The 106,274-nt window shown below is 39.9% G+C and overlaps 3 protein-coding genes across 3 annotated transcripts; 1 reads left to right on the top strand and 2 right to left on the bottom strand.

Annotated features, from left to right (window-relative positions):
• Window positions 1-9,393: 9,393 nt before the first annotated feature.
• Window positions 9,394-42,769, bottom strand: LOC139478564 (dynein axonemal intermediate chain 4-like). Its single transcript, XM_071261097.1, has 23 exons — window positions 42,671-42,769; window positions 37,088-37,286; window positions 36,342-36,452; window positions 31,841-31,929; window positions 30,921-31,003; window positions 30,530-30,711; window positions 30,235-30,342; window positions 28,595-28,664; window positions 26,082-26,222; window positions 22,125-22,246; window positions 20,842-20,944; window positions 19,198-19,337; window positions 17,799-17,885; window positions 16,895-16,972; window positions 16,390-16,463; window positions 14,974-15,128; window positions 13,773-13,899; window positions 13,344-13,431; window positions 12,941-13,069; window positions 12,613-12,710; window positions 11,587-11,662; window positions 11,319-11,396; window positions 9,394-10,843 (listed from the first exon to the last, which is right to left on the bottom strand). Exons 1-23 carry the CDS (start codon window positions 42,706-42,708, stop codon window positions 10,736-10,738), a joined length of 2,484 nt encoding a protein of 827 aa, XP_071117198.1. The 5' UTR covers window positions 42,709-42,769; the 3' UTR covers window positions 9,394-10,735.
• A 341-nt stretch (window positions 42,770-43,110) lies between these two features.
• Window positions 43,111-66,958, top strand: LOC139478520 (mesoderm induction early response protein 1-like). The gene is made up of 12 exons (XM_071261012.1): window positions 43,111-43,118; window positions 43,421-43,448; window positions 45,733-45,860; window positions 46,982-47,231; window positions 47,720-47,808; window positions 50,505-50,574; window positions 50,925-50,981; window positions 51,487-51,584; window positions 52,706-52,787; window positions 53,909-54,003; window positions 54,399-54,526; window positions 57,067-66,958. Exons 3-12 carry the CDS (start codon window positions 45,765-45,767, stop codon window positions 57,608-57,610), a joined length of 1,509 nt encoding a protein of 502 aa, XP_071117113.1. The 5' UTR covers window positions 43,111-43,118; window positions 43,421-43,448; window positions 45,733-45,764; the 3' UTR covers window positions 57,611-66,958.
• Window positions 66,959-67,281: 323 nt separating this feature from the next.
• LOC139480450 (solute carrier family 35 member D2-like protein) lies at window positions 67,282-99,130 on the bottom strand. The gene is made up of 13 exons (XM_071263526.1): window positions 99,067-99,130; window positions 92,363-92,406; window positions 89,586-89,727; window positions 88,115-88,148; window positions 86,994-87,080; window positions 85,716-85,783; window positions 85,053-85,124; window positions 84,439-84,507; window positions 82,351-82,453; window positions 77,010-77,102; window positions 72,288-72,434; window positions 71,711-71,793; window positions 67,282-70,845 (listed from the first exon to the last, which is right to left on the bottom strand). Exons 2-13 carry the CDS (start codon window positions 92,403-92,405, stop codon window positions 70,737-70,739), a joined length of 1,050 nt encoding a protein of 349 aa, XP_071119627.1. The 5' UTR covers window position 92,406; window positions 99,067-99,130; the 3' UTR covers window positions 67,282-70,736.
• Between the last annotated feature and the right edge of the window lie 7,144 nt (window positions 99,131-106,274).

Raw genomic sequence — 106,274 nt, 5'->3', positions numbered from 1 at the left:
AAACATGTACTTTCAAGTAGCTATTGAATCGCTGAAATGTGAAGCGAAAATGTCAAAAACAAAAACGAAAAGGTCAAAAACTAAAAGGAAAATGTCAAAAACAAAAACGAAAATGTCAAAACAAATCCGAAAATATCAAAACCAAAAACACAAAAACATCTATAGCTTGTAGGTGTTGTATTAGCTAAACCCTAAATGGGCGCCGTCCTTAAAGGTGTCTCTGCAACAGCCGGTTGTGTGTGTATCTGTGTAACTGTGAACACAAGAAGCGTTTGTCCGGGTTTGTCCTCATACATATTCTGCCAGTCCCAAGATTGAATGATAAGTGTGCATGCATACGTCAATGTTGTTTCAAAGGAGCACTGTCAATGTGGATTTAAGACACACCAGAGGGTTTGTTTTGATTGCATATTTCCATACATAGAAAATCCCAGTCGTACAGACAGTTCACGTTCCTTTAGTACAGTGTTCTAAACGTACCATCGTTGACCAAGTCTCTTGTTGAACCCCCACAAGACAGGCGCGTACCAAGTGGTCCGCCATATTCCAGTCAAAGACATCTAAGCCACGTTTTTGCTGTTGTTGTATATTTATGAACGACCACACTGACAGTATCGGTCATATGATGCCTGTGGTCGTGTTTATCCGTGTCTATAGATCCCCAGCATGTCGTGTTTGCAATTATGCTTGATGCATATTGGTACTGTGGCAGAACAGATTAATGGCGTCCCCACGGTATGTGGGTCAGCCTGCATGCAAAACAGAGGGAAACATGTAACACTGGCAACGTCTAGTTTGTACCAAAACGACATTTCTGTTTTGCAGACTTGCAGACTCAAAATCGGGTTGTTTATGTAGTGTTAGTGTGTGTTAGTGTGTTAGTGTGTTAGTGTGTTAGTGTGTGTGTGTTACTGTGTTAGTGTGTGTTAGTGTGTGTGTGTGTTACTGTGTGTGTGTTAGTGTTAGTGTGTGAGTGTGTGTGTTAGTGTGTGAGTGTGTGTTAGTGTGTGAGTGTGTGTTAGTGTGTGTGTGTGTGTGTGTGTGTGTGTGAGTGAGAGAGAGTGTGTGTGAGTGTGTGTGTGTGTGTGTGTGTGTGTGTGTGTGTGTGTGTGTGTGTGTGTGTGTGTGTGTGTGTGCCCAGCGCTAGGCAGTACACTTCAGATCAGAACGTCTGGTCTCACTCATCTTCCCGAGGCAAGGGAGTTAACTGACTATAAAAGTTCAGTTTCCACCCTTGCCGAACTAGGCTGGTATTATGGAGTTACAGTTTGGCTGGACTAACGAGTCAATCAATCAATCAAAATCGCGCACCGAAATCGAAATCCGGTTCGTAAACTTTCGTGCAGATTTCGGTCGATTGCAGGATTTGCAAAGCATGTGCACCGCCAACTCAATGTCAACAGATATTTTCCAAATCTTTTCATGTTTTTAATCAAGGTGCTCACGTGATCTGATGCATTTCGCGATGTAAGACCCGTTTTATCACAATATAGATCTTCATTATCGATCAGCTCGCCCTGGCTGGGCGCCACCATTTCGGGTGAAGCAAACGCAAGTGATACGAGAGGTGGAGTCTCATTGGTCCATAGGAGAGGCTTAGAGGGAACATAACTGGTCATAGCCACTGATGGCGCTACGATCGAGCCCAGTAATTCCAGCCTTGTTCGGCAAGGGTGGAAACTGGACTTTTAAAGTCAGTTAACTCTCTTGCTTCGGGAAGATGGGTCTCACTGGTCATCTAAATAATTCCCACAACCTGCTTAAAAGTTACGCAACTGGTTGAGCATAGTGTTTGTTTGTTTATTTAAAGCCGCACTCAGCAATATACCAGCTATACGGCCGCACACAGCAATATACCAGCTATACGGCCGCACACAGCAATATACCAGCTATACGGCCGCACTCAGCAATGTACCTGCTATACGGCCGCACTCAGCAATATACCAGCTATACGGCCGCACACAGCAATATACCAGCTATACGGCCGCACTCAGCAATGTACCTGCTATACGGCCGCACTCAGCAATATACCAGCTATACGGCCGCACACAGCAATATACCAGCTATACGGCCGCACTCAGCAATGTACCTGCTATACGGCCGCACTCAGCAATGTACCTGCTATACGACGGAACTCAGCAATATACCAGCTATACGGCCGCACTCAGCAATATACCAGCTATACGGCCGCACTCAGCAGTATACCAGCTATATGACGGCGGTCTGTAAATAATTGAGTCTGGACCAGATAATCTAGAGGTTGCCACCTCTACGTTATTGACATGCATCAACCAAGTCAGCGGTCCAGACCAGCTGATCCCGTTAGTCGCTTCTTACGGCAAGCATGGGTTGCTGAAGACCTATTCTAACCCGAATTTGTTTGCGCTCACAAACAAAAGATCAAACTCAAACGAATATGGCACAGTGCATCTTCCCGAAGCAAGAGAGTTAACTGACTTTAAAAGTCCAGTTTCCACCCTTGCCGAACTTGGCTGTCAGTTAACTCACTTGCCTCGGAAAGATGGGTACAGTGAGCAACTCATAAGACCACATTGCTATTTGTTTCAATTAGTGTGGATGGAGATGCACAAACTTCGAGATAAACATGTTTTTCGAGACATGTATGCAATTCGAGATAACGTTGTTCTTGGAGATATGCACCCACTTCGAAATAATCGTGTAATGTGCATGCACTTCCAGATAAACATGATTTCGATCTTTGCATACACCTCAGCATCCCTCGAGTAATCTTGATGGCAAGAACTGATGGATCACGCATGCAATCTCTGCGTCTCACATCCATTCATCGTTTGACAACACTATCATTTTAACATGCAGCACGCATTATGTAATTGTTAAGTCCTCTGTCAATGGTCACAAAGTTCCATGATAACTATGAAGAAAATATTTTATATTCGGACATGAAATGTTACAAAACTGGTATTTCTAGTTAGGTCAATTATTATTATTAGATAATAACCAACTTTCGTTGCTTGATTGTATGTTTAATGGATAATAATTGTCATCATGATGGTTGACGAGCGACTCGAGGTCAGGCGTGATTCTCAATTCACTGGGGCTATGATTAATCGTTGCCGTCATCTGCACGAATTTGTCACTTATATTCTTTGACTAGCAGTCAGTGTGGCGCGTGGCGTGGTTTCACCTGACAGGCCAGAGGCAATCTGGAAAAGCTCCCAGATCAATCCTCCCGGCAATGTCACACGCCACATTGTGCAACATCCCAGACTGACCTTGCTCGTATTCTATGAATATTTTTTCTCTAATTGTAGTGGTAGTAGCTTAACCAGTAATCTTATGTTGTTGTTGTTGTTGTTGTTGTTGTAGTTTGATTTGGTTTGTTTGCAGCAATATTCCAGCTATATGACGGCGGTCTGTAAATAATCGAGTCTGGTTCAGACAATCCAGTGATTGATATCATAATCATCGATCCACGCAATTGGGATACGATGACATGCATCAACCAAGTCAGCGAGCCTGACCACCCGATCCCGTTAGTCGCTTCTTACGACAAGCATGGGTTGCTGAAGGCCTATTCCACCCCGGATCTTCACGGGTGTGGTTGTTGTAGTAGTAGTAGTAGTAGTAGTAGTATCTTCACGGGTGTGGTTGTTGTAGTAGTAGTAGTAGTAGTAGTAGTAGTAGTAGTAGTAGTAGAAGTAGTAGTAGTATCTTCACGGGTGTTGTTGTTGTAGTAGTAGTAGTAGTAGTAGCATCATCACAAGTAATAGTAGAAGTAGAAGTAGCAGCAGTAGAGTAGTAGTAGTAGTAGTAGTAGTAGTAGTAGTAGTAGTAGTAGTAGAAGTAGGAGTAGCGGCAGCAGTAGTAGTAGCATAAGTGACCAACTGACCTCAGCATGCCATGATCAAAGCGTTCGTTTGTCAGGCCGAAGGTCCGGGTTCGATTCCCAAAGTGGCTATATTAAGTAAAGTCCATTTCTAGTATCTCCAGTCGTGAGTGTGCTCCAGGTGCTAAGGTGAAGGTCATAAATGTGCTTCGGGTCGATTCTTCTCCTGATGACAGTGATTACTTTACAATCTAGTCAGTCAACTCATGAATATTTCTGGCCATACGTGAACCCGTGTACGCTTGCCAATGATCCATCGGGCGCAATAATTGATTCACGTGTCCTGACGTAATTACTGATGAACTTCTGAGCGTGACACGTTTATTAGCCGATGTTAGAGAGGTCCACGCCCTGACGTCTGTTCAGGGCCAATCACTGTTCAATGGTACTTTTATATCAGGACCACTCCGCCTCTATCAACCCTTCTCCAGAGAATGTTATATGTTTATGATCAGTGAGTATTCGGCAAAGCCTATAAATCTATAAGAGCAAGAGTGAGTGAGTGTGTTGGGTTTAACGCCGCTTTTAGCAGTAATCCAGTTATATTGAGTTTGTTTGATGTGGGAGTAAAGCCCGAAGCGACGCATATGTTTACCACTTTGGTGAAACCCACGACCACCGTGCTGACAAACCGAGAATAATATTAGAGGCGAACCGGGATTTGAATCATAGGTTTCTGGCGTGGCCAAGGAACGCATCACTCAACAGCCCGTTGCGGTTCCTAAGCGACTGGGCCAACCTTGGCCCCTCTGTAAGACAGTTTGTATTACTGGGTTAAGGACCGACCATTCACGAGTAGCCTGGGATATACTTTAAAAACATTTTAAATAGTTAAACTGGAGAGAAAAAAATATTGTCCTCGGGTTTTACCCCAAACAACACATATTTCAAAGTTAAACCATCGGGTCAGGGGTGAACACATTCATTTCAAAACATATTTCTTAATGTAATCTGTGGTACTAGTCAAGGGTGATACCGGTTTTATAGTGCTAGCCCACTGAAATATCGGTCAGAGTTTCACATGGATACCCCACTCAGACATAGTACACTGACTCCGAGTATATCTGTCTTTATGTGTTTTATGCCCATGATGCCGAACGCCATGCCGGGTAACAACAAGTACCATGTGTTAACGTCTTTTAGTGGGATGCAACCGGGGTTTGAACCACCGACCCTCCGCTCTCTGGAAAGACGCTCTATCCACTACACCACGGAAGCGGTCGGAGAGCTAAGCAGTAACTATCATTTCAACTTCCTGAATTTTAATCAGTATGTATGTATGTATGTATGTATGTATGTATGTATGTATGTATGTATGTATGTTGTTTAACGCCGCACTCATCAATATTCCAGCTATATGACGGCGGTCTGTAACATTATCGAGTCTGGACCAGACAATCCAGTGGTTGACATCATGAGCATCGATCCACGCAATTGGGAACGATGACATGTATCAACCAAGTCATCGAGCCTGACCACCCGGTCCCGTTAGTCGCCTCTTACGACAAGCATAGTCGCCTTTTACGGCAAGTATGGGTTGCTAAAGACCTATTCTACCCTTTAACCAGTGGAGGTGGTCACCAAGGAAAACAGAAAGCGTACACTTTAGTACCCAATCCCCACCCCCACGGCGACCTTGCATGGGGTCGGATACTTAGATGACCACCTTAAACTCAAGTTTCTCCCTAACGGTAAAGTTTCCTCAGTTCATGTTTATAAAGCTGTGTATATTTCTCCATAGATTATAGAGAGGTTTGTTGAACATGTCAGGACAAATCTATAGAAAGTGTTCAAGATATTTGTCAAGAGAGGGAAGGTGATGCACTTTCTATCAACCTTAACTTCTCGATTGGATCATCTTCTGGCCCAATACAGCAAAACGAAGGTTGAAATTTGATATATGGACAATCTCATTAAAATCAGATCTTAGTTCTCGCTACCGCTAAACAAAGATCTGAGGACATCCCATTGCGGGTCACGTCAGACCGATCTTCCGCGAACTTTGACCGACCAATGGAATGACTGAGAAGAATTCGACAATAGCCAATCAGAAGGCAGCTTAATCGACTTCAGACCCTGTTTATTTCAATGATAAGTCACAGCGAAACATTCAGCTCACCTTTTTGTGGATATACCTCGATATGCCCGCTATGCATCAACCAAGTCAGCGTGCCTGACCACCCGATCCCGTTAGTCGCCTCTTACGACAAGCAAAGTTTTTGTACGGCAAGCATGGGTTGCTGAGAACCTTTTCTACCCCGGGAGGACCTACAAGAGATTTCACTTTAACGCAATTTGTCAATGGGGCACTCAGAACATGTGAATCAACCCTCGAATGTACTGCTCCGCTGTCCCACTTTCACTGTAGTTTCTCATACACGTGTTCGAAATAGACTTCGGCCCGTAGGCCCGAGGCCGACAGATTTATTCTCGGGCTCATAGTTTTAAATTTCAGCAGGCCCTTAAGACCTGAATTTTATTTAAGTATTTTTTATTAGGCATTATTTAAGTAATGTAATAAACATAACTTTCAATTATTTATTAACAGTAGGATTAAACCTTTCAAATAGTGTATGACATGTAGTCGAAAAGATGATAATTTCCTGGTAAATGTAGACTTCATCTATCACCCCCCGAGTCTCTGGCAACTCAGTGTGACAGAAAAGTTTGTGGTTGACTGGATGTGTTTTGTAATTTATATTGCAAAGGTATGTCGCCCTGCTTCAGCTAAATGTTTGGGCCTACAGTTTTTTCCACTGGGCCTACAGGTTTTTTTTAAATGTGCTAGCCCTTCCGGCTCTCTGTTTACTCTGCTGAGTTGCAGACACTGCTAATGCATGCATTATTCTCCACTATGTTCTGCTGCTCAATGCTCGGGCCTTTGTTTTTGATCACACGAATCCCTCAAACTACATCAAAGCTGGACATTAAAGCTCTTCAGGCGTTTAACAACCAAAAACAATAAATTGTGAAAACTGAGCATGTCACACTAAACGTTCAGCTAAAAAAAACATCGTTGTGAAATCCACAACCACGGCGAGCCGAGCAAACATCAAAAGCAGCGTGGGTTAAATGGAATTACATTTGCTGTGGTAATCGCCTTTCAACTGATTTTGCATATTCTCTTGGGTCCGCTGTGCGTTCTCTAATACACCTAGTCCAACCGCTCTTATAACCCCATACACAAAGACACATCAATATTTTAAACACAAAAGCAATTTGCTTTTCAATCTATTATTTTCTGAATTCGAGACGTGAGTTGTATATTATATAACACATTGACAACCGCATCCATGCCGAACCTTCGGCTCATCTCAGTCCAATACGACCTCGGCAAGCTCGAGCAGGAGTGAGTGAGTTGGGTTTAACGCCGCTTTTAACATTATTCCAGTTATATCACGGAGTGTCAGCTTAATGTGGGAGGAAAGCCCGAAGTGATGCAGGTCTAAGACGTTTACCACTTCGGTGAAACCCACGAGCACGGTATGGTGCTGACAAACCTAGAAACATAATCGGGGCGAACCGAGATACGAACCCACAATCATAGGTTTCTGGCGTGCCCAAGGGACGCAACTCTGCACAGCGAATCACGGCGCCTTAGACGACTGGGCCACCCGTGACCCCCAGCTCGAGCAGGAAGTTGTATCAGTGACTATCAATAGTTGTATAAGTTGAATACTTCATTATGGGTGAGGTGAGGTGAGGTGAGGTGAGGTGAGGTGAGGTGAGGTGATTTAGCTATGTGCATGCACGTGTGTTAGTGTGTGTGTGTGTTAGTGTGTGTGTGTGCGCGCGTGTTGCTGCTAATATTAGTAACCCAATTCGTCTTTCCTTGACTATCGTATGCATGATACATAAATATAAATAAAGTCTGTAATAGTATACTATTAACAACGGTTTACATGGATGCATATTTGATACAATTTGGATCAGCATAATAGTAATATTGTAGATGCTTTTGTTTTTATGATGCATATAATGGTTACATTCGTCTTCAGTATTATTTAGGCTGCATATTCGTTTTCCTCTTGAAATACCAATATATCGTCCAGTTTCAATATATAAATTCATATATAAGATATTACACAAGTTGGGTATTTAGAGAGACATTAACACGACAGGATAATTTAAACTGGAGTTTTAGAAAACTCGATATTTCATGTAGTCGCAAAAATGTGGCGGGAGCTCCGTCGTACTTCTAGGTTTTAGTGGCGAATCAGTGTATGAGTGTGAGAAGGAGTTGAGTGGCGTGAGGCAGGTCGGTCTGTCAGTGCTCACAGATCCGCTCTGGAATAAACAGTTACTGTGTAAATGCAGAAAAAGAGTTCTCCCTCTCATCTATGCTGAAGACGTATTTTATGGCACTTCCAACACAAACTCAGGCATTTCAGAAACGTGGTATTTTATGCTACCGCTCAAGACACTTCTTCAAACCATCGTGTTATGTATATATACGAACATAATCTACAACGTTGAGACTATTTACCATTTCTTCGAAACATTCATTATCAACGAGTACTATATACACAGGTGATAACTCAATAAATTCTTACCAACATACACAAGCGTGCGTGAGTGAGTGAGTGAGTTTAGTGCTGTGGCTGGGTTGTGAGAGGGAATCAGGATCAACAAAAATATCAATCTCTCGGGGATAATACACATACATGGGGAGGTCATGATAAAATGGACATTTTATTATTATGATAGTGAAGTGCTTTTCAGAAAGGGTAATGAAGAAATGCATAAGGACATGGCCCATCCGGAAATATAACAAGCATCAGGAGAGGTACAATTTTTTTTAGTACATTAGTGCACCAAAACCTCCCCCTCACCGATTTGGTTAGAAATCATACTTATGCAATGTATTGTTTAAATCACCATTAAATGAAGTCATATGCCAGAAAGCAGACTGATTTCCATCTAGTCACGTGACTTTGGACCTATATCATAATAACTGATTGGGCTTGCTGTTGAGTGAAGTAGTTGGGTTTAATGCCGCTTTGAACAGTATTCCAGTTATATCCCGGCATGTCAGCTGAATGTGGGAGGAAAGCCCGAAGTGATGCAGGTCTCAGACGTTTACCACTTTGGTGAAACTCACAAGCATGGGTATGGTGCTGACAAACCTAGAAACATAATCAGGGCAAATTCGGATTCGAACGCACAATCATAGGTCTCTGGCGTGCCCAAGGGACCTTAGACGACTGGGCAACCTGTGTCCCCAGCTGGCTGTTGAAACACGGACCCCTGGATGTCAATTAGATGGCACACTGACATCATGGCCCGTTCCACAAAGTGTGCGCTACATTTGTCAAGTCTGGTAAAGTATGTGAGTTACATTGTAATCCTAAGATGCTTTGTAGAACCGACTGATAATGAGTCTTTGCATCAACTGTACTTGTCTGTAGAACTTGTGAAAACAAAACAACTTCTTTTTTTAAATTTATTCATTTTTATGCAAAGTTTGAATTGCATAAAACAGAACATTCTTTGAACAATGTATAAGTAATATACATGATGGAAAAACAATAAGTCATTAAATAACAAGATCTTAAATAAGTCATGCTGCACAAACCTGTATCACAGATAAATATGGATGGAATGTTTCACGAGACCCCCTGAAATAGTACGTGTGATTCTTTAATTTCCCCCTCAAATTATCATGAAGCTCAATCTCATTAAAATCAGATCTTAGTGCTGGCTAAGTTCGCAAGTACTAAGATCTGATATCAATGACATCGTCATGAAGCTGGTCTGTAAGTTTGTTAAAGATCGTAATGCTGGCCAAGATGCATTTATTATTTACAAATATGAAAGATACAGTAATATTTTAGGTCATATATTATTGCATTGCCTTAGGTCATGAATATTAACAATGTCAGTTACTATGACAAATGACACAAATAAATCATGAATAAGAAATAAAAGAAAGGGGTGCATTAGTATGCTTTAGTATCACACTCCAATCTTAACTTAACTGCTTTATGTTTATAGAACTTCATAGGACAAAAGCTCAAACTCAGCATCAACAATATGTGCATTTAGATTGTTTCTGATTAAGCTGAATACACACATCTTCAGCATCTCTGGACTGACAAATACTGATTGAAATACAATACTGTTTTCATGTTTCACCTTTATTTATTCTCTTTATGTAACACATATAGGAGGGCAATATTCTCTATTGCTTCATCACTAAGTATTACCAAGATGCAGTTTCCAGTGATTCTTTCATCAATACTATTTTGTGGTCATGGTAAAACTGAGACATAATAATTTTAAAAATTCCATTAAAATGTTACTACTAACATATTGGTATTTTTGTATTTTATTCTTTTACATTGTGATGTTCAGTGTCTCAGCTTTGTCCCTTTGTCCATATACTAGCAAAAATAAGTAACTGTGCATTATGCTAATTCATCATATACCATAGACCTAGTGCTTTTACAAGTTACTCAAACCTCATTTTACCTTTAAAAATGTACCATTTAAAACTGATCACTGGACTGAAAATGAACTTTGCAATCTTTTTGAAAAAAGAATGATTTTAATTCAATTCATATGTTGCCTTTTTAACATATTGGTGTGGTAACAATTGGAATGGTAACATCATGGCTTGTTATTTACACCATTATGCACAAAAACGACTTCAGGTGACTTGGACAATCTTGAAAAGTCTTCATACCAAGATGGAGGAACGACAAATCTTCAAAGTCATATAGTTTAAAATTACTAGCAGTTACTAGCAAGTAGTGATGAATTCACATGAGATCAGTTTCTGTTTCTCGCAAATGTTCAGACCACTACTGTACTCTGAGATGGTTAGATTGTGTTTAGGAGTGATACAGTAATACTGATGAAAGGTCTTCAGATGTCCAGATCGAAGTCATCGCTGCTTTCCTTGGGTTGTGCGCTTGATACATTATCTAACTGGCTGGCTAGAGAGGCCTTGATTACCCCATTCAGAGCTGCAACCTGAGGAAAAGAACGATAGGATGTTATGGGTAAACAAGACAGAAGGCAATAGGTGTAATAATTGTTTGTCATTGTCAGCAACATTCCAGCTGTATCACAGAAGCAATAAAATCACTGAAAGGATACACAAGGAAAATAATCTGGGATTTAAGCCTTCACCTCTAAGATCAAAGATCAGATGTGAGGCAAATCTGGCTTTGAACCTGAGATTAGCATATCCTAGTAAACTCCAGCACATAGAGTTGCAGCACCTTAGACCACTGGGCCATCCATGCCCCTTGAGTTGTTTTTTTCAAGTCTCAACCAGAGAAACCAGTGTATGATTTACTGAGCAGTGTCCCCCAGCATTGGTACAAAAGTTAATGAACCTGACCACTGATTCATGTAGTCACCTCTTACAACAAGAATAGGTTGGGGATGAATATGCATTCCTGATGGGCTGCCCCTTGAGTAAAAGAAGATGCTTAAGACTGACCTGATCGACTGGAGGCTTGGGCATACACCTGAGCTGGTAGACTGTCACTTGGCCTTCGCTGTCTCCCACCAGAATACACTGCAGTAGAAACATCAGTTGTAGGCTAGCAGTACCAGTAACCAACACTCACAGTCATGTGGAAGACACATTTGGTTTATATTTTTAAAAAACACCTTTAGAAAACAACAGCTTTGCATAACATAATTGCATGTCATATCAAAATGCAAAAATTTGGTGTGGAATTCTTAGGCAACAGTGAGATTCTTACCTCTGAGTTTTTGGCAAATGTGACAGATACTTGTTTGGTGTCCGTTGTAGGATTGTTGATTATCACAGGGTCTAAACTGTAATACAGAACATGAAAGTGGCAACCAATGTAACAGAGACAAAGAAACAGAGTTTTTAGTGAGTGAGAGTTTCCGCTGTCACAGAGTTAATATAGGAGGAAGCCGCAGTGTGATGATGTCCTACATAATTCCTTCTGGGGCAAGGCAAAATGGGGTTTCATGTCATGTTTAAGACTATTGCACTTGTATAATGATGTACCTACATGTGTGTGGCTACTTGTACTAGTCTGGAAGTAATGTCTGTTTTATAGTGCTAGCCCACTGATATACTATCCCACAGTTTAACATGGCTACACCATTCAGACACAGTACACTGTCGAGTCCTTGTTTTATCCCCTTAATGCCAAATACCAAGCAGGGTAATAACAGGTACCATATTTAAACATATTTTGGTATAACATGGCCTGGAGATTGAACCAACTGCAGACACTCTACTGACTAAACCATGGATTTCTCTTTCTTGAAAAACATCGGCATGGCCATGGTGCTAACAGACTAATGATAAAAATTGTGGGCAATCTGGAATTTGAATGCACAATCATTGGATCCTGGCACAGATAAGAAATGCAACTCCGCACAAGATGATGCTTCAACTTTGACAACTCAGCCACATGTGCCCCTTATTTTGAGTGAGTGAGTTGGGTTTGAAACCACTTTGAACAGTATTCCAGTTACATCACGGCGTGTCCGCTTAATGTGGGAGTAAAGCCTAAAGTGATGCAGATCTCAGACATTTACTACCTTGGTGAAACCCATGAGCACGGGTATGGTGCTGACAAACCTAAAACATAATGCCCGTAATTTTGAGATACAGATCATCAATAGACTTAAGTTTGGGCTTAACATCCCCAATCTAATGTCAATACTACACACACAGCACCTCACATATGTTAACAATATGTTAACTTGTCACAGTGGGAGAAACAGCAACAAGGGTCACTACTCACGTGCTGACATTGAGATCCCACACTTCCACCGCTCCCTCATTGACACAAGCAAACACTGTGGATGACCTCGGAGACCACGATATGTCATTTACAGCTTTCTGAAAGTACAAATACAAGGTTCTCATTGAACCAAAAACACACTGTCAAATTCAGAGCTCGAATTTTCTTTGGACAGAACAGGATCTTTGTTGAATCATATAGTTTTCATATATAGCCCATATGAACTTCTAATCGGGCCTGGCTAGAAGGAAAATCGTAAATCTGAATTTCTAAAATTAAAAATATTTCACAGAGGACTCGAATTAGTCATAAGATGGAGTGAACATACTGTAGACGAGAGGAAGGTGAGGATTGGCTTCTGCTGATCCTGGTGCCACAGTCTGATGCTCCAGTCAGCACTGCAACTCAGGAAGATGTCTGGCACGAAAGGTGACCACTGGATCTTGTACACTGGGCTCTGGAACATACACCAACATACACTGGTTGTGGCAATACTGGATTAAACACACAATTAGTCCCAGGAAACACCCTCTACCATTAGCCAACAATACTGGACTATGTACACAATATATCAAGCCAGTGAATGAGTGAGTGAGTGAACAGTAAAACAGTTACATCGAGGTAAAATTCGGAAGGAGACCATTTCAACCAACAAGCATCATCTCAAAACTGGGCAATAACCTGCTCCAAAAGCTGCAGTGCAGGGTTGATAAACAGAATCAAACACTCACCGTATGTCCTGAGTAGCTCTCCAGGTACTGCTCGTTATAGGAACAGGAACACTTGTGTATGTGGCCCTCCTCTGTACCAGCAAGGTAGCTGAAAGTTGCACCAAGAATGATTTCACAATTATTGAGCAGTATTCATCCTATCCTGTTACCTAATAGTGAATAAGTTAGGTTTAACGCCGCTTCAAACAGTGTTCCAGTGAAATCACTTTGTGTCAATTTGATGTGGAAGGAAAGCTTGAAGTGATGCAGGTCTTAGACCTTTACCAGATTGGTTGAACCAGCAAGCATGGATGCTGACAAACTGAGAGACATCATCAGGACGAAGCTGGGATTCAAACCCATGATAGTAAGTTTCTGACACACGTGAAGGGAGGCAACTCTGCCCAGAGAACTGCAGCACCTTATTTTGACTCATCTCAGAACACTTACATATTGGTTTCTCTTGAGTGGAAGTCAAAACAGAGTCCGCCAGCTTGTCGGGAGATAAATGCTTCCCCTTTCTTCTCTCTTGTCTTGCCTCCAATTCTGGTGGTCACTCTCTTCAAACGCATCAAATCTGAAGTAACCTCATTGTGTTGAGTTCACATAGCTAAAACCTTTCTTAATAACACAATAATAATGAGGATTTGAACTTGAAATAAAACCCCATACCCATGCCGCAGCGTTAATGTATTGGTGTCATTTTCCTCTTGCACCAGTACCAGCGGGGAACACAAATGAGTGAGTGAGTATGGTTTTACGCCACTTTTAGCAATATTCCAGCAATATCCAGCCGTCGGACACCAGGAAAGGGTTTCACACATTGTACCCATGTCGGGAATCGAACCCAGGTCTTTGGTGTGACATGTGAACGCTTTAACCACTAGGCTACTCGACCGCCCCGGAACACACACACAACATGATGTACCCATGAAGAGAAGCAAAGTCTAATTACATCTCTCACTGATATTTTAAGTGGAACAAGTAATCCCATTATAATTTTTTGTCTAATTTTTTTTAGATATTTTCAACAACATTTGGTACAGTACATGTAATTTCAAAGGTATTACCTATAACAAATGATTAATTGTTTTTTTATTATTGTTGGTGTCGGTAGATGTTTCTCACAATATCATACCTGAAAATTAGATCAGGAGAGGTAAAAACGTGTGTGTGTGTGCGCGAGTGCATTTACTTGTCCGGACTGATGCCGATTTATAGTGCTAGCCCACTGAGATACCATGCCACAGTTTAACATGAATACCCCAATATATACTGACTCCGAGCCAACCAGTCCTTGTCTTAGCCCCTTAATGCCGAGCACCAGGCAGGGTAACAACAAGTACTATATTTTGGTATGACGCAGCCAGGGATCACGGTCTAGATGAAAATTAAATAAACACAGCAGTATGACTGAGTGAGTTGGGTTTCATACCACTCTGAACAGTATTTCTGTTATATCACAGATGGTGCCACCACACATAGAATGCATGCTTATAAGCTTAGGGCTCAATATTTTATTGATTGTCACTCTTTGCAAGATAAACAGATGAAAAATAAAGAAAGTGTCATGGCATCCAGCGTACTTCACTGCAGCATTCAGAATACCAATTAACAGGGCTCTAATTCTCGTGTTCTAGTTCTTACTGACCATAGTTTTCGAAACCCTTCCTGATTGACCACTGTGTGACCCGTCCATCTGTGGAGATGGACACAATGACCTCTGACCTCTCGTCCCCGGACCCTCGCTCCTTCTCAATCCACTTGATCTGCCAGACTGGCGCTGTATGTTTACCCGTTGACCCGCTGTAAGCCAAATTATACATCGATATATATATGGTTGAACAATGTATTGATATATCATCAATTTACACCTGATGATATACACACAATGCCTACCCATGTATCAGTCTGTGATTTCAAACAGTACTATCGTGTTGTGACAGTATTATCCCGTTGTTGTCAACACCTTACCCATGTTATCCCATTCATATATGGAGTTGTTGTTACTGTTAATCCTCCACTGTTAATCCTTCACCTACCATATATATTCTGTAAGTCCCTCATTCAGCCTTGCTTGACAACGGTATAAGGATCTTTACCGAAATGTCGCTTTTTACAGTATTAAAGAAGATGTTATCCATAAAATTGTGTCTACCTAGTGGTATTGACAAAGTTTGGCAATATACTGACCTGATGACTACCTATATATTTACTCACCACACAACAAAATAAATAAACCTGATGACATTGTGCAAACCACGTCTGCTAACAGTTCAAGCCTAAATTTATCAGTCCTGAGAGTTTAATATAAATTAAGAAGGCAACAACCAATTGTCGGCCAGGTCGTAAGCATGATATGTACAGAGTTGCCATCTACCTGATAGTAAAGTTATAATCAATAAGGAAGTGTCATTAGTCCTTCCTGAATTTTAATCAGCCTCAGTCTAGCAGATTTATATTATTCTGGACCATGGTAAGACAGCAGGGAGTTTTTTACGAAAATACTTGGCAATATATGAACTTATTATGCTTCAAAGTGAGATTGTCCAATCACAGTGCAGAACTCACCCCATATGAATATTGTATGCCGACAGTAAAAATCAAGGATGTTTCTTACTGACCTAACAGGAGGCCATATACCATCAGTAACAGCCATCTTGGATTTTCCAACACTCACCTCAAATATTTCTGTGAAAATTTTGTTACAGAAATTCATTAATCGACACTGGTTTGCATTTTTATATCATTACCTGTGATGTGCAAGGACATTAATTTTGAAAAGAAATTCATGTTGGTGATTTTTTTTCTATATAAAGATTAAGATTAATTTCAACAAGGTTGAGCCTCTAAGGTTTGAAGAGTAGTCTCCCTTTGACCCTTAACGTCAACAGTACAGTCAAGGTTCCAATTTGACCTGACATGTGCTATAAAGATACCTGACAGTGAAAACATAATAAATTCGTAATGGTGTCTTTCATTGTCATAAACGGTGTCATATTAGGTTAGCAGAAAAATATATGACAATGAAAGACACCATAACTAATAACATTTATGTTAAACTCACAAATTATCCACAATTGGTTCATCTTTCATGTGTCGGACATTGTAGATAGCCACTCCACCATCATACATTCCAACCTGGAGCAGAAAATAAACATGAAAAACAAAAGAAAAACTTAAAACATGACAAAACACACAATAACTTTGATCCATAACACTGGAAACAGAAAATACAAATAAATGTTAGACTAAAAACAATCTTTCATATTCTCCACACCCCTGATAAACATTAAATCCAAAACAAATAAACTTCAGACCAATTTTAAGTCTCCCCTTTTCCAAAATGGCATTGCTTAAGAAGCCAATGTATTTATGATTTCAAGGATTTTGGACCAGATTTTTTCCAGACAAGGCATAAATAACACAGCATGGCCTAAATGCAACATGTTTCTCATTACCAAACTGATAATGCTCATAAGAGTAAGAGATTATATAAGCAGACTTGTATTCCTATTTGGCCTGGTTTATTGCATATCACATAAAGTATTCTGGGTAGGCTTAATACTCACCGTTAGTAAGTTAGGGTTTGCTGTAGAGAAATCCAGCGCTGTCACACCATCCTTGCATGTGAATACCCTCTCAGGGAACTGGGACACAAACAGGATATATCAAACATAAACACCACAGGAAAGAGGCAACTGGCACGCGAGAAACCTATGATCGTGGGTTCGAACCCCGTTTTGCTCCGATTATGTTTCTAGGTTTGTCAGCACCATACCTGTGCTTGTGGGTTTCACCGAAGTGGTAAACGTCTGTGACCTGCATCACTTCGGGCTTTCCTCCCACATTAAGCTGACACACCCCAATATAACTGGAATACTGTTAAAAGCGGCGTTAGACCCAACTCACTCACTCATTTCACTAAGTGAGTGAATGTTGTTTGATAACACAGTAAGCTATATTGACACAGCATGAGCAACAATCCAAGGCGCTTCGTATGATAGCACACAATCAGCCATGTTTCCACATAGTATTAAACCACCCAAACTTCTGGACAAAAATGGAATGCCAGTCTTAGAAATACATTTTTTTTAAACTTATCTATTGTAAACCTTATTTCAATAGCAGTCCTCAGAGTCTTAAGCTAGTCCTGCTTGAATGAGACAAGAACATTTACTATGTTTACATGTGTGTCAGTTTTATTCAGATCCAATTCGTAGCAAAATTTAAGCATGGAGAACTGGTTCAGATTTATTGCCCTCAAAGCTACTCGTCAATGAGGACAACCATGGTTGCATTTTCACTTGCCCTCAGCACAACTTAGTAGTCTTGGTTAGAGGACTAGCGTGAATTTTGTGAACTTGGTAACAGTGACTTGTTCTACCATGGCGTGCCAAGAAAGAAGAAAAATCTATGAAAACAACAACTTCATCAACAAAATCCTTTTCCAAAGAGTGTTGAAGTCAAACTTACCTCTGGATTTTTCAGCGACCATCCACAAATATAACCTCCTTTCTGGTTTGTAAATTCAAACTGACCATATCCAACTGCAATTAGGTCCTGGAAATGAAAAGCATCAATGTGCTAGATCTTCTTGTCAGATGCATACAGTAGAGGTAGTGTTTGTTTGTTTGTTTGTTTGTTTGTTATACTCAGCAATATTCCAGCCATATGACGGAGGTCTGTAAATAATCCAGTCTGGACCAGACAATCCAGTGACTGACATCATAAGCATCGATGCACGCAATTCGGATACGTTGACCTGCATAAACCAAGTAAGCGAGCCTGACTACCTGATCCCGTTAGATGGCTCTTAGGACAAGCAATGTCGCCTTTTACGTCAAGCATGGGTTGCTGAAGACCAAATGTTACATTCAGTGCATAGAGGGAACATTCTACCATAACTAATCATAAATTGCAAAGCTTTCGTTCTACACTGCATGTCACCATTATGACGTCATATCGCTCATTGTGATGCAAAAGATGACGTCACAGTTGTATATAGAAAAGCACCAAATTCCAAGCGCTCTGTTGTCTACAAAACTTAAAATACATTCTCTTTGTAGATTTCTATCGTGTTTCCTGCACAAAACGTATTGCCATACATTCTTTGAATATAGTAGTAACTGCAACTTCGCATTTTGTAACCTGTAATTGTAGATGTAATTATTTTAATATGCCTACCGACAATGACTGAAAATAGTACTATTCTATGAATATTAGCTTCCGCAGTGATGCGGCCGTCAAAACATCTGTTTCAATCAGAGGGGGGTTATTTTGATTTAATAGCCTCTGACTGACCAATCAGAATCGTGTGATGTCAAAATTCATGGTAGAATATGTAATTTAACTGTGGACGACGAGGATCTGTTTGTATTCCTGTTTGAATGCCCAAGTTTTTCATATTTGAGACACCTCATGTTACCTCAATGTTCTGTAAATATCCAACTCAAGTAAAAACTATCTTCCTCATGCAATGTACTTACAAGTCACTTTTACTAGTCTGGACTATTGTGAGAGACAGGCAGGGTAACAACAAGTGCCATCTGTTAACGTCTTTTGGTATGATGCGGTTGGGGATTGAACCACAAACTTTCTGCACTCTATCCACCAGCTCACGGAGAGAGGGCATGGATGCCGCAGACTTAACAGGCCTTCCCTGGCAGTGCCCCAGCCTGTTCGTACACCATTGTGACCACCTGATCCCCTTTTAATCAGCTCTTACAACAAGCATGGGTTATTGACAACTTTCCCAGTACTAAAACTACCCACAAGAACACAGTAAGAGAATATGGTTAGGATGGAAGGAAAATGACATTTTCATGTTCCAAAGAAACAGTTTCAATATCCTCCTGTGATATGCACTACTCACAGGGTTGAGTTTGTTCCAAGTCATACAGGACACATTCCGGCCCTTGGTCAGTGGGCAGGAGTAGGACCACAGACGGTCCAGGTTTGGACCCATGTCAGCCACACTGGTTTGGGTCATACTGGAGACCTCTCGATCTATATCTGTTGATGGAAAATGTGAGTGAGTCAGGTTTAATGCCATTGTTTACAATATTTCAGCTATATGACAGTGAATGTGGGTGAAATCTGGAGACCTCTCGATCTATATCTGTTAATGGAAAATGTGAGTGAGTTAGGCTTACCGCCAGTGTTTACAATATTTCAGCTATATGACAGTGAATGTGGGAACAATCTGGAGACCTCTCGATCTATATCTGTTGATGGAAAATGTGAGCGAGTCAGGTTTATAGCCATTGTTTACAATATTTCAGCTATATGACAGTGAATGTTGGTGCAATCTGGAGCCCTCTCGATCTATATCTGTTGATGGAAAATGTGAGTGAGTCAGGTTTACCGCCAGTGTTTACAATATTTCAGTTATATGACGGTGAATGTGGGAACAATCTGGAGCCCTCTCGATCTATATCTGTTGATGGAAAATGTGAGTGAGTCAGGTTTACCGCCAGTGTTTACAATATTTCAGTTATATGACGGTGAATGTGGGAACAATCTTAGTGCTGAGATGATTACAACCCATTCTTTTTTGTCAATGTATGGTTTTGTTTGTTTATTGTTTAACGCAGCACTCAGCAACATTACAGCTATATGACTGTGGTCTGTAAGTAATCGACTCTGGACCAGACAATCCAGTGATTCATATCATGATCATCTATCTGCCCGATTCTGTTAGTCGCCTCTTATGGCAAGCACAGATTACTGAAGACCTATTCTAACCCGGATTGTTAGTGCACGTGAATTATGACCGTCTTAGAGCTGAGCCTCTTTGTGGAATAAGGTCTGCCAGGGCTTCAGACATTTGCTACTTGAGTAATAGAGGGTGCTAGGAGACCAAGTATTCCAACCCATTACCAGAAGATCATAGTATCTTATCACTAAATACATAGCAAGTACGTTTATACGCCATTGTTACTCTATTTGCTATATTCCAGAAATATTTGTTTGTTTCTTGTTTAACGCTGCACTCAGCAATATTCCAGCTATATGACAGCGGTCTGTTAATAATTGAGTCTGGACCAGACAATCCAGTGACTAACAACATGGGCATTGATCCACGCAATTGGGATACGTTGACCTGCATCAACCAAGTAAGCGAGCCTGACCACCCAGTACCGTTAGTCACCTCTTACAAGCATCGTCACCTGTTACGACAAGCATGGGTTGCTGAAGACCTATTCTACTGGATCTTCACGTGCCTATTCCAGAAATATCATTGTGAGGTTCATACATTGTATGTATGTGGGGATCGAACCTGTCCCTTCAGCGTGACGAGCAAATGCCCTAACCACTAACAACCCCACTGCCCCCACTAATTTAGCTAATACAGATAAAAAAAACCATAAATTTCTGCTGTAGATGTACTTATTTGATGTCACACTGTTGGTCCTCTCCATAGGAAATATTTTTCCCCAAGCATTGGCAAATGTGAATATATAACATGTACTTGCTAAAACTTAGTTCTTGAACCCAACTGCAATGTTCAGCTTACCTGTGATGATGCCGTATCCTCTATAGAGGGCTTGTTTGGGTTGGTATGAGTTCAAGTTAAGATTTCTTTCCATCATGAATAGGTCACGCTTTAGGTTCTCAGACTGGAAAAAATACATGATAATTATCAATGGAGAGAATGAGATTTAACAAAGTCAACATTTTCCAGCATTTCCCTCCTCAGTGAGTGTGAGGGACTTTGTAAACCTTTCTAGCAATACTCCCGTCATAATAATGCAGTGGCTATACATGCAGTGTACGGGGGCACGGGTGGCCAGGTCGTCTAAGCCGCCGCAATTCGCTGTGAAATCTCATTAAAATCAGAGCATAGTTCTTGCTACCACTAAACAAAGATCCGAGGACATCCCATTATGGGTTACGTCAGACTGAACTTTTGCGAACTTTGACCTACTAATGGAATAACTAACAAGAAGTCAGCAAGAGCCAATCAGAAAGCAGCTTAATCGAGCTTTATGGCACAAGTTTCAAACTGGTGACTACGCCTCGAAACATATTTTGAGATATACTCGATTAAAAAATTAAAAACTGAACAAAACAACATTCTGGAATGGCTAATAGATTGGCTATTTTGTGTGATCACAGACATGAAGCGCATTAACTGTTGTTCGGAATATCCTGTGTGGTTTTTTTCGAGGTTGCACGATCAAAAAAACCCCATTCCAACTATCACTTTCATGATCTGCTAAGCGATGCTCTGATTCGTCAGATGAAAGGTCGTTCTGACATGACAAGTAATGGGATGTCCTCAGATCTTTGTTTAGAGGCAGCGAAAACTAAGATCTGATTTTAATGAGTTGGTTTGCTGTGCAGACAGAATTGCGTCCCTTGGGCACACCAGAAACCCATGATCGTGGTTTCAAATCCTGGTTCGCCCCGATTATATTTTAGGTTTGTCAGCACCATACCCGTGCTCGTGGGTACATGTGGAGGACATTGAACCCTGGTTCTCAGTGAATTCATATCAATAACCTGAGGGGAGCTGACACTGAGTTTAACCACTTCATTTCTCACATAACAAAATAATTTTCAAGTCCATCTGAGGCGACATAATCAGTTTGCAATATCTGTTAATTTTATTATCCTGAATTTATTACATGCGAGAATTTGGTATGACAGTATATAATTCAAACCTGCGAGGACAAATGTTCATCATATATGCTCTATCCATGTTTGTTTTGAGTTTTAACCCCATTTCTCTGAACACCAAACACATGATATGGCTGTGTTTATGTTCATGTACTCCAGCATGACCAACTACCCTACCTTCAGTATCTTCTCCTCGTCATGAGCCTGTGCATCAGTCGGCATGGATGATACTCCCGTCTCCTTGCTGGCAAATACACTCTCTGACCCAGCCACAGACGAGGCCACAGTTGCTCGACTTTCTGAAATGATACACAACAATGACACTTTGTATTGGGTCTTAATGTACAAGTGTGTGAGTGAGTGAGTATGGTTTTACGCCGCTTTTAGCAATATTACAGCAATATTACAGCGGGGGACACCGGAAAATGGGCTTCACACATTGTACCCATGTCGGGAATGGAACCTGGGTCTTCGGCGTGATGAGCCAACACTTTAACCACTAGGCTACCCGACTGCCCCCTTAATGTACAAGAAACTGACTAGTAAATGTATACATGTCCTACAAACACTGCTGATACAGTATTATTTATTTCAAAGAATAGTGAAAGTGAATGCAATGATATCACACTGAAGTAATAAAGTCTAGTGAAGTGACAGCTATATCACAACTTTTTCTGCAATCTGAATCAGAGAAACAACAACTAAACACCAACAGCAACACTATTTTTACAAAAGCTGATATAAAATTATATAAAATATTTGCCTAATTTATTTCTTTGATGGAGTATCAAGACTCTTGAGGTTGATGATAAGAGACAAGTAGAAGGTGATTGATCAATCTTTCAATATTGTGAACACAAGATGCTACTAAGAAGAATTACCAACACTGCTCTATACAGGCATAAATGCCGTTTCAACAGAAGAGAGCCAGTGTGTTGATAGTGAATAGTTTACCAATAGACAAGTGAAGTAGATAGGATCAGAGATTGACAGTGCAGGGGTGTTTCTATTAGATAGTCTGGTACGGGAGAAATGAAAGGCCTAAGGACTTTGGACATGTTGGAAAAAAGTGCTTGGCTCCCCATTTTGAAGGTTTTTTTTATTTCTTGAAAAGAATATTGACACAAACCAAAATCTCAGGCCCCCCAAACACCACTAACAGGGTATTAATTGGGCAGTCACTAATTAAGACATATATTACACATTTGATTCAATGATATAATGTAAAACTTAATATCAAAACCCTTCTCATTATAGTCCTATTATCAGTTCAATAGAAATGACCTTTGCAAAGTTTAAATATAGGTTATGATTATTATAAACTGAATGCGGAAATCAAATTTTGTAAATTTATCAACATTGTTGGAGAACTTGCACCGAGAAAGAGGGCAAGCTTGGAAGGCTAAGGGAGACAACTCCAAGGGACAAGGGAAAACCCCAATTGACATAAAAGGAAAACCAAAGACGTATATACGTCTTTGGGAAAACACATAAAGAGACATGCAAGTGGTGCTATCATTACGTGGAACAAAGTTTTCAGTGAGGAATTGACAATATAAAACAAAGTTAAATACAGATGGTACCCTTACAGTCTTACACATAATTTGTACGTGAATATTGGAACTTTAATATATGTTCATTACAAAAAACATAATTTTGCTGATGTATGGTATGTTTGCTTTTATACATCACAGTCCGTAATGTACCAGCTATATCACAGCAGCTGGTAGATAACAGAACCTGGGGCAACAAATCAGTGGCTGATATTATGAACAATGTCCCACGGCGTTGGACATGATGACACACAATAAGCACCTCTCTGGACAAGCAATAGTAATGGGAACTAGGCCTCGGACGAGTCCAAATTAACTACCCGTGTACCCCACACCCTATTAATCGGCCCTACCCAGATACCCGCTATAGGTCTCAAAATGGGTACAAAATGTCCGAATGGGAATTGTTTTTCTGCAGCCCCGGCAAAAACTATTTAGATACACGTATAAAACGATCTGATCATGTATACAGTGAAGTTGAACCTACTCAGGACCCACCCGACCCAAGTACCCGAGTTACCCATCCCAGGCCAAATGGGAACCTATTCTAACCACAATATAGATGTATATTATGTACCGGTAAAGACAAAGTAAAACTTTTACTCCAAAATAAACTAGGTTTATATGACATGAAGAAATATTTCTTATTTCTCTGCGTGGAGTCCCCGAAGTGATGAGCCATGCATCTGACATGTGACTTAAAAAAATGTAGACACAGAATCCTGTATGTGAAAGGAAGTAAATACCTTCCTACAAAGGTGATAGCTAAGGGCATAAGCACAGCTAAGCTAGCTGTTATATAAGCATGTCATGCAATACATAAGCAGCTTACCTGTCAGTCGACTTGCGACTGATCTCACAATGATGGAACCTTGGGTTAGACACACACAGCAAAAAGGTTAGCTAAATACAAGCTTGGTACAAGCTCACTCAAGTTATACAGACAGATACAGGGCTACACAACCTCCAATACATGATATAACCCTCTTGTCTTTTAAAGAGTATCAAATCTTCCCTCCTTAATGACAAATACCCCGGACCCTTCTGTACCCAAACCTTTGTTTTGGAAGTTTGGAAGTCAATCACTCTCATCTCCAACCAAACACATTGTACATTCACAATTGGGATTGATTACTAGCAAGTCCATGATATATAAAAATCAAACAAAATAAACTGTTACAAATTAACAGAAGTTAAAAATGGTTCCATAACTTAGTCTATTAAGACGGGAATGGAAATCTTTAAACTGCAAGACATCCCCAGTAGTATTGGAGGTGGCACGCAAAAGGCAAGTTGAGTACTGGCACTATTTTTAGCATCGTGTCATCGGAAACAGATGCAAAACAAAACTTTGGTAGCGATGGGTCCATGGTATTTATCAAAGTATACTGGAGATATATAATACAGTGGATAATTGAGGATGGATAAAACATATTGTGCTACAACACTGTGTGTAAAGGCAAGATATTTAGGTACGTTCAGAGGTGCCAACCCAACACTGAGGCTATTGGACATATCAAGGAAACTTGGGTCTAAAATCAGTAAGTTTAAAAAAATACCAGTGATCACCAGAAGGATGTTTGACTATGGTTTTGACAAATGTAAATAATCTCTGTGGTCTAGTGGAGAGAGCATCTGCTTGGAGACCGGAATTTGATCTCCTGCCTCGTCATACCAAAAGTTTTTAAAAGATGGCAGTTGTTGTTAACTGGGCAAAATTACAGGCACAGTTTTAGACCAAACTCATAATAGGATCCACTGTTTTGTATTCGTGGAATTGGGAGCAAAATATCGTACTGAATCTGCCCAAATTGTAATGGTTGTCATCTCTGTATGTTTCTGCCTATATACTCAAAAATCTATGTCGAAGATTCAACATCAAAATCAGCACCGACTAATAGACAGTAATTTTGTCTCATAATTTATTATCCTTGCTAATAGAAATGGCTAGAATTAACTACAAATAGAAAACAAGAGATATCTGGAGATGACATATCCCCCCGGTCTGGTGCAATTCAGAAATGGAGTTTTTAGTTTTGGTTCATTGCCATCTGATAACTTTAGTTCAGTGAAGCACAAAATACTGTTCAGTATTTTTCAAAATACCAAATCATCAAAAGGCACCAGTTCAGCACTAGACTGATCTGTATAGCAAGTTTCATCCAGAAAGATTCAACAGTTTTGGAGGTCTGCTCCGAAAACCAATAAGTCCAACTAGTAAGTGTGGAAAAAAAATAATTAAAAAAAGGAAAATACCAAATTATCAAGAGGCACCAATTAACCACTATTTATACAGAAGGTTTCAACATGAAATATTCGATGGTTTTGGAGTTCTGCTCCGAAGATGAGCACTACCCTTATTTTCAATAAAAGTCTAACTTGTCGTTTTTCAAACCGGGGAGACAATAATTAGAAATGAGAAAGCCTTAAAACTAATTAACTAAACTATAATTACAAATTATCTGCATTATCAAAAAAATCTGTCCTCATTTAAAGCAGAAAGTTTTATTAAAAGTGTTTGCTGAAACTAGACCCCTGCAGAACCCATGATACTGAGCTGACCACAACACTGTATACACACCTGGCCGGGCACTGCCCCCTCTGACCAGAGTAGTCTCCCTGGAAACTGGGGCGGGGTCACCCTCGACCTGCTCATCGGGGGTCTTGGGACTTGTGGGGCGACTAATTGTCCCTTCTTCTTCTTCTTTAGCTTCCTCTTTGGCTGTTTGGGAAAATGTCAAGCATCTATGTCAAATCATCTTTCATTGGTAAGTGTATGAATGTGACTTGTGTTTGAAGTTGCTTTGATTTGTGTGTTTGGTTTTGTTTTTTAACACCAATCTCAGCAATATTCCAGCTATGTATTGACAGGCCATAAATAATGATGTCTGGACCAGACAAATCAGTGATTGATTTTATGACCAACGATCCATGCCATCAGGGGATCACCGAGTCAGACCTCCAGATCCATTCATCCATTAAGACCAGAATTGGTTGCTGTGGACCTTTTCTGATCTGTAAACCCAATGGGTTTTGAAGAAAGAGGCTGCTTTGAACAGTATTTCAGATTTATTACAACATGCCAATTCATGGGCGGATACAGCTTTTTTGAAAAGGGGGTGGGGGGTGGGGGGGGGGGGGGGGGGGGGGGGCACAATTAAGATCTATTTATTGTCTTTGGTGGTAATTTATACAGAAATAAAGATTTTATTCGAAATAAAAAGGGGGGGTGCACAACCCCCCTCTGTATCCGCCCATGCAATTTAACGTTTACCACAATTGTGAAACCCACGTGCAGAGGTATTATGCTGACAGTTTAAGATCATAGGTCATGGCACATTTAAGGGATGGAACACAAATTCAAGGGGTGGATATTCTTTGAAATGGTGTTTTGTAAGTTTAACCTGGTGATTTATCTGTGAAACATACCATGTAAACTAATATGAAAACCAAAAATGCTGGAAATTAATATGAATTATATCCACAATTGACTTTCAAAATGTGCTCACACAATTAATGAAATTCATACCTCAAGCAAACAAATGAAAGAATAAGAGCATCCTTGTCAAAACAGTGACAGCTTCTAACATTTGACATATGCTATGGATCAGCTGTTTCACAACATTACCGGTAATTAGTTTATGTGAACACTCAATCTAGCTATAGAACATACAAATAAACACGAATTTATAACATACACTATATTCAATTGTGTAACAAGTTCACATCAATTAGAACTCTCTGCTTCAGATCTTTCATTCTGTTGATATCATTTCTTTGAGTTTCTGTGAACTTACCAACTCTGTATCAATTGAATAAAATTGTTTGCAGAATGTTCGGCTATTTTAATGTGAAGGACAATTCTAAAGCTCGATCTTGACAAAGAATTACAATAAACTACGGTTATAACGAACTCAATTTTTAAATAATTGGTTCACATATTTTTTCTCTAAAAACCTTTGTTCGGTGGTCGAAAATACAACATAAGACAAATCAATTATTTTATTTTGTAGTTGGTCAGAAGGATGGGAAAAGAGTAAAGTCACAAATTCTCTTGCTTCCTTTTTGCACATTTATGAAATGAGTTAGTTGTGTTTAACACCCCTTTGAACAGTATTCCAGTTACCGTATTCGATGTAATAAGCACCCCGCTCTAATAAGCGCCCACGGCGATATTTTTCAATATATCGGCTAGTGAACAATCCCAATTAGCACCCTTCCGACTGATCAATGTACACAATTCGTGTACATTTATTCGTGTATAATACACACTTGTGTGTTATATGCACCCTTAATTACGGGCAATTAAATTCTGGAAAAATATATCTGTCGTGTATAATACGCACAGACTTTTCTTTTGTATCATTTCAGGCTGTATCATTTACGATCTTTCGACTCTTTCACCAAAATTATATTCTAATAAGAGCCCCCTATTTGTAATTTTGAGAGCGCCCTGGGCGCTTATTACGTCGAATACGGTATGTCACTGTATGTCAGCTTTAAGTCTGAAGTGATGCAGGTTCCAGACATTTACAACTTTGGTGAAAACTGATGAGCAAGGGTATGGTCATTACAAACCTAGTAACATAATCAGGGTGAACCGTGATTCAAACCCAAAATCATAGGTTTCTGGAGTTTCCAAGGGACGCAACTCTGCACGGCGTATTGCGGTGCCTAAGACGACTGGGCCACCCCATTAATAAAGTGTGACAGGAATTTAAATATTTTATTATATAGCACTTACATAGGAACAAATCCACACTGTTAGGAGAAATGGTTAAGCCATGAATAGTATTTTCACAATTACAGTTACAGCACTGAGCTTGTAACATCTGTCTGAGTCAGGCAGCAAAGCATTTTTTTGTATTTCATATTTATTATGTCTGAAGTAAATGAAAAAAGCCATAAAACTATAAAACAAAATTCCACATTCCTGATTTTTAGGATCAGTGGATCCATAGACCAAGTAATAACAAATAAAATTTCATAAAAATAACATTCACAGATGTCTGTCTATTCTGAGTAGGACTCATGAGTCATTTCAGAGAATTTTCCGGTAATATGTATCATCAGAAAGTAACCATTAGTACTCACCTCTTGCTTCTTTCTCTATGGCCTCGTATGTGTCATACATGTCCCAAGTTGTTGACAAGATGCCCACATCCTGAGTAAACAAATCACATGCATAAAAGTTCTTGAACAGTTGACAAATCAACAAGATGGCATGAGAAGCCAATATTTCAAAATTAACATATCCAAAACGTCATTAGAATATCAGTCAGGACCAGACTCGACAATAAATACAGGGTACACATTTTATTCAAGTAAATTTCTCAAAGATTTCTCAAGTTGTGATTCAATGACAAATGTAGCTGAGTTGGTTAAAACTAGTGAGTGAGTAAGTTTTGCTTCACGCCGAATCAGCAATCTTGCAGCTATTCGCGGCGAGAAAATGTCTAATCTGACCATAGGGGGTTCAAACTAGAGATAGTACCACGAAACACTTAAACAAAAATAAACATTCTCTGTTGTATGTATTTTGATATTGCCAAAAAACCCAAAACATTATTGTTTGCAGTTGATATAAATGAATCCTGTCTATGACCTGGAGTGAGTGAGTGAGTGTATGAGTGAGTGTATGAGTGAGTGTATGAGTGAGTGAGTGAGTGAGTTGGGTTTAACGCCGCTTTTAACAATATTCCAGCTATATCGCGGTGTGTCAGCTTAACGTAGGAGGAAAGCCCGAAGTGATCTAGGTCTCAGACGTTTACCCCTTCGGTGAAACCCACGAGCACGGGTATGGTGCTGACAAACCTAGCAACACAATTGGGGCAAACCTAGATTCGCACCTATAATCATAGGTTTCTGGTGTGCCCAAGGGTCACAACTCTGCACAGCGAATTGCGGCACCTTAGACAAATGGGCCACTCGTGCCCCTGATGATTGTGGAGATGATGAGGAGTGATGATGATGTACATTTATAACCCTGATCCTGACAATACTGACAATGTTCCTCCATCACCCGTGAACACATACAGTGCAGTGGTGTAGTCATGCATGTGTAAGGTCAGTTAACCTATGAAATGCAGCCTTTTGGAACCCATGTACATCAAATGAGCCCTCTCAGTGCAAACTCTACCATTGCCTGACTTTGAGTAGAGCAGATGGTCGCAGGACCATGGAACATGCTGTTTTCAAGGAAGAAACATTGGTGGCTGGGTAATGTTTGTTTGTTGTTTAATGACTCACTAAACAATATTCCAGCCATATGACGGCGATCTGTAAATAATTGAGTCTGGAACAGACAATCCAGTGATTGACATCATGGGCATCGATCCGTGCAATTAGGATACAATGACATGCATCAACCAAGTCAGCGAGCCTGACCACTCAATCCCATTTGTCGCCTCTTACAACAATCATGGTCGCCTTTTACCTAAAGCATTGGTTGTTGGAAAACCTATTCTACCCCAGATCTTCAAGGGTCTGCTGGGTGATGTAATCTGAGCACTGATTGGTCTGAATATTGGCTGCCTTCCCTCTCACAGGAACCAGACCTCTGCTCATTGGTTAATTAATAATAGTGACATACATGAAAAAGAGGCTGCACAGATTCTTGGGTAATGGAGCTACAGGACATAGGACTGTGCCAATGAACCTGTCATCTTCATCATTCATTACAGACCCAACTTTATGAAATTTTGTTTCAGTCATGTATTGAAGTGATTTCTTACATTGTATAAAATCTTTGTTGTCTGAATATTCTTGGACTTTGGCGGCTCGTTGAAAGTGTTCATGCCTCTCTCTGCATATCTGTCATTGCCAACACGACTCTTCACCAGCTGCAACACAGAGTTTGATAGACATCACAAAATATATCAATGTGCATTTAGGAAATAGTCCACTGAATCTCTGAGACAGGATCAAATCAGGAATGGGTAAGAACGTGTTTTACAAATTGTACCCATGTGGGAACAAAACACAGGTCTTCAATGTGATGAGTGAACACTTTAACCATCTGGCTATCACCTCCTGGTACTTCTCATTCCTCATCTTGACCTGATCGGCCTCATCTGACTCCAGTGAGATGCACACAGCTGGCATGTCTAGCAGCCATATTGTCTCGGTCTCCGTCAGTGTCAGGTCCACCATCTTCTCCAGGTCCATTTCTGTTAGTATTTCTTTCACCTCCTCTCGACGATGACGGATATCTGTCAGTAAATCAAAACTTTTTATTGAGACCATCTTTGCATTATTCTAACTATATCAACGTGATCAATATGATCGGTCATTGATGTCTTGCCATCAGAGCACGGTCAATTACAATGCATTTAGAGTTCAATCAATTGTTGCAGTAATCAATCAAACTACTATTTCTTAATTTTACTTTCAGCTATCTGTAGTGAGGAGCAAGACTCACCTGCCCATGGTGCTGACAGATCAGCGTGTTCGTCATCAGCTCCCGACTCTGTCCCTGTGTCATAGGACTGGCTGAATACAGACCTGCAAAACAAGTATATATAAGTTTCTGTTTACAGATCTGTTAACACAGAGCTCCAGATAAGATTTTGGTGTTGTGGGTTTTTTACCCATGCATTTTAAAATCATTGGGTATCAGTAATTCTACCTGCGTATTCAAATTTCTGTTACCCACTAGTTTTTACACATGTGGGTATTTAAGTTAAATATTTAAAAACACTATTCATCTAGTTCCTGCAAACTGGTGTCGTGTGGGTTCGAGAGCTTTATAGGACTCAAAAATACCACGATACTTCCACAAGAGTGATGGCAAATGATCATGATGTAACTGTCATCGTGGAGTTTGGCAAGGTTGACGGAATGCCCCTTTATAATTTCAAAATAAGTTGCTGATTTGCTAATCGAATACGCAGGGTTACTTCACAATATTTTGATGATGTTTTATTTTTGTAGCGTATCTGTAATGTTCGTTGCGTATTTGATACGCTTGGATTATATTTTACTGTGTATTTCTGCATTTCTGATGCGTATTTCACGCAGATACGCAGCTTATCTGGAGCTCTGTAACATGTGAAAAGAAAAAAGGTACAATAAACATTATACATTTTTGACTATTTATAACAATCAAAATGTTTAAATTGTGAAAAATCATTTCGTAATCCCAGACATTTTTCAAAAACTAAATTTGCTATTACTTCACAAATGTGGTATACAATTAGAAATTTTGAGGACAGTTTGTTCAGCTTCCCTCAGAATCTTGTTACAATTTTAGTAATGAAAAAATCTTCATACTAGGCAAATAAAGGGGAACTAATCCAGGTTTATGTTCCTAGATTAGTTCCCCTTTGACCCTGGACATACCTTGTGAAGGGGCCTCCACCATAGGCACTTTGGTTTACCGTACCACCAAAGCCATAGATTGACTGTGATGCCTGGGATAGGTCGGTGGGCTGAAATGTCAGAAAACATTTCATTTGGTCTAGTGTACTTAGCTGATAATATACTACAGATTTTCACTAAATTTTACTGTAAATAGTGTCTGTCTGTGAGTGAGTGTGAGTGTGTGAGGCAGGGTAGCAACACGTACCATCTTTTAATGTTTTTTGCTATGGTGAGGCCAGATATAGAACCACCGACTGACGCCCACGGTAATAGACTTTGCACAATAATCTTGACACGATGTTAAACCCCATTTCACCTCACCCCACAACAAGGTCACTCTTCTAAATACTGACCTCTCCACGCCAATGTGGTCAATTGAGCCCCAACGTATTTACCTCATACAAGAAACAGACACTGGAGATTGGAGTCCTTGCTACAGAACTTATCACAGGAGTGAAATGGCAACTGAAGACATAATATAGGGAATAAGAGCACTCCCCTTTTTTATATACTTATCCCTCTCGACAGTAAGCAATATTCCTTCTTGCTTCGATTATATAACGGTGTAGAACATTGTGAAAACAATAATAAACTAAACACACCCTCCGACCACCTCGCTCCTGTACTACTCATTAACGCCCGTAGACAAGTGACAAGAGGTTCCAAACGTTGAGGGGATGGAAGGGTGGTCAGTCATTCCGATATTTTTTAACTTATCCCTCCACTCCAGTATGCAATTATCCCACAGTAGGATGGCGGGTTGGATCAACTGCACATCCGTATTTCCAATTGAGTGGGAGGGCTAGAGCACAGACTAGACTAGACTGAAAAAAAAAAGCCAGGGGTCATTAAACGAGCTGTAAGTAATTCACTTCAGCAAGTGTATCGTCCTGTATCAATACAGAAAAAATGTATCATGAATCTTATCATCAGATGGTGTGCCGATATATCGTTTCACCCCTACGGTACCGCCTGTCAAATGTTTTCAGAAAGAAATCAGCCATGAACAGGGTAGCATCCACAGTAGTATCCATATCATGTTGGCGACAATAAGCCTTGAAAGATAACCTTTTCTGGTCATATACGGAGGCTGTAGAAGGGCAGTGTGTATGGCGAATAGCAAGAGCCACTGCTGTAGAGAAAACCCTAGCTGTTAATGCGTTCTGCAAATGGACCAAACTCGTAGATACCACGACTTCAGGCACGGGTGTGGTTGATGTGTATATGTGCAAGCAGACCGAGAAAGATAGGGAGTTTTAAGTCCCATTTCCGACTGGGCCAATATAAAAGCGCGACCAAAAGAATCTAGTTGTTTACTGTAGATGCCAGTTTTTTTAGAACATTGGGAAGCAGCGCCAGAAGTGGAAACACTGTTCCACTCGATGTTGAGTGCGTCGTGATCCCAAGCAAAAGCGGTCATGATGATACAAATGTCTGAAGCTGGTGGTTGTAACGTGTGGGGAACAAGTCAACTTTTGGGTTGCAGAAGGTCAGGCAAATCATCTGGAAAACATTCGGGTATAACTGCTGCTCCATGGGAGCTGACTGACTGGGGCGAGAAAAGCCCAGAATGTGAGGAGCTCTCACCTCCAACAGGATTTCAACTATGAGATGATAGAACGCAAACATGAGGTCCAGGAGAGTCTGTGCGTGAGTGGATCCCTGTCGGTTGATGTAATAAGCGGCCGAGACGTTGTCCATCGTTGGTCTGAATGGCCAATATGGCTGCTTGGAACGCCAGACATTTGATGCGCCTGTGGAAAAACAGGGCAGTCACAAATCCTGAGGCACAGAGGCCTCAGAGATGGGCCCCATCCCTTCATTTGATGCATCCAGAAACAGGTGGTACGTAGGAATGAAGACAGAGAATTTCGACACAAGTGTCCATCAATGGAGTAAGATCTGTTGGAGATAGGAGCTCTAAAGCCCCCTTGTCCTTAAAGGATCCGAATGTTGTCCTGTAAAGGCTCCATGTGCCCATCCGGGTATGGTAGTTGTAGGGGGAACAGAGGTGGTTGTGCAATTAAGGGTATTATTTTTCCAGAACAACTGGAGGCGACCGCTGACAGGAGTCATGAGGAGGGGCAACTAGTAAAGAGTGTCACTGCAGATAGCGCCGGGTGCCGGAGAGTCGTCCAACGCCCCTGTACCCAGCACCCGAGGAGGGCTGAGTGCGACCCCTTGACAACAGGGAAGACCCGGCCTGTGATGAAGGTTAGAGTAAAGTTGAGCGAGACGGAGGTGTTTAGCCTTAAGTTGATATGACATCCTCCGCATGTACTGGGTATCCGGGTGGGTAATACAGATCTGCAATGCCTGAACAATGGCTTCGGCCTGAGCAGTGGAGAGAGAATTCCTGAACCTTGTTATTGAAAAGCTTCTCGGATGACCAGGGTTGACTTCATAACGCAAACAAGAGAGACGGGCGCCAACCAACCTCCTCAATATAGGCCTGGCGACACATAAGGCGGGGGGAGCCTGTGGCCTGCATAAGGAGCTGAACTAAGTCCTCCAAGAGCAAATGATTTCACCCAAAAGTGAGAGCAGTTTTAGCATTGTCTGCATCAAAGGGAGGTGCGGAAGTTGGAAATATAAAATCCCATGTAATTTAAAGCGGGGATACATGATGGCAGGTTTGGGAAGCGAACCCTTAAAGGCTACCTTATCCAAAGCCTGCTGCGCTGGAATACCGTCGACCAAATGATGAACATTGACCATGTAAGATGGCGTAGTACCCTGGGATCGAAAGAGCATTTTGCACAAGTCAGTGAGACAGGCTCCTCAAGTTCAAGAACATCCATGATCCAGAGGATCTGATCCTTAGAGGTGTAGAGTGGATGCTCCTCAGCTTTAGAGGCAGCCACGCTAGGCGCCGAAAAATAAGAAGATGCCCTCAGCAAAGAACACACATGCTTGGAAACCCTGTCAGGAGATGGCGAAAGGGATCGGGAATGACGAGCAGGAGAGCCAGAGGCACAAGCATCCCAAGATGCCTGATCAGGCGTGACAGGTGACGACTGAAGTAGTGGGGTAGCCCAAGCAGACAGCAATGTGGCAGAAGAGCTTGATGTGAATAAAACAGGGTAGGCCAGGTGGGGGCACCTGGAATGGCTGTGGACAAGCAGGGTGATAACAAAACATCTAAGGCTGATAATCCTGTAGCCGCACCTGTAAACGATGTCTAATGAGGCAAGTGGAGAAACGCTTGAGGAGGCACCTGCACCAAGTGAGGATGGGCTAGGAGAGGAGCCGGGAAGGTAGGTGGCACCTGGCTAGGTGCATGCGCCTGATGGCTCCAGATTGACTGACACGATGGGATGCTAGGTGGGACTTGCCAAGAGACATCAGTGGCAGACGACAGAAGGCAAGGTGACATCGCACTAGAAGTAGTTATGACAGGTGCCATCGTAGTACCCGTGGGACAAGTTCTGGAGCAAACAGATATGAGGGGTTCAAAGTCTGGCGCTGTAGATGTTGGTTAGCCCTTTTCCGAAGTTTAGCTAGGTAAATGTTGTAAAGGTCGGAGAATAAGTAGGCCCACTCAGAGCACCGCTAGTCCAAGGAGCAGGGGACCCTGCAGTCAGGGCAAAGGCTGTGGGGATCATGAGCCGATTTCTTCCCTTGCCTCTCCACAAACACTTTCCAAGATGGCCAGGGTTTTCGTCATCCCCCGACACCATCTCCTAAATGATCACATCATCCATAATATCTCATAATCTACAACAGAAAGAGAATAAAATGGAATATATCCTGAACATTAACCGAAAGGCAGCTTTCGCGTTTATACTAGGGAGGTATAAAAACACAAGAAACGGACACCAAAATGGAGCATGCACGTCCCGAAAATTATGTGAACAATGGCAGGGAAAGAAATGGTTGGTAGGTTGGTTTGTTATTTTACGCCGCACTCAGCAATATTCCAGCTATATGATCCAGCTATTATGGTCTGTAAATAATTGAGTCTGGACCAGCCAATCCAGTGATTGACATCATGAGCATCAATCCACACAATTGGGATCGATGACATGCATCAACCAAGTCAGCGCATGTGTAAGGTAAGTAGCCGTTATTTCATATATCTATTGATAAGGAACGGTTAGGGACCTGTAGCTAAATGTAAATAGGAACATATTCAATTCAAACCGAAATGACAAACAAATCCAATCATAAAGCGAAGTGGAAGCAAACACGTCCATTCACTACAGGCGATCGTGGGAAAACATGATGAGTAGTACAGGAGCTATTGGAAGTGAGGTGGTCGGAGGGTGTGTTCCTGTGATTGATGTTTTCCCAATGTTCTACACTGTTATATAATCGAAGCAAGAAGCAATATTGCATACTGTTGTGGAGGGATAAGGAAAAAATAATTGTTTAGGAGCGCAGACTGATGCTTCCTTTGCAAGACATGTAAAACAAGTTAATAACAGGAAAATCACAGATTTATAGAAAATTCAGACAAAAATGTCAGTTGTTAACTCACTGTTCCGCCTGAGCTGTCACCAAGAAGGTTACTCTGATTTTTCTTGACCACACTAGGGTCGAGGTGCAGAAGCGAGATAGGTGTTACATCATTCCCAGACTCATCAAACACCTGAAATTATAAAAACACGCCATCTACAGTACTTCTTCATCTTGCCAGGGGATACCGATAATAACTCCTGACAAAACACAACTCTATAAAATAAAGCAGGTCCAAGACGCATACCACTTTAATGAAGCCAACGAGCATGGGTATGGTGCTGACAAACCTTGAAAAAAAATGAGGGTGAATCATGGATTTGAACTCCTTATTCTGGCATAAGTAAGGGACATAACTCTGCACAGCAAGTTGTGGTGCCTTAGACTGGGCAACCCATGCCCCTGACGAACAAATATGTGAAGCTCATTGAAATACATGACTAAAGTTGCACTGAAGGAGAGAATGCATGTCTTTTTATCTCTCAGATCATGATTCAGCTAAGTAATCTAGTATGTAGTCTATAGGATGAGGAAACCTATCATGCCATTTTTTTCAGACTTGTCAGATTCAATTTGTGCTGATAAGGCAATTTTCATCAAATTCTGAAAACATTCCATACTTTTCGAAAAAAGAAACAGGATAATAATCTACTAAATAATGAAATTATAAGTGCATTATTCATATCTCATTGAATGGAAAACAATAACATACTACAAAGAACTGATTATTTGGCATGAAGGTAAAAAGATATGCCATTAAAATCTCACCTGAACAGGTATCTTGACATTGACTGACTTCTCGCTGGCTGCCACTCCGACACTCTTTCGACTGGCGGAAGACACCAGGTTGCTTCTGGAGCTCCCGAAGACTGTGTTCCGCGTTCCACCCCCATACTTGCTTCTGGACATGGAATGAGTGGCAATGCTCTTCTTAGATGTTGTGCTCTGCCCTGGGTTTTGCTGCATGCTAAAACATTGAATAATGGGAGTGTAACAATATACCAAACTGTCAATGTATTGCAATAGTTGGTCCTATGATTGTACTATACAGATAGGAATTTTAAAATATTGTCTATAGTATGCATGACAATCTATAGTTTCAATAGTCACTATTAGTTATAAGTATATTAAATTATGCATCAGTAAACTAAGTCTTTACGGTTTAATTTCAAACCTGCCATGCTGATTAGCAAGGACTACAACTTCAGATTAGAGTTACTTCCCTTTAGTTTGGGTAGCAATAGGGAGGAAAATGGCTAACTTTGACACTGTCAGCAATACTTGAAGTCTTCATATTCATTATTTTCACATTGATTTTTATAATTATCAAGCCTTAAAGTTGGTTTAATACTATCGTAAAACTATTACAATAGTGTGGGGTATTTATGCAATACAATTGCAATAGTGAACATTGCCCCAATCATATAGTGACTGCTCTTGCATAATGATAAAGACTACAAGATCAACTTCATATTTTTTCTTAAAACATATTAATAAACAACTTTATTCAAGTCTATAAAGACAAAACAACAAAGAACCGAAATCTACCACTCATAGAAATGTTTAGGAGTGGCTTCTGGAATATGAGTGTGCCAGTAACAGTTGAACAGGAAGATCCATCTTGACCTCAGTGACGTTGAGTGTACATCATTTTACAATGAGCCAGATAACAAGCAGTTGTTATTCAGAATGTTTCACACTTCCTTTGCACTGAGATAGATAGACAGACCTCTTTCCATTTCTGAATCTTCAAATTTTATTTTGTTAATCTTACTGTTCATTCAGTCATCATTTGTTGTGTTTAGTTGTTCAAAATTTCAGTTACCTCAGGCTACATGCAACGAATAATGTCACAATAAAAATATGATTCTAAATGCAGTCTGGGTGAGTCTATTAGCCCGAACTTGTCTCTTGGCACTAGTCTGAGTAGATATGGACTAGTATCTTTTCATATATTACTAGACCAGAATTTTTTTTACTGGTCTCAGTCTTCAGACTAGACTGTCCCTACATTCTTCAGGCACCTGGAGCTTAATTTAACTACACCATAATGATTTAAACAGTGTCATCGGCACTCAAATGCAATAAATTGTAAACACTTAAAACATATTTAATTTGATCAACTGACAGTTCCTATTTTTAACCTCTGGCCCTCACAAAGTCACATTCTTACTGTTCTCATCATAGCAGCCATTTTGAAATCCTATCAGAATTTGGAGAAGATATTAGTGAAACTAAAGGAATCAGCTTCCGTTTACTCGCAACTTTACAGGTCATTTCCTATGATCAAATCTAGGTTAGAATTTGAAACACATGCATGTTCTCATCTTCCCAAGTCAAGAGAGTTAACTGACTATTAAAGTCCAGTTTCCACCCTTGCGCGAACTAGGCTGGAATTCCTGGGCTCGATCGTAGCGCCACCAGTGGCTATTACGAGTCATGTCATTTCTATGCCTCTCCTATTGACCAATCAGATTCAACCTCTCGTATCACATGCATTTGCTTCAAACAAAACGGTGACGCCCAGTCAAGACAATCTGATCGATAATCAAGATCTATATTGTGATAAAACGAGTGTTACATCGCGAGGTGCATCAAATCACGTGAGCACCTTGATTAAAAGCATGAAAATATCTGTTGACAACAAGTTAGCGGTGCACATGCTTTGCAAATCCTGCAGTCGACCGAAATCTGCATGACACTTTACGAACCGGACTTTTATAGTCAGTTTACTCACTTGCCTTGGGAAGATGGTATGTTCTAATATCATTATCAGAGGCTGATATTTAGGTCTACAACAGATGTCAACATAAGTTCCCAAATATGAATTACAAATTCTCTCTCTCTATCAGGCTGTGATATTTATATGTTAATATTGTTACCAGTGATGGGTAGTGGCCTGACCTTCATATTCTAATTTATTGTAATAAGGATTCATAATTGTATTGCGATATGAACCACAATATATTGCATGTGTTCTTTCATCTGTTGCATAAGAAACCTGAATGAAAGATAACCTTCCATCTCACATTTTTGACAACTTTGTAATTGTTCACTATTTTGTTGGATGTTGCTATGGTCACAAAGCATGTGGTATAGACCCATTATATTTAGGAAGTTGGTCACGAATAGTTTCGCTTCTTCAATCAATGAAAACAGTTGCTAATTTCTGAATATCAAAATTTCAAATCGATTGGTCTCTTATGTAAACTTTTCCAACAAGACAAAAATATGCATGATTTTGAAAATTGCAATATGCAAGTATTTTCCAAACGCACTGTGACACATATTAAAAAAATCACCTTAGTTAAAACTAATGTTATGGCTTTGTAGAGATGGCCCATATATCACTGATAACATGAGTGAGTGAGTGAGTGAGTGAGTGAGTGAGTGAGAGTATGGTTTAGCGCCGCTTTTAGCAATATTCCAGCAATATCACGGCAGGGGACACCAGAAATGGGCTTCACATATTGTACCCATGTCGGGAATCGAACCCGTCTCTTCGGCATGATGAGCGAACACTTTAACCACTAGGCTACCTGACCGCCCCTAAGACTGATAAAGAACAAGAGAGTTTTAATGTTCAGTTTTGCATTATGGCATTGAATTCAATGTTACAATACCTTTAAATTTAAGACAAAGAAGGTAAAACACATTTTTCCCAATTTGACTTCCAAGGGCACTTAGTTTGGAAGCCTTGATACATCCCTGCTGATGAATGCAACTGCATATGACGTTTAGGCTCCCACACTGAACGTTTACAAATTAAAAGCCTGCATAAATTGCCTCTGCTAAGGTGTTGAGAAGGAGACTGATAATCTGATTTGAAAAAGAAATCCAAATTCAATTCCTGATCAATCATAAACGAGAATAGAAAAATAATAATATCTGTTTTTGTCATGTAAATATCAATAAAATAGCAAATGTCTTGACTCTTACTAAACTCTGCAACATAATCACATCTAGGCAACATTGCAACAGTACTTATATATTTCACTCACAAATTCATCAAAATTAACTTGTATAATTGGAAGGAAATGGATTGCAAATATCATGATTAATTCCTTGGTTGAAAGCTAAAATCAATCAATCAATAATTGATGAAATTGATTAACTAGAACCATGCTACACATGCTCTTGTCTTGTAACACTGCCCATCATCTATGCCATGACACAAAAACAATTATTTTCACATTTTACTTTAGATTGAAAATGAATAATTAAAAGCCACAACTAGTGTTGTTAAGCTACAAACCTTTTATGGTGCAGTCTACTATTTATTGACTCTACGCTTAGTGTATTTCCTTCTTGATATTATGTCGTGAGTGAGTGAGTGAGTTTTGGTTTTACCTCACTTTTAGCAATATTCCAGCAATATCATGGCAGGGGACACCAGAAATGGGCTTCACACATTGTACCCATGTCGGGAATTGAACTCGGGTCTTCTGTGTGACGAGCAGCGCGTTAACAACCCAGCTACCCGACCGCCCCTGATATCATGTCTATAGTTTCATGTTTCATACAGTCTTACAGGCTGTGCCATAAACAATTTTGAGTCAAATAGCCCAAACATGGCTCTTACAATCATTTCTTTGTTCACTTTAGTGTTATCATATGGATACATAAATAAACAGAGCTTACAAGGCAGAACAGAACTAGTGGTTAAAGTCGCAAACTGGTTTTATCTTGCACAAGGATATTCATGTATGCGTTCTCACCCATTATGCATTTGTTGTCAACCAAATCTCGACTTTGACACTGATGATTTACAGTTGGCAGTGTCAAGTTAGAATCAGTTTCACAGCTAATTTTCACAATTAATTAGTGTTTAATGTAACAGTTATTAAAGCAAACGTTTAAGGTTAGAATCAATATTTTTTACTTAGTGTGCGACTGTGAATGATACTTGTATCGAGAAGTAAAAAAGTCATGATCCACCGATGCATCAGTGTATGGTCAAACTACCAATAAATTGTATTACAACTTATCTGTAACTTAGCAATATACCTATGTATTACACGTTATCAATTTATCAGGCAAACTTTTCAATATATTCATACCTATTATTTTATCACATAAAACTTTAACTTGATACATTTTTACATGATTAAATAATTTATCATTACTGGTATTTCTTATATTGCATATAACTAATTATCATTTTACTTTGCAAGTACTTACATATATTATTTGTGCTCTTATTTATTATTATAATAATATTATTATTTATTAATGTAGCATTTGTGCCATACTATTTATCTATTATCTATAAGTATGACTCTATATTATCGCGGGCTATCTATCTATCTTTAGAATGACTCTATACTATCGCAGGCTCTATATTATAGCAGTATCGGTAAATCTTGTAATCACAGCCCCTGTCGACTGTTTACTTATGCAAATTTAAGCATGATATTTCATCTGTTGATTGAATACAGGACTTGTTGCTGTATGTCACAGCTACTTGTAAGCATACACGTTAATTTTTCTATGATAGTTTCTGAAATGTTTTTGAAGTGGAATTACCCCTACCTCCATTTGAAATTGATTTGAAAAGAGTAAATTTGTTTGTACGAAGTCCCATGACCAAACCTAGGTTGTATGCATACCGATTATGCATAATCCAAAACAGGAAGTGATGTAAAGTGCATATTTTACACGCATCATACCACAAAATAGCCATATCGCGATAATATACAGTTGCCTGCCTTTGAGTTAATAATGGCAGTCACTTTGTTTACCAAACTTGGTAAAGAAAATCAGCATCGATCAATCCTAATTGTTGTGTCATAAAAGTTGAACATAGAACAAGAAACATTTTGGGTATGACATAGTTAATAGGGTCGTAAGCATGCACCTCTACGATACATCTTAAATTAACTACAGTGATAATATAGCATATTATGCTACATCAGCCAAATAAATCTAGTCATTTCAGTACTGTTGTGGTATTTAATTCTATTTCATTTCAAGTTACTTTTCATTTTGTTCGTGTAACTGACCGTTAAACAAAACATTTCCACTGTTTGGAAATCAACAGCAAAATCACAAATATTATTCCTGTATCGATACTGCTAAACATATTTCAAGATTTGTTCATTTTACACAGTTCACGGAGAATACTTCGTTCATATTTAACCATAAAGAAAACACTTTCGAAGTTAACCAAAATTTTGAACGTCATTTGATGTTTATACCCCCAGTACCCCCTAACATTCGTTACCATCGCCTTCAAAGGTGAACAAAAAATACAAAATATTGTCAGAACTCTACAGTCATAAGTTTACATAGAAGAAATAACACCTTCAAATGGAAAATGTTAACCGGGGAGAATGACATAATCAGAATTACCCAGGTGCGAGATGTTTTTTGGGCTTCCCGGTAGACATCTTCGCAAAACTACGAGCTCTCTTTTAGAATTCTACGTTCAAACTATGCATCACAGGCAAGATACGCCATTGTGGATATGTTGCTATGAGAAACGGGCGGTCAAACGCTACGACGATTTTCATTGGCCAGAAAGAAAATGAGTTCGCTTCATTAAACAACGCAAAATATTAAACTATTCATTGATAACACAAATGTGCCTCATAACATTGTGTAAACTAGGAAACAAACTAAATTATAGCATAAGTATGTCCAAAATAAAGTAGTATTTGAAAGTATTTTGCGATTTTATAATTTTTATCGGGAAGTCAATAAAGCCAATCAAATGATCTCTTACAAAATAAATACGCACGTCAGTGCCCGATTTGGCCTCGATTTGAATCTATCCCATAATTGTGGGAAAATGGCGGAGGTTTGTGGCTTCATAATATGTACATTTGATGGAATTTCCTTTTGATCTCGTCTCGACAGATTTTATCAGCTTCGCGATTACTGTTTTTTGCTTGATTAGTGACTTATTATTTTATCGCTGGCTACTCGGCCCGACATAAGATGAACTGGTCGAGTTTACTGATGTTTCTGATCCGTCAAATCGCGGGAAAGATTTGACATCACTTGCCGGGATTTGTTTTGCATTGACAACGCTTAAGATGACCTCGATGACATGTATTTTTAATTTGCACCAATTAATTTTGATTTTTATATCTTTTTCAGCCGGCAGGGAGCGAATCTAGCAGCCCTGGTGAGTGCACTGTGAAATTTTCATGACTGGGATCTCCCGCGTGCAACAGCTTATGCAAATTAGCTTCGGGACATTGACGGGGATAGCCCCCTCTGACGTGTGTGATTGGTGCACGTCAGGGTTTCCCCCTTTGTTGGAATTACTTACGTCAGGTTTTATAAGTAAATTATCAAAGATGTTTTAGTTAAACTACTTATGTTTTAAGTTGAAAACTTTCATTAGGTAGCAATACTCAGGATAAAAACTCCGAGGTTCAAAATTTGACAGCTAGCCCACCTGGTCTCTCTCTTAGGAGATGTCATGTATGACTTGTCAACTTTAGACGAGATCTACTGAATAAAGATAAAAAAAAATCCAGCTCAATTTTTAACAAATTGTATGATGATAGAAGATGATAGATTATCAACATCCTTTTACAGATAGTTTTCATCAACATGTCTCTTGATCACAACTATATTATTTTTTCAATGTTCAAACTTCCTCTTTCCTACTGTTAATGTTATATCAAAGCTATCACATGAGTGGGACTTTGTATGCTTTGCTAGTCTCACCTTTTATTATTTTTATTATGATTGTAATGACTATTCAGCATAGAATATTAATATGACACTGAAATAATTGACACATTTCCCAAGTGCAAGTAATGAGGCACCAACAATGTGTATCTTTACAATTTTTTATGACTGTCATCATTTAAAGTTTTGAATTGAGCCAGGTAACAGAAATAGGGACTTTTCAGAATGAGTATTGATTTCATTGTACGCTGTGTTTGCTTTGGCATATGTAGTAATGAATGCTGGATGGATGTGTAGTAATGAATGCTTGGGCCATAATTGACAGTTCCAGCAAATTGGATTCAAGCCCTTTGAACACAATTCTTTGACTGCTAGATCAATTTTTTGGTGTATGTGTAAATTTTGTTGTTAATGATTTTCTGAATAGCATAAATACCTTGACTCGGTTTCGTACATGGACAACAGTAGGGATTCTGGGTCTCCAGCAAGCTCAGTTGGCACTCCTTGCAATGTTAAGCAATAAACAGACCATGAAGCCTTAGAGCATAGTTCCAATACCAAACTCAAAGATTTTGTCTTGACATGATTTTGAAAACATGAAATTGCATTTGTCTAGACTTGTCTAGAAGTGTGAGAAGCATCAAATTCTTCTTCAATGCTAAACTCGTAAATTGACACTCAATCTTACTCTAATTAACTTTGAATGTCATTTGTAATATAGTACTTGGTATTTGAATCAGACACCCTTGGTCTTTAGCTTTAACCAGTTGAGCAATGACAGGGCTGTCATGCTTAAACCTGAACACTGGGTTGTTTTACGCATGTAACCCTATCTTTTTCAATTATTTGACCTAATGATGCAATGTTTGCATTGTGATGAATATAGTGCCAACATTTTACCTTTAAAAGTTGTCCCTTTTTGCTACCAGAAACCACATCCATGATTCAACTTTCGAGGGGCACGGGTGGCCCAGTCATCTAAGGCGCCGTGATTCACTGTGCAGAGTTGCATCCCTTGGGCACACTAGAAACCTATGATCGTGGTTTCGAATCCGGGTTCGACCCGATTATGTTTGTAGGTTTGTCAGCACCATACCCGTGCTTGTGGGTTTCACCAAAGTGGTAAACGTGTGAGACCTGCATCACTTAGGGCTTTGCTGCCACAACTAAGCTGACATGCCGCGATATAACTGGAATACTGTTAAAAGCGGCGTTAAGCCCAACTCACTCACTCACTGATTCAACTTTTTTTGTGATTGTAATTTTGTACACATGGCCAATGTGCGACCCTGAAGCTAAGTCATGCCTGTGCTTGAGGGTTTGACTGAAGTACCTGGGTGACTTTAGGATTTCTCTTCTCAATAACAGTTCTTTTATTTCTTTGAGTGGCATTTAGAAGTTGGTGTGATGAAGTAAGACAAGTTCTATGGAGGAACAACTTCTTTATTACAATTAGTGCGACGTTTCGGTGTAGATCCTAACACCTTTATCAAGCAAGTGATGGATAGTGCTAAACAACATAGGTATATATACACTTACTGACACGGCGTATAACTTCTTTGAGTGGCATTTAGAAGTTGGTGTGAAGAATAAAGAAGTTGTTCATCCATAGAACTCGTCTTACTTCAGTTCCTTTATTGTCTTCACTGAAATGCTAAATAAGTGGCATCCCCAGCTCATTACAGTGATGTTTTAATTTAACATTGTTAGGTTTGTTTTCAGAAATAAACAGGAAATGATTAATATACTTTCTTTTCATGCATTTGTAGAGACTGACAAAGACTTCGATCCATCGGCAGACATGCTAGTTCATGACTATGATGATGAGCACACACTAGACGAGGAAGAAGCCCTTAGTGGGGAAAGCTGTTCTAATGAACTGGATGATCTAGCAAAGGTAAAGCTTTTATTGATGCAGTCTAGCATTCCTAGTTATGTGTGGTGTGCAGGTCAAGGGTGGCACAGTCATCGACAACCACTCACTCACTCACTCACTCATTTGTGTGATGCAGGTGAGTTACTAAGACATCCCAACTTTTTCAGTTGTCTAAGGTGCCACAAGTCGCTGTAAAGAGTTTCGTCCCTTTGGGGTGTCAGAAACTGATGATTGTAGATTTGAATCCAAATTTGCCCAGATTATGTTTCCAGGTTTGTCAGCACCATAGACCATGCTCATGGGTTTTACCATTTTGGTAATTTCTAGTAAACATCTGATACTTGCATCACTTCTGGCTTTCCTCCAACATCCAAGCTGACACACCATGAAAAAATGAAATATTTTGAAAGTGACATTAAACAAAACTCAATCACTCTTGGGTTCATGTGTCATGTCACTTGATTGTCTTTTGTCCATGTTGTCTATTTATTACGCTACTGTGACAGAAGACATATATGCTTCCTCATGTTCATTTTGTTTTTCTCAAACTTTAAAGAGTTGTGCAAGTTTTAAAGAGATCATAATCAAATAGTCCAGATCTCATTCTTTGACCTATGGCCTATGTAACATAAGGGGGCAGTGGGGAAGTCAGCACATTTTGGACTGGTGGTTTATGTAAAATAAATAGAAATTGGGAGAGAACAATTAGTCCATCTAGATTTTCAGTCTCAGACTAACAGAATAGTATTGACTGTCCATCCCTTTTGAAACCTATTCCTAGATTTCCAGAATAGAAATCTTTGGACGAGTGGACGAGTGGGTTTGTTTAACCCTGAATGGTATGTAATGATAATACTATTCCTTGAAGACTTTGGTTCGCCCCAGTTATGTTTCTGGGTTTGTCAGCACCATACCCGTACTCGTAGGTTTCACCAAAGTGGTAAACATCTGAGACCTGCATCACCTCGGGCTTTCCTCCAACATTAAGCTGACACGCCATGATATAACTGGAATACTGTTAAAAGCAGCGTGAAACAAAACTCACTTGAAGTCTTTGATAAGTTTTAGAACATGAATATGATGAAGGGCCAAGAATTATCTGAAACATTAGAAACAACAACAATATGTCGTCTTCTATTTAGGAAGGGGACATGCCTATTGAGGACCTGCTAGCCATGTATGGATGCGGTCAGCCCAATGAGGACGATGCACACGACAACACACGGTCCAGCAGCGAGGAGGAGATTCTAAGTAACCATGACCTTACACTTGATAAAGATGAGATTGCCCGAGATTTGCTCAAGAACAACAGTGAAGCTGATGACAAAGAAACCAGCGTGACAGACCTGTTTGAAACAGTTGCCACGTCACACACAGCTAGGCTTTTGAGATGTAAGTTTTTGAAAATTTGTTTTTAATTTGAAATGCTCATACTCTGTGTTGTCGAGTCTAGTGATGAAAGCATCTGTTTCCTCTATTTACATTGATTTTAACTATGTTAATTCGCGTAAATATGCCCAAAAGGTATGCAATGACAGTTATGATCATAGGCTCGAATATTGGTTTGCCACTATTATGTTTCTAGTTTTTTTTCTGCACCATACCCATGCTCTTGAGTTTCACCAAAGTGGTAAACGTATTAGACATGTATATCTTCAGGCTTTCATCCCACATCAACCTGACAAGCCATGATTGGAATTTTACTTGTCATCAGCACAATACATACATCTCAGGATGATGGCCTAACAAAAGTGTGGAATTCGATTGGCACATGCAGTGAGAAGAACCGCTTTTACTTTAATGTCTATTTTGAAAACCTGACTTGTGTTTTAAAGAGTAGTGCATACTACATTACAAGATTCATGCTTTGTCCACTGCAGCAAGCAGCAGGCCAGGGAGTGAAGATGACTCCGAAGACTCAGAAGAAGATGTCGACTACAAACCAGAACATGATGAAGACTGGAAGAAGGTGAGGCATTGTGAACTATCATGTACCAGGGGCGTCACACCCAGTGAAAGTCCAGGGATTTATCTAGAATTCCAAACAAAGTGTCCTTGGCAGGCATCCTGGGGGAAAACCCATCATTTCTTTGAAACTTAGGATTCCCAGCTTGAAATTAAACATTTCCCAATTCATGCTTATATATATAGTCATAGCCAATGTTAAGCTTTGTAGAGTTGACTGTTATTTCACTAATCACAAGACAAATATAGAGGAGTAAGCTTTAATGCTTACTTTAACATTGTTGCATTGAATATAATGTAAACATTCATTTTTTTAGAATACCTCTGAATTCAGGAAAATAAGAACCGAAAAGAAATCCCAATTTTGAACGAAATGATTTTTCCATTTTGCCTGCTAGGGGCACTGAGTTTTAGATAAATCCCTGAGTATTATCTTGCTGTAATATTGCTACAAGCATGATAAGACCAAATTTTAAACTTATCCTATCTCACACTTTGCATATCTTCTTTGATCCTATGTGGAAACATACTTCAACCATGTTTCCAGCTTATAAAACAAAAACATTCACCCGAACACACCTCAGCATCTCCATGGTTACGACCATCAACTGGGTCAATTACGTGCTCCCATCCACAGTAAGCTTGCTTGAGCCAACCATCCCCTCTGTGTGTTGACATGTTTTGACAACTTAGAGAAGTCTGTTTTGTTCTGATCCCGCTCCTGTTCAAGCTGTCTTTTGTGCTCCATCCTTTAAGATCCTATGTTTGGAGTCTACATGTTCCGCTTCTACAGCTGATCGCGCAAAGGACGATAGCTCGACTGTTCTAGCCACGACTTCCACCTTGATCGTCCCACTCAAGATTGTAGACACGATCGTAGGTTCAACGACACAGGTTCGACAATTGTTTCCAACGAAAAAGGATCGTCATTCACAGAGCTCCAGATAACTTTTTGAGCTATTGAGTTTTTACTCTAAGGTTTCTATTTTAATTTGGTTAATACATTTCTCATTGGGTAACCAGTATTTTTTCACTCATCTATTCATCAATCTATTGAAGTTTTCCCCAAATGAGCTAACATTTTGAGTTTAAAAAAAAATTAAAATATAATGTTTTAGATATATATAAGGGTTCTAACTAAAGGCTTGACTTGGAAAGTAAACTAGCTCGTAATTGTGCTTCAGAAATTAGCTCCATTGTAATCATGCTGAAAAAGCTTCATTGAGTATTTATGCATGCTGTTTTTGTACATTTGAGTTTTTCATTTAATGCATGAATTTCTGTACGCATGTTAATTGAAAGTAATTGGGTTTTGAATATTTTTGGGGGAATTTTAAGCATATATGTAGCTTATCTGTAGCTCTGCATTCAGAATCGGGTCACTGTACGATTGGCTGACAACAATCACTAGCACCGTTTCCACATTTTGCACTCCACCGCACGACGAACATCCCTGGTCTATCCTTGTGATTCACGGTCCTGGTCTACTTGTACAACCGTACCTTGGGTCCCTTGCACCCGGAAAGTTCTACCTATGGCTGGGATTGGCCGTCCGCTGTCGATTATCAACATTGCACTAACAACTACAGGGACTACCCAAGATTCGACGCCTACGCGGATCACATGCTGGGATGGAATGTCTATCCGTTTATCGAGACCCGTACTACTAGTGGCCTGGCTTCCCCGACGACCACTGAACTACTGGCTATGTTCACTGTCCACTTCGCCATCCTCCCATTGAACGTCCCTTGAACAACGACAACCCTCAACCGTCTTCTAAACCTAAGGATCATAGTTTGTCACTGCACGTGGATGTGGAACAACAAAGCCATTCTTATTTCGACAACTCCATTTCGAGTTCTTGCAGATGCCACCATCCAAGGCAAGAATGATGAGTGATTCAATAGTCTTCCACTCTGCGATAACCTCCTCTTTCAGTCACACTCTCAGTGTCCATCTGTCCTTGCAACGCTCCATCTCTGCGTCTGGCGCATTTGAAGCAGTCTCTTATCATCAAAGGCTACTCCCAGAGTTATTCTGCATACAATCGTTTTCCTGTTGTCTCTGACTACTGCAGCTTGCGTTAGCGAAATTCATGCTTCGGATGTCCCTGCTGTCAAATGCGTCTACATCTGAAATGTCCCGTTCTACTCTCTCCTCTTGACTCCGCTCCATCATCTTTGGGGGGTATACTTTCGCTTGGCTGCCTCTACCTGCGTCCAATCCTCATGAGACTTCAGCGGTTTCTTCTACCATGGCTCTACACAGTAACTGCAGCCTCTCCGCAATCATGGAAGGGTGTTGTCGGTCGTAACCATGGAGATGCTAGGGTGTGTTTGGGTGAATGTTTTTGTTTAAATAGCTGGAAACATGGTTCAAGCACATTTCCACATAGGATCGAAGAAGAAGATATGCAAAGTGTGAGATACGATGAGTATATGAATATACAATTTATACTAAAATTTCCACTAATCCTATATTCAGTATTGTTAGTGGGAAGCGTGGAGTGCCATCCCATCTCTCTTCAATCAGCTGCATGGGGCACGGTTGCACAGTGGATTGGTGAAAAGTTGCCAGTACCAAATTTATGGTTACTGCTGGTCTGTCCAACCAACAGTTTAAAAACCACTGGAAACACTGTCAGAGAAAGATAAAAAAAAAAAGGCTGTTATCATGCTGATGTTCACGTTTTTTGTGCAGGTTATACAAGTGGGTCATGATTACCAAGCTGTGGTGCCGGAAGGCCTCAGCAAGTATGGGGATGCTCCAGGTGAGTCAATCTATCAGTATATATACCAGGGATATAAGCACTATTTTTGTCTGTACATCCTGTCACTTTACTTCCTTATAATATTGCGTCATGAATTGTTAGACTGTTATGCCAGTAAAGGGCAAAATCTTTGAGATTACTAGCACATACTTGGCCCTAAGCATTGTTTTCTGTAGAATTCAGTGTTATAATGTGAATTTATTAGCTGAGGTTAATAGACTGAAGAGCATTTTAATATACTCAGGCTTAAGACTTGTGGCTGAGTTAATAGATACATGAGGATTGTTTATTAGTTTTTGTTTTAAAAAACCTAACTTCGTTAGACATTGATAATGGGTTTTCTTTGGCAGCATATGAAAATGAAGATAGATTGTTGTGGAATCCAAGCAAGACAGAAAATGATACAGGTAAGTTTGTCAGTTTAACACTAACAAGTAATTTACTTGTTTAATTTCTCAACTTATAGCCAACTATCGTTGTGATTTGTGTTATATGGGGAGGGACATATTGGGAAGTAGGGTAGTCTAGTGGTTTGCTTGTCACATTGAAGATCTGGGTTTGATTCCCAACATGATATTGCTAGAATATTGCTTAGCCAGCGGAAAGCCATCTAGAGTTGTGTCCCTTGGGCATTCCAGAAACCTCTGATTGTGGGTTTGGATCCTTGTATGCCCCTATTATATTTTTATTTTTGGCAGCACCATACCTGTGCTTGTGGGTTTCATCAAAGTGGTTAACATCTAAGACCCGCATCCCTTCAGGCTTTCCAAACAGATTAAGCTGACACTGTAATGTAACTAGAATACTGTTCAAACTAGCGTTAAACCCAACTCACTCACTCATCCTTAAATGAATCTGTCAGTAATCTTATTGCTAGAACACCAATGACATGTTGATTTTTTCATGTTTTAGTTGAGAAGTATTTAAAGGATGTACACGAACAGAACCTCCAGAATGCCCAGGGTGTAAACTGCATCCCAACAGGGACACATGTTAGAGATGACGAACAGGTGAGCATGTGACCCAGCTGTCTGAACACTAAGCTGTACTGTTATCTTATGAAAAGTAAGACAAAAGGCTGCTGTAATGTGGGTGTAATGGGTGTCTCAAAGTTATTACGGAAAAAAAAAAAATTCAGAGAGGGGCGGTGGGGTAGTCGAGTGGTAAAGCGTTCACTCGTCACACCAAAGATCCAGGTTTGATTCCCCACATAGGTACAATGTGTGAAGCCCATTTCTGGTACCACCCCACTCCCCCCTATGATATTGCTGGATTTCCCAAATGGTTCCTCTTCTTCCCCCCCCCCCCCCCCCCCCCCCCCCCCCTCTCTCCTCCCCCCTCCCTCCTCCCCCCTCCCTCCCTCTCCCCTCCCTCTCTCCCTCTCTCCCTCTCTCTCTCTCTCTCTCTCTCTCTCTCTCTCTCTTCCCCACCCCTCCCCCTAAAGCAGCATAAAACCAACTTACTTACTCAGATATCAAGGATAAGATACTCAGAGTCAAGGTGTCCTTGCCCCGACCCTGGGTCCCCAGATTCTTTACTACAGCATCAAACTTTGAAGACCCCAGGATCCTATTCCACAAAGCAATCGGAAGTCAATACGGCTGTTTCAGTGTTAAGATTGCTTTGTGGAATGGGACCCTAGGACCACATTTACCTTCCAATGTTGATCTTCAAGTAAAGATTTTATTTTATTGCAAATAGAACTCACTTGTGCTGTTTTGCCATGTAAACTGTCTTGTTTCTGTTGATTGAAATCTTGCAAGATATTTTTGAATCACCGCCTTTTTTAAACTTTATAGTGGGGGCACAGGTGGCCCAGTCGTCTAAGGCGCTGCGATTCGCTGTGCAGAGTTGCGTCCCTTGGGCACGCCAGAAACCTATGATTGTTGGTTAGAATCCTGGTGCGCCCCGATTATGTTTCTAGGTTTGTCAGCACCATACCCGTGCTTGTGGGTTTCACCAAAGTTGTTAACGTGTTGACCTTCATCACTTCGAGCTTTCCTCCCACATTAAGCTGACACGCCGCAATATAACTGGAATACAGTTAAAAGCAGTGTTAAATCCAACTCACGCACTCAACTTTATATAATGTCAAATTCTTTATTGTTCTAACCAACCCATTGTAAACCAGGCTCTGTATCTACTACTGCAATGTGGGCACAATGTGGAAGAAGCCCTCCGACGGCGGAAAATGCAAGCTGTTCCAACGTCAGGTGAGTGAGCTGCTCCACTTAGTTGATGTTCTGTATTTGTCATGTTTATAGATGCAATATCAGTATTGTTCTGTGGACTTATAAGACATTCATCACAAACAGCCATAACCATAATGGCTGACCATTTATTTTAACTCTCTTGCATGCAAGAATTAGATAGTTAAAATCTGTGGTTCACTTTGAATGAAATTCATAGAATTGATTTCTTGCAGCCTTGACTATTACATAAGTTGTATAAGCTCAGCTGTCTGTAGATCCATACAACTCAATCTCACTAAAATCAGATCTTAGTTCTCACTATCGCTAAACAAGGATCTGTGGACATCCCATTACGGGTCACGTCAGAACGACCTTTCACAAATTTTGACCGACCAATGAAATGACTGACAAGAAATCGACATTAGCCAATCAGAAGGCAGCTTTCTCAAGCTTTAAAACACTAGTTTCAAACTGGCGACTACACCTCATAACATATTTTGATGTATTCTCGATTAAATAATTTAAAGCTGATAAGAAAAACACTCTGGAAAGGCTCATCATGCTCATAGATGGCCTAGATTATAATGGATATAATCATAAAACCCGTAACTGTTGTTCGGAATACCCCATGTTAAATATTTCGTAGTTGCATGATCAGAAAACACATTCTGACTGTCACTTTCATGATCTGGTAAGCGACGCTCTGATTGGTTGGATGAAAGGTCATTCTGACGTCACCCATAATGGGATGTCCTCAGATCTTTGTGTAGCGATAGCGAGAACTAAGATCTGATTTTAATGAGATTGCATACAACTTTAACAAAGATGTGATGTCTGTCATCTATATATTTTTTAGATTTCTAAACAATAACGTGAACAAATACCTGATGCAAATTCATGATATGTTTTATTTGATAGGCACTCATTCTTACTTTTGTGATTGCTTATATTATATGAAGTGACCGTGGTGATGATTTGAGTATGATAGGGTTTCTTTTCATCTAATAGAAGTTAATATATATTCCCACCATTCTAAACATTCAGGCTGTATCATTTAGCATTGTTTAGTGGGTTTAGTTAAATCAGTGAATAGATAATCTCATTTCACGTATGGTTAAGATGCACATGCATTTACATTGCAGATCCAATGAGTCTGTGGTCAGAGGAGGAATGTCGAAACTTTGAAAATGGACTTCGAACATATGGCAAAAACTTTTATCTTATACAACAAAACAAGGTAAGATATTTGAACAATCATCTAAGCTGAGTTTATTTATTACCGGTAATAACTAGACAGAATCTTTTGAGTAAATGTGAATCATCCCAGTCAGCATGGGTTAGAATAAGTCGCCAACAACCTGTGCTTGTCGTAGGACTTGTTTGATTGTGTGACGTGAGACGTCTTGCAGCTGAAATATGTTGCTGAGTGAGGTGTTGAACAACAAACAAATATGAGTAGTTATAGGCAGACCAGGCATACAAGAGGAAAATGGCATCAGCCATTTCTTAAAGATGGTAGTTGATAATGTTAGAGATTCATGGAGCTCTGAACCTTTTGTCTATTACTAATGCTGTCAGCATGAATACACTCACTTGAATCAAATTGGAAATCTATACATATCCTTGTTACAGGTGCGGACAAGGTCTGTAGGAGAATTAGTCCAGTTTTATTACTTATGGAAGAAAACAGAACGGCATGATATATTTGCCCACAAAAACCGACTAGAAAAGAGGAAATATGCCTTACATCCAGGAGTCACGTGAGTACTTGTTTCCTGTTTGAAGTGAAGCACCAGAGATGGATAAATTCGCCAGGGTCTGTATTTTTTTTTAGGTTTTTATCATGATCATCCGCCTTGCATTTTCCATAATTTACTCTATTCCTGTGAATAACTTTCTGTACATTAATTGTAAGGAATCACTTTAACATGTTAAAAGTCAACTTAGAATTTATGCAATCTCATTTAGAGATCACTACACCAAAAAATCGGAGCATTATCCCATTACAGGTCATGTCAGAACGACCTTTTGTGAAGTTTGACCAACCAATGAAATGACTACTAGGAAGTTAACATTAACCAATCAGAAAGTAGCTTTCTCAAGCTTTACAGCACTAGTTAACAACATTCCAGACTAAGCCTTGAAAAATATTTTGACAAAGCTCAAAATTGAAAATTGAACAAAAGAAATTTCAGGAATTTTTTTATAGGTGGCCAAGATTATATGGCAGTACTTCCCATGGGCTATGGAAAGTCCCTACCTTATCAAATGTATATCCCATTGAAGTAAGAGATAGCTGATGTGTAGCATTTGGAATCAGTGGTAGAGCTCGTGACTTGTTCAGAATGCCCCTTGTTAACCGTTTCGATGTTGCATGATTTAGAACACATGAAGACTTTCACATTCACAATCTTGTAAGGGACGCTCTGTTTAGTTGGAAGAAAGGTTGTTCTGACGTCACCTGTAATAAGATGTCCTCAGAATTTTGTGTAGCTGTAATTAGCAGTAAGATCTCCTTTTAATGAGATTGCAGAGCTACAGATAAGCTGCGTATTTGCGTAAAATATCCCCCCAAAATATTCAAAACCTAATTACTTTTAATTAACTTGCGTACAGAAACCGATGCTTTAAATGAAAAACTCAAATGTATAAAAACAGCATGCGTAAATAACCAATGAAGCTTTTTCAGCATGCGTACAATGGAGCTAATTCCCGAAGCACAATTACAAGCTAATTTACTTTCCTAGTCAAGCCTTTAGTGAGAACCCTTATATATATCTAAAACATTATTTTATTTATTTGAAATCTCAAAATGTTAGCTCATTTTGGGAAAAACCCAATAGACATGATAGAGTGATCATGGTGATGAATAGATAACTGAATAAGTATTGGTTACTCATTGAGAAATGTAATAACCTAATAAAAATAGAAACCTTCGCGTAAAAGTAAGAACTCAGTTGCTCAAAAAGTTATCTGGAGCCCTGGATTGAAATGTTGAGCACATCTAGTAGGTTCGATAATTCAATGTGTTAATCAGAGTTCTTTCTATGCAGCACCACGGTACATTTCTTGCTCTTAGTTTTCATGGTTTTCAAGTGGAGCACTGCTTGTTTCTGTGTATTGTTAGAGAATTCACTGACCCGTGAAGATCCGGGATATAATAGGTCTTCAGCAACCCATGCTTGCCGTAAAAGGTGACTATGCTTGTCATAAAAGGCAACTAACGGGATCGGGTGGTCAGGCTCGCTGACTTGGTTGATGCATGTCATTGATCCCAATTGCGGGGATCGATGCTCATGATATTAATCACTGGATTGTCTGGTCCAGACTTGATTATTTACAGATCGCCGTCATATAGCTGGAATATTGCTGAGTGCAGCCTTAAACAACAAACCAACCAAACCAACCAAGAGAATTCACTAACTGACCAAAATAGGCAATGGGTGTTTTATGTATGAATGAAAGGAAGGCCAAAGTTTAAAACCACACACCAAACAGTTGTAAATATTTGGTATCGTTCCACTGTATTGCCGACAGTGTATCGTAGTGTGATCAAAATATGTCACAAACAGAAGGTAGATCTTACTGAAAGTAAACATGTACAGAGAATCTGCGAGTGATTCAGGATCCATCAAAACACAGAGCCATTGAATGAAGAGTAGGCTGTACCTCACACACTAATAACTGTAGGCTGGAGCCATTGAATGAAGAGTAGGCTGTACCTCATACACTAATAACTGCAGGCTAGAGCCATTGAATGAAGAGTAGGCTGTACCTCACACACTAATAACTGTAGGCTGGAGCCATTGAATGAAGAGTAGGCTGTACCTCACACACTAATAACTGTAGGCTGGAGCCATTGAATGAAGAGTAGGCTGTACCTCACACACTAATAACTGTAGGCTGGAGCCATTGAATGAAGAGTAGGCTGTACCTCACACACTAATAACTGTAGGCTGGAGCCATTGAATGAAGAGTAGGCTGTACCTCACACACTAATAACTGTAGGCTGGAGCCATTGAATGAAGAGTAGGCTGTACCTCACACACTAATAACTGTAGGCTAGAGCCATTGAATCCCATGTTAGCCCTGATTCTGTTTCTAGGTTTGTCAGCACCACACCCGTGCTCATGGGTGGGGAACATCCATGACTTGCATCACTTTGGTTTTTCTCCCCACATTAAGCAGACACACTGTGATATAGTTGGAATTCTGTCCAAAGCGGCGTTAAACTCAATTCACTTACACACTCACTCATCTTAATAAATCCACTAATTTGATGAATTCTATTTCATTTCAGTGACTACATGGATCGGTTTCTTGATGACCAAGAAGCTGTGAATCCACCAAGGGACAGATCAGCCAGCCCCAACCTCAATTCATTAATTTATGGTGATCCTAAACGAACACACATTAAACAAGAACTTGAAGAACAAGCCTCATGTCCGCCAGAGTCCAAGGAGAAAGTTTCCGAAGTATGTACAGCTTCAACGACAGCTGTAGCCCTTAGTCCAGATCGCAAGGGCTCACAGTCCAAATCAGAGTCTGTCTCAGTGAAAATTGACACTAATTTAAACGGCAGTGCTGAAGACTTACACGAGCCCCCTTCCAAAAGGCTGAAGTCTGAAAACAAGGAAAAAAGTATTTCTGAACCTTTAAAATGTGTCTCTGGCAACCATATAGACAGTTTACAAACCTTCCCGTTGAACACCACTGTTAACAGTATAGTAGCCGTTAGCCCAGTTAGTGCACATGAACTCGCAGGGAGTGGAGAGCCAGTGTTGCAGTCACACGTCATCAGTCCGCAAACAATAGAGTCAAGTGAAATGAATCACGTTCAGTGACATCACCACACATTCCGTTACAATCACAATCACATGATAACGTGCAATAAACAAGGCTTTCTCCGTCAAGTTGTTCCAGGCGGAGGTGTACCTCAAAATCAAGTATCACAATTTGGAATGTGCTAGTATGTGTTTTGTTAAAGACGACAGCAACTTGAATGAGAAGATTACTGAAATTTGTCGTTGGTTTTTGTTTCCAACCATTATGAAACAGCAACCTGAATATTATAGAGAATTACCAACATGCGTCCAAGTCTTGTCGAGATCAAGGCATGCACTCTGGTTACCTCATTACAGTGTTAAATGTACTAGTACATGTCTTACCATCCTAATCATTTCAGCACAAAAGCTAATAGTGCTCTTCCATATTGGAAAGGGCCAGACCTTCACAACAAACAGAAGTCACCTTCACTGCTAATCTAAAGCTTAGCTTTTGTTGCATTTGCACTGAAGATTTGTATTGTTTCCAGCTTGCTTTAAAAACCATATTGGACCTATTTAACACCCTCAACACTCAAAAATGTAATCGTTTGATACTCCTTTATATACATGAGATCGGAATACAGGATGTCATTTTGACACCTGATGTTTTTCAGGGTTTCATATCTGTTCATTTTCTTTGACATTTTCTGTCTTTTAAAATGTCTTAAAGATTTTTTTCAAATTTGGTAATCATATAGGAGAATGTATTATCAAAAGTTATCATGGAAATGTTTAAATTTTTAACAAAATTACTGGGTTTACATGGTAACTGGATGGTTCTGAGATGATATTTCTTAACTGAAATGTTTAAACATGTTAAAGAAAACAGTCATGTTAAGGCAGTCCCATTGATGAATTTAGAGCAGCCACATTGTGGTAACATGAGACATAGAATTAATTATCAAGGTTGCATGTTAAGAATCTGATGGCACACAGAATACAAGGGCATTAAATAAGTCTAATATGGTAACGATATAAGAAAGATATGATTGAAGTTAATATCTTGAAGATGATATTTGTGCCTTTTGCATTGGGAATACAATGCATGGTGATAAAGTTGTTGAATTCATGGATCACTTTGTAACATGTTAAGTCCTTATACGAGTCAATCCAGGTCGGATAAAATTACAAACTTAACTTGAAAATTTGTGACTGGTTAAATAGACTTGAGATGAAAAAGTTGCTGGTTGCACCATGAGCTGTTGTTGTTAGTAAGTTGAAGACTGTTGAAATGTACAGTGATGATTGTTGTGTTAAGTATTGAGCTTTCCTGAAGATGGAAGCAAGGAGAAAGGGTACATTCATCTTCTTGGGGGCTAGTTTTAGAAATTATTGCCATTCCCATATCAGGATGTGTCCAATTACTCTGAGGGTGTGATGGTTTGAGGCTTTCGCAGTCATATGAAGAAAATGTGTTCTCGTATTTTACTAGCGCCAACAATGTGATCTAGGCACTAACACCCACGCCTCGTAGTAGCACATTATTGTTTATTATATTGCCCTTCGCATGTGAGTTTAGATTGAACATACTTAACCACTGGGCTACACCAAGGCTCTCATTTCCATCGGAGGGGCGGTTGGGTAGCCTAGTGCTTAAAGCGTTCGCTCGTCAGGCCGAAGACCCAGGTTCGATTCTCGACATGGGTACAATGTGTGAAGCCCATTTCTGGTGTCCCCCGCCGTGATATTGCTGGAATATTGCTAAAAGCAGCGTCAAACCATACTCACTCACTCATTTCCATCGGGGGGGCAGTGGAATAGCCAAGTGGTTAAAGAGTATGCACGTAAGGCCAAAGACCCATTTTAGATTTGCCACATTGGTACAATGTGTGAAGCCCATATTTGGTTTCCACACCATGATGTTGATGGAATATTGCTAAAAGTGGCCTAAAACCATACTCACTCTCTCATTTCCATGATTCACATACCAACGATGCACAATGCTTAGTGATAGTATTTTATCTTTTGTCATGATGATGTATGTGAATCTCACATGGTAAGGATCGCTTTCAGTCACTGTTGTTATCTTAGAATAGCTGCTGTTGCACTGTTTTAGCTAACTATATCTTATCGAAATGTTTCCTGATTTCAGATCAGTTCGTTTTCAGGGACACTGTATGAAATGTCCAAAGATATTTTTCAAATTTGGTAATGATGCCGAAGAATCTCTCAAATGGTGATGGAATCATGAAAATAACTTGATGCCATTTGTTATTACTGACAGGGAATAGTAATTATCACTTGCTTGTTGACCACTAAGCAAACTGACCACTATCATCATGTAAATACTATTGAAGGTAGGGTCAAACTATATTACTGGCTCACTCATGAGAATTCTATTTACTCAAAATTGTAAGTGTTTACAGAAGAATGCCTTCATTTGTTTATCAGTATATAAAGGTGAGAGGTGCTGTATGTTGCTCAGTCACTGAGCCTTCCTCATTCCCTCCCCTCCTCTTCCACCTCCACCTCCCCTCCCCTCCTTCAAAAATGGGCTCTTCCATATCCCATTATCCAGTGGCAATATTTCTAAAACTAGCTTACTGGAAACCCTGTATGATCCAGGTGCTTGATTTCCAAGTCTACAAATATTTATAACAAGACCTGTACAAAAATACCAGTACATGTATTATTGGTATGCATAAGTAATACCACAGGCATAATTAAACGTTCAGCATCCTGCTGATGTTGAAGCTCACAAGGCCACCATTTTGGTGATGCTTGTATCAATTTATGGTCAGTATGCGAACATACATTAATATATTATGTGACATTATCATTGTATCAGATAATATTTTGCATATTGTACAGAATTTTCTATGTGATCGCTTGGTGCTGAAACAAGTCTACAGCTGCACCGTGGATGGAGGATGTGCAAGCATTATGATGTACAGAGACGTGTAGAGGTCGTGTTACCATGGTTACAAGTTGTACTAGCAGTTGTACTATTATGCCGATTTGTACAGCGAATGTCCATTGTCTTTTTCTAAACTGTGTATAACCTTCACTGTCACTGACAGTATATTTATGTAGGAGTATTTGATCAATTGGAGGTACTGAACACTTCGCAGAATAATTGTAGCAGACTTGCTAGTACTCATAATCTGTGGTTTTGAAAGAATTTATTGAGAGTGTTTTTGCAGTAAGTTAACTGATAACGCTTCTCTTGCCAACTTTTATTGAGATCTAGACTGTTTTGATATTTTTTCATTATTTCTACCGAAGATCATAAGTTTTGGAGATAAGATTTTCCAAAAGACGCTGCATTTGTACATTTTATTTCTTTCATAAAAATGCATTTAAAATTTTATGTTGTTTGCTCTCTGATTTAATGATTATTTTCACCTATAGCCAAAAGAAAACAAAATTCTAAATCATGACCATCATGTCATTATTTCATAGACTTTCATCTCAATCATAGTTGTCCATAATTTTGTACTATCCAGAGAATTCTGTCTTCAGTTTCTCAGTCTTTTGTGAAGTTAAGTTTGCTCTGTATGACATTCTTATTGTGTTTATTCAGGTATTCTTGTTCAATTTCCGTTTGTAAATGGTTGTGAGAGATTTCTACGCATGAGTCATTCTGTCCTGTTTGTCTCTGAGTTGTATGCACTTATGTCAGTTTTCTTGACTGGAATTCATAATTCCTTTGTCCGATATTATGTGTGTGAGTTTATGGTTATCCATAACTTACTCTCTGTCAGAGGCTTAAACATATATGCAATTTTGAATTCCTCAGAGATTGAGAAATTTGAAGCATTTTCAGTCATTTTTGTCAGTAGGCGTAACTGTTGTCAGGTAGGTCAAACATAGATATTCTTGCCTGTCCTAATTCTGAACCGTTACCAATGTTTTAGGAATGGTAGCTTTGTCAGTAACAACAGTCTTTAGGAAATTAATGTTAAATCCTAATACAGTACTAGGAAGTAGAATACTAATCAGTCACCTTTTCTGTATGAGTCATGCTTCATTCTTACATTTACAGTAAATTCTCTCAAGATAGGCTGGTATACCATCATTTGTATTGCAAGTATTTACACCAGTCAATATTAAAATTCAATGACAAAGAAACCGTAAATGTGTGACAGCTTGAAGATGCGTAGCATTATGATATCTTCCCTCGGCAATTTTGAGAAAATCAAAATATACCCTCATCAGGCCATGAAAAAAGTATGTTTCTTGTCAGCTTGTTCAAAGTCACCAGGACTTGTTTTCTCCTCAGTAGGCAGAAAGCTAATAATTCCAACATGTAGCCAACTGAAGGCAATGTTTAAGCAATGAATTATTATTTATTTTTCATATTAAATTTTTGTCCCGCTTTTAGCAATATTCCAAGGAGAGGTAATGTCAAAAACAGGGCAGTCTTCTCAAAACCTGTTATAAAACCAATTTTCCCCTGGACAAAACAACAACAACAACTACAACAAAAAAAACGCCCTGATAAAAAAATTTCACACAGCAGTTTGAAGATGGATGATGAGAAACATTTGAACTTTTCATGGCCTGTGCTTGACTGAATGCATAATACATACGGTACAGAGTTGAAGTTAGATGTTGAAACTAACTGTCTATGTACAGTTAAGTCCATGTTAAATGGCTTTGTTTGGTCACGTGACTAGATTTTGTGATTTACATATCAAATTCTCAAACCTGTTGATAAGATCAAGAATGTTGACATTTTAGCAAGAAATTTGTGGATTAAGTCACCGTACTGCAATACTATTGGTGATGTCATACCATCGACTCTGGCGTCCTCTCTGACACTGACAACTATGTTGACAATCGATCTGTGTTTATAAGGAATCAATGGTCGTCATGTGAAAGTTACAAAATAGAAATCAACCTGAACACTTTTGAATCCTCCCATGTTTTTATTTTTTTGTTGTACCCTGTGACAAATGTGTTCTTTGTCAATAACTGTTTCTCTGGACCAAACAATTGCCCAAGGGAAGCGACAGAGCTGCCAAAATGTACAGTCTGTTATTTCTATACTGTCCAAATTGGTATTAATCCTAACTTCTCAGTTATCTCCCCTGTCACTCACAATTTAAACATATAGCTGCATACTGACAAAGAACCTACTGTATTTCACAATCATTATATGGGATTGAGCCTTGAAGGGTGAAATGTTCGCTCAGGATATTGGCCCCATTTTAAAAGGGAATCATAGACTATCCTAAGTCTTCATTAAAATATAGTTTATCATATGTAAGGGATCATATGAATATGCAGTTTCAGTGTTATATTGTTACCCATAAAATGCTCCAAGAAATTAATCATGTGAAATACAGAAGTTTTCTTTGAATGTCAGAATGATTGAGAACATTTCACAAAAAAAACACAAAATCAGGAATAACTTAAAATTGAAGACAAGGGTGAAAGTTTGATGATGAACTTTTATGTCTTTCCTGACGTCTGCTCATCTGAATCAATGCTTGATGTTCTGTTTATTATGTACTTTGGAACCTAAGTGTTAAAAACATTTAGAACATGTCTTTAAGAGATTTTTTTTATAATTTTCAGTATCATTGTATTTTATATGGCTTATAGGAAAAGTTTTATATTATCATTTTGAATATATGTTTTGATTTAAAGGGTTGCATCTAAATTTTGACTTATCAAATGAAAGCAAGAGCAATAAGTTAAATGGTCTCTGACAACCACTTGTGAAGTAGTCTCTTTGTATCAAATATGTGGGTACTGCCAACTATTCTGAGCCTAGTTTAATCTGTATTGTTTAGTTTATAAAACCATGTTTATTAATTATCCAATTATGTGATCAGGAAATCCGATTTATGAGAAATGTATATGAATGATGGTAAATGGATGTTTGTTTTCAGCTGCTTTTAAGTTTATGAAATTCGATTGTTGTTTTTCATGAAGTACTGAGTTACTTTTGTGAATTTTCTCTACACAGCTTGAAAAGTGCTACTCTTGCTTTGACACCTGTCAAATATTTGTCATATTAATGTCAGATATATAAGTTTTCGTTCTGAAAGTTGATTATACTTATTCAGTGAATGGAAAGAAATGTATGTATGGTATGACCTCATAATTATTAATATGCACATTCTGACATTGAATATATAGACCGGCTCAAGTTTGATATTCAAACGCATTTTTAGAGCTTAAGTGAAAAATCTTCCCCGTGTTGAGAAGATTAGGCTCAGTTGTTCCTACAGAACTGGGGCATGGGTGGCCCAGTCGTCTAAGGTGATTCGCTGTGCAGAGTTGCGTCCCTTGGGTACGCCAGGAACCTATGATTGTGGGTTCGAATCCGGTTTCGCTTGATCATGTTTTTTGGTTTGTCAGCACCATACCCATGTTCGTGGGTTTCACCAAAGTGGTAAACGTCTTAGACATGCATCTCTTTGGGCTTTCCTCCCAAATTAAGCTGACACGCCGTGATATAACCGGAATACTGTTAAAAGTGTCGTTAAACCCAACTCGCTCACTCACTCCATCAGAACTACTAAATATATTTGGGTACCGGTACTTTAGAAATACTAAACATATTTGTGTTCATATTTCATGCAGACCAGTATGACTGATGTGTCCAAAGGGTATGTTTTTGAATGTTAAGACAATTCTACATACCGGTTATTGGATATACCTTCTAATGTCTAATGTGCTGTATATGCATTGTGTCAATATTCCAATGTGAATGTATTTGTAATCCTCCGATTTCATCCTCTTCTCAGTATCTCTCATTATACTCGTAGTTGTATGTCTATTAATGGTAGTGCAGGTAGCCAGTGTTCTAAGACACTGCATTTCGTTGTGCAAAGTGACGCCCTTAGCCATCAGGATCTGCTGGTCATGGGTCCAAATCACAATTCACAAATCACATTTCACCCTTATGATGATCCTTGGTGTGTCAGCACCGTGTACGCGGGTTTCACCAAAGTGGTAAACATCTACTATCAGCATGTATGTGGGTTTCATCCCTTGTTAAGCTGACACGCTGTTATAAGCCTGAAAAACTGTTCAAAGTAGTGGGAAAATCATTCATAAATTTTTACATGGTTCATGTGTCAGCCTCCGGTTGGCCATCATGACTGCACCTGGACCTATATGTGTAGGATAAAGCATGTCCGAGGGTTTTTATGATATTTAAAACCCGCATCAGCAGGATAAAGGTTTTAAATATCATAAAAACCCCGGGGGGAAGTGTTTTATCTAACTTATTAACTGAAAAAAGAACCTCAAAACAACATTTATCAACATTTGTATGTTTCAAGATACTTTCCATGAACCTTAGGAAACAGGCGTAAAATATCTGTTGCTGGCGTATGGTACATGAAAAGACGTTCTTAAAAGCATTGAGATTTATCTCCGCCTCTGTAGCCTCGTGGTTCACTCACTGGGCTACAGATGCAATGGTTGCCTGTTCCATCCTCGGGAATATTAGAAAACATTTGTCATTGATTTTACATTTCATTACATTGTGTTCAAATGCAGAATAAATTTATCGCGAGAAACATTCATATGTGATAATCTTAACGGAAGTTGTATTGATAATATCCTAGGGATATCAAATAAAATGCTGGGAATATTACATAAAATCCTGGGGCTATTATAACATATTATATGGCAAATATCCCAGGGATATTATATAACATCCTGGGGATATTATAACATCCCTGTTTGAGATTTAATCCCACTGGAGAACAATAGGATGATGTCACTGGGGGTTTATAAGTCAAGAGCTTCTCCTTGGTTGTATTCTCTGTCTAGATTTCAAGCTTTGACAGGAATGTATCCCCTGGCTTGTGCATCAACACTCCGGTCGATGTCAAAATGCAATTTGTTGATAGTTACTACCAGTACTTAAGTTGTTTGTCCTGGAAAAGTGGAACTTGTAAAAAGTTGAATTAAGTTTGAGTAGTATTTAGTAAATGTTAAGTTACTTTTAACAACTGTGCAAAAACTAGACATTGTCATTTACAAAAAATAATCATGTCTTTAAAAAAAAAAATCATCATTCATTCATTTCATTCTATCTTCTATCTGTAAATGTTATCCAGGGTGTAGTTAATACCAGTGTTCAAAATAACTCAAACATAGTACCAGGCGGCCGAGTATCTCAACAGTCTCCGCAGCCAAGATTTCTAGACAACTATGGAAGTCAGTATAAATAGTCTCACTGTAATCTTGCAAGGCAAGATGGAAATGACAAAGAATAGTTTGCAATACTGTTTATAAGGAATTCTAAACTGAAATTCTCCTAATTAATAGGCTGCCTAGAGATAACGTTCGGCAGCTATTTTGAACACTGGTCTTGGGCATGGAGCCTTGCAGTTGGAACATGTATGAACAATATTGGAGTTTGTTATCTATTACAGCCTCTTGTAACTTCGTCCTTGTATTGAGGAAAGTTTCCCAACTGTTTGTGAAGTGTTCCACACAAGATAAAGGTCAAATCTTTGGTACGTGGATCTATCAACCCTTTGAGGGGAGAGAGCCCATCATTTTAAAAACTGCTGACTACTTTGGAAAATGAAAAGAGAAAACTTTAAAAGTCTTCAATTCTTAAATGTGTTATTGTACTTTTGTTCCTGACATGTAAGGGGCAAAAATATGAAGTAATATATTTGAGAAAACAAATATATCCAAATTGTCACAATATATTAAGGCGTTTTACAGTCCCCTCAATAAAGTGTACTATTTAGTGATGTGAAACTCATGCAACCTTGTTGAATTTGTACTTAAATGACATCAGGCTTACTTGTTATAGGAGACAGTGTGTGGGCAGATTGGATATATATTGTGACGTAGCAGGGCTCTACTACATCTCGACCTTTTGCATCAACAGTCATGTTTTATGTGACGATTCTCATTTGCAAACAAGTTTGGAGTTTCATATCTGTCCAGACACTTATTTTTATAACCAGTTTCATAATGCCAACATTTACATATATAGTTCCATCACCGTCAGTCAACATTTGTCACTGCAAGGCTGTCATGTTCTTAATGTTATCCTTACATCAGCAACTGGTATGTTATCAGTCTTCATATAAGACAAGCACCTGTTAGTATGATCTAGATTTCATGCTTAGAATCCATACCTGACTGTAGTATGATGCCACCTGTAGCATGCATCATCATCAACTGTAGTGGCCAATATCATCTGTAGGAATCCATGTTCCAGTCCACACTTTCTGGAATATCATTATGTTGTTGATAGTTTTATTTTTGACACTGAATGTATGATTGTGTAAGCTGGTCCCAGCAAGTTGTCAGGTTTATTGTTCTGTTTGTGACAGTAGACAAGCCAAGAGATGAACGAATTCTTAAAATCTATTTATTATGTACATACTGTAAACAAGTAGTTAACAAATGAAGAATAAATTTTTATTGCATTTATTTTGTGTGGACGTTGTCTTTTGAGTTATTCCCTATACACTGATGGATCCAGAGGGTGATGCACAACCTGGACTGAGGTCAGTGTAAGCTTTAGCTTATGTCATGGCTGTCAGTCTGTGAGCATCTCAGAAAGGACCAGACAAATGAAGCTGAAGCTACTTCCCCATGAGAGTGATGGGCTAGCCTAGTGGTTTAAGCATTCACACTAATGCTAAAAGCGGCATAAACCATGTTCACCCATTCACACTTGATGACACCCCTGACTATATGTTTCTGGGTTTGTCAGCAATTGGTGCCAAATGAAAAAAACTGAAAACTTTTTGTCAACAATTTATTCCCTCATAAACATCCACATGGTAAGATTTGATTACATGTTTTGTAGCATATTCCCAAGTTTCTAGCTCAGCTCAACAGAACTATTTGCAGTCCTGCTCTATGCTAACAAATCCCAACAGCATAAACATATATGTACATAAATATCACTTTGGCAAGGGCTCATTAATACTTTTCTGTATACAAGTATACTTCCATGGATTTACGTTAGAATGAAAAAAAAAGGTGCAATTTTGCCTATTTTGAGCAAAAAGACGATAGAGGTAACACTTGGCTCATCATCCAAATTGAGGCTAAGCCACATTTCAAACACTAAAAGGAAATACACTTTCCTTACATTCTCCCAAACCCTGTATAAGGGAGATAACACTAAACAGTGCGATGTCTATAACTGTGGCAAGTTGCCTTTCCATGGCCAAAGTTGCCTCTACAAACTGACTACCCCCTTGAACCAGACATGACCCACCTGTGAGATTCACATTAACAAGAATGTACAAACCAGAGAGATTTCCTAAGAACATAGAATAAGCATGGCTACAAATCATCATTAGTCAATGAGGAAAAATAGTATAAGGAAACAATTGTCAGTATTATATGGAGTTATTTAACTGTTAAAATGTTGATATTCTCCTTTATTCTTATTATTTTGTTAATGGTAACAAACTACTTTGGCATCCAAAGGAGTGACATGAAAAAGCGACAAGCTTGCTCCAAAATGCATTTTTAGAACACTGATAGATGAAAAGTCTACCCCATAACTTGTCCATTAAACGTTATTGCAATGAAGTTAAAAATGTTTGGAATATATGGATTGATTGATAAACGAATACTGGTTCTCGTTGAAAGCGATTTTGAGCATATTAAACATACATTATACATGTGTGCATTCATAAGGCTGGACCTGCTGTGTATATGTCTGCACCAGAGAATTTTAATTAATGCCTCCATTATAATTCACAAATTAATGTTTGTTTCAGTGATCAGGTGACTGAATACCATATAGACATATAGTGTAATATAAAATTTACGTATATAACGAACTCTCTACAGCAAACTAACGGATACAACGAACTGATATCTGATCACCGACAAGCCCATCTACCACTAATTAGTGACGTGTATAGCGAACTGAGAAATCTCACTCAGTGTCAAGTGTCACTGACAACTGGCTGTACGCAATCAGCGGTGATGGACCAACCTTGTTCAACTTAAATGAATGTTATGAAATGTTATAAGTTGAATGCTATGAAGTGATCACTGCTAATACAAGTCAATGCTGCAATTACGTGTATTGTGTTTTGTTGGAAACGTATGTAACGAACAACGGATATAATGAACTGATTTTTCTGGTCCCTTGTAGTTCGTTATATCCAGTTTCTACTGTATTCATTTATATTTATTTCAATACCCTCACAAGATATGGCTATTATGTTTTAGGACCCTCCCCTATAGACTGTCATATATTTTGGTGACCCTCCCCTGATTTCCACTGACCCACCTACCCCTATAATTAATGACCGGTCCCTCTGCAGCATTGATTTGTACACTTCTATAACAATTATTACCCTCAGCAAGATGGACAAAGAAACACATATGCTTTCTAATAAAAGACTGTCATACTCATAAGAACCCAGAGCATGAAGTGTATCGAGGCAGTCAAATAAGGTAAAAAACACCCAATAAAATCATCAAAAGCAAATTCATACACAAAATAGTTGATATTTCTGATAAATCTCTATATGGATATCAAATATATTTAATATGTTATACAACTATCAACAACATTGTCATACAGCAATAGCTCTCTACATAATCTAGTTTCTACAAAACTGACATTCAAACATTGTGAATACTGTAAAGTTTCGTATACACTATATTCCTCAATCTCCCATGAATACATACAGCTGACTTGCAGTGTAGTCACTATGTTTAACCAACATCTCAAGAAAGCAATAGAAATTGGCACTAGTCCGGTTCAAAACACAAGGGTTGTATTGCAATACATGCATTGCTGACAGCCATATTGGTATACCAGTTATATCAAGCACCCCTAAGTCCTGTCGACCTCACCAAACTGACTAATAGTTAATGTGTCATAAGGACTATTAGAATTTTGCCATTTTAAGGGTTTTGCTACATGTCATTATAAGGACTAGTGGATTATCGCTGAAACATTGCCAGTTCTTCCGAGAGAGTAACGAAATAGAGCTGAGACAAATGAACGCTCAGATTACACCACAAAACAGCAATATTTCACATGCAATATGTCCCATAATGTTGCAGGCATCTATTCTACATGTTGTATATCATGACATGGTATGGTTGGCACAAGGTTCAAGCATGGAGTAGGTCTCATTTGAGTGATAAACGGCCTTATTTGAGTAGCTGAAAAAAGAGAGCCACACATCACTACTACCTACACAGCAAATCGGTTGTATGTATTCACTGGTGATGTGTACACCAAGCCCACGATGTACTGACAATGTTCAACATGAGACTGTGTCCGATGCACCCCCAAGATCACAGCAATAATTCTATGAACAATGATGACTGACCAAAATATACATTCCCTGAAACTCATGTTTCTACTCAATGTGAGTGTTGTCAATGTAATGATTTTTAAATACATGACACTTCTTTTATTCATTGTACAATGTTTCAGAGCTACTTCTTGTCCCTTTATCAAGTACATGCAGTTAACATATGTACACAAGGTAGGCTTCTCTTCTGTTAATTTCATTGTCTTCATGATTATATTGACGTCTTTGTACATTAATCCTACTTTGTGTAAACATATCATAATGTATATATATTAACTCCAAGTAAGTACTCAGTGTACACCTGATGAAAGGACCCGTGAAGATCAGGGGTAGAATAGGTCTTCAGCAACCGATGCTTGCCGTAAAAGGTGACTATGCTTGTCGCAAGAGGTGACTAACGCGTGGATCGATGCTCATGATGTCAATCACTGGATTGTCTGGTCCAGGCTAGATTTACAGATCGCCGTCATATTGCTGGAATATTGCTATTAAACAACAAACAAACAAAAACCTGATGAAAGGGCAAGAAGTAGCACTGAAACACTGTTACAAACAATAAAAGAGATGGTTTCATTTATCGAGGAATTCATATGATCATAGTTACTTTTGTCTTTGAGTAAACTCATATACATGGCCGAGAAAAAAACAAAACTTGAATGAATAAAAAGAATCCCCTTGGTATGTCTAGCTTCAGAGATCTTTCCCTTCGCTTCAGCCTGTCATGTAAGTTATCAACAGGACCTTCATCTTTGTCCCACTTACCAATGATAATTTTCATGATAATGAAACAGTTCATGATAAGATGGATAAAATGAATGGATTTCAAACACAAATAGTAATGTGGACATCTAGTCAGTCTCCTCAGCATAGAACAAAAATATTCATTGAGACTGTAAAGCCTCAGATCAAACTTGAAGAGTTTTTGTTAGTGTTTTCTGTTCAGCTGCATTATTGCTGGATTGGGGAGGTTTTTGGCCAAAGGTCACATAGGAGTACAGCAAACTGCCAAGTATACTGAAATGAAGATCAAAACAACTTATTTAATATAAACACATGACTTTACGTATGGTCAAATAAAGAAAAGATCCTAGACATGGTCTTTGTATAACATGGTAACTCTCCACTGGTAAAAACATTCAGAAATTGTTGGTCAGGTTCAATTAAGAAAGATGAAAACAATTGCAAAAACTGAAGCAGCCACTTCACTGCCATTTCTAGAAGGTCAAACACATTTCATAAACCAACCGCAAATATCTCTTGAGTTTTTTTGTTTAAACAATTAAATTTCAAGTGAGTCATTGGCTAACCGAGCCCACTCTCCCAACCCACAAAAAAATAAATAAAAGGCCCCGCCCACTGACTACTGTTTCCCGATTAGCTGAAAACAGAATGGGCATGACTTGTGCTGTATTATTTCACTGAATGATGTCAATGACTTTTGGTTTTGTTGTCCACAGTTTGATTGGTTTTATGATTAAATTAGCAATCTGTGAATTTACTATTGTTGACACTAACTTCAATATGTTTTTGCACTGAAGGAGTTATAACGTAACATGCACAGTTAGCGTAAATCTCCTACATGGATTTACAGTGTGCACATCATTTTTCAAGTCTATCCCTCCGAAATCTAAGAACATATTGAAGTCAATTCTTAAGCTTCAGGCTATGACCTTGACGATGACCTTGACATGACTAATCAATGCACCAAATAATCAAAATGATTTCTCATGGTCATGAAAGAGATATATATGATTTGATATTCCTGAGATGTCCAAGCACATGGAGATGCTTAATTACTCATTCTGCCCCCATATCCCATGGGTTATTATATCATGTGCACATATTTTATACACCTTGATATGTAATCTTGAATACTCACCTAATATTCATTCCAGCAAAGTTTGATATGCTAAATATATAATCTCCTCCAATAAACATGCCAACATAGGTCACTGTTGTATTCTGAAACAAAACAGAAATGGTGAATGATATATCATAATGCTGTTATCATTGGAGTGGAATGTTGTAGATTGGAGTGGAGCAGTGAGCGGCATGGCGGGTTGGAGTAAGGCGTGGCGTGGCATGGCGTGGCGTGGCGTGGCGTGGCGTGGCGTGGTATGGCACGCTGCATGGTGGAGTGAGGCAAATCAGATCAAGATGTTGTGTTGTGGTGCATGGAGCGGAGTGGAGCGGAGTGGAGCGGAGCAGAGTCAATTGGAGCGGAGTTGAGTGGAGGTTTTGTGGCTTAGTGTGGCGTAGTGTGGCAGTGTGTAGTGAGGCAGCAGCGAGTCTTCTGGTTGTCTTGAGGAGTCTTCAGGTTAAGGGGTCCGTTCTTCATGTTTCATTCCTAACATGGATAAAACAAAAATTGTGCCCTCTTCCATAGTTCTGGAATATAGCTAAAAACGGCCCAAAACCCAACTAACCCAATGACTGTATACAGAAATACAACTCACCTTTAAAACTCCAACGACGGTGGTAGTGAGCGCTGAGTTACATGCAGTACACAGTATGATGGAGTAGTTGAGGATGAAGCCCATGAAGCAGGACAAAAGGAACTGGCCAAGGAACACGGGGTTGAACCACTCCATGAATAACACAGCCTGCAAGCAACAACAACACGATGCTACATACCGGTGCAAACAGTGGGGCCACATCACTATTTGTCCTTTACACTATAAGCTGAGATGATTTGTATTTCTTTAAATAAAATCTCGGAAGCTTTGGAGCTGATGACTGTAACACACAAATTACTAAAGTAACGTAATTCCATTTTTTCACCACGTGTTCACTATTGTCAATATCATACTAAATATTACTGCAAATGGCAATATCTATGCTTTCAAACACGTCAAAGTCTGAGAAGGGAATGAATTCAAGAAAAGTCCAGAAAATTTTGAGCAAGACAAAAAATTATGGAAGATATTAAAATTAATGCCACAACTTGTTTTATCTGCCTAACAATATCACATATTATTATTTGACCTCCATCATAATGCAAAATTAGTAAAATCTAACTATTTTTTACATTTGTATACTTATCCTGCATTACTCCTTAATGCATTCACTGCTTATCCTACGACAACAAAAAGACAGCGCACGGCGATGGTCTTCAGAGAAGAAATAAAGTTGTTTCACATTCCACTCCCTTGCTTTTATACAGACCATCGCTGTTTGTCATGTGACCTTGATGACAAGTCACCTTCCTCACATCACTGCCTGTCGCCTGAGCTTAAAAAACATACTATTGAGGTTTCTGAAGCCAAAGTGAGGAGGCAAATCTGCGACGGGTGGTTCCTTAGACGCAGTAATGCAGGATAAGTATACAAATGTAAAAAATAGCTAGATTTTACTAAAACTTTTACTTATTCTGCATTACTTCTTAATGCATCTGTATCGGACAGTTTGGAGGCGGGAAACCTTCAGAATACAGAAACCTCAATAATTCACACCCCAAAACAACGACACATGTTTATCAATAATCTGTGAGGTGGAAAAATCTCAGAAAAAATGTCATTACGGTAGGGTCGTTCAATCTTCTTACAGAAGGTATTTGGGAATTAAAGGGTAGATCCCTATACATATTTAGTAATAAAGAAATACTAGCTAAATAGCTAATTCTTTACATGCTATGTCATTGAGCCAAAGCCTGGTAAAAAAGCTTGTCTAATTTTCTTCCACTGGCCGAGTCTCAGCGACTTGTGCAGGAAGTAGACTGGCTCTGTAAAGGGTGAGTTCATTATTTGCATCAAGGGTTGGTCCAGCCTGCTGGGCTACTACCAGAGGGCCAAAACTTCACACGCCAGAGACGTCCTCGAGAGCCACATTGTGAAGATAATGACTAGAGAAAACAGTGTCGGACCTACACAAACATCCTTCCATGATCGTTGTAATAGAGCAGTTACTATGTAACGCACTGGACCCGAGAGGATTATTCGCTCTCGCCCGCTCAAATTTGGCGATCTCATAAGCCTGAATGATATCTGCACGTAACCATAGAGATATGGTGCTGCAATTAATTTCAGTCATGGACATAGGAGATACGAGTATAATAACTGTTTTCTCGAGCCACGCCTAGTTTTGGAACGGTGGGATGTCGATATTGGTGGGATGGTGAAGAAATGATCAGGTTGGCCTGGTAATTGATTTTTTGCTATAAACTTCAAGCACAACCAGAGATGTACCGCTCTGTGCGTACCATGCTCAAAACGGACCCTGGGGATGTCAATTGCATGTAGCTTGCTCACCTGTGCCACCGTGGCTAATGCCAAAAGAAAAATTGTTTTCTTGGTGAGGTCACAAAATGAGGATGCATAGAGGGGCTCGAAGTGGGGTCCTCGCAAAGCTTGAAGTATCACGTTCAACACCCAAACAGGGGGACGGAACTTTGCCTTCTGATCCTTAAGTCTGAATGAGAGTAGCAGGACCAGTGGTTCCGGGACCTTGGTCATTTTGCGATTTTCCGGAACCACAAACACTGAGTTAAGTGCCTTGCAAAAATCTCAAACGATCCCCACTTGTCATCGTATAATCCTCTGGTAGAGAGACGATGAGCAAAAACTATAGCTTAAGCAGCCCGTGCCGAATAGCCCTTTGCACTTAACGCCTTTTTAAGACGAACCAAGCGTGCAGACAAAACCTGTTTGGCATTGGGTGAAGCAATTTGCTGTGAGGGTAGATGAGTAGGCTGGACCAATGTTGGTCATCTTCTGCTAGACTTCTGTGCTCGACGAACCACCGTCTTGCCGGCCACCAAAGTCAGAGCAAGATTCCTTGTCTCCTTGATCTTTTGTATCACCTTGGGAAGTAGAATAGGTGGCGGAAAAGTGAACACTTTTAACCCTCCCAAGGGATAGACTATGAGAGACGTGCTCTAGAGCCTTGAGTGTGGTCTTATCCCTAGCATAATTGGAAACTTTGGTGTGAGTGTCTGCAATCTGTTCATTGAACAGACAAGTAGATGACCAAGGTTGACATAGCAGCCTGTGCTTGAACTCAGAGACCCATTTGGAAAGTGCTAAATAACCAAGTCTGCATGTGACTGTAATCTCCACCAGAGCGGCCTTTAGACGGTTGCTCATGTGGTCAATCTGGCGCTATTGGAAATCCAACACAGTTTGGAAATGATCTAATCAGTCAGGGTTATCCTCTGATATAGCCTGATCTACTGCATACTTTGATGGCGCTAGTGCTGACAAAGGTTTCAGTACACGTCAGATTTCCGTTTCTATGATCTGGTATCTGGTACCTTCAGGGTGGTTGGTCTTGACGAGCCTACCATCCTTTGTATGTCCTCATCCAAACTATGAGCTTGGTCTGCGACTGCAAATGCATGGATAGGAAGATCATCCTTCCTAAACTTGGGTAGCTTAAATGATGGAGCAAGTGTGAGCTGGGAGAAGTCCTCATCCAATGACCTAATCATGTCTGTCAACATCAGATCCATGGGAATTGATGTAGGATGTGACCATATGGTGTCCCTTTTATCCACCCTGTTACCAGGGGAGGGCGCCACTGACATGAGACAGTCTGCTACCCAATCGGGTACTTGCGCTAAGCTGAGATTCGTATTCCATTCCACAGAGGAATCGCCATCCTCTCCATTTGATAAGTCCGACGAGTCAGAGCAATGTTCACGCACTTACCTAGACGATCGGCCTCTGCTCCAAGGCATAGCACCTCCTCTATCAGAAGACTGATGACCCGCCTGGTGATAAGGAGACATGCGCCTATGTCCACGTAGCTGGCATACTAGCGCTGCCCAGCGATGTATGCGTTGTACTAGAACGCACATCAGGCGTTTGGTATATGTTAGGCGCCTGTGTAGGCGCTAACACTTGTACCATAGTTGTAGCTGACGCAGGCGCCTTGTACATAGGGGAAAGGCGTAGGCGCAGGTTACAGGTGTGCCATAGACTGCTGACACATAGACTGCATAAAGTTTTGCATCCAATTAGTGTTCTGGACCAGTGCTGATGCCTGAGCGTACATCTGCTGCATTGAATAAGGTGTTGGAACAGTGCTAAGCTGATCATGTGTCGCCTGCGTAACAGGGTACGCTGTAATCCCTCGGGTTGATGTAATTGTAGAGGCACTTGGGTGGTAGGCAGGAGTTGTACTCAGCGCAGGCCTTGAGATGCAATGCTCATCGGTGATGACTGGATCATGGCTTGCGCCTTTGCTACCCCCCCTAAAAAGGTGTCTGAGACGCATGCGCTGGCATCGCAGGGATCGTAGTACTGGTTGTCCTAGGTGCCTGAAAATTAGGAGCAGGTACGATACTCACAACAGCCTCCGATACTGTTAATATCGGTGGGGGATCAACGTCTGCAGTCACAATGATGGAAGGTATATTACCCATCAATGACAGAAGAATGATTGTCTCTATCCTCTAGCGATTGTGACACCTTTCTCGCCACTTGCTTGCGTGCATGCCAAACAACGTGGATGAGGCTCCTTGGAAGATTTTTTCCACGACAATAAGTACAATGTGCTAGCATAAGTTACGCAAAATAGAGAATTGTTGATGAGACGGAGTTGGAAGATTGCCATAGAATTAAACAATATTCTATCGGCAGATATTTTTACGAGTTGAAAGTGTATACAATTATTGATACACATAAATTCAATGTGACGCCAAAGCTACTACTATTTAAAAACACATGAATATGTCCAACATACGTAGCTGAGAATTGTAAACAATTTGACTACCCTTGCTAAGCAAACAATTGTAACACAAATTCAAAATGGCGGGAAACAACGAGCATGTGGAGGGAAAAAAAGACAAAGTCTTTTTATGCCTAAATAACCCGCAAAAATACACAACTTAGTGAAATTAATATGAAGAGAACACATCACCCATCGCAGATAAAATTTAGAATTATATCCGAAGCTGAAGGTCTTAAATTATCCAATCTGAAGAGCTCTGCTGAGATACGTCCTTGCTGTAGCCTGACAGGCAGTGATGTGAGGAAGGTGACTTGTCATCAAGGTCACATGACAGCGGCGATAGTCCGTATAAAAGCAAGGGAGTGGAATGTGAAACAACTTTATTTCTTCACCCAAGACCATCGCCGTTTCGCTGTCTTTTTGTTGTCGTAAGGTAAGTAGTGAATGCATTAACGAGTAATGCAGGATAAGTAAAAAATTAGAAATAATTGCACATCAAATCCACCAACCTTCTCAATTTCTCCATTATACTCAGCTAGTAATAATGCAGGAAAAACCATGAAGAGTGAGTTGTAGTACAGCACACCATATTTACCCAGTTCCTGGAACACAAACAATTAGTGAGTAGTCACATTCAAACACAATGACCAGATTTACACCTGGCCTTACGATACGCCACAAACTTACTCCTGACTACACAATACACGATACCCACAAACTTACTCCTGACTACACAATACACGATACCCCACAAACTTACTCCTGACTACACAATACACGATACCCCACAAACTTACTCCTGACTACACAATACACGATACCCACAAACTTACTCCTGACTACACAATACACGATACCCCACAAACTTACTCCTGACTACACAATACACGATACCCCACAAACTTACTCCTGACTACACAATACACGATACCCCACAAACTTACTCCTGACTACACAATACACGATACCCACAAACTTACTCCTGACTACACAATACACGATACCCCACAAACTTACTCCTGACTACACAATACACGATACCCCACAAACTTACTCCTGACTACACAATACACGATACCCCACAAACATACTCCTGACTACACAATACACGATACCCCACAAACTTACTCCTGACTACACAATACACGATACCCACAAACTTACTCCTGACTACACAATACACGATACCCACAAACTTACTCCTGACTACACAATACCCACAAACTTACTCCTGACTACACAATACACGATACCCACAAACTTACTCCTGACTACACAATACACGATACCCACAAACTTACTCCTGACTACACAATACACGATACCCCACAAACTTACTCCTGACTACACAATACACGATACCCAACAAACATACTCCTGACTACACAATACACGATACCCAACAAACATACTCCTGACTACACAATACACGATACCCCACAAACTAACTCCTGACTACACAATACACGATACCCACAAACTTACTCCTGACTACACAATACACGATACCCACAAACTTACTCCTGACTACACAATACACGATACCCACAAACATACTCCTGACTACACAATACACGATACCCACAAACTTACTCCTGACTACACAATACACGATACCCACAAACTTACTCCTGACTACACAATACACGATACCCCACAAACATACTCCTGACTACACAATACACGATACGCCACAAACTTACTCCTGACTACACAATACACGATACCCACAAACTTACTCCTGACTACACAATACACGATACCCACAAACTTACTCCTGACTACACAATACACGATACCCCACAAACTTACTCCTGACTACACAATACACGATACGCCACAAACTTACTCCTGACTACACAATACCCACAAACTTACTCCTGACTACACAATACACGATACCCACAAACTTACTCCTGACTACACAATACACGATACCCCACAAACTTACTCCTGACTACACAATACACGATACGCCACAAACATACTCCTGACTACACAATACACGATACCCACAAACTTACTCCTGACTACACAATACACGATACCCCACAAACTTACTCCTGACTACACAATACACGATACCCACAAACTTACTCCTGACTACACAATACACGATACCCCACAAACTTACTCCTGACTACACAATACACGATACCCCACAAACTTACTCCTGACTACACAATACACGATACGCCACAAACTTACTCCTGACTACACAATACACGATACCCACAAACTTACTCCTGACTACACAATACACGATACCCCACAAACTTACTCCTGACTACACAATACACGATACCCCACAAACTTACTCCTGACTACACAATACACGATACCCCACAAACTTACTCCTGACTACGCAATACACGATACCCCACAAACTTACTCCTGACTACACAATACACGATACCCACAAACTTACTCCTGACTATGCAATAAACGATACCCACAAACTTACTCCTGACTACACAATACACGATACCCCACAAACTTACTCCTGACTACACAATACACGATACCCCACAAACTTACTCCTGACTACACAATACACGATACCCCACAAACTTACTCCTGACTACACAATACACGATACCCAACAAACATACTCCTGACTACACAATACCCAACAAACATACTCCTGACTACACAATACCCACAAACTTACTCCTGACTACACAATACACGATACCCAACAAACATACTCCTGACTACACAATACCCAACAAACATACTCCTGACTACACAATACCCACAAACTTACTCCTGACTACACAATACACGATACCCAACAAACATACTCCTGACTACACAATACCCACAAACTTACTCCTGACTACACAATACACGATACCCCACAAACTAACTCCTGACTACACAATACACGATACCCACAAACTTACTCCTGACTACACAATACACGATACCCACAAACTTACTCCTGACTACACAATACACGATACGCCACAAACTTACTCCTGACTACACAATACACGATACCCACAAACTTACTCCTGACTACACAATACACGATACCCCACAAACTTACTCCTGACTACACAATACACGATACGCCACAAACTTACTCCTGACTACACAATACACGATACGCCACAAACTTACTCCTGACTACACAATACACGATACCCCACAAACTTACTCCTGACTACACAATACACGATACCCACAAACTTACTCCTGACTACACAATACACGATACGCCACAAACTTACTCCTGACTACACAATACACGATACGCCACAAACTTACTCCTGACTACACAATACACGATACCCCACAAACTTACTCCTGACTACACAATACACGATACCCCACAAACTAACTCCTGACTACACAATACACGATACCCACAAACTTACTCCTGACTACACAATACACGATACCCACAAACTTACTCCTGACTACACAATACACGATACCCACAAACTTACTCCTGACTACACAATACACGATACCCCACAAACTTACTCCTGACTACACAATACACGATACCCCACAAAGTTACTCCTGACTACACAATACACGATACCCACAAACTTACTCCTGACTACACAATACACGATACGCCACAAACTTACTCCTGACTACACAATACACGATACCCACAAACTTACTCCTGACTACACAATACACGATACCCACAAACTTACTCCTGACTACACAATACCCACAAACTTACTCCTGACTACACAATACACGATACCCCACAAACTAACTCCTGACTACACAATACACGATACCCACAAACTTACTCCTGACTACACAATACACGATACCCAACAAACTTACTCCTGACTACACAATACACGATACCCCACAAACTTACTCCTGACTACACAATACACGATACGCCACAAACTTACTCCTGACTACACAATACACGATACCCACAAACTTACTCCTGACTACACAATACACGATACCCCACAAACTTACTCCTGACTACACAATACACGATACGCCACAAACTTACTCCTGACTACACAATACACGATACCCACAAACTTACTCCTGACTACACAATACACGATACCCCACAAACTTACTCCTGACTACACAATACACGATACCCCACAAACTTACTCCTGACTACACAATACACGATACCCCACAAACTTACTCCTGACTACACAATACCCACAAACTTACTCCTGACTATGCAATAAACGATACCCACAAACTAACTCCTGACTACACAATACACAATACCCACAAACTTACTCCTGACTACACAATACACGATACCCCACAAACTTACTCCTGACTACGCAATACACGATACCCCACAAACTTACTCCTGACTACACAATACACGATACCCACAAACTTACTCCTGACTACACAATACACGATACCCCACAAACTTACTCCTGACTACACAATACACGATACCCACAAACTTACTCCTGACTACACAATACACGATACCCCACAAACTTACTCCTGACTACACAATACACGATACCCCACAAACTTACTCCTGACTACACAATACACGATACCCCACAAACTTACTCCTGACTACACAATACACGATACCCACAAACTTACTCCTGACTACACAATACACGATACCCCACAAACTTACTCCTGACTACGAATTCTTATAAATGTTTGAACATCAGTTTTTCGATTCATACCTCAATGAACTGAAAAAAATTACACAGTCAATGCTTAGAAGTAAATTCGACAACTAAAACATGTTTTATTACAATAGTTTAACGAAAAACAATTGTATATATCAAAGCAGACAAAAATGATGACATTGATAAACATTCCCGGTGTAGGAATACATACTGTGGCGTGACATGAATCAGGTGAGCGGGAAAAAACAGGCAAGCGAGCCTTGCTGTTTCATTCCTTCTCATCCTTAAGTCTCAAAGGGTAGTTTGGACAATGAATATGCATGAATTTCGCTAAATGTCCTGTGCATGACCAGACTCTTGAGCAGAAAGGATTTCCCTTGACTGTAATATTGGGATTCCCTGACATTCCGTAGTAACAAAAGTTGTCCACCTCATTGGACGAGGCTTAATTTTTACATTCATTGGGAAATGACCGCAATAACACATGACCAATTCAGCTAACCAGAATGCAGGAATTTCAATGAACACAACGAAAATCTAATTATTGCTCGATACGCCTACCCATATGTTGAATCCTGTTTTGAGACTGTTCTGACTATTAAAAAATAATATATTTTTTTTAACTTTTGCAATAACCCGGCCTAAGCTATCTGCCTGCGTACTTGTCTGATGCAATATGTATCGCTTGGATCGAGGCAGCATGACTGCTTGTCTGATGCAATATGTATCACTTGGAACGAGGCAGCCTGTGTACTTGTCTGATGCAATATGTATCGCTTGGATCGAGGCAGCCTGACTGCTTGTCTGATGCAATATGTATCACTTGGATCGAGGCAGCCTGACTGCTTGTCTGATGCAATATGTATCACTTGGAACGAGGCAGCCTGACTGCTTGTCTGATGCAATATGTATCACTTGGAACGAGGCAGCCTGACTGCTTGTCTGATGCAATATGTATCACTTGGATCGAGGCAGCCTGACTGCTTGTCTGATGCAATATGTATCACTTGGAACGAGGCAGCCTGACTGCTTGTCTGATGCAATATGTATCACTTGGATCGAGGCAGTCTGACTGCTTGTCTGATGCAATATGTATCACTTGGATCGAGGCAGCCTGACTGCTTGTCGGTCTGGCTCGTACATTGGAGAAACTGACTGTTACAAAATAGCATATACTACTCAGCACAAAGCACCCAACCACAAGTCAAATATGGACACCAGTGTAACAAACATACTCTACCTTTGAATCCAGCTTTTTCTTGACATAAATATTATAGACAGCTGTAAAGACATCATTGAGTAGAATCATCACATAGCCCATCAGGTCAAAGGCCAGGTCAGTGCTGCAAGCAGGAGGCAATGGAGTGTATCTAAGCCATATCCTGGGCGTATTGTTACAGAGTTTTACAGGTCCAGGACGCACAAATGTACAAGATAGATGTTGGAAAAACAAAAAATATTGCATCTTGAGGGACACACATAATATTCATCATACCCAATTCTTGATAAACGTCCTGTATTTAAAGTAATCATCAAATCTTACACTACCATGACTACACTACATGATTTCATTACTTTACAGGACCTTCATATTTCCTGTAGGACCCTTGAAATGAATTATTGGGGGTCTCCTGTACCCCTAAATTTATAGGTCAACCATGTTGTTGAAAGAAAAAGGGAGTTGTGTTCATCGCTGCTTAGAAGTGTTATGATAGAAACGATGCAGGTCTTTGACATTTACCACATTTGCTGTTTGTTTGTTGTTGTTTAACGCCACACTTAGCAATATTCCTGATATGAAGGCGGTCTATAAATAATCGAGGCTGGACAGGACAATCCAGTAATTGACGTCATGATACGATGACGTGCATTAACCAGGTCAATGAGCCTGACCACCCGATCCTGTTAGTCGCCTCTCATGACAAGCATGAGTTGCTGAAGACCCTTTCTAACCCGGATCTTCACGGCTGGTTATGGTACTGACAAACGAAGAATCAAACTCAGGGAAAATCTGGGATTTGAATGCCTATCAGTGACACTGGAAAACCCAAGGGACACAACTTTGCATGAGCACTGTGGCACTTTTGATAACAGGGCCACTCTGGACCTGTGATGAAAGAGACTCTCAAGCTAGCTTGCAAAATAAGGGTATAAATATGGGCAGCCCTTCGATCAAAACATACACCAATTGAAACAAGAGTCATCAAGATATGACATATCTACCCGATCTGTGCAATTCAGAAATGGAGTTACTTATATCCCACATTTGGTATATTGCCATTGCATACCTTGAGTTCAAAGAAGAAATATATAAAGCAGTTAAGTATTTTTCAATATCTCAAATCATCAAAAGGCACCAGTTCACTACTAGACTGGGTGCTGTTGTACAAAACAACCTCAGCTCTATGACTGTCTGTAAGCCTGTTAAGGTATGGGAGTAATGACAACCTTATCGCTAAGATCGCTTTGTACAACAGCAGCCTGATCTGTATAGCAGTTTTCATCAAGAAATATTCTGCTCCAGAAATTAACACCGACCCTTATTTTAAGTCAAAGTTCAACATCGGTTGAAAACAAACAAAACATTTAAAAAATAAAAAACCCAAATCATCAAGAGGCATTAGGTAACCACTAGACTGATATTATTATAAGCAAGTTTCGTTAAGAAATATTTGTTTTTGGAGTTCTGCTCCGAGAACAGAAAACAGACGTGAAACAGACTGTTTGTCTACATTTGTGAACACTTCCACCAACTGTCACATGCCAAAAATACAATGAATTTGTAAGAAAGATTTTATGCCACTTTTATCAATATTCCAGCAATATCATGGTAGGGACACCAGGAGGGGGCTTCACACATTGTACCCATGTGGGGAATCGAACCTGGGTATTCTGAAGGACATGAAAACACTTCATCAACTGGTCTACCCCATCGCCTTCATTGAATTAGTGACAGCGTGAATGTTGTTACAATACCATAGGCAGCAACATACCAGTTATGTCATCTTGACGAATAAATAACAGCCTTCCTGGTTATTTTTTTCTCCCTGAAAGCCATTTGGCTAAGTGAAAAACCTTTTGAGTCATCTGGTTTTATTTGTAGCAATATTCCATGGCACATTACATCAGAAAGGCTTCACACATTGCGACAGGTGAACGCTTCAACCACTAGACTACCCAACCACCCATATCGAATTAGTGAGTGGTTCAATGTTGTTTAACACCCCAGTCAGCAATATTCCAGCTATGTTGCCTTGACATGCACATACATAAAACCATTATGAGCAACAGTTCATAATGTCAGGGTACAATGACAAGTAGAATATACCTTCCTGCTATAATAGCTCCCAGTATCATCAGCAACACTGTCAACTTCGTTGTTAAGGCAACACTGTATCTATCATGAAGAACAAATCACCATCATCATCATCATCCTACAAAACATCAATAACTGGATACGTCTCATGCTAATTTTATCAAATAATACATACACATTTTGGGGGAGTCCAGATCAAATTTCAGGGAAAATAATCGCGCTCACAATGTTCCCAATTATACATGTAATAAGGTACAGGAATACAGAAAAACTTTTCTTGTTTTCTTGTTTTATAACTGGTTTTACAAATTACATTTTAAGAAAAAAAGATATCAGGGTCAAAATAAAATATAATTGTAAAAAATACTCTTGAAACAATACTCTTGAAAAAGCATATTTGTTCTTAATGACAAGTCACAGGGTTACCTCCCTTGTCCTATTGATCTTCGAAACAAGACTTAGCAGAAAGAAAAGAAAAACATATATGGTTCTCAACATTCATATAATTAGAAGTCAGTAGATCTGTAAGCAAAGTACTTAAAAAAACATCCTAATATGAATGCTGACATGCAATATAATTCACAAATGAACTTGTCTTCAATTTTGTTATTTACAGCAATACCTACCCTAATATCAGGTATTCTCCAAACATTGTGAAAAGAATAGAAAATCTTCTTAATACTGTAAACATGGGCAAACTGAAACGACAACGGTAAACATAGAGACATGGGGTCTGTATGGACAAGTTTCACATTATTTGCAACAAAGATCTATGTTTAAATTACTGTATTCATTTACACCAATCACAGGCATCTTGTAAGACAACGGTCAGTGAGTGAGTGAGTGAGTTGGGTCTAAAGCCGCTTTGAACAGTATTCCAGTTATATCACCATATGTCAGCTTAACGTTGGAGGAAAGCCTGAAGTGATGCAGGTCTCAAACATTTACCGCTTTGGTGAAATCAAGGAGCATGGGTTAGTGCTGACAAACCTAGAAACATAATTGTGGCAAACCGGGCACTGAACCCACAATCATAGGTTTCTGGCATGCCCAAGGGAAGCAACTCTGCACAGCGAATTGCGGCGCCTTAGATGACAGGTCCACCCATGCCCCTTGCAGACAAGATCTGAAAACAGCTGGCTTAAGAAACACTAACAAAATTTCTGAATAGAATGAATGGACTAAACAATCAATTGATAACTGAAATAGTTTAATGCATTTTTGTGAGTATCAAAGTGGTTGACTAAAAGTGAGCACCACTTAAACTGAGCTGTAGTTGTAAAACTAACTTGAGCCGCTGTGTTCCCCCAAGTCCTGTGAGGAGATTTAGCACATAGATGAGAGGCAGCGGCCACACCTGCAACACATACAACAGGCATGTAATCCACACATCACCTGGTGAACAGTGAGTGATGGAATGATTGAGAGATGGAATAAGTGATCAAGTGAGTGATGGAAGGATTGAGGGATGGAATAAGTGATCAAGTGAGTGATGGAATGATTGAAGGATGGAATAAGGGATCAAGTGAGTGATGGAATGATTGAGGGATGGAATAAGTGATCAAGTGAGTGATGGAATGATTGAGGGATGGAATGATTGAGAGATGGGATAAATGATCAGGTGAGTGATGGATGGATTGAGAGATGGAATAAGTGATCAAGGGAGTGAAGGAACGGGTGATAGTGACTGATGGATTGATTGAGTGATGGAAAAGGTGATAGAGTGACTGATGGATGGGGGGGGGGGGGGGGGGGGAGGAGACAGGTGATGAATAAGAATTGATGAGTGGAGTGGTTGTTGGACAGTTGGAGTGTATGATTGAGAGATGGAATAGGTGATGGAGAGTGATAATGAGAAACAGAGTAAATGATGAACAAGCAATGGAGTAATGGATTGATAATAGAGTGATGGGGTGAGGGATTGACTGAGCAATGAAGCTAGTGATGTAGTGTGTGATATCAATATTTAACATCAAACTAATTGTATGTTTTTTTTCCATTACCCCCATTCAACATGTTCAAACTGTGTATTCTTTTCACAAGCCACCACCAGAACCACAGCTTTACATAAGCCTCCAATGATTGCCCCCACCCAAACCCACCCTTTACACAAACACCACAGGTCCTTCAAGTTCTGTGCACATTTTATTGCAAAATGTGTGCTGCAATCTGATTGATGAAAGCATTGTAGAATGGGACTGGATCCAAGAAATCACTGCTTATGAATATTTTTGCCATCTTTTTTTTTCTAAATAAAAAATCCAAATTTAACAAAAATAATTCCATTATTATTATATCATTAATTAAGTGTCATTAATATTTATCAGAACAACTTCAATTTAGTTCATTTTTCACCTCAATCTGTTGTCACAGAAGCACATGACATGACATCATAGCATTCCACAGAGACAAAAGAGAAGAGTGCTGGGGAAATTAACTACCGGTATAACTTTAGCATTTTAAAATTTGTGCATGGTAATTATATTATCTGAATTTTCAAATGGAATCTCCAGGCATCAAATACTCAATAACACCAGTAACTCTGAACTCTGAAATATAAATGCTACCTTTAACACAGTTTCTTTTGACAGGCCTGGAAAATGAACCAGCCCCACCCTCTTTGCAAGGAACAGCACAACAATCCCAGTGACCATCTGAAACACAGAAGAACAATACACACTCTCTAACTCATTGGATTTCACCTTCAACTACAAAATACCATCAATGCTTTAAAAAAGAAATTAGTTTAAGGATCCAACAACCCTAAATCTGAAAACTGGATCAAAAACACAAAAATCTGAAAACCACTATCATATTTTAATAACACTGACTGCAAACTTACATTTTCAGCACATCAAAAAATAATGCATAACATTTGCTTAGCCGTGTCTTTCATATTTTCCTATCTACCAACCAGGAACTTTCACGAAAACATATCTGTAAAATGAGAAACAAAATAAGTCTCGCCATAAAGGGAAGCCCCTTAGGAAATCTGGGTTCAAACGTTTAACACACTTTAGCCATACATGATGATCAGAAACAAACAGAAACAAAATCTTCTTGTCTTGACATTTGTACATGTGCTATGAGTTGCAAATCAAAAGTCAAAGTTTACCATAACATTTCTACCGGTATGTTATAAAATGGTTTCTTTGCATCTTTATCACAATTAAATGCATACTGTTGGTTGGTTTGTTGTTTAACGCCGCACTCAGCAATATTACAGCTATATGATGGCGGTCTATAAATAATCGAGTCCGGCCCAGACAATCCAGTGATTGACATCATGCGCATCAATCCACGCAATTGGGACCAATGACATGCATCAACCAAGTCAGCGAGCCTGACCACGCGATCCCGTTAGTCGCCTTTTTATGACAAGCATAGTCAATTTTTACGGCAAGCATGGGCTGCTGAAGACCTATTCTTCACAGGTCTAAATGCATACTGCATAATGCAATACGTGTTTAATGTAACTGGTGGTAAATTTCGAAATGTCCCCCAAATATCTGGTACTACATGTGTGAACAGGTCTGCCAAAGAGTAAAATAACTTAATTAACATCAGGTACAAGTCAGCCAATTTGTGAATGTGAACAAGCTGACGATAACCCAAATTGATTCCTTTATAACCATTGATAATACAACATAAACAAATCATTAGCTTACACCAAAGTTTGTACACCTACCTGTCCAATAGCTAGTATCTGGAATGAAGGGAACCTGAAAATAATTTTAAAACTTGTGAAGAAAACACACATGCAGAGGGTGCGCAAGTGATTATTACTGTAAGACGCATCAACAATTTTGATTTATTCAGGTGAAATAACTTGCTGGATATTCTCTGCTCCTTCAAAGAAATAGTTATTAGTTAGGTACCAATATTTAGGTAAGGAATGACAGTGAGTGTGCCAGCGCCTACCAGCATGATCAGTGACTCGGCGCTTATTAGAGGAAACATGGCATATCAGATTGTCAGCTTATGTGTCATAAACGGCTACACTGATGCAGGTCTGTCGCTTATTAAACAGTTAAACCAGGTGATATAACCACAGGAACTCGAAATTGCTCTATGTAGGGGGCGTATATTTTTACATAGTGCAATATTGAGTTCCTGTGGATATAACCCACTGTAGAAGGTAACAAGTTACCACCTTAGGTAACCGTGAGCCATGAGGGAGTCCCAAGTCTTTTTGTGAGTCAAGGCAAAATGGCTGGGTGTCATTATGTATCCCTTAAGTTTTGTTACTCTAATGTTATGAATACACAATGCCATTTAGAAAGTGGTCAAATGTAACTAATGTTATATTTGGGATAACACTTTCTTAGTAAAGTACAGATTCTAGTACTTTTTTTGGGTTGAGTCCCGCACGGGATTCGAACCCACACCTGCCAGGGTGAGGCTTCTAATCGCCAGCACACAAAGTCAACGATCTAACCCACTCAGCCACCGAGCCTTCCACAAAAAATGAAAGTCCGACAACTGGTAGTCTAGATCACGTACTTTGAGTACCCCCCTGACAAGTGTAAATTGGCACGGCTCCCATGGCCGAAAGCTATGAATACACAATGCCATTTAGAAAGTGGTTAAATGTAACTAATGTTATATTTGGGATAACACTTTTTTTTAGTAAAGTACAGATTCAGTACTTTTTTGGGGTTGAGTCCCATGCGGGATTCGAACCCACACCTGCCAGCACACAAAGTCAGCGATCTAACCCACTCAGCCCTCGAGCCTTTCACAAAAAATGAAAGTCCGACAACTGGTAGTCTACTAGTCTAAAACTAAAGACATCTAGGCCTAGTTCACGTCTTTGCAAACACTGTAACTAGCCAGGTCGACATTTATTGCCTGGTGCTAGGGTTAACGGTAATTCCTGTCCTTGAAAAAAAACCTTATACTAAAACAACCGGTTTATCAAACGACCTAACCACGACACTAGTTAGAAACGACTGTCACCGACAGAACCCTGTTTCCGTTGAGAGACCTGTCTTGACTGTTGGGACCCGCTCACAGCTCTTGGCTACACTAGGTTGTAGACCTAAATTACGGCGCTGACAAACCAAGAATCATATAAGACTATGTCTAGAAAGTTAGAACATGTAGAAAGACTACCTTATAAATGACTGATGCTAAACCCAATCGCACCAAATACCTACCTGTATGTTGTCAGCACTATCTTGTTTACAACGATGATGAGAAAAGAGGCGACTCCATAAAATACTGCAGAATACAGTCGTTGGAACAGTGACACCGAATCTCCTGAGGCAGACGACATGATGCCAGGCTTATTGTTGTATTCTTCGAGAAAAGGAATGAGATAATGAATATAGTCATGAGAATGGCATTTCCCAGTGTGCAGTCAAGCAAAGTGACAGATGAACGAAAACAGTCTGCGCGTGTTCAGTGTTTGACAACTGCACAGGAAGTGTGGGTGAAGTTATCCTTCGCTAATGTTCGGTGATTTCCGTATAAACTAGGGCCTGTTATTATGATTCGCTTGAAATTTTATGCGCGATTCGTGCAATATGTCAAGAAAGATATTTCTTTATTTACGAATTCGTAAATGTCCGACGCAGGAGACCCAAAATGAGAAGGGGAAAATTATTACAGTTTTGTCTTAAGTCAATCCAAAATAGATCTACATTCATAAGATAAGAAGTATTGAGTATAATATGTCCGTAGAAAATGTTTTCATTTTATGCAACAATTAATGAAAGTTCATATTTCAAATTCAGTTATTTAAAACGTGATATGATGTTTTTGTACGTTGTTTGCAGCTGCAAATAGGTTTCTTCGACTTTGAAACTTATCGCATGCTGCAATTTTATAAAACACGTTTCACTTTCATTGCATAGATGTGTGTAGGCTATATAAAATAAAACGAGTTTAAATTTAAGTTATTTTATTCATGTGCTATTCATACATAACACCCACAGTAAAGTGGAAGAATATACAAAATCTGAGAGAGTGAGTTGGGTTTAACGCCACTTTTAACAGTATTCCAGTTATATCACGGCGTGTCAGCTTAATGTGGGAGGAAAGCCCGAAGTGATGCAGGTCTCAGATGTTTACCACTTCGGTGAAACCCACGAGCACGGGTATGGTGCTGACAAACCTAGAAACACAATCGGGGCGAACCGATTCGATTCGAACCCACAACTATAGGTTTCTGGCGTGCCAAAAGGGACGCAACTCTGCACAGCGAATCGCGGCACCTTAGACGACTGGGCCACCCGTGCCCCGTTTGTGCGGGGAGCGTCTTGTGAGTTGTTCCCCATAGATATAGCTGGGCAACGCAGATCAATCGGTATTGGGAGGAAAGGTACAGATAATCGACTTGAGAATATGTAAGAATATCTGGAAATACCAAACGTAAGCCCCTTGTTAATAAACTAGACTTGTCACCGACATTGCCGAGATCGGATAGTATTCACGGAGTAACCATTTTTTAAATATGGGTACATATTGTGTAAAGAGGTGTTATTAACATCCTTAAAGAGGCTGTTCAAAATGTTGATATCTCATAAAAGACTCGTGGTCGTTGTTTATCGGAGAATAAACCACTGTGTCCTCATGGTTTATTCTACTTTCAGTGTTTTATTGTACGATAAATAACTCCCACTCGTCATTCATAGGCAAATACATTGTTGTGTTGAAGCTGTATGACGTCACATTGCAGCATTGTTGTTGCAAAAGAGTATGACATCATCCATTGCCCATGACGTCACAATCGTACCATTACGTCATCTATTGTCTACCACAACACCTCCGTGACTGCAGTGAAATGCCTACTTTCCTACTTTTCTTAAAATAAAAATGGGTAACACATCGAATACCTTTTCGACAGATGACAGTTAACGTATGGATCTAATGAGGTTAAAAGGAATAAGCGATCGTAAGCAACATGATAGTGATCGAACTCGGATCACATAAACCGCAATGTTAAACGACCCACGTCACTGAGATTCGATGACATACCTTATAGCTAAAATGGATAGAGTTATCATTAAACCGCCCGCATGTTATCAGAAATCGGCGGGCCACTGTAACTTGATAATGCCCTCATATTGCTTGACGACGGGCCATTATCATAGGGTAGGGATAGTAACGTCACATTTAATAGTGACGTCATCTGGTTTGTTCTATGACGTCTTTTCAACTGCCCTCCTTCGTCGGGCAGTGATGGAAGAACTCGGGCTTCTGCAAATGATAATGCCCTGAACAAATAGCGTTACCCTTATAATAAGGCAGCCATTGGTGCAAGTTGCGACCTCATAGTTATGACTGACAAATCAGCATTGAGAATCTTTCTGGGAAATATTTATGTATTACACACAGTCAGTCGCCTTTGTAACCAACCGATCCCCATTTCAGTCCACTTGTACTGCAGTCACATAGCTCAAAACCGGGGCTGAAGGAACGATATAACTTACACGTATCTCAACTTGCCTTGAAACCAGTGATGCAGACAAATCGATAGCGTCAGCATCGATCAAGACTGATCTGTCTTTTTTTAGCATTAGACGGAAGAAAACCAAAGCATCAGGGGAAGAGGTATCAAGAACTGAAACCATCTTTCTCTAAGTGATCTTGAACGAAACCCAGTACCGCTTTAAAACCATTAAACAACCCTGGATGAGTGAGCGCTCGGTAAGCTAAATGCTGGGAGTTTCAGAGTCTGTGCCCTTGCCCGAACTGAAACACAAGTTGTAAAACATGTGTCTTCGTAGGCAAGTAACCTTTGTCAGTAGTCGTTTCTGTTCATCCGGCAGCGAAGAGGTACCCGGTGGGATTGTTCTCAAGGAGCTTAGAATGAAATTTATTGTGCACACTAGCCGGTTGACCGGAGTATTCTAGCGCATCTTTCCATGGTGGGGAGTTCTGTGCTGAATAACTGGTCTCTCATTATCTTCACGAGTATACTAGTATTTACCTTGTTTGTCATCTGCTTCTTCGGTCTTGTTTTGCTCACCCATACTGAAAAAGAAGCAAAGTATCATCATCATCATCATCATCATCATCATCAGACCATCGCCGTAGTCGAGTGGTGGAGCATCATCATCATCATCATCAGACCATCGCCGTAGTCGAGTGGTGGAGCGTCCGCCCGGAGAACGGAAGGTCGGGGGTTCGATCGCGTCTTAACAAAAGACGTTAAAATATTGTACGTTTTATTACCCTGCCTGGTGTTCGGCATTAAAGGTCTTAAACAAGGCCTGGTCGGCGTCAGCATACCGTGTCTGAGTGGGGTATTCATGGTAACTGCGACATGGTATCTCATTAGGCTTGCACTAGAAAATCGGCATGTACAAGTAGCCACACACACATGCATACACAAACACACACATACACACACATAAACACACACACACGTGCATGCACGTCGCTATGTAAGTGTAATAATCTTGAACGCGACGTTAAACCCCATTTCGCCTCACATCCTCATAATCATCATCATCATCATCATCATCATCTTTCCGTTGGTATTCCGTGTAAATCTCTATATCACATTACACGGCAATTATGTTTTGTAAATCCGGAGATGATATATGCTTTATATGCTTTATATTTGTAACCTCTACTGATGCTATTGAATGTGTACCGCTCCATCCATGTCAGATACTAATGCCTTACTGAACATCATTATCGGGGTTAATTACGATGCATCGATAATTTGATCGATCCTTACATCCTCTTCGTATAGACACCCGCTGCCCATGCTCAAATGTGAACTTTCTAGTATGCCAGAGTAGGTCGTGACATGACAATGTATGAGGCCCGCACGCTGCCGCATACCATTGTGAAGAAAGGGGTAGCGGGTGGTCCGCAACAAGTAGTACGATGGATATGTGCGTGTCCTGTCTCGGCTGACAACGATGCGCTTTAGTGTTGATACAGACTGGCCAGTGGCAATGATGCTTATGACAACGCTTGGATTGATTGTTAAATTCTTTTTCCATGTTATTTATGACATTATAGGACAACTCTCCAAGCTGATAATGTATGATTTGGCCATGCTTTCCTAGCTTTGACATGTTTATGTTTTTTTTGTAATTAATTTCTACCAAATGACTTTATGAGAATTCTGGTATCGGCTTGTCACACCGACCTCTCAAAAGTCTTATGAGCAACACGTGAATCCAAGGGGGCGTAGTCATGACCTGCACGTGCACAACATGGGTACCCCCTCTCTACCTGTAACAAGACAAATATATATGCCCAACTTCTGTGCATCGACTATTTGTCTGAAACGCGTTTTGTGAGTTGGTTCAACTTATCCTGGATTACAGTAAGTCATGGCTGGTTGGCCGGTCAATCCATCACACACTTTTCAACCATTTCGCAACTGCTCCGTTTACATAAGTGAGGCTTTGCACAGAAAATCTGAGCTGGACTGTGGTTCCGACGTTCATACAGTCTGGTCCCAACTCTTTGATTGGGTAATATGATTTTTATGGATAATGACAGTGTTTGTTTTTTGTTTGTCGTTTAACGCCGCACTCAGCAATATTCCAGCTATATGACGACAGTCTGTAAATAATCGAGTCTGGACCAGACAATCCAGTGATTAACATCATGAGCATCGATCCAGGCAATTGGGATCGATGACATGCATCAACAAAGTCAGCGAGCCTGACCACCCGATCCCGTTAGTCGCCTTTTACGACAAGCATAGTCACCTTTTACGGCAAGCATGGGTTGCTGAAGACCTATTCTACCCGGATCTTCACGGGTCAGTGAATGACGACAAATGCACACGAGTGTAGGGTTATACGAGAAAACGTGGATGACAACAAGGGAGTAGTAATCGTATTATCGACGCAATCCGAAATCCGAAAATGCTTAGACTGCATGGATACTCTTTTATTACTAAACTATAACAATCATATAACTATTTCGAAATGACGACATCCGATGAGCTTCTTTTTGTCTGTTTGTTTAGGCTGAAGAAATTAATCAACATGCGCCCTTTGTCGAAATCTTTATAGATCACGGTTAACCAATCAGTGTTAAAAAATGAGTAAAACAATTATTGCCTCCAAGTTTATTCAGCTGTCCTTGCAGACGGTAGCCCAGTCTCTTGTCACGCTCAGTTGCGTTGCGTACTCACGAGGAAAAAACAATAACAAAGGCAACCACCAGTCCCGGGTAATTGCTTTAGATCGGTGCCCCTTTAAGTTTAAGGAGACCGCCTCCGTGGTCTTGTTGTAGAGCGTCCGCCAGGAGAGCGGAAGGTTTGGGGTTCGATCCCCGGCCGCGTCATATCAAAAGACGTTAAAAGATGGTACTTGTTGTTACCCTGTCTGGCACTCGGCATTAAGGGGCTAAAACAAGGACTGGTCGGCTCGGAGTCAGTATACTGTGTCTGAGTGGGGTATTCATGTTAAACTGCAGCATGGCATGTCAGTGAGCTAGCACTATAAATTGGCATCAGTCCGGACTAGTACAAGCAGCCACACACACACACACACACACACACACATACACGTGCATGCACGTCGCTATATAAGTGCAATAAACTTGGACGCGACGTTAAACCCCATTTCACCTCACCTCAAGTTTAAGGCAAGGAGAAATTAACAAGAAAGTAATGTTACCATACCTTAAAACAGAGAGAAGGCTGCTGAGTCCCTCGAAGTCTTTATTCGTGGCAGAGTGAAGTATCTGCCACTGGACTCCGTATATTGGGACTCAGACGTTGTGTACAATGCGCTAGTTACCTAATATTGAAGCTATGATCTAAATCTGCCAAATGCCTGGTGTATTAATTACAATTATTCGTTAGTTACGGAGTGCACTGGCCACGTAATATACTTTATATTTCAAACTATCTGATATTAAAATGATGGTGCGTCCGACCATACAGAGCGCGTTACAGCCTGGGACATAATCCTAGCTGTACCAGTTGACTGCGTCAGGTAATCCAGAGTCGCTGGTTTGTGACGGTCAGTTACGTGGACGGCAACTGACTAACATTATCTGCAGAAATATATTTAGGTTTGGCTAGTTGTAAGATAATATATTGAGAAAAATACAACACGTATTATTGAAAAATGACCACTATAATTATGGATTAATTATAGTTATTTTAGAACTATGACAATATCTGTCCAAGAGCCTACATTTCGGCCTTCGGATGGTAGCTTAGGGTGGAGACGGAAGACAAAACTCAGGGTTGACGTTTAAGACGACAGCAGCCATGTTTATTGTTGATGGGTTGGAATAGGTCGAAAGGGTACATGTTGATAATAGCGTGACAGAACGCACACCGGGACCGAGTGGCCAATGTTCCCGGGTGGGGAGACCCGTTCTGTCACTTACACCAGCCGATGATCTGCCTGTCTCTCTGACCGACAATGTCAGTCAGGTTTTATAGATAGAGGTATTCATTAACGTGGGGCAAGGTCATTGACCCACGTGTATGTATATACTTAAGATCCGGTGACGTAAGGAGGTGTTGATTGACATTTATAAATAGCGCTGGAGATTTGGGTTCCTGCTTATGATAAAAGGGGATACGCCGAATGTTTGCTGAATATATTAAACAGACAAAGGGCATAGAATTTCGGTGCACTTGAAAACATATTGAACCAATCCGGTATTTAAGATAAATGAAGCTTTAATTAAAAGTATTGAAATGGGTTGCACTATAACAATTTCAATGATAAACTATTCGTATTAGGGACTGGAAAGTCAAGATAAATCCTCTCCTACCGAACGTTTAATTGTTGCTGTATTGTGTCTACATTTCGTGGCAAATAAAAGGAGAGTACCTGCATGTCAATCACGACATATGTCCTCCTCCCTTTCCTTTATCTCCTGAAGAAGGTTTGTGACCACAGTATATGGCAGCTAAACCGGGTGAGACATCACCATGATTTCCCGGCTGAACAATGACGTCTTGGTAAATCATTTCAACTGTCCCAAGAATAACATTCCAGAAGTAGCTCATATTATCTATTGCTGATCGTTTCTGGTGAGCATGGTGAGCTCTGTGTTGGACAATAACTTCAAGAAATGTTCAAACTGAGGAATGCATGTTATTCCCTTAAATTTAAGTGCAAACAGACCGCCTCCGTGGTCTAGTGGTGGAGCGTCCACCCGGAGAGCGGAAGGTCCGTGGTTCGATCTTCGGCCGCGTCATACCAAAAGACGCTTAAAGATGGTACTTGTTGTTACCCTGTATGGCGCTCGGCATTCAGGGTCGACTAGTCGGCTCGGAGTCAGTATTTTAACTGCAGCATGGTATCTCGGTGAGCTAGCACTATAAATCAGTCCGGACTAGTACAAGCAGCCACACACACGTGCATGAATGTCGCTATATAAGTGCAATAATCTTGGACACGTTAAACCCAAATTTCATCTCACCTCACCTAAGGTGCAAACAAACATGGATGTGTATATACCAGGAGTTGTATGGATAAGTCACACCAAATTTGTCAGACACCCCAGATGCTACACAGTGGAGTCAAAACATATTATATTTTCCTGTTGTGGGGATTGACAAGTCCATAAAGACATGATCATCTGTATCATTAGGATCATATAAATACAGACGTTTGAAGTTAATGCTCGGAAACAATAGGATTATATATTGTTTGACTTAATACCCGTATATATTTAACCATTTGATCATGAAAGCAACGTTAATGTGTAAGTTCTCACTTTAGCTTCTTACGAGAATATTGGGTTTTGTCAATTTATATGTTTTACAAAATTGTATTATCAGAGATATCAGAATATTTCACAAACATGGCAGGTTTGCAGAAAGCTTATGAAAATGTTAAGCACTTGAAACATCAACATCAAACATCATAACCACATAAATCTTAATTAGTTAGAATAACAGTTAGAAGGTAAGATGCAGTCTGGTTATTTAAAGTATGCTAATATAGAACTTGATTATACGCTTAATACCAAAGGGTGAATACATCACAAACTGTATAATGTACACATTTCTAAAATGTTTTGTTTTACATATAATTTAAAAAGTATTTCAAGAAAAATGAACTTTTAACTAATAACATCTAAAATGAGAAGCCGAATTAACATGATAAAATGTGTTTTTATGATTAGATACTGGATTACATATTGGATTAAGATAAGGTTGGATTAGGGTAAGGAAATATATCATTCCACTAGCAAAAGGGGGGAAGTCGCATTAATATTGAGTCGCATTAATTTCAGGATTTACAGTATACCCTATTGATAGTGTTTAAACTTAGAAATGAAATTTGTTTTCTTCTTTCGGCAGATATTTATTATGATATAGAAAGGGTTTTGTCGCATATATTTTCATAAAAACAAGAGAATATCATGTTTTAGTCAGTGACAACATTTTGCCATTTTCTGTAGAATAAACAGATTATGAGATTATATGTTCACAGAAATTGAGTCGACTAAAGTAATCAGTTCCAAAGTGCTTAATGCTGTATTTTGATATAGTAATAAAATACACCTTGTTGATTCTTTATGTGACTATAATACCCATGGAACACCCTTAAAGTAGTTTCGTTTATTTATTATAAGTCTTATTCATTAATAGTCTTATATTCTCACGAGGTGTCTGGCAAATTGGGTTTGATCGGAACTAATACATTTTACCACTTGGTAACACGCATCGGATAATAGAAGAACTCAGCCTTGGCATTTTTTTGGGTTAAAATGTACAGTAAACTACGGTTATAACGAATTCAAAGGGACCACTTATTTTTGTTCGTTATAACCGTAGTTCGTTATAAGCATATATACAGCATATATACAACAAATGGCCGGGAATAAGAAATAGGTTCGTTATATCAGTCAGTTCGTTATAAGCATGTTCGCTATAACCGTAGTTTACTGTATCTGACAAATGGGGTGAGACCTATGGATGTTTTAACAATGCACATCTGTCTAGATCCATTGTAGATATACAATTACAGGTATGAATATTATTACATTATTGATCTATATATGAAATTGAGGTAGTTTGGAAAGTATTATGGCTGCTGGGTTGGGTTCCAAGAATAATTAGGAGCATTACATTGCAGAGTTAGACTCAGCGTGAAAGCAAGCATAAATATCCATACTAACACAGTCAATACGATGCACATTTCTGTGTTTCTATCATCACTAATCTTTTTTACCTGTTATCTGTCCCACTAATCTAATAATCCCCACCAGCCCATGCTAATCGTAGGAGGCGACGAAATGATTGTTTGTTTGTGGTTTAACGCGCACTCAGCAATATTCAAGCTATATGACGGCGGTCTGTAAATAATCGAGTCTGAACCAGAGAATCCAGTGATTGACATCATGAGCATCGATCCACGTAATTGGGATACGATGACAAGCATCAACCTGTCCACCCGATCCTCTCAGTCGCCTCTTACGACAAGCATTGTCTCCTTTTACAGCAAGCATGGGTTGCTGAAGACCTATTCTACCCCGGATCTTCACGGGTCGATCAAACATGCAGCAGCCCTACTTCCCAGATAAAAGATGTATTGGTATTGATAAGCATTGTCCCTGACTGGTTATGTGACAAATAGTAACTAGTTGTTGCGATCGTAACCACTCGTGTCATTCCGGGACAAGCACGGCGAATCTCAGCTGACATTACCATCATGTGGTCATGTACTTGAAAAGGCTTACCTCACAGATTTGTTGTAGATGATGCCTATATATGATTCAGTCGGTGTTATTTGCAACACGTGCGTTGAGTGAATTACAAAAGGGCCAAGATAAGAACAAGCCGGTTGAAATAGTAATTGATCAGCTGCAATTCACTGATGATGAGCTGTGACTGATTCACAGCTGTGGCGAGCGAGGCCACGTATTGATATGTGTGCGTCGAAATTGACAGAGCTTTGTAACCACAGTTCTAAACATATATACAACGGTATCGATTTCGCAATGATCTATATTTGTCCTTGTACGCTGTGTAGCTGCAGGGCAGATTGAGAATATATTGTTGTTGAATGAATTTAAGACAACAGCGGATTCTCTGAAGACCATGATACTGGAACACGATTGATGATCATCATCATGATATAGCTATATTGATTTTCGTCATCGTCATCATCATCATCATCATCATCATCATCATCATTTCATCATCATCATTTCATCATCATCATCATCATCATTACAATCACCAACATTATCATATTCGTTGTATCACCTTTGTCATAATCAACATCGTTATTATCAGCATCGCCATGACGATCATTACTCGCACCATGGGGGGGGGGGGAGGGGGGCATCGATTACCTGCGCTACCATTTCATTCTTTCTAAAGCCGAACAACACGCTCTAAACCTGACCAGAGCTGAGAGACAAGCCATCAACCCCAACTGACAAGTTTATGAAGATCGTCCCTGCAAGGGCAAGGCCAGTCATCATGAACACTACAGACTTCCACGACCAAGTCAACAACATCCTCCGCAAGACCCCCACCTCTTACTCCAAGATCAAACAAGACCTAACTGCTCAACTCCTACGCCAACAATAAGCCTGGTTCAATCAACTTAAAGACAACTCTGAAATTAGCAATGTAGCCACAACGAATTCTCCACCAATCACCCCCAGCCACCCTATTCCAGAGCCACCATCAAAATCCACAAGAACCCTCATAAACCAGCGTACGTGTGTGTTCCAGAGACACTGTTGTCTATGACACGGCCTAACATCTTACCAGAATTCTGGCTCCCTCAGGTAAGTCAGCTCCTTCATCTCAGACGCCACGGACGAGCCAGACCCAATCATCAATTACGACGTAGTTGATAGATGAGGTGTGCCCGTAGATGACTTCTCCAAAATCTCCGCCGCCGTATCACTGAAACTCCTCCTGAAAACAACCTATCCACATCATAATCCTGTCCACCGCCTGCACCACCTCTACCTACTTCACCTAGGGGGATGAGTACCACAAACAGATACACGGTCTACCCATGGGGTCCCCACTGTCTCCAGTCCAAACTGAAATGTACATGACTTTCTTTGACTACATCACCCATCCAACCTATCAGCTGGTACAGAAACGTCGACGACACAATTGTCATCCTAGGTCTTCCCGAGGCAAGGGAGTGAACTGACTTTACAAATCCAGTTTCAACCCTTGCCGAACAAGCCTGGAATTATGGAGTTATATTTTGGCTGGACTAACGAGTCTATGCAGAGTCCAATCAAAATCGCGTAACGAAATCGACATCCGGTTCGTAAACTGCCGTGTTGGTTTTGGTCGATTGCAGAACATGCATAGCATGTGTATCGTCAACTTAGCATCAACAGATGTTTTCCAAGTGTTTTTATGTTTTCAATCAAGGTGCTCACGTGATTTGATGCGAAGTAAGACCTGTTTATTACAATATAGATCTTATTTATCGATCACATCGCCTTGACTGTGCGCCGCAATTTGTTTGAAGCAAATGCAAATAATATGAGATTGGTCAGTTAGAGGTCACATAGAAGGGAATAACTCGTAATAGCCACTGGTGGCGCTACGATATATATTATGTACCATGTTCATTATATATTAAAAAAACAAAATCAAAGCCTCCATAGCCCATAGATGGCAACCTAAGTTGGACGCAAGTAAGATCGGCAGATATACAAAATTCAACCCAAGATCCACCAAAAGCCAAACTCATACTCAAATGAACGGAAAGTTGAAATTGCTACCTCACGCCTCAGACTCGGCCACAAAAAGGACTATGACAAGGTTTGTCCATCTTGTAATCAACCTGAATCCATTGCTCACTTGTTACCGGAATGTCAAGACCACGCCCCAGCCCGGGCTCGGTAAAACAAGAATTACAGTTAGACCCGCTATCTGTCATAGATCTCCTAAATCCAAGAGATGCAATAGCGAAGGCCAAACCAACACTATTTCTGAGAGATGGACAGCGACTCGAACGTATAAACAGAGCAGCCAAGGATAAAAATGAAATTATATCAAAATACAAAAATAGAATTCATGTCAATACAAAAACAGAAATTCTGTGAATACCAAACTCGCAATAGATATGTGTACCCTACTCAAACACATGCCGAAACAGCCGAAATTGTTTAAGGCAGAAGGCGACTTCTGAATCACTCCACAACAGTATAAGGCTCTATACCGAAACGTCGCTAGTAGAATATAATAAGGAAGCTGTTATCCATAAATTGTGTCGACTTTGTCATCCGACAACTTGGAAATGCCTATAAAAGATGCATCTTAAATATTATCACCACTGTCACCATCATCAAGCTGTCATGGTCATAATCCGAATCACCATTATCATCATCACCATCATTATATTCACCTTCGGCATCAGTCTAGTCCACATCATTATCATAATATTTACCACGATTGCCGGATATGTAATCACCGACAAAAGAAACGCGAATATCATACATGCTGGTTAAAATTAAAGAATTACTCATATTCAAGAGATATTAGATTGGTTCTACGCACAAACGAACATACTGGTATGTTGTGTCAATCGACGCTCATGAACGCATCACATTTGACGTCATAGACCCATGACTCGAGATGCACCATTTGTCTCGTGCAGGATTACCGTGTAGAATTGGAAATCACGTGCAGCATGTCGTGATAATATTAAAGACACTGTGGTATATATTAAGTGATTGATTGTTAGTTTTGTCATTAAGTGGAAGAGGGTGGTAGGGGGCGGTTGGGTAGCCTAGTGGTCAAGGCATTCGCTCGTCACGCCGAAGACCCGGGATCGATTCCTGACATGGGTACAATGTGTTAAGCCCATTTCTTGAGAATAAATTAAAAAAGAAATCCAACTCAAGTCTAGAATGATTTGGCAAGTCTAAGATTGCCTCAGCTCAGAACATTGTTCTGGGCTCTATTTATATTTTCCTTTTTAGTTTGTAGATACATATTTTCAAATATAACTTTATTTCTGGGACTAAATGTTAGTCTAGGAACGTGTGTGTGGTGAGAATTACCGACAACCAAATATCCAACATCCGGGTACACTGTGTTGTCAGAAGGCTCAATCGGACTCCCTTGGTATTTCATTCCATGTTGGTTGGCCAAGTTGTTGCCAACGTCATGGTCGTAATTTTCAACTTCGTCATACAAAGAGCTGTGTGGGAGCCTGCTTCAGCGCACATGACCCTCTAACATTGTTTTCAAGGAGAGTGTCGATCCCGATCATTGATTGTGTCAAACTGCGTCCGATCTCACAACACGATGTCCGGCGTATCCAGTGTTAGACACACACACGTCACTTGTCAGAAACGTAACCCGTATGATTGTTATTTCCGACTGGGTCGCGATACTGTGCCCGATGCTATAAGTCCTAATGTATATTTTAGATTTTGTGAAAAATGTTTCGGATTTACATGCTACAAAAACGATATGAATATCATGTTCTATTACCGTGGGTGGTGCGTCTGTGTGGCGCAGTAATTGTGGTGCTTCTGGCCACAAGTTAACTCATTGCTGAAAAAATCATCCTGCTGTAAAATATTGTAAATACGGTCAAGCCCCGTTAATCCGACATGGTTGCTTGCATATGATTATGACGGATTAACGAGTATGTCGGATAAACGAAATGAAGTAGTATCAACATTCGTGATCGAAAATCGGACAACTACACGATAGATAAAGATACAAACACGTAATAAAAAATAAAAATGAAATATTCATATTGTCATGTTACATTGTTGGCGGAATATGTTTTCTAATCATGCAACCTCTAAAGCTCAACACACAAAAAAAACCCGTAAATAAATTATTTTCATCATCATCATCATCATCATCATCATCATCATCAAGGGGCGGTCGGGTAGCCTAGTGGTTAAAGCGTTCGCTCGTCACGCTAAAGACCCGGGTTCGATTCCCGACATGGATACAATGCGTGAAGCCCATTTCTGGTGTCCCCTGTCGTGATATTGCTGGGCTGGAATATCTCTAAAAGCGGCGTATAATGAAACTCACTCACTCACTCATCATCATCATCATCATCATCATCATCATCATCGTCATGCGGAGGCATGAGTGCTCCAGTTGTCTAAGGTGCTGCCATTATCTGTGCGCAGCTTGTGAGACCTTTATGGTCCTTGGTTCGAATTCCAGATCCGCCCTGATTACGTTTCTTGGTTTACCACACCATACCCATACCTGCATCACTCCGCATCGAGGTGGCACGTCGTGATTAACTAAAATACTGCAGAAAGCGACGCTAAAATCAACTCATTCACTCGTTTCGTCGTCTTCCTGCTCGATTGTCATCAGATTGATCATCGTTATTAACCCTGTTGTCGTTGTTATGGTGATTATTATCATTATCAGCACATATAGAGAGTGAGTTGGGGTTAACTGAACAATGAACAATATTAACAACAGTTATACCACGGCGTGTCAGCTTTTGTGGGAGAAAATCACAGAGTGACGCAGGTCTCCAACGTTTACCATCATCGCACCTGTATCCACATCGATCTAATATGCTCACAGACGTTGGTCCCCATGCACGAAAAAACATGGTAAAAGATTGTTATGTATTGCCATGCACATCTTTTATCGTGCATTTTCACCATTTTCACATTTCACGCTCACACACTGTAGAATGTTGCAACAGTCGGGTAACTACAAACAGTCCTGTCTCGGTTCTTGACTCCAGAATAGTGTTCGAAGCTATTTGTTCCATATAGGTGTCCAACCCGCTCTCAGAAAATAGATTAGACGCATGTCGTAAAAGGTTTGAAGTCATTCTTATATACAAGTACAGCCAGCCGTCCAATCCCGAAACTCCTCGAACGATCAAGCTTTCCATGTTTGTCAACAACCAGGGGAGGTAACTCTAAATTCCACTCACTTGCTGCCACTGACAATTACAAACTTTCAACAATATTTGCAGCCACATATCAATATTCTTTACATCAGACTTGTTAAATCCGACGTTGTCTGTAGGTTAGGTATATAATCAGGGAGTGTGTTTACTATTTGATTAGATATGGCAACCATTCCACAAAGCGACTCTTGTGTTAGCCTGCGTTAATTTATAACGGGGATAAGACACACAAGTAGCGCTATGGTCGCTTTGTGATACAAGGCTCTGTCTTGCACGATCTCATTAAAATCACATATTACCTCTCTGTTCAATCTAATTAAATGAGATCTGGAAGAAGGTATCAAATCGGAATTAACACACTACTGAAAAGGTTATTAATAGGTGTCTGCAGTCGGCAGTATTACAGTCGGCTATAACGAACCAAATCCTCAATCACCAGGAGTAGTGATAAACGTTATTACTCACATGAGGGGCGGTCGGGTAGCCTAGTGGTTAAAGCGTTCGCTCGTCACGCCGACGACCGGGTTCGATTCCCGACATGGGTACAATGTTTGAGGTCCATTTCTGGTGTCCCCCACCGTGATATTGCTGGAATATTGCTAAAAGCGGCGTAAAACCATACTCACTCACTATCACTCACATGAATACACATTTTCAGATATAACGAATTGATTTTAAGGTCTCATTGACTTCGTCACATCCGGAGTTGTAGAAAAGATGTCTTCTGTCAGAGGTCAAATTACCCAATCTGTATATATCACCAATCCTTTTTTTATGATGTGCTAACATATTTTTTTTTTCTGAAAAAAGGTATTAATACCATGTAGACGAAACACATATATCCTTGTATACCATAACATTAACACATTGTGATCTATCGCGACCACGTGCTGACCTACCTTGGAATGAGTGACGGAATAAGCGACAGAAAGACTGAGACGGAGGTTGAGGTACGCTATCCACAAGGGTTTCTTTCTTGTAAGATTAGCATGCCGTCTCGGGTCGGAGGCAAGGCGCCGTATAGGCAGAGGGCATATTACCAGTTCCTCATGAAGCAAGTATGGTTGGCACATTGGCGGGATATGGGTTTTAGCAGAGAGTTTTTATTAATTTTATATACTCCCTGAGGCAACAAATTAGATCACAGCAGTCATGTGCGGGGTTTTCATTAAAGTTAGAGAATGGACGGTTGATGACCACTGAAAAGGCAATAATAATAGCAACAACAACAACGACAACAACAACAATAATAATGATAACAACAACAACAACAATAAAAATAATAATAATACCCCGGTCCATGCAATTGACACAGGGAAAGGTTGGAGGGTGGGGGTTGGGGCGCAAAATCTATCACAACTGCCATGAAAAAATGACACACTTCTAGTTTTTATAAAATATAAAAATATAAATTTGAACTTTATTACTGACTGTTCCATAAAATGGATGTGAGTCAGCAAAGTATGATGCCCTTTGAAGACCCCCACCACCACCACCACCAAAAAGAAACACTTTTTGGATGATTACTCAATTACGACGATCAAACAAAAAACATGCGCTTTGAGCATACCCAGAGCGTTAAAAATGGACTTATTATCATATAGAAAGGCTACTAACTTCGTGTAATCTTTTTGGTCTTCTCCAAAGAACGCTCATAAACATGGTCCCTCCCGAATGTTATCTCCGAACAAAGATTGGCATTTAGTATATACTGAACGTTGAGTGTCCGTGGCTTTTTTGATGGTATAGGTGTGACTCACTCAGAACATACCGGTAAGGTCGAAACCTTACGGAAAGATTCGAGCGATGCCGGCTGTCTTGTTGGTTTGACTAATCCAGATGGACGTACACCCATTGATAAGGCTGATTAAAAACTACAGACAACGGTCGTGGGGTGATGCATGGTTTAGATATATCTTAGTCAGTGTTATAAACGTCCGCCTTAAACAATACGTTCAGGTTTACAATTAATGAAAAACATGCTTGCTCTGCACCACGTGACCGGAGAAAACAGCACGATAACATTTGAATTTGTTGAACCAATAG

Source organism: Haliotis cracherodii, unplaced genomic scaffold (genome assembly GCF_022045235.1).
Source record: "Haliotis cracherodii isolate W230 unplaced genomic scaffold, xgHalCrac1.p SCAF_4, whole genome shotgun sequence".
NCBI lineage: Eukaryota > Metazoa > Mollusca > Gastropoda > Lepetellida > Haliotidae > Haliotis > Haliotis cracherodii.
The sequence above is the reverse complement of the archived record's forward strand: the minus strand, read 5'-3'. Positions and strand labels throughout refer to the sequence as shown.

Excerpts from the sequence above, each read along its gene's own strand:
- LOC139480450 (XM_071263526.1), bottom strand. The coding sequence starts at position 92,405 with ATGGGTGAGCAAAACAAGACCGAAGAAGCAGATGACAAACAAG. Across the intron at positions 88,149-89,585 it reads ATAGTGCTGACAACATACAG|GTTCCCTTCATTCCAGATAC; the intron begins GTAGGTATTTGG and ends AATTATTTTCAG. Across the intron at positions 87,081-88,114 it reads AGATACTAGCTATTGGACAG|ATGGTCACTGGGATTGTTGT; the intron begins GTAGGTGTACAA and ends TCTGTGTTTCAG.
- LOC139478520 (XM_071261012.1), top strand. The coding sequence starts at position 45,765 with ATGCTAGTTCATGACTATGATGATGAGCACACACTAGACGAGGAAGAA. Across the intron at positions 50,982-51,486 it reads CAAGACAGAAAATGATACAG|TTGAGAAGTATTTAAAGGAT; the intron begins GTAAGTTTGTCA and ends TTCATGTTTTAG. Across the intron at positions 52,788-53,908 it reads GCAAGCTGTTCCAACGTCAG|ATCCAATGAGTCTGTGGTCA; the intron begins GTGAGTGAGCTG and ends TTTACATTGCAG.
- LOC139478564 (XM_071261097.1), bottom strand. The coding sequence starts at position 42,708 with ATGTCTACCGGGAAGCCCAAAAAACATCTCGCACCTGG. Across the intron at positions 22,247-26,081 it reads AGGGGGCAGTGCCCGGCCAG|AAAGTCGAGCAACTGTGGCC; the intron begins GTGTGTATACAG and ends GTATCATTTCAG. Across the intron at positions 11,663-12,612 it reads TGGGATCTCAATGTCAGCAC|TTTAGACCCTGTGATAATCA; the intron begins GTGAGTAGTGAC and ends TCTGTATTACAG.